Source organism: Abrus precatorius, unplaced genomic scaffold (genome assembly GCF_003935025.1).
Source record: "Abrus precatorius isolate BTA unplaced genomic scaffold, Abrus_2018 Scaffold10, whole genome shotgun sequence".
Classification (NCBI taxonomy): Eukaryota; Viridiplantae; Streptophyta; class Magnoliopsida; order Fabales; family Fabaceae; genus Abrus; species Abrus precatorius.
In genome coordinates, this window is record NW_020874292.1 from 25,701,874 (window position 1) to 25,846,052 (window position 144,179).

At 31.9% G+C, this 144,179-nt stretch overlaps 15 protein-coding genes across 17 annotated transcripts; 10 read left to right on the plus strand and 5 right to left on the minus strand.

The window, feature by feature from the left end:
* Window positions 1–308: 308 nt before the first annotated feature.
* LOC113852130 (BTB/POZ domain-containing protein At5g03250-like) lies at window positions 309–2,942 on the plus strand. Its single transcript, XM_027482377.1, has 4 exons — window positions 309–367; window positions 556–625; window positions 721–1,926; window positions 2,460–2,942. The coding sequence occupies exons 1-4, from the start codon at window positions 309–311 to the stop codon at window positions 2,940–2,942; spliced, it is 1,818 nt and encodes a 605-aa protein (XP_027338178.1).
* A 2,785-nt stretch (window positions 2,943–5,727) lies between these two features.
* On the minus strand, window positions 5,728–6,689 carry LOC113852623 (ubiquitin-like protein 5). The gene is made up of 2 exons (XM_027482939.1): window positions 6,416–6,689; window positions 5,728–5,985 (listed from the first exon to the last, which is right to left on the minus strand). Exon 1 carries the CDS (start codon window positions 6,642–6,644, stop codon window positions 6,423–6,425), a length of 222 nt encoding a protein of 73 aa, XP_027338740.1. The 5' UTR covers window positions 6,645–6,689; the 3' UTR covers window positions 5,728–5,985; window positions 6,416–6,422.
* Window positions 6,690–11,727: 5,038 nt separating this feature from the next.
* On the plus strand, window positions 11,728–17,870 carry LOC113869237 (hydroxyproline O-galactosyltransferase GALT2). Its single transcript, XM_027505469.1, has 7 exons — window positions 11,728–13,084; window positions 13,702–13,934; window positions 14,582–14,872; window positions 16,051–16,179; window positions 16,363–16,536; window positions 17,087–17,194; window positions 17,283–17,870. Exons 1-7 carry the CDS (start codon window positions 12,175–12,177, stop codon window positions 17,490–17,492), a joined length of 2,055 nt encoding a protein of 684 aa, XP_027361270.1. The 5' UTR covers window positions 11,728–12,174; the 3' UTR covers window positions 17,493–17,870.
* Window positions 17,871–20,740: 2,870 nt separating this feature from the next.
* Window positions 20,741–26,110, plus strand: LOC113867944 (CSC1-like protein ERD4). Of its 2 annotated transcripts, none has more exons than XM_027503463.1 (6): window positions 20,741–21,514; window positions 22,608–22,750; window positions 22,925–23,200; window positions 23,429–24,273; window positions 24,661–24,916; window positions 25,486–26,110. In XM_027503463.1, exons 1-6 carry the CDS (start codon window positions 21,244–21,246, stop codon window positions 25,861–25,863), a joined length of 2,169 nt encoding a protein of 722 aa, XP_027359264.1. In that variant the 5' UTR covers window positions 20,741–21,243; the 3' UTR covers window positions 25,864–26,110. The 2 variants fall into 2 exon arrangements, with proteins under 2 accessions (XP_027359264.1, XP_027359271.1); XM_027503470.1 differs by having other exon boundaries at window positions 21,383–21,514; window positions 22,608–22,739.
* Window positions 26,111–27,762: 1,652 nt separating this feature from the next.
* Window positions 27,763–29,957, minus strand: LOC113852582 (pentatricopeptide repeat-containing protein At3g25210, mitochondrial). Its single transcript, XM_027482895.1, has one exon. The coding sequence runs from the start codon at window positions 29,816–29,818 to the stop codon at window positions 28,691–28,693; it is 1,128 nt and encodes a 375-aa protein (XP_027338696.1). The 5' UTR covers window positions 29,819–29,957; the 3' UTR covers window positions 27,763–28,690.
* Window positions 29,958–32,231: 2,274 nt separating this feature from the next.
* LOC113852131 (inositol transporter 1-like) lies at window positions 32,232–34,125 on the plus strand. The gene is made up of 5 exons (XM_027482378.1): window positions 32,232–32,355; window positions 32,444–32,850; window positions 32,927–33,034; window positions 33,116–33,289; window positions 33,421–34,125. The coding sequence occupies exons 1-5, from the start codon at window positions 32,232–32,234 to the stop codon at window positions 34,123–34,125; spliced, it is 1,518 nt and encodes a 505-aa protein (XP_027338179.1).
* An 888-nt stretch (window positions 34,126–35,013) lies between these two features.
* LOC113852614 lies at window positions 35,014–38,687 on the plus strand. Its single transcript, XM_027482929.1, has 4 exons — window positions 35,014–35,660; window positions 35,745–35,969; window positions 36,687–37,067; window positions 37,941–38,687. Exons 1-4 carry the CDS (start codon window positions 35,148–35,150, stop codon window positions 38,406–38,408), a joined length of 1,587 nt encoding a protein of 528 aa, XP_027338730.1. The 5' UTR covers window positions 35,014–35,147; the 3' UTR covers window positions 38,409–38,687.
* A 2,683-nt stretch (window positions 38,688–41,370) lies between these two features.
* On the plus strand, window positions 41,371–44,538 carry LOC113852416 (BAG family molecular chaperone regulator 2-like). The gene is made up of 4 exons (XM_027482648.1): window positions 41,371–41,686; window positions 42,032–42,288; window positions 43,692–43,835; window positions 44,198–44,538. The coding sequence occupies exons 1-4, from the start codon at window positions 41,479–41,481 to the stop codon at window positions 44,336–44,338; spliced, it is 750 nt and encodes a 249-aa protein (XP_027338449.1). The 5' UTR covers window positions 41,371–41,478; the 3' UTR covers window positions 44,339–44,538.
* A 12,209-nt stretch (window positions 44,539–56,747) lies between these two features.
* Window positions 56,748–60,774, plus strand: LOC113852464 (pentatricopeptide repeat-containing protein At4g21065). Its single transcript, XM_027482746.1, has one exon. It carries the CDS (start codon window positions 56,963–56,965, stop codon window positions 58,832–58,834), a length of 1,872 nt encoding a protein of 623 aa, XP_027338547.1. The 5' UTR covers window positions 56,748–56,962; the 3' UTR covers window positions 58,835–60,774.
* A 94-nt stretch (window positions 60,775–60,868) lies between these two features.
* On the plus strand, window positions 60,869–66,788 carry LOC113852553 (protein BREAST CANCER SUSCEPTIBILITY 1 homolog). Its single transcript, XM_027482862.1, has 13 exons — window positions 60,869–61,046; window positions 61,129–61,182; window positions 61,284–61,354; window positions 61,579–61,692; window positions 62,188–62,654; window positions 63,020–63,127; window positions 63,220–64,200; window positions 64,276–64,376; window positions 64,636–64,822; window positions 64,900–65,106; window positions 65,185–65,350; window positions 65,475–65,593; window positions 66,237–66,788. Exons 1-13 carry the CDS (start codon window positions 61,000–61,002, stop codon window positions 66,585–66,587), a joined length of 2,973 nt encoding a protein of 990 aa, XP_027338663.1. The 5' UTR covers window positions 60,869–60,999; the 3' UTR covers window positions 66,588–66,788.
* On the minus strand, window positions 65,456–69,480 carry LOC113852554. The gene is made up of 2 exons (XM_027482863.1): window positions 69,175–69,480; window positions 65,456–68,949 (listed from the first exon to the last, which is right to left on the minus strand). Exons 1-2 carry the CDS (start codon window positions 69,263–69,265, stop codon window positions 68,144–68,146), a joined length of 897 nt encoding a protein of 298 aa, XP_027338664.1. The 5' UTR covers window positions 69,266–69,480; the 3' UTR covers window positions 65,456–68,143.
* Window positions 69,481–71,966: 2,486 nt separating this feature from the next.
* LOC113852476 (F-box protein SKIP19-like) lies at window positions 71,967–75,147 on the plus strand. Its single transcript, XM_027482764.1, has 2 exons — window positions 71,967–72,430; window positions 74,039–75,147. The coding sequence occupies exons 1-2, from the start codon at window positions 72,093–72,095 to the stop codon at window positions 74,643–74,645; spliced, it is 945 nt and encodes a 314-aa protein (XP_027338565.1). The 5' UTR covers window positions 71,967–72,092; the 3' UTR covers window positions 74,646–75,147.
* Window positions 75,148–76,144: 997 nt separating this feature from the next.
* On the plus strand, window positions 76,145–80,201 carry LOC113865859 (cytochrome b561, DM13 and DOMON domain-containing protein At5g54830). The gene is made up of 2 exons (XM_027500640.1): window positions 76,145–79,237; window positions 79,967–80,201. The coding sequence occupies exon 1, from the start codon at window positions 76,485–76,487 to the stop codon at window positions 79,182–79,184; it is 2,700 nt and encodes an 899-aa protein (XP_027356441.1). The 5' UTR covers window positions 76,145–76,484; the 3' UTR covers window positions 79,185–79,237; window positions 79,967–80,201.
* A 17,444-nt stretch (window positions 80,202–97,645) lies between these two features.
* LOC113852597 (protein kinase PINOID-like) lies at window positions 97,646–99,258 on the minus strand. Its single transcript, XM_027482912.1, has 2 exons — window positions 98,628–99,258; window positions 97,646–98,534 (listed from the first exon to the last, which is right to left on the minus strand). Exons 1-2 carry the CDS (start codon window positions 99,188–99,190, stop codon window positions 97,733–97,735), a joined length of 1,365 nt encoding a protein of 454 aa, XP_027338713.1. The 5' UTR covers window positions 99,191–99,258; the 3' UTR covers window positions 97,646–97,732.
* A 12,511-nt stretch (window positions 99,259–111,769) lies between these two features.
* Window positions 111,770–133,392, minus strand: LOC113874236 (ABC transporter C family member 2-like). 2 transcript variants are annotated; one of them, XM_027512474.1, is made up of 29 exons: window positions 133,322–133,392; window positions 133,166–133,221; window positions 132,133–132,548; window positions 131,742–131,920; window positions 130,187–130,226; window positions 129,120–129,276; window positions 128,545–128,659; window positions 128,376–128,456; window positions 127,742–127,766; window positions 127,049–127,105; window positions 126,873–126,938; window positions 126,500–126,574; window positions 126,058–126,165; window positions 124,690–124,824; window positions 124,212–124,318; window positions 124,014–124,107; window positions 122,946–123,113; window positions 122,601–122,741; window positions 121,944–122,144; window positions 120,576–120,674; window positions 120,310–120,462; window positions 119,255–119,637; window positions 118,836–119,016; window positions 118,405–118,728; window positions 117,553–118,309; window positions 114,639–114,760; window positions 113,621–113,866; window positions 112,785–113,202; window positions 111,770–112,355 (listed from the first exon to the last, which is right to left on the minus strand). In XM_027512474.1, the coding sequence occupies exons 3-29, from the start codon at window positions 132,463–132,465 to the stop codon at window positions 112,258–112,260; spliced, it is 4,863 nt and encodes a 1,620-aa protein (XP_027368275.1). In that variant the 5' UTR covers window positions 132,466–132,548; window positions 133,166–133,221; window positions 133,322–133,392; the 3' UTR covers window positions 111,770–112,257. The 2 variants fall into 2 exon arrangements, with proteins under 2 accessions (XP_027368275.1, XP_027368270.1); XM_027512469.1 differs by lacking the exon at window positions 133,322–133,392 and having other exon boundaries at window positions 133,166–133,273.
* Window positions 133,393–144,179: the final 10,787 nt, after the last annotated feature.

Consider the following 144,179-nt stretch of genomic DNA (forward strand, 5'->3'; position numbering starts at 1 on the left):
GTCGTGTATGTGAGGAATTTCATGTATTGTATTGTATGCAAATAACGTTTAAATGAATAAATAAAGATATTATATGCATGCTATTGCTTAATGCTAACTTAATTATCGGATGAAAGAGAAAGAGATACAACTCAAACGGAATTTGGAGATAGCTACGTTAACCGTTTTTGTCGCTCTTTCAGTTACTAGGCTTTAGACTCGCTACTTGTGCGTCCACCATCATCATCACTCTCTTTACCCTTTTCTTTTGCATTTGTCTCAATTTCAAACAACAATTTGCCATTGCAGTTAAACATATATATCATATAATGGCATTCATGAAGCTCGGATCAAAGCCTGAAGCTTTTCGTCGAGATGCCCAAACATGGTGACCATTCTTCATCCCATTAACCTTTTGTTAATTCTTAATTAACGTTCCCAAATAAAAAGAGAACCTTGCATTCATTGATCTTTTTGGGTGGTGGATATATATATATATATATATATATATATATATTGCACTTTAATCTGCAAATTTGCCCCTAATTTTTGGATCTAATTTTGTTCTACATTCAGGGTTTGTACAACAGGACTTCCTAGTGATGTTACCATCGAAGTTGGCGAAATATCTTTTCTCCTCCATAAGGTGCTTGTTTTGATTTGACATATTGCATGCATTCTGTTTTGATATAACTTTTATGACTTTGAAGGTTTTTTCATGTTTTTGTGATTTTGATGCAGTTTCCATTGCTTTCCAGAAGTGGGCTACTGAAGAAACTCATTGCAGAGTCCTCAAAGGAGGATGGATCAAGTTGTGTTTTGCAGCTTCATGATGTTCCTGGGGGAGCCAAAACATTTGAGCTTATAGCCAAGTTTTGTTATGGTGTAAAAATAGAAGTCACAGCATTAGATGTAGTAAGCCTCAGATGTGCAGCTGAATACCTCCAAATGACTGAAAACTATGGTGAAGGGAACCTCATTGCACATACTGAGGCTTTTCTCAATGAAATTTTCAGCAATTGGCCAGATTCCATAAAAGCCCTTGAAACATGTGAGGAAGTGCAACCCTTTGCAGAAGAACTTCATATAGTTTCTAGATGCATTGATTCTTTGGCTATGAAGGCTTGTTCAGATCCAAACTTATTCAACTGGCCTGTGGCTGGACGTACTTGCATGCAAAATCAAGCAAACCATGTGTTATGGAATGGAATTTCTTCTGAGCTACCATCCCAATGTGATGACTGGTGGTTTTATGATGTATCTTTGTTAAGTTTACCCCTATACAAACGACTGATTATATGCATTGAAGCAAAAGGAATGAAATCTGAGAATGTTGCTGCATCTCTTATATATTATCTTAGGAGGTTTCTCCCCTTGATGAATAGGCAATCAAGCTTCACCGATACAAATCATTCGAGCATTCCTACAACTTCTGAAGCAGACCAAAGGGCTCTACTAGAAGAAATTGTGGAGTTGATTCCTAATAAGAGAGGGGTCACATTCTCCAAGCATCTGCTCAGGCTGCTCCGCACAGCCATGATATTACATGCAAGTCCATCGTGTAGAGAAAATTTGGAGAAAAGGGTAGGAGCTCAACTAGACCAGGCGGCACTTGCGGATCTTCTCATTCCAAATATGGGATACTCGGGTGAGACCCTCTATGACATAGACTGCATTCAGAGGATTCTTGATCATTTTGTGTCTATATACCAGCCAGCATCCGTTTCAGCTTCTCCGTGCATACTTGAAGAGGGGGCATTGATAGCTGGGGCTGATGCATTGACACCAATGACAATGGTGGCAAATTTGATTGATGGATATCTTGCTGAGGTGGCTTCAGATGCTAATTTGAACTTGACAAAGTTTCAGGCACTTGCTGTTGCAATTCCAGATTATGCTAGGCCACTTGATGATGGTATATACCATGCAATAGATGTATACCTTAAGGTTAGATCATTCTGGATAGCTACATCCCTGTCTTGTGCTTCCGATTTACTAGGCGATTTGGTATATCGATTTCAAAATAACGAAAAAGAACTGAAATTTAGGAAGACAATGATAAACTGAACTAGTACAAAATGATGTTTACTACCTTATCATAGATATATTGAGAAAGAGTATAAATATAAAATAAGAAGTCTATGACAAAGAAAAAGAATGCTTAACTAATCTACAGTGATTGAATCTTTCAGGCTATGTTTGGATTGATAGAAAAAGATTGACTAGAGTAAAATGCAATAGAACACGATGACATACATTAAATTGCATTTCATCCAACTCACTCTTTTTCATTCCCTCCAATTTGGAAAATATGGAACGCAAACAGCTTTTTCTTTCATCCCAATATTAAATATCCAAATGCCTCACAGATTTAGTATCAAGATCTCACAGTCAAGTACTGTTTCAACACTATTATTTTCTTCTGTGCCCAACTGTTTCAAATATGATAATTCTAACGTAAAACTCTACAAAAACTACAGGTACATCCATGGCTGACGGATTCTGAACGGGAGCAACTTTGCAGATTGATGAACTGTCAAAAGCTCTCATTGGAAGCCAGCACACATGCAGCACAAAATGAAAGATTACCTCTCCGAGTAATAGTTCAAGTCCTGTTCTTTGAACAGCTTAGACTCCGTACATCAATATCTGGCTGGTTCTTTGTTTCTGAGAATCTTGCGAACACACAAAACCACAATAGAAACAATAGTACTTGTCAACTGGACTCTGCAGAGGGAAATGAAAACTTGAGGGGACGTCTTTTGGAGCTGGAGAAGGAATGCTCAAGTATTCGAAATGAGCTGCAGAAACTTACAAAAACAAAGAGAAGTTGGAGCATTTTTCCAAAAGGGTTTGGCTTTAGAAAAAGGTCAGAGCGTTGCAACCCAAAAGAATCAAATGGCAGTGATGCAAAGACACCATCATCCAGTTTGAATGGAAAACCAAATCATGAAAGTGGTTGAGGGGGTTCCATGAACTTCATATAGCTCAAGTGAGTGGAGATAATCTGCTTTCTTCTGCTACACATTTTATTTTTTAATATCCAAATGTGGTTGTATATATAACTTCACAGTCAAATTGTTGGTAGAATAGCGTATTAGTACAAAAAAATTCAGTGTTATTCTCACATTTCTTACAGTAGTCTGTGGCTGACAGGAGGAATTGTGGCCATGATCCTTTTGGTGTTGCGGTTTTCTGATAACAGCATGTCCTCAACATTATGTTCCGTGCTTTCTTGGATCACTTTAGTTGAGAGAGGTTGTATAATGTCAATGTTTTAGATCTATTCAGTCCTTAGGGGTGACAATGGTGCACTTCTAATTGAGGCTCCTAGGGTGGCTCTGAAAACTAAGATATGGCAGCATGCAGAAGTTGCATGTCGCTTAGGTAGATAGGAAGATGACACAGGACACTGTAAATACAAAACTACAAACCCACACATCCAGAGCGGAGAAGCAATGATAATATATGTATTTTACATTTAGTATTGAGTTATATTATTTTACACACAGTGTAGAGTTATCATTCATTCAACATTTTATACAACACTAATTCTATTTCTTTATTATATCAGCCATCTTATCTTATATTTTTCTCTCTTCTTTCTATCTTTCTTTGTAGTACACTTTATTGTATTTTGAGTATATGACCAACCAATTTTAGAACTTTCTGCCTATAAACAAAGAATTGTAACAGAGTAGAACAGCATGAGTTTTTAAATTAATCAACTGAAGGCAGAATATATTTTTGTTAATCAAATGCTGTTTTAACCGTACAAGGTGGTTACCGGGAAACATACTTCATTCCACTTTCAATAAAATAAGATTCTGCCATTTGTCTCCTATCCAGTCCACACACCAGTATCCTGAACAATTTTAACATGAGATATCAAATAATTGAGTCCTTGAAGATTATCTGATGTAAAAAAACTAAAACCCACCAAATAGTTGTATTGATTAATTTTTAAAAAATAACAAAATTACCTTTTCAAGAAGCTAATTGTTTTGTATTAGAAATAGACGTTTTGATTCAACAGAACCTCCCGGAGGATACGTAATTTTAATCTTGGTGCGATGATCAACATACTCGCATACTCCCTCACTTACCATGCGCCACACCTTATTAAATCCAAACCCAACACCTCACGACCTCACGTTCCCGACCCAACGAATCCATATAAACCATAACCTGATCGCCGGGAAGCTCATCGGTTCAGAGTGTGCGGCGACACGCGCCACCTCATGCACCAAGACATCTTCGCTTACAAGTTACGACGCCCTTCTAAAATAAGGCTTTGCTCAGAACAAGATGTTGTAAATAATATATCTAACACAAGAATTGGCAATGCCACACGCGCCACCCTGCCCCCGATAAATACACAATTCACTTCTAAATTTTTTATTTTGTTATGGGACTCAAATAAAATCCCTTCCTCCCCTCTCCCCATGCATCCAAATTAAGGAAGCTTTTAACTTCTCTAGTTCCTTCCCTCCCCCCAAATTCCATCCAAACAGTGTAAGGAATTAAGATCGAAAATGAAGCTTGCCCGGCACAAACCCATAGACAGATTTTGTGGTTACACAATGCGGATGAAGTTGGCAATCGCATTTGGTTTAATTAGTATGAACTACCATTAAAATAGTAAAGATCCTGCGAGTCTGTAGTTAATTACTGAGCTTGTCCGAGACCGAATGCTCAGTAATGAATTAATTATTCGTCACATAGTAAATTTTGCTTATTCCAAAGTCAAAATAGTATTACCATGTCTTAAATTTTTAAAATTGAGCATCAGTTTCAAGAATCACCCATCCATAAGCAGCTACAAACTGAGTAGAAGCTCTGGTCCTTAATAGAGCGAGACCTGTTAAACATGTGAATTTGACTACAAATTCAATGTAAGGCTATAAAAAAATCTAAAATTGAATGAAATGTTACTTGCGCCATGTGATGTCCTAAAATATCAACCCCACTTAACGAGTAACTGCTATGAAGGAAAAAAATAATTAAAACTACAAACCGAGTCACGAATTCTTCTTCAGGTTTGTGGTTATAAAATTAGGTTACAATTTACTTTACCTGAAGTACTTTTGTTTTGGAATGTCAATTAAATATCGGTCAGATTATCAACGAATTATTTTCTGGCCACAACGTAGAAATATTATTCCCAGAGTGTAAAGAATCATCGAAAAGAAACAGCTGTAGGATAGTCACCAGTTAAAAGGAAATATTTTTTCAGCAGCCGCTGAAGCAGCTATCTGATCAGATACTGTTTCCTCAATTTATCATAGCAAATAACCAAGTACCAACCCGTAAAGAATCAAATGAATCATAAAAAGTAGAATTTAGAATAAATAGTATAATATTTATCAATTCAAACTACCATATATGATACGCAACTTATAATCATGTTTGCGAAAATAAATATGAGAAACCAAAAAAATTAAAGTATTTTGGTCCTGTTCTACATATGATTGACTTCATTCATGTGTATTGAAACAGCATTTTAGGGATTGATCGAGTCAAATCTATCACACAAATCAGCGACAATCTGAGGCAAATTAAGGCACATGGAAAATAAATTTCCACCCCATTTTAGGGACAAAACTTAAGCGCATCGAAACATCATATAAATTTTAAACGCGTTAAACTAGTAAGCCACCGTGAACTTTCGATTAAGCCCTCACAACCATTGTTCAGTCGATTGAAGTAACGAAAACCAGATGATCAATGACCATATAATTTTAAAAGCAATTGGCACAATCAAAAGCTTCACCCATCGTATTGAATAGAAAGACTCTACAAGAAACACCGCATCCAAATGAACCTAGAAAGAAGTCATCGTATATATAGGTGACAACAGAGTACCCATAAAGGTGTCAACGGTATATTAAACCCATATCATCAAGGGGAAATGTACATTATTCAAATCAAGGGGACTTTTGCGAGTCAAAATGACATTCTGCGCTTATCCCATTCCCAGCATATAGTAGATGCATAAAAACACACCTGAAAAAAATACGAATATATGATGTCATTGTCCAACTCGAATATTGAGTTAACAGCTCATGACAAATATTTCTTTAAGAAATAATGAACCATTTTGCTTCCATCAATCCTTAAAGATACCTGATTTTAAACATCTAAAATTGGTAAACTTTTAATAAGGAAAAGCATTTATCACGTTAAAATCCTTTCTTTTCCAATAAAATTTAATTTTTTATTTTTGAAACACGTGAAATCCCATGAGGGAAAATCATAAAAGAAAAAAAATTCAAACTTGGACAAGTAAAGAAGCCCAGCGCAGAAATTGATTGCAGAAACACGAATGGAATGACCCTCAAGGGCTAGACAACCGTAAAAAGGAAAACTCCATTATCAAGGAAAAAAAACCATAACGAAGATTAGAAAAAGGGAAAATGAAATGAAATGAAATGACCTTGAGCTTAATTGTAGTAGAGTTCGAGACCCATGCCATCGTGGATCTCGTAATCCTTGAGAGTGATGTGATCCTTGTAGATTGTATACCACTTCTGGATGCGGATCTTGTCGGCTCTCGTGCCGGTCTGTGCCGCCACCAGCTTCTTCAAGTCGCCGATTGTGTCATCGTCGTTGCACTTCACACGCACCTTCTTCCCCAATCGATCGTTCAACACCACCTCTATCATCTTCGCTCAAAACCCTAATCCCCAATTCCCAACCTAAACTCTTTCTTTTCCTTACTTAGCGCGTCTTTAGAAAGGAGGACATATTTATAGTTATATTCACCGCCACTCGTTGCGTGTAAAACAAGCTTTACGTTGGCTTGTATAATATTTATAATTTGTATAAAATTAAATTAAATTAGTCTTCAAAATTATATATTTTATTTTTAAAAAATTTTAAAAATTAATTTTTATTTATAAAGTAATTTTTTAACACAAATTAAAAATAAAAAATATTAAAATAAACAATCTATAAAATAATTATATATGTTAAAGTTTTATTAATATGATATTTGTCATGAAAATTAACATCAATAATTAATTAACTTCATGCATCAGTCTATTTAATCCCTGATACACTCTAAAACAAAGAATCCAATTAACTTAGTATGTTAATGTCAATACTTAAAATAATTGATCATTATTAAATATATATTTTATTTTTCACAAAAAATTAGAAAATTTGAATTTTTTATTCTAGTCAATATTTATTTAGATGAAAATAAATCTTATAAAAGAATTATAAAAATTTCTTAAATAAAAAAAAATTATTTAAGTAAATTTAAGATAAAAAAAGAAATAAATAAGCATTGTTAATTGTTATTTCAAGTCTAAAACATGTATCTTGATAAGTTTGTAATTAGGTCCTCTTTTACAACTCATATATTCATATTTGACCTTTATTTTTTTATTTGGTTTTTACACTAATTTATATATTAATTATGTAGTTTGGTATAAAGAGGCCGCAAGTAGATGTTTGGTGCATTCTAAGCCCAAATTGATGGAAGATTAAAGATTCACAAGAGTCAGCACGCTCAGACCCATTCAATAAGCACAGGTGCTGCGAGCCTATGCACGATCATACTTAAGGCCTTGCACGACCGTGTTCATCTGCGGGAAGCTCAATTATAAAGAGTTTTTAGGGTTTTCAAATCCTATAAAAAGGAAGACCTGAGGCACCATTAGAGACCATTTTTTTACATATAGTCTTTGGCTTTCGAATACACTTTTCATCTCGTCTTTCTCTTGTACGGGATCCTTGGCACATGCTTAGCGAGACTTGGAGCTTCAAGCGATCGTACTTGAAGACCGGAAACACATTTCATATTCTAGTTTGCTATTTTTTTTTATTATGACTTTGTTTATGATTATTTTAGTTCTTTTCTTTAGCATGAGTAACTAAGTCCATAGCTAGGGCTATGAGAACTATTGTTCATTAATTTATGAAATTTTGATATTTGAATCTAAATTTGATTTCCGCTTATCTTATTGCACTTCTTTCTTAATCATAATTAATTATATCGTCAGGCGACCTTACGTCGATTAATTAATAGATCTATAAGATAAAACGAAATAAATGATTAGGTGGACCAAACCAATCTTTCTCTTCTAATCATTATTAACTTAACAAGTTCATAGGTTCTTTAAGCTTTCTTAAATTGATGTCTTGCATGACCATTGAGTATTAATAGTATTTGTATGAATGATTGGTAATCACAAAGAAATTGGATTTAGAGTTAACCAGAAAAATAACATAAAGGATTGAATGAGAAAACCCATATGCCTTAGGTTCTTCTTTGATAAGTTTAACCAAGACGTGCATTATATTCTTTGCTCGTAGTTTTATAATTGATTTTATAAATTATTGTTTTTAATTAATCTCGTATCTTTGAACCTTAAACAATTGAATTAGAAAATTTTTAGTAATTGGAAATCAATCCTTGTGAGACGATATTTAGGGAACTTAATTTAAAAACCCTTTATTACTTCTCGAGGGGTACACTTGCCCTTCGAACATATCTCATGGCTCGATCTCTAACAACAATTGAGTTCTTAATTTGTTCTACTATTTTTTAACATATAGTTGAATTTTTCCTTTTCACAAACTTCTATTTGGATATCATTTTTTCCTCTCTCCTTATATTGACACAAGTGCAGCAAGACCCTTTAACATTGTTAGGACCTTACTTGAATTTTTTTTTTTTATAAGCAAAACATATATTATTAGAGAGAGTTCAAAGAAAATTCAAAACTCATATATATAGAAAAATAAATAAATACTTAGACAAAAAAATAAAAAGACAAAAATATAATCATGCTAGTTAATGCAATTTCATGGGTTTAGATCCCAATCAGTTAATAAAATAGTTTTTCCTTTACTAACAAGTGATAATCACTTTCAGAAATTTAGAATAATAAAGTTTAAAACTTTCCTCTTATTCAAAACTTAATTTTGCTTGAATTAGTACACCAAAACTCAACCTTTGTTTCTAAATCATTATACTCACGTTGTGTCTCCACGAAACTATCATACAATGCACTATTTCTTCATCAAAATATTTGCACAACATTCAAACATCGTGTAGATTTTTTCACTATGTTTCTCACCTACATTTTTTATTTGTTCTAACTTAATTACAATTATTTCAATCATTCCTTCATTTTCTAAGATTTCCAACTTCAAGTTATCCACTTTCTTTCTGATTCTATCCTTCTCAAACACCATTTCATCGAACATCATTTTTGTAATAATTCATTTGAGAAAGGAACTCTTTATTTTTCTCTTCAAATTCTTTGTATTATCTTTCAACTTATTTAAAACACCTCTCAACCAATCAACTTCTTCTTTATTTTCCTCTTTTAGATTTGTATATGTTGACAATTTGGTTTAAATGAACTTTATTGATTTAAACAAATTTTACACATTCTCTTTGTTATTTTATAAAATTTATTTAAGTAAATTTCAATTAAACAATTTAATTTTTACTATAATAAGAGAAGACTTAAATAAAAATTTAAAGATTAAATATTTAAAATATATTTAATTTATGTTTTAAAAATATAATATAAACAAAAAAATATTTTTAAAACAGAAATTAAAATACTGTTAATGTATATCTTTTGTAAAATTAAAGATAAAATAATTGATAAAACAGTCTCATGAACAAAAATAATATTTAAAAATTTATTTATTTACGAATTAATTATGTGTTTTTATAATTTTTATTAAGATTTTAATTTTTAAAATTTTTTATTACAATTTAATTAAAATTTATAAATATTTATTAATAAATAGACAAAATTATAAAAAATCAATTGTAATAACATCCATTTTCAATATAAATATTTTACTTCTTTCCCAAATAAATGTGTTGTCCACATGCTTTTTTACACGACTTATGCCATGTTTATTTGAGATCGAAAATAAAGAAATGTAGGAGAAGATATATATTTAAAATTTAAAAACTAGTAAAAAGATACTTCAATAATATTTTTAAGACGTCATTTCTTACTTTCTCTCTCTTAATTTTTTTCTTTAACTGAATAATTGAAATTTTCAATAATTGACAAATAATTCCTAAAATTACAATTATTGTGGATTAAAAAGGCAATAATCATCTCATCGAACCAAACTTGTTTGTAAACTCATAAAAATGATAAAAGAGAAAAACATGTTTGAAATGTTTTTTTAATAATTGTTAAAAATTGACTTATATTGATATAAAATTTAATATTTTTATTATTCAATAATTCTATAGAAAACATGTTTTAACGATTTAATTATTAAATTATGAGTATTTACTGTTTTATTTATTTTTTGTTAAATTAGATAAACATTAAATATAATCAAATAAATTTATAGAATAGTTTATATTTATAAATAAATTTTATTTTGTTTGACATCGTAAGGCAATAAAATTTTTAACAGATATTTCCTTATGGTTAGTCTTTAGGCAAAGTAAAAGAATAATAAAAAGTTAAAACTGCTTTTATGTGTGATTCTTGAGAGTTATCTTGAGAATAATAAAATTAATTCTATTACATGTACAAAGAGATCACTAAATGTGACACATATACACGTCTATTAACATTAAATAATTGGTGCCGACCTAGGACCTAAAACAGCTCATAGTTTATTTTTGACAATATTTTCATCGCTCTTTTCATCGTTTTTTGTTCATTTATAAATTAAAAGATCTGCATTCACGTTTTCACATATCAAAATAATTATTTACTTAAAATTGTTCATTTTGATTTCGCAATTCAATTCCGTTATCCACACACGCTCAAACTATTTTAAAATTAGCAAACTATTTTGTCTTATGCACTTTTAAATAAATAAAAAAAATGCTTCCTCAATCTTTAAACATAGTTATTTAAAGTTATAATACAGAAATTAAAAATACATTTAATTGTCTTATTTTTATCAAAAATATTATGAACATTTTTATTATATTCATTTCAAAATTTGTTTATACAACAAAAGAAAAAAATATATAAATGTACTTTAAAATTGTTAAATAACTATTATTTAAACAATTAATTAAAAATTTATTTTTTAAAGACAAAGATAGTAATATTTTAAAATTTGAAACCGCTGTTAAATCAATAAAAATATCATACATAATTTATTAATTTAGTAATAATTGAAGGACAATTAAATTGATAATCATAAAAATATAGATTTCTTAATATTGTTTAAGAGATGATATAATAAACTGATAAAAATATATAAATTCAATTAACATAACATGATCACAAACATAAAAAAAATCACAATAAATAATAATGTTTTAAATTTTAATACAGATACCATATATGTATTCTGATGATTTTTTAATTAACAAGATCAGTTACCCAAACAACGCAGTCAATTCAATATGATTTTTTATTTTAATAGAAGGGAACAAAATTAAAGAAAAAGAGAGAAATTGAGTTAGAATCTTACAAAGTGTCATAAACATCGTACAATCAGTAAGAATAATACCTGTTTTAACTTCTTAAGAATTCCCTCCCCAACAACTAAAAAAAAACACTTGTTCTAAATTTCTAATTAAAATTAATTTAAACACAAACTTTAATCATATTCAATATTTTTTAATTAATTTTTTAAACAAACTCTAAACCAACCATATTCCCTTTATTTATTACTATTTATTGTTCTTAAAGGAATTTATCATTCATTATATTTTAAAAAATTAATAATAATAAAGCCCCACCAAATTGTTGATACCCTTCTTAAGAATGAAACTTAAAAAGCAGAATTATCTTTTTCTAGTAGTAGTATTAACAGGGTTAAGGGTGATGATCCACAATTCCCCACACTCAAAATCACCCAACCGTGCTTGTAATTTCCCGGTTACTGACCTTCCCACTCATCGCATCCTTCACCCCTTTCCATTTATTAGGGTTCTCTGTTCCGATCGAGGTTTTTGCAGATGTTGAAACGTTCAGGGTTCCGTGCCTTTGGTGGCAATGTGTTGAATCATTGTTGCATTGGTTGATTTCCTTTTCCCTCTTCTAAATGCCAGTTTGAATCTTTTCATTCTTGCCCTCAAAACCCACCTACCGTTCTCTGACACGTTGCCACGTCGTTTTCTTTGGAAGCTTTGGACGTTGGTTTGCTTTCAAGTTTTGGTTTTGTTTATGGGTTTTTTGAGGGGATTGTTGTAGAATACATTGTTTTTCTTTTCCCTTTTTTTTTTTCCTGAAGATGATGAAGAGACTGAAGAGTGAAGCTCCCAATTCGAGGAGGTTTAGGTTGTCTCATTTTTTGTTTGGTGTTGTGGTGTTGTACTTGGTTTTTATATCGTGTAATTTTTCACAGTTTATGAAAATTGTATCATCGTTAAGTGGGGATGAGAGTTACGAGGGTTTGGATAGGATAGCTATTGGGGACACTGAAGATGCAGATTTAAGCAAACCCTTTGTTAGTTCTGTTTATAAAGATGCATTTCATCGAAGGTTAGAAGATAATAGGGACCAGGATGCTCCGTTGAGGCCAAACAAGGAACCAATGAAGGAGGAAGATCATGCTAATGAATCTATGAAGCAGATTCCACAGGGATATGGTAGGATTACCGGGGCAATCTTGCGGCAAAGGAATAGAACTGGTGATTTGTCTGTGCTTGAGAGAATGGCAGATGAGGCATGGACATTGGGGTTGAAGGCTTGGAGTGAATTAGACAGGGTTGATGAGGTGGAGGATGGAGAAAGTTCTGTTATTGAAGGAAAGCCCGAGTCATGTCCTTCTTGGATATCATTAGGTGGGGAAGATTTGTTGAAAGGGGATGGTTTGATGTTCCTTCCTTGTGGTCTTGCTGCTGGTTCTTCAATCACTTTGGTGGGGACACCCCATTATGCTCATAAGGAATATGTTTCCATGCTTGGCAAGTTGAAGAGAGGCAGTGGGTTGGTTTCGGTTTCACAGTTTGTGGTTGAGTTACAAGGGCTAAAGTCAGTGGAAGGGGAGGATCCTCCTAGGATTCTTCACTTGAATCCTCGATTAAGAGGGGATTGGAGCAAACGACCAGTTATTGAACATAATACGTGTTATCGTATGCACTGGGGAACAGCTCAAAGATGTGATGGTTTGGCATCTGAGGATGATGAATCAATGCGTGGTATGATTTTATCATATTTCATATTAATTTTCAAGCGTGCTATATTGGGGTTTGGGGAACTGCTGTATAGAATATAGAGTTCCATTGTCATGATGTAGAATGGAAAGTAGACAGAAAAGTAATTGGATATATTAATATTGGAATTGATGGTATAAGGAAAAAAATAGAAGACAAATGAGCATGAAGAGTGCCTTGTTGCTTAAATGGTTAGTAACATGAAGCAGGGTTTAGAGATATAAGCTTCCATTTCTTGATTTCATTGATATAAAATCCAAGGATGTTGAGACAATATCAACTTGACAACATATTTTGTCCGCCAGTTTATATCCATGAGTTTGCAGCTATGTATGAGAAATTTGTAGAATCACAAGTATATTGACTAAAGAGACTAGATAATAAATTAATATAACTCCTCATGTTTTACAATATGGGTTATTATCTTCTGTTGATGTTTATTAATAAATATTACTATGGAAGCTTGCAGAAAATAATTCTTGACAGTTTAAATATTTTACAGTGTAGTGCAATAATAATTTTGTAAAGAATGAAATTGGATCTACAATAATGATAATGAAGTTCTGTAATCCTTTAATCTATTTTTGGATTATGCTTGGCAGTTGATGGGTATAGACGATGTGAAAAATGGATGCGGAATGACATTGTAGACTCAAAAGAGTCCAAGACAACATCATGGTTCAAGCGGTTTATAGGGCGTGAGCAGAAGCCAGAAGTGACCTGGCCATTTCCTTTTACAGAGGGTAGAATGTTTGTCCTTACACTGCGTGCTGGTGTTGATGGATACCATATTAATGTTGGGGGTCGTCATATGACTTCATTTCCATATCGGACAGTAAGTTAATCGAGACATGACAGATGTTTCCATCTTATACTTGCTTTAAATATCTTGATGGGGTGAAATTGTATGATTAGCTTATACATGATAATAATTATTCGTGGGTATAAGTTTCTTGTTGCTGTTCCTTTATTTTACATGTTGGTCTTAGTTGAAAGAGAGAATCGTTGAGAGAAATTTGTGTTAATTGGCTGCAGTTGATCTCTTTTTTATAGCTTGAATATGATCAATCAATAAAATAATCAAGAGGGTAATTGAGTTATATTAGAAACTAAGTTACACCCTAATTTTCAGCTACTAGTTGCCTAATTACTAGCTAATTGACATAATAAATAGTTGACCGTATATTCTAGCATAGATGGTAATATTTAACATTCTAACAAACTAAAAAAAAACATATTCATTTCATGGTGATGAGTTCCTCTTGCATTTATGTTGGATTCTGTAGCAGAAAATTTTGGTGTTTGGTGTACCCTGAGCCATAGTATGACTTATACCGATGGTGATATCACTCTTATCATGTGTCAAAGGGCCATGTTTGGCTTAAACTTCAAGAACAATTGGAATTAATTGCATAATCTATAATGCATGCTGCTGCGGTTATAGATTTTGTCCAGCTGATTTTTCTTGTCGACTTTCTTCAGGGTTTTACACTTGAAGATGCTACAGGATTGGCAGTTAAAGGGGACCTTGATGTTCATTCAATATTTGCTACTTCTCTCCCTACTTCGCATCCAAGTTTCTCACCTCAAAGAGTACTTGAAATGTCAGAGACCTGGAAAGCTGGGGCCCTACCTAAACATGCTGTAAGACTTTTTATTGGAGTTCTTTCTGCTTCAAATCACTTTGCAGAGCGTATGGCAGTTCGAAAAACATGGATGCAAGCATCTGCAATCAAGTCTTCAGATGTAGTAGTACGATTCTTTGTTGCGTTGGTAAGGCTGCTGGCTTTATTTTTATTTACCATAGAAACATATATAGTTTACTTCAATCTAGCATGAGCATGAAGAAATGCATGATACCATGATGCAGTTTGGATTAAATAGTTTTATTATTTTATTTAGCATTTCTTTGTCACAATTAGGGTTATTGATTTGAGATAATTTATTGTTATTTGTTATTTAGGTATTCTATTCTATTTTGAATTATCTTATCCCAGCTTAGAATAGGTCTAACTTGTTATGATGTTTGGTCTATTAATAAAACTTCAATGTAAGAATTTGATATGCTTTTGCTTATCATATGACATTGAATTTCCTTCATTCAGAGAGACAAAGATGTCTGATATTTTTGAGTTGGATGAACATTCTGCCAAGATGAATGCTCTTGGTTTGTTTAGTAGGGGAGTACCCTGTCAAGAGTATCACTCTTGGATTGTCCTACATTATACCAAGAATGCCATAGAATTGCAGTAAGAATTTATTGGAGAACTGGAGAAGAGAAATGTGTCCTTCCTGGGGTTGTTTTATGGAAGTTCACGGGGAAAAAGAATCGATTTAAATACTAAAGGAGCATTAATTGATTTCTAGCCTTTGACTGGAATGATAAATGGTGTCAGTTAGATTTTGTACTTTGATAAGGGGCAATGTCAAAATTTTGTTTGAGCTCTAACTGGGGCTTTTGTGACTTCCAATTTGTTGATCAAAAGGATACTGCAAATAGAATTTGGAGCTGCTGCTTATTTTGATTAGCAATTTCTTAAGGTTACAAAAGCTAGGATTTGTTTCATTCCCTGGATATGTAAGGGATTTTTAAATAAAATAAACACAAAGTCAGTGACACAAGAACTTGAGCTTTTTCTAAATTTTTCATATTACAAAGAATGGTAACCATCATTTATTGGTTGTTTGGCTATAATTTATCGCCAATAGCAATATTTTTCACAATGGACTGAGTAATAAACTAATTCAAATAAATGTAGATATAATGCAGTTCTATCATTCTATGAAATATAATACTATTTTTTTAAATTCTTTTTTTCCTATTTAACCATGGGCAGTTGTTTTTTAGTTTGAAATTCAAGGACTTTCTGTGTATTTTTTTTCACTGTTATTATTCTTATTGATATGATATGGATGGTTTTTCTGTGTTTTCTAAACATCACAACATGAAGAATCCAAGGAAGGAAGTAAATGCAGTGCTGAGGAAGGAAGCTGCTTTCTTTGGTGATATTGTCATTTTGCCCTTTATGGACCGCTATGAGCTTGTTGTGCTTAAAACCATGGCTATCTGTGAGTTTGGGGTGAGTTCATTTTTAAATCTTTAGTAAGCTCTTATGTTTCTTTTTTTTTTTTTTTTAATGCATGTTGGGGTAAATAAATAGCATAGCTAATGTCTGTCACCTCCCTAAAGATATTCAACTTGTGGCTCCCAGACTTTCTTTCTGTTCTCTCCAGTTATATAAGTCAATCTTTCTTTTGTGCAGATTCAAAATGTGACTGCTGCATATATCATGAAATGTGATGATGACACTTTTATCAGGGTGGATACGGTCTTAAAAGAAATTGAAGCTGCACCCCAGAAAAAGTCCCTCTATATGGGCAATCTCAATCTCTTGCATCGGCCTCTGAGAAATGGCAAATGGGCTGTTACTTTTGAGGTACGATAGTTGTTGCATTTAGTTGAACTTTTGTAGGTTATACGTGTGAGTGTTTACGTTTCTGTTTGGTTATGGAAATGATAGTTTTTCACATTTAATGAAGCTTATAAATAGGGATTAGATTCTTAGTTACATGTGTATTCCCAGACCCTTGTGCAAATAAAAATTGATCTTAAACAAGGTGGGGTAAAACTGAAGAGCTTCTGCATTAATACCTATGTACCAGCTCTATTTAAATCTTAAACTACTAGCTTGGACAGGGATGTATTTATGAACTTATATATTTTATCTGGAATTCAGGGCTCTTCTCTATGGTGTTAGACTCTCTACTTTTGATCGCAAATGATATTTGTGTTTTTGATAGATTAATATGAGAAATCTGTTAAGAGCAATATTTCATTGTTTATTTTATTTTATTTTTGCATTATATAGTAGAATTCTACTTTCCTTGGTTGCCCTTGTCTTAGGAGTCAGCAAATAGCAAAATTTAATGCATAAAGCATTATTATCTGTAATCCTCTTCTCTCACGGATTATGATAATTGGTGCAGGAGTGGCCTGAAGAAGTATATCCTCCTTATGCAAATGGCCCTGCGTACATAATTTCAAGAGATATTGTTACTTTCATCATATCTCAACACAAGGAGAGGAAGCTGAGGGTTTGTAACCATAAACTTCATTCTCTGACCTTTTGGTCTTTTATCAGTACATATTATTGATTGTTGATCCATTTGTTTGTGGTGACAGCTCTTTAAAATGGAGGATGTAAGCATGGGAATGTGGGTTGAGAGATTTAACAATACTGTGGCAGCTGTTCAGTACTCCCACAACTGGAAGTTTTGTCAATATGGATGCATGGAGGGCTATTTCACTGCACATTATCAGTCACCAAGGCAAATGGTCTGTCTTTGGGACAAATTGTCAAGAGGTCGTGCAAGATGTTGTAACTTTAGATGACAATTTGCAATTACCTTTGTATCATTGTCCACTCTCAAACTTGGTTCACATAGATTAGTATTTGTTGAAAATTCGCTGTGATTACAAAATGTATTACAAATACTATTCAATTTGAAAGAAATAGGATTTAGCAGGGTGGTTCATCCGGTCTAGTTTTGGGTGAGTGTGAATTTACTGCCCATCAATTTTATAAATCAGATGAAACCGTGACACTTCGAAGACTGAAATTAAATTGTAGTTTACTGCTTCATTCGGTTTCAAATCATGATCTGCTGGTGCTTTACGTTTGGTTTGTTTAGTATCAATATTTGACCGTGTTGAAGTAAAATATAAGCAATTGTATTCATGGTTAGTAAAACTTAAAATTTTGTTTTTCATCGATGTACTTGCATTTATGTCCTTTTTAAAGCCGTTAACTAGCATTTCTGTCTTCACTTTTCATACTCTTGCCATTTCTTTTAGTCTTGAAAATAGACCTTGGGCCTTGTGAATATTATTTGGGTTCAACTTATCAAAAAGAAAGTCTATTTATTTGTCTAATCATTCCACGTCGAAGTGATCATTTTTGCCTGAGAGACCAAAAAAATTAGTCTCCACTCCTTTGCTCAAAATCTTAGTGATCAATGGTTTTAAAACAATTTTACATAACATATTAAAGAAAACGCTAATGGCTATTGTTTGTCATGCATATTACTTTGTTTTTAAACGTGAAATAAAAGCTAACTAAAAGTAGGGAACATTCAGCACCTCTTTCTCTAATCTTTGGATTCAATAACGGAGTTTGTACTCGCAGTTGCTGTTCTTTAAACACATTTTAAAAATAAAAAGCATAAAGCGGAATAGCATGAAAATAAGATACATATTGCTTCATCGTGAAAAAGACAGAGACTTGAGTTTAATATCATAAGTATTGATACTGATATCTAATAAAAATTAAAGTAGAAGTTTTATTTTAATAAAATATGTTAAATTTTATCACCTGTATGATAATATTTAATGTCAATTTTTATTATATAAATTATCATAAAATTTTTTATTTTTAATTAAAAATTAACACCAACCATACTTCTTATTTATAATTTAATTTTATTCATTATAAAATGTTTTGTGAAAAATATTAGTAACCAATTTTTTAATATACAAGAATAGTAGGACTCATATTTTTATTTTTAATAAATTTTAACTAATAATTAAAAATATATTAAAAAATTATATTAGAGAATATATTACTAATTTATCCTTTCAGCCGTGGTCACTGCGTGTTCAAATTTAATAGAGTGAACATGGCTGGGTCCATCTAATCTCTGCCCTACCACACTCCTTTCATTGTCACGAAACCATCGATTTTCATTTCTCTGATTAGGTGGCACGTGCCATTGTCCTCCCTCACGTGCTATTATATCATCCCCATTTCAAAATGGAACAAAGTAAAGAATTTTTTTTCTTCTTTTTCTGTCTAAAGAATTTGGTTCCAATGGTCTCAAAGTTTCAATAGCATAACATGACATCTTATCCATTCTGCGCTTCCGTTTTCTCTTCGGTGTCCCTCTGTCGGCAACACTTTAATGCGCCACCTGTCCCATATCACACCGACACGTGTCATGCGCGTATGGCTTTTCCTCACTGTTTGGGTAAAAGACACGCTGGTCGACAGCAACGTGGTTCTGATCATCAATCTGCAAGCAGCAGCAGAAGACGACCAATACCTGATTACCTGTTAACTAATGTTACCCTTAATTCCTTTAAATTACCAAAATGCCCTTTCTGTAATCCCCCTCTTTTATTTTCTGACACTCTTTCTCTTACTTTCATCTTCTATCATTTTCCTTATAATCACATCATTCACATCATAATGCCCTTCACATTTTTCCTTTGCTTCTTTTCCACTCAAACTCAAATTGCACAAATAATGTAATATAATCAACCTACAGTGATTAATAATGACACAAACAACCGTCAATGCAGATCCCAACTACGCCATCTACTTTGTACCCTTGAAATATAATTCAGGAATATTGAAAATATATTTTTAACATATTTTTAATTATTTAATAAAATTTATTTAAAATGATATATATCCTACTCTTTCTTATTTTTAAATTAATATTTTTTCAATAAATTTCAATTAATAATTAAAAATATGTTAAATAGTGTGTTACTTTTAATTGTTTAATATAACTTATTGAGTTTATTTGGTTTGGATTTATAAAATTAATCTTTGTATTTTTCAATAAAAATATATCATTTAATATATATATATATATATATATATATATATTTATATATATTGATCATGTTTAACAATTCAAAATTAATTTTACTAGACTTTAAATCAATTTGGTGAATTATTTCTCCATTTCTTACACAATTTTTACCAAGAAGGGTGCTTGGCACTAAGCCAGTATGCTGGTACTATAGATTAATAAATGGATGAATTGATTTCATGTTGTGAATGTGGGAATATAAAATATATATTTTTCAATCATCCACGTTCAGATGACCCAGGATTAACTGCCTCAGATACTGTACAAATTAGCTCATCTTAATTGACAATTGAATATGTGGATGCAGAAAAAAAGTGTGCATGATCACAATATCATAATTAAAATTTCAATATAGTAATAATAAAGATAGCTTTACGAGTATTGACCTGATGACTATCTATTTTGAATGTAAAGATGATTACTTTATTTTGCTTGTTTCTTTCTCGACACATAACGGACAGCAAATAGTTGAGCTTTTGATGGAGAAAGGTTGGTGTAAAATAAAACGCATAAAATAAAATATCTCTTGACTTCCTTGAGAATCCCATGGAGAACACGTGAAGTAGGTTTTTTATTTTTTCCCCTATACACGTAATAATAACAATTTGTAATATAAAATTTAATAATTATTTGCATTAAGGTGACTCTAAATAGTTTATTTCTAGTTGATAATCGATAGGAATTAAAAAAAAAGCCTAACATCTACATCGAGAGTTCCTGCCACAAAACTCTCAGTACCCATCAACAAAATATCAACTAATTTCATAAAATAACTCGAGATTTTTTACGATGGAAAGAGCATTGATTATTATCATGATTTACCCTTTGCGTAAAATAAAACGACAAATGTCTAATAACTAATAAATACCAAAAAAATTGTTAAAATCTAAATGAAAAGAAGAATGGCATACCAATTATTGAAGGGGCAGTACTGGTACTTAGGATAAATACTATGAATATATCTGTCATATTCACTGTGTCTTCACACACGGACATGAAAAAGTTTTGTCCTTTTCAACAGCTCTCTCTCTTTCCTCAACATCACCGTTTTCCATTAATTCCGCTCTCACACACACTCATCCCACTCTTTCTTCCCACGCAACGCATTCTCCAAACTGTAAACGAAAAAATAAAAATAAAAATTAAAAAATCCACACTTTCATTAATTGATTATAAGAACTCCAACAACGTTAAGGTACCCCACATCAACTACCACCTTTGCTAATCACCATCCTCACAATATCTGCCTCTTTTTCATCTTTCTTTGTTAATTATTGCCATTTGCTTCACAGACACAAACAAAACAACACCCTTTGATATGCTCCGTAACTGTTCCTAAAACACCAATTAATAGCTGTGGCAACGGTTGCTTTGAGATTGAATGATGGAAGCAGTGACCCAGTAACGGTTTATTTGTGGGATGTGGCAAAAGTGAGGAACTTGGGTTGAAGGGAGTGTTTTAGAGAGAGAGAGAGAGAGAGACCCAGATGGATTTTTCATCGTTCTTGACGTCCCTTGGGACATCCTTTGTGATATTCTTGGTTTTGATGATTCTGTTTGCATGGCTATCAAGTAGACCTGGTAACCATGTGGTTTACTACCCAAACCGGATCCTCAAAGGGTTGGATCCGTCAGAAGGTGGATACAAGACCCGCAACCCCTTCTCTTGGATCAAGGAAGCAGCATCTTCTTCTGAACGTGATGTCATAGCCATGTCTGGGGTGGACACTGCTGTCTACTTTGTCTTCCTCAGCACTGGTTTGTTATTTTTCCTTTTTCCCTCCGTTTTTTTTTTCTTTGTATTATACTGTTTTTCTGGTTGTTGTTTGGATCAAACAGCATTTTAAGCAATTGTGGTTTTTTTTCCCTTTCGGGTTGTTATTTTGGTATCACTTTTTTTAACTGTTACTATGGGTGTATAAGATTACCATATAAGGTGAGAATTTGGAATATTTGTTTGTTGTACTTAATGACATTTTATCTGCATAGTTTCGGGGTGTTGATAATTCCTATGAGAAGATGAGCCTGGGTAACATCATAGGAGGACTCAAATAGTGTAACTTTCGATGTGATGTGCAGAACAATGGTTATCAAATGTTTCAATAAAAATCTCGGGCGAAACAAAATGTGTGATGAACCTTGAGAGAGTTGAATTGTGAAACTTCAGCATATATTGTAGACAGTTTCAACTACCGTAACACAGTCCTGGTTACCGTTGCATTCTGTGACAAATTTAGACAATTTACAAATTGATAATGAAACCATAGTAAGAATCTTTATAAGATTACCTTGTGAGTTTGATATGCAAATGTTTGGAGGATTTTTATTTATACATTACAGTAATTTAAGGGTCTGATTGGATTGACAAAACATTTTCTGTTTTCATTTCCTATTTTCACTAATAGTTATAATAATACTGCCTTTTTTTTCTCTTTTTTATTTATACCTTTTCTTGAACCTCTGTTCATATTTTTCTTAATCGTTCTTCTGATAGAGTGAATCTTTCACTGCTATTACTTCAGCATAGCACTGTTTTAAATGGTTTGGTGATGACAAGAAGATTGTTGCCTGTATGGGCAAAATGCTACACTATATACACTGCACTGCTTCTTTATGACCTTTGTGGATTCTAGACTATTGCATTGTGTTTTCGTTCCCAAAATGTTTTCACATCACACGACATAGAAAGAAAAGAGAAATGTTTTCTACTACAACAGCTTTCTTTTTTATATAAATGTGTTTCCCTGGTTGTAAGCTTTCTTATTTGACAATTGTTTGCCAACATGTTTATGGGATGATTAATGAATCCAGCATTCAGTTTTTGATTATTCTTCTTCTTGTTAACTGCCAGTGTTGAGTATCCTAGTTTTATCTGGAGTTATTCTGCTACCGGTTCTTTTGCCTCTTGCTCTTACTGACGATGGTGGGAAGAAACAAACAACTAGCAAGGGGACCTTCAATGAGCTTGACAAGTTATCAATGGGTAACATCACAGTAAGATCAGTGTAGCATAGCATTTTTGTACAATATTATAGAGTAAATTTTCCCTTTATTCAACTAATTTTCTTTCAATGACCCATATTTTTCCTGAGTTAAACAGCCAATCAGTTTCTTAATACCTTCTAATGATAATAATGCTAGAGACTGAATAACTTCTTGTATGTGTAGGCAAAGAGTTCAAGGTTGTGGGCTTTCCTTATTGCATGCTATTGGGTTTCATTTGTTACACTTTTCCTCTTATGGAGAGCTTACAAGCATGTCTCATGGCTGCGATCTGAAGCTCTCAAGACTCCTGATGTGAAGGCTGAACAGTTTGCTATAGTTGTAAGAGATATACCTCCTGTTCCTCAAGGTCAGACTAGGAAGGAACAAGTTGACTCTTATTTCAAAGCCATCTATCCTGAGACATTTTACAGATCTATGATTGTGACAGACAACAAAGAGGTATGGTTTGCATTTGATTTCCCTTTTCCATACCCTCTGAAATACCTTCACTATTACATTGGAGCACATCTTTCCATTTTCTGATTGAATTTAGGAACCTAGAGAATGCAGAATGTCTAATGATTTTGTCTTTGTAATGTAAATATATAATCAGTCTATGATGCTTCTCCCTAATTTTTTTTCTGCCTGTGAATGTTAATGTAATTCCTCTGAGATTATTACCAACAGGTGAATAAGATTTATGAGGAGTTAGAAGGGTATAAGAAGAAGCTTGCCTGTGCTGAAGCAGTATATGAAGGATCAAAAACAACTGCCAAACCAGAAGGAACAAGACCTACTAACAAGACTGGTTTCCTTGGACTTGTTGGTAAAAAGGTGGATAGCATAGAGTATTACAATGAAAAGATTAATGAACTTGTTGTCAAATTGGAATCTGAGCAAAAGGTCACTCTTAGAGAAAAGCAGCAAAATGCTGCTACGGTGTTTTTCTCAAATAGGGTAGTCGCAGCATCTGCATCTCAGAGTTTGCATGCACAAATGGTTGACACATGGTCTGTTTTTTATGCTCCTGAACCGCGCCAACTACTATGGCCTAATTTGAAAATCAGGTTTTTTCAGAGAGAGCTGAGGCAGTACTTGGTGTATTTCATTGTTGCACTGACCATATTCTTCTACATGATTCCAATTACATTTATATCTGGGCTTACAACTTTGGACAATTTGGTGAAAATTATTCCATTCATAAAGCCAGTTGTCCGTATAAAGGCTTTGAGGACAGTGTTGGAAGCATACCTCCCTCAACTTGCACTGATTATTTTCTTGGCTTTGTTGCCCAAGTTGCTTCTGTTTTTGTCTAAATTAGAAGGCATTCCAAGTGAAAGTCATGCCATCAGGGCCGCGTCTGGAAAATATTTTTATTTTAGTGTGCTGAATGTCTTCATTGGTGTTACTATAGGTGGAACCTTGTTCAGCACATTCAAGACAGTTGAGAAGAACCCAAACACAATTGTGCCCATGCTGGCTGCAAGCCTCCCGGGCAATGCTACTTTCTTCTTGACCTATGTGGCCCTGAAGTAAGATAGCTTCTTAACTTTATTTTATTTTGTTTATTTATCCACAATGATACTTTTTGTTTATTCATACATTAAAGGATGCATAACCACTTTCTAATGATGATAGATGAAAATGTAGAAGGCATGCTTTATCTGCAAGTAATGTTCCATATTATAATCGTTATTTTCTTTTCCTAGATTATTTTGATGTAGGAGTTATTGTGGATTCCAAAAGCACATCTATAACAATATTTTCTCACATGATTTTGTGTGTGAAGAGTAAACTTTAACATTTGGCCTTTGGACTATTCCTACTAGGCATATGAAGTGGAAAAGAAAAGACTTAACCTTTTTTAATTTTTAAATGCTTGAGATGACACAAAGTAACTGATTTTTCTTATGTCTTAGATTTTTCGTTGGCTATGGCCTTGAGCTGTCCCGAATTGTTCCTCTTATTATATTCCATTTGAAGAGAAAGTATCTTTGCAAGACTGAAGCTGATTTGAAAGATGCTTGGTATCCCGGAGATCTTGGTTATGGAACTAGAGTTCCTGGTGACATGCTGATTGTCACAATTGTCTTCTGTTACTCTGTCATTGCTCCTCTAATAATCCCATTTGGTGCTCTATATTTTGGCCTAGGATGGCTTATACTGCGAAATCAGGTAAAGTTCTTGGAATTTTGTTTAGTTTATGGCTAACTTATACATGTTCCTTGTGCTTATCTGGAGTTTTGGTTAAGTCCTTTATCTTTTTCTTTTTCTCAGTTTAATATTTTATCTTTTCTTTTTATATCAATTTGGTCCTTCCCTTCCTATCAAGTTATCGATTTTAGCAGTAGTTTAAATTACAATTTCTGGCAGTCAAAAACCATCATTATTGGCAAAAAGGAGTAAAATGAAACCATAAGAAGAGATAAATGACCAAAATCGAGAGAAAAAATATAAAGGATTAAACTCAGACTTAAAGTATACATCAAATTATGAAAAGTATACCCAATCATTTTTTTTTTCTTCACAAGCTTATAGATGATGATAACTTTAAATAGAAAACTTATAAGCTTGTAAATTTCCAAATTGTTTATGTTTACTACATGGAATTTGATGATATCCCATGCTCACTCTCATCATTAAGAAACCATATAGACTTTTGCTAATGTAGGCATATTATTTTGAAATCACATCTGTTAGAATTTTTTTGTTTGACATTTTTGTTATTCTTGTATTAATAACAGGCACTCAAAGTCTATGTACCATCATATGAAAGTAATGGAAGAATGTGGCCTCACATACACAACCGTATACTAGCATCTTTGATATTATACCAAATTACCATGCTTGGTTACTTTGGGGTGCAGAAATTCTACTATACACCAGTGTTGATTCCTCTTCCCATATTGTCATTGATCTTTGGTTTCGCCTGTGCAAAGAAATTTTATCCCACATTTGAAAGTCCAGCACTTGAGGCTGCAGCTCATGGTCTCAAGGATATTCCCAATATGGAATTGATTTTTAGATCTTTCATTCCACCAAGCTTGAGTTCTGATAAGATTGATGATGACCAATTTGAAGATGCATTGTCTCAAGTTTCGAGAACAGCATCATCTGTTTGATATGTAAAGTATGGGTGTTTCAACTGTCATTTACCTGTTAGTTGTAATCTTGTAGGGATACTTTTAGATACTTTATTAATTGTTGATAACACGTTTTAGGAAACAGGGGTGTTGAGTGTTGTGAATGTGGTTATGTAAGAAAGTATTGGGTGGTCTTGTAATATTATTATGCAGTGTTTGTTCGACATGTAATAGTTGCGGATCAGTGTTATGATGTTCTTATAATTCAAGGTTTTCTTTAATGTTACTAAGCGAGAATTGATGTGACTTTTCTTTTTGGTAAAATAAACAATCTCAAAGAATTTCATTTTTTGGTAGGCTTTACCACGTTGTGACGTGTGCTTTGACAGCAACCTGGTCCCAAATAAGAGTTGGAAAGTTGGATATCAATAGAAAGAAGAATTTTTTGGGACTTTTAGTAGTTGGTACAACAGTATCAATCGAAAGAATATTAATACAGTATACGTACACATATAGCCTTTGCATGGCTTCCCACCGTCAATCTTAACAATAAAAAAGTTTGATTCCAAAGTCAAAAGAATATTTGGAACAAAAAAAAAAGTCAAAAGAATATATAAAAAGAAATTCGTTGAAAACTACCCTTCCGAACTACGTCCACTAAATTTCGTCTTAGGACCCAAATCTATTTTGAGGTTATTTTGTTTTTTTTTTTAGAGTCGTTGAATCTTTCTCTTTAAACTTTATTTGGATGATGAGATAAAATAGAGAAGAAATTACCAAAAGAGTATGAAATAAAATAAAAAGTGTTGTTTGGATGACTAAAACTATAAGAAAAAGAAATGAAATAAGTTTTTACTCGTTTAAATGAGTAAAAAAGAGAACAAAAGAAAATAAATACTGATTTAAAAAATATTTATAATAATCATAAAAATTTAATAAAAATGTAATTTTTTTTACTATAGTGTATTTTCCTTAGCAAAAATATTATTTTTAATATTTTTATATTATTAAAATATTATTTCATATAAAAAAGTTAAAACAAAAACATATGAAAAACCCACCCATAGCCCTCCCCCTTACTATATTCACAACACGGAGATAATCTTTGTTTGTGAGAAATTCTTTTTCACTAACTTCCAAAACATCCAAATTAAAGAAAAAAAAAATTTCTCAACTAAATCTCTTGTTCCATATTCTTTCCTTCCTATTTCATTGGATCCAAACGCAGTTGACGTAGAAGTAAAACCGATAAGGGAGGATCTCAGATAATTCGTCAAAACCACGTATAGCTCAGGCTATTGTCATTAGTGAATTTGGTTCTTCCTGAGTTACGTGTACACTTTAAAGATAAAATGTGAAATTACAATCATTAATTAAAAAAATCAATTATTAAAATTTCAACAATTTCAAAATTTAGTATGCGTACATGCATTTTATCACAAGTTTTTTTTAATCAAGAATCACAATTTTACCCGCGTGTTAATAGAGCCTAATCATTATTATTGATCACGAGGTTTACATAGTGAGTCCATTAGTCATCATATAGATCTATCTATAATTAAAAGGCCGCAAAATAAGCTGTGCTGTGGTGACATCTAAAGATCTCATCCTCTGCTTGCTTATTTTTAAATTTAACCACATGCATAGCATGCACATCAACAAATATAAACATATTTTATTTATTCTCACAAATGAAAAGAATTCTTAAACAAAATATAAGTTCTATTTTAGTGAAAGTATAAAAAAGTCCTTTAAATTTTTTTTAATATAAATAATAAACAAAACTTCTTTTATAAATTAAAAATAGTTTATCTCTTCAAATTTTAAAAAAGAAGAGAACTTCTCACAACTTCTTAAAATATAAAGAAATGTAAATTATTTTTAACTTATGAAATAAATTTTATTCATTTTTTATATTAATTTTTTTTGTATAAAAACTTCTCAAGTTTACCCAAACAGTCGAGACCAAAACCTATAAACCGATAATGTCAACAGATAAGAAATAAACATTGAAAAGATATTCCAACACAATTGCATTAGTAAATATGATCAACACCCTACACATGGAGTAATTTCTGTTTTGTTCAGAATGCACAAGATCTTGCCAAGTCATTCGAACAATGTAACTCCCCCTTTATGCCAGTAACACAAATTTATATATTCCGAACCATGGAGAATTAGGGTTAAAAGATAAGATTGTGACTGATACAGACAGACAAATGAATGATAATGCAACTAGCAACTGTAAAACGCTCAGCTAAACTCTAATCCAGATGAATTCATGTAGCAAACAAATGGACTACGGGCAATATATCAACAACAAAGAACAATCGGATGAGTACTAGATTGCTTTGGTTGGTTACATGATTATCATAAGATGCTCGTCCACTCCAGTAAACTATCCACAAGTAAGAAACGTCTGCAAGGATACATCAAAATGACATTAGGTCGAAATTACATGCCAGTGTTAGCTCCAGCTGAAGTATCATGTGGCCCTACAAAACTGTGCCCTGGTTCATATAATATGCTCAAGTTTTCTGTAGTAAGAGGCCCCATTTCAGCAGAAAAGGAGCTTGTGTGACCATATCATCAAAATCAATACTAGAGTTATTAATGCCTAAACAGGTCCCCTCTCCATTCACATTGCAAGTTAAATAGTTTAAATGATGTTGAGAGGCAAGACCCTTCTCTATATATGCCTTTAGCGCTCATTCAAAAAAAATCAGCTGTCTCATACAATATATCATATGTCCAATAAAATTCATAGTCCTCCACATCAGGCTCTACAAAGCAGGAGAACAACTGAATTTGGCTCCAACAAAAGGGATGCCTCGCGCATCTTCAAGCAAATGCATAAGCACAGAATCTACTCCCGGCACACAAAGTACAATTCATTCAACAAAGTCTTGTACATCTTTTCATTCATAGACATATCCCTCTTCTTGCATTCGTCAAGCAGTTCAAAGGCTTCATCAACTCTTCCTTCCCGACACAATCCTTCTAAAACAGTCTTGTAGGTGAGATGATCAGGGGTCCTAGACTGACCCAACATATCAAACATAACCTCAATCGCATCCTCAAACCTTCGATCCATCGCAAGACTACAAACTATGATCACATAAGTACTAGTACTCGCCACAAGACCCTTACTCCTCATTTCCTTATAAAACCCTAACCCTTGATTCACCCTCCCTTTCTCACACAAACCCCTGGCAATATAACCATAACTAAAAGCATTTGGCTCACAGCCATACAATCCCATTTCGCGAAAAACCCGAATCGCCTCATCCACCTCTAAACACTTAGAATAAGCCTTGATGATCATATTCAACACAAAGGTATCAGGTATAACACCAGAAGCCTTCATTTGCTTGGTCATTGACCTAACCGCATGCAAATAGACATAACACACATTCAACTTATTAAACCTTCTAAGAAGCGAATTGAACAACAAGGAATAGGTTTCAAGGTTAGGTTTACAATCCTCAGACCTAAGCATTTTCTTATAAACATCGAAAGCACGATTGAATAGGAATTTGCGACCACAACAAAATCGAATAATGGAGTTATAGAGAGGAACGGAAACATCACAGGCTCCGGCGATTACCTCCTCAACTAGGGTTTCGGCTTGGCGGTAGCGGCGACCGGCGATGAGTTGTTTGATGATGGTGAGGTAGGTGAGGTGGGTGTGGCTGTAGTTGCGCTGTTGCGCGGTCCAACGGAAAATGTCGAGGGCGAGATCTGGGTCTGATTGGGCGTTCAAGGCTCGGTCCACGTCCGATGGGGTGAAACCGGGCTTGAGGTTTTGGACCCATGTTTCGAATTGCTTCTCGAGTGGGGTTCTGGTGCGTGGGGTGGAGGGCGAGGTGGAAGATGAGCGCGTGGGACTGTGAGAAAGAGAGGGTTTGAATGGTTTGAAGTTGAAGAAGAGAGAGGAAAAATAAGCTGAGGAGGCAGCGCGTATGCTGAAGATGCGTCTGGGGATCATAGCCATTTCATGAGAAGGAGGAACAACCTAGCAGTAGCAGTAGGATGGGAGTGCATACTTCGCTCACTCCATCTGCTTCATTCTTTCCGCCAATAAGGCCTAAGCCTCTCCATTTTCAATTAATATATTTTCTCTGTTGAAGTATGTATGTGACTCTTCAAAAATGAAAAACCAAATAAAAACCGTGTGTAATATTTAAATAAATTAAATAAAAATTATCCTGTTTTCATAAATAAATAGAATGATACTAAATAGACAAAATATATGAAAGACTAATGGTGAAAATAGTGAGGAAGAAAACAATTGTAATGTTTATATGAATTTAAAAAATAAATCATAAAATTACAATTTTTTAAAAGGTGTTCAAAATACTTTTTTAATAATAAATATATATGTTATATTTTTATTTAAATAAAAAAATTAATATATTAATTATATAATAATATTAATAATTAATACTTAATTATATTTTTAGTCCTTATAAATATTAATTATTTTATAATAAATTCTTATAAAATTTGTTATTAGTATTTAGTCTTTAAAAAGTTAAAGAGTTTAAATTTACTCTATGTCATCAACTCTTTTCCGTCAAATATTAAGATTAATACTTTTTAAGTGACATATCACATTATTTAACTTAATAATATTTTATTAAATAAAATTAATATTTATAAATAAGTATTTACATATATTTTATATAATTTTAAATAAATAATTTTTTTCTTTCCATCTTTCCTCTCTCATTTTTTCACTTTCACCCCTCGCCTCTTTGTTCCCCTCACCCCTCGCCTCTCTTCCTTTTTCTTTCCTCTTCTCCTTTTCTTTTCTAAATTTTTCTTTAGCTATAATATTTTATTAAATAAAATTAATATTTATAAATAAGTATTTACATATATTTTATATAATTTTAAATAAATAATTTTTTCTTTCCATCTTTCCTCTCTCCTTTTTTCACTTTTACCCCTTGCCTCTTAGTCTCCCTCACCCCACCCCTCTCTTCCCTTTCCTTTCCTCTTCTCCTTTTCTTTTCTAAATTTTTCTTTAGCTAAAGTTGAAAAACATTAACATTTTTTATTGTGTTAAAATTTTAATTCAAATTTAAATTTATGCAAATTCAATTTGAGAAAACTCCAAGTAAATAGTAAAGCATGCACAAACACAATTTTAATTTCAATTCAAATCTAACTTACCAACCATATTATAAATACTAAGCGCATAAAAAAAAAAATACTACACAATATACACATGTCACAATATAGAATAAGGAGATTGGAGCGTTGAAAATAAACAACCTCAATGAGAAGTGGAGTGAGATAAAGTGTTGGGTAAAGTTGACAGCGAGAAAGTGAGGAATGAGTTTAGGGTAGAAATGAAGGTGCGAAGTGAGGTTGAAAGTGGGAGAGTGAAGAACAAGTTTGAGATAGAGGTGTGAGGTAAATAAAGATGAAAGGAGAAAGGTTAAGAGCATGATAGTGTGTTACATGTTTAGAATAGAGGTGAAATTGTGCAATGAGAGTTAAATTATGAGAGAGAGAAGAAGGGTTGGGAGTGGGTTTTAGCAAAGAGATGTGGGGTGAGGATAAGAGTGAGAGCGAGAGTTGAAAGAAAAAAAAGATAATAATGTAAAATGTGTTTACTTGTAAATATTATTTTTAAATAATAAAATATTATTAAATTAAATTATGTTACAAGTTGATTTTTTGTCAATCAGCTCAAAATTTAAGTAATAAATTTGATGACATAAACTAAATTTTAATTCCTTAACTTTTTAGTAATTAAATACTAACAACAAAATTTATAAAGATTTATAAAAAAAATTTAATATTTATAGAGATTAAAAATATAATTAAATCTAATGATTAATTATTATAATTAATAAAATTTTATTATTATATAATTTTAAACACTTTAAAAATGTTTTTTAATTTAGAAAGAAATAAACTTAAATTCAATTAGTAAAATGTTATGTTTCTAAGATGGTAGGTATTCCTTGTAGCAATTGGCTTGGGAAAATGACAATTTTGCGGATGGGGAAATTCTAGAAAGAATGATAAGAGAGTAACGATTATTCACTGTAATATGTGATAACTGATAAAAATCAGTAACAAATGTTGGAATATATATACTATACTTGAAGGAAGTGGTTCAAAACCAAAATGGAAAGATATAACTGATATAACAACTTATTAACTATAGTCACTAACTAATTGCTTAAAGGCCTAACTATAATAACTAATCCTGATAATTGGTCAAGAATTATTATTTATAAAACGATCGTAGCAGTATAGAAGCAGCAAAAATGTGGAGTACACAGATGAAGTTGAATTACACGTTCTCTCATTGATTTTGGTGTAAAATAAACAGTAAGGAAACACTGATCATTTGATTGTGGTAAGAAGGATTGAGTGAATTAATTGAAATGGCGACGCCTGAGTACTTGGAGTTGTATCCGGAGAGAAAATTGACGTATTTCAAGAGTCACTACGTTCTTGGACTCACTTCAGCTGCTGCAATTAGTGGACTCTTAATTGGCTACGTCACAGGTAAATATAGCCATATCATATTTATTCATTTTTATATTTCAAGAACTTAATTCATGCAAATGTGAACATTAATATATTTGAAATTCAGGTGTTGTATCGGGTAGCCTAGTGTATATCAAAGAAGATTTTGAGGCTGTGAAGAGAAGTATCTTCCTTCAGGAAACAATTGTAAGCATAGCATTGGTAGGGGCAATTATTGGAGCAGCTGCAGCTGGGTGGATTAACGATTTTGTTGGACGAAAGAAGGCGATCCTTATTGCTGATGTTGTGTTTAGTCTTGGATCAATAGTTATGGTTGCTGCACCGCACGTGCATCTTCTCATACTTGGTCGTATTCTTGTTGGGATTGGTATGGGCGTTGCTTCTGTCAGTGCTCCTATGTACATTGCAGAATCTTCACCATCGGAAATAAGGGGTTCATTAGTGAGCACAAATGTGCTTATGATAGCTGTTGGACAGTTTCTTTCTTACCTCACAAGTCTCGCCTTTGCCCAGGTTTGATCTTTCAACTGAATTTTGTTGCCACGAGTCAGAGTCGTGATAACACAGTGAGGTTTCTTTGATAAAACAGGTTCCTGGGACATGGCGATGGATGCTGGGAGTAGCGAGTTTACCTGCTGTTATTCAGTTTTGTGTCATGCTTTTTCAGCCTGAGTCTCCAAGGTGGCTTTTCTTCAAGGTGAAAGGCTTCTATTTTATTTTACGAATTGAATGCGTTCCCTATGCTGGAATATGTAATAATTACCATTTTTATATACAGAATAGAACAAGAGAAGCTGTTTTTGTGCTTGGTAATATCTATGATCAAGAACGCCAAAGGCATGAAGTTGAATGTCTTGGGAAAGAACGTAAGAAGCTGAAGAACATTAGATACAGGGATGTTTTCAGGTCCAAGGAAATCAAAATTGCCTTTTTTGTTGGAGCTGGACTTCAGGTTAATTTCAGACAAGCCTTAAATTTTGTTTCTAAATTACATTTTCAGGAGGGTATATAATTTTCTTCCAAACGCTATTCTTTTTCTTTTCTTTTCAAAGGGTAAGCGGTGACAACTCTATTATTCTGCAGGCTTTTCAGCAGTTCACAGGTCTAAGCATAGTGATGTACTACAGCCCTATGATCATTGAAATGGTTGGGTTTAACTCCAAACAATTAGCTCTTCTTCTAAGTCTCATTCTTGCTGGCATGAATGTTTGTGGAACAATTCTGGGCATTTATCTAATCGACCATGCAGGTCGAAGGCTGTTAGCACTAGTAAGCTTGTCAGGTGCAATAGTAGCTCTGGCAATAATTTCTGCAGGATCATACTTTGAAACATTGGACTCTACAAATACAGTTTATGGGTGGATAGTAGTTATGGGATTAGCCTTGTATACTGTTTTCTTTGCCCTTGGAATGGGACCAGTGCCATGGACTGTGAACTCAGAAATCTACCCTGAAGAATTTCGTGGTTTGTGTGGGGGCATGTCAGCTACTGTGAACTGGATTTGCAGTATCATCATGTTTGAGAGTTTTCTTTCAATTTCTGATGGTTTTGGCATTGGTGTGAGTTTCGGGATTCTTGGTGTTTTAGCTGGAGTTGCGTTTATCTTTGTGCTTGTGTATGTGCCAGAGACAAATGGATTGGCATTTGAAGAAGCGAGAGTGCTATGGTGGATTATAAGAACACAGGGAAACGATCAATACACAGAATGCCTTCTTGAGGGTGGAAATCAGTCCTGTGCTAATTTGGATATATGTCATTGCCAAGACATTACGACCGTAGATTCGTAGGGTGCACTAATCTTTTCCAAAGAGTCACAATTCACACTGTCTATGGTTAATCTTTTTCGTAATTGAAGAGATGTTATATTTGCTACATCCTCAATTGGAAATCTGAGAAGATTTTTTTTCTTCAGAGATGGAAAATGTATTTTGCAGATAGAACAGCAGAGGAGACTTATGATTCTTCGTTTGTTAAAGAATAATAATTCCTTTACTTCGTATGTTTACAATATATTTTCATAATTTTTGTTTTTATCTCTCTACGAGACATTTCTCTCTTTTTATTTTTCCTTTTACGTAGAGATTATTGTGAGAATGTGAAATGAAAATAACAAATTTCTTATTAAACGTCTAATACCCTAACGAAATGGCTACTTCACTATGTGCTGAATATTTGCTTCTTTTATACGCTGATTGAAAACTTCAGTTATTATAAACAATATATAAATTTTTTACCAGCAGATAGATATGTTTATATGTGACAACATAGTGCCACTTAAATTTGAAGAAAAGTTTTACTATAAAGTTATATAAAACATAAATGTTATATAAAGTAAATTTTGAAAATAAAAAATAATGTTAGTCTTAACGTGTATTTTACACTTAAAAAATTGGGTCAGTTTGAATCAGATAAAAAAATTTGAATGAGTTAAACTAAAACAAGATGTTCTGTTTTTCATGTTTTTTATTTATTTGTTTCCTTCCTAATAAGTGATTTAGGTATATAAGAACAAAATTTACAAATTTTTTGTAAATAAAGTGGATTAAATGAAGGATCACCCAATGAATAGAGACATAAGGAGACTAGTAAAATAATAGATAAAAGTATTTTTGAAATGAGTGGTTGCTTATGCATGTTGTTCATACATGAGGAAAAAAGTTGAGTTGAGGAAGTTTGAGAAATTTTGAAAATTTAAAAACCTGGTGACTCCTTTTGAAGCGGTGTGCGAAAGGAAGAGAAGAAAAAGGGGAGGTTGGCAGAACAGAAAACCTAGAAGGAAGGTAGCTGGTTTGATCGTACATGTCCGTCCATGTCTCAATCTGGCACCACTACACCACACTTAGTCCTCAAGAATCGTTTCCTGAGTTACTTGATCTGGCAATCCATACCCTCTTCTCTCATATTCCTCTTCTTCTCTTCTCTTCTCCCTCACTCCTCACTATGCTACTTCCTCCTATTCCTCCCTTTCCACCTTCTCTTCTCCGCAACCCTCTCCCTCGTCTCTTCCCCACACCCTCTCCGCCCCCTCTCCCCTCTCCATCTCGCCACTCGCCTCCTCCGTTTCCTTTTCATCCCCGCCACCGCCCCTCACCCCGCTGACTTCCGCGCCCGCTTAAGACTCTCCCTCGCCTTCTTCCTCTTCGTCGCCGCCTCCGCAGCCTCTGGCTTCGCCGCCGCCGTTTCCCTCGCTGGAGTGGCCCCCATTCGTGATGGCTTTTGGGCTATTGGAAGAGTCGGGTTTAGGGGTTTTCTCATTGGTTCCCTTTTCGGTTTTCATTACGTTTTCAAGCGCCGATGGGTTTTGGACTTTCCCATTATTCAGGTTATTCTCTTAATTTATAATTACCGCAGCAGCATTTTCTTTTTTTGATTGGTAATGTGAACTAATCACTGATTCTGTGAACAGCGACCTCCTTTCTTCAGTTTCAAGATGGGGGTTCCTTCGGCTACTAGACGAGCTTTCAAGCTTTCCACTGTTGCTTTTCTTTTTTCTGCTGTTTTGTTGGAGGTTTTGCCTCATCCATTTAATTACGGCATTGCAACCAGAAGATTCTTTGCTGAGCAGATTATCTTTTATGTTGCAAGTTTTGCTATTTTCCTCTGCTGGGAGTTGACTCATCATTTGCACTGGGTTGGTTTTTCTGTCTGTTCACTTTGTTTGTTATGTTCTACTTTCTTATTACTGTTGGACTCATGCTTGATGATGTTGATTTTGTTTTAGTCATTCCTGTGCAAATCTCAAAATGAAATAGTGTCGTTTTGCGATTCGATAATTTGAATTATATATGGTTTTCTCTAACTAATCCATGTTTGTATCGAAGGTAGAAGAACCTAATTCCTGTTTTTCTGCATTTATCTGTTTTGAGCTGCACTTATATCTGTTAATGCATCGATAATGTTGTGCTTGTTCAACCTTTGTTTAGTGATCTACAGATGTGATCTTTGGGATTCCTAATTTCTTTCATGTACAATAAAATTTGGTTGATCTATGAAGAATTATTTAGTATAATGTCCTAGATTTGTTACTTGAACTGATAATCTAAATGTGCACGTTGGTTGTGACTGCTCATTGTACGGTGTAAGGCTGGCAGGAAAATATGTGAATCCAATTTGACATTTAAACGTGACATTCAATAAGACATGCCTTTGAAAAAATTACGAGTCTCAATTTTATCTTAACTATCCATAACGAACCCTGTATATATGTGTGTTACCTGTTACTGGTTCTAGAACATATACAATAATATGGAATTCTGGATATTTGTGTTCATGTACAATCCCCAGCCTTTTGAGGGAAGCATTATTACCAGCTACTGAAGTCTCTGTCTTGGTTAATTATGGTACATAGGTTTTACACACTAAGAGGTCCATATTTGCACCTCCAAAAGGATCAGCAGCAGCAGAAACAAATCCAAGTGAGCATCTCCTTTCAGCTTTGGAGGAGAGTAATCCTACATCTCTTCTTCGGTATCTTGCATATCTTGATCTCTGTATGGTTTGTGAGAACAATGTTGACACTTGGCGGCGTGCTGGATTTTTTGAAGAAACCGGTGAGACTTATAAAAGAGTAATTGCTGTGTGCTTGAGGCCATTGGAGCATCTTGTCACAAAATTAGGTGAAGGCTTAGGAAATTCTGTTGACAAACCTGCACAACTATCAAATCAGTTGTCCTCCCCAACAGATCCACGACCAGATTCAAAGTGTGTAGAAGAACTGTACAACTTTCAGGTACATGTATAACTTCACTATTTTTCCATTGTTAATCTAAAGCTAACAAATCAATATGCTTTGTATAACTGGAAAGCTGTGGGAATTTGGGTGGTCATGCTGAATTTTGAACTTCACTAAACACATCTTTAACGCTTAGCATTAGCATTGCTACAATGTCTTTCAGGCTTACCTGTTTGATCTTCAGTTTTATATAATGGAGCATGGGAATGGATAGTTTAATGAAATTCTTATTAGTTGTAAGACTGATTATTTAAACACCCAGAAGCCTTAACCTGTTCTTGTTTTAACAACAAACTCCTGCCTTGGAAATGGGATGTGTGCGCATTGAATGAAGTGACTGGTGAGGGGAAAATGTCTTATGGCCCAACCGAGTAGATAATTTAATCAAGTAATGAGATTCTAAATAATCATGACATTGCATAACAATGATACACTAACCTAATACTCTTTAAATATTTTAGGTCTATTACAAGTGTAAGATAACTAGTACAAGTCTATCCCAGTTACACTTTTAGCACAATGATAACTGTAATATCTTAACATATGATCCAAACTTTTAAATATTTAAAACCTCACATCTTTTTCTGACTGAGGATTATGTTGCTGTTTAGATAATGCAATAACTAAAGGTGAATGGGATTACAGAGGGAAGGCAACCCAAATCTTTTGGGCTGCATAAATATGCATTTGGGTCATTGACGTGAGTTACCACCCTATAAATTACAATTAATCATCAGTGGTGACAAAAGGCACTTATTTAACCTGTGTCTGATAAGAGATCTTGTGTAGTAGTAGTGGGGCAATAAAGCAGCACCCCTGATTTATGAATTTTTAGATACATATTAAAAATGTTTGTTTGCTTAAATGCAGCTTTATGCGTGGTGTTCAAGGACTGTTGCCTCCCTGACTGCCTTCTCACGTAAAGAAGACAAGTTTGGGGTTGCTCAGCTTTCTGGGAGTAATGCGGCCGTGGTTTCAACCTTGATATCCTGCCTTCTTGCTGTTGAAAATTTCATGGGAAAGAAAACAAACCTGCAATCCCCAAATCAGTTGTTGGGACCTGCTGGTATCAAATGGGCAACCATAAATAGTGGAAGAGTAGATGTTGCTGCTGGTAAAAGAAGAAGTGGCCCAGTAAATTCAAAAGCTTATGCTATTGCTGACGTTCTCAAGACTTCAATATACCAAATAGTCTCTGCATTCCATGATGAGATGTTGGCTGGTGCTAAAGGAAATCTCCTGGAGAAGGACTGGATCACAAGTGGGAAACCACTTTTTGGTACTCGTGAGATGCTTATACAAAAATTACGCCTTTTCCTTGATTTTCGAGCTACCTAACTGCTGCATTGTATTGTGGTTTGGGTGCTACTTTCCTGAATTAAACAACATGCTTGTAAGACATTATACACACTGGATGTTGTCTAGTGAAAGTTATAGATGGAATGGAAGGAAAGAGTTCAATTTTGCTGTCAGAAATTTGAGATGAAGGATATTAATCTGTAGAGATTTTGTTGGATATACTTACATTAGCAGGTAAGTAGCCGTTTGGATGTGCTTGTTCTTAACAATTGTTTTGGGTACTTCTATTTTAATGAGTTTGGAAGAGCTTTTTATCATGCACAAATTCTTTTCGTAAATAGATTTTTGTGTTCATAATTTCATAAAATGTTGCTCGTGTGTTTGTTAAAAATTGTGTCTAAGCACAACACATTTTTTTTTTAATACTTTTATTAAACTTTTTTCTTCTTCTAAATATATCATTTTTTTTTCTCCCTGAAAGTTCTCATCTAAAACCGGCTGAAGCCTAAATTTACAAGTAACAGTTCAATTTATGTTTGAATTGGCATTACTAATCCATTAGTCTTTGACATAATTAAAAAAAATTATTTTTTAACTTCGATAATTATTATTCAATTAGGTTCCTAACTGAAATTGTTAGTCAGTTTTGTTATGTGTGTGTAAATTATCTTTTTCATGTTGTATTAAGGTTTTTTTTATATATAAAAAGCTTCTTCCCAAGTATTTCAAATATAGAAAACATAAGTTTTTTTTTCCTTCTCTAAGCTCTTTTCCAAACGGAGTCCTAAATTTAAAAGTGCAAAACATGCTAATTTAGTTCTTAAAATTGATATTATTATTTAATTTATTCTTTAATTTTGCCAAAAAAAGCCTGTAATTAGGGCTAGAGTCATGGCTTAAATTGACTGATGATATCATGTTTAAAGATCAAATTGGTATTTTTCATAATATCAAGTTTCATATTGGTGTTAATTTTAAGAATAAATTAGTCATTTAAAAATAGTAATGCTTCATTGATTATATAAGTAAAATTTGATATAGAATGAATGCAAGTTTTGAAACTCAAGATTGCTTTGATCTTCATAATTCGTAAATAATTCGGTTGTCAAGCAATATGAATTACCACTCATTTAAATTTGTTCAAACTTCCTTAAGTTGCTTTGTTAGATATTGGGTTTGACATTAAAAAAAAAAAAAAACCCTGTAATACCTTAGCTATAATTTTGTCTATTTTCATCTATATATTCATGCAAATGATTTATTCTAACAGAATTGTAATTTTTTAGTTTGATGATATCATATGCCTTTTCCATTTTCTGAAATTACGGTACATAATACATTCATTTAAAATGTTAATTGCATCTAAAGAGAGATTTAACGTAAGTAAATATTTAGCTGACGATAATGATATTAATAATATCAACAATAACAACTTTAAAATATTATTATAATTTTTTATTGACTTGATTATTATTTTAATTTCTCAAAAAATTCTTAACTTAATAGAATTATATTATTTACAAACTAGAGTTATGAAACTTGGATTAAATTTGTCAATTCAACGAAAGTAAAATTAGGTAATTGATTTGGTTGATACATTAGAATGGAAAAGCTTATAACCTAATGCGAACAAGCGCGACTTGACCGATTCTGCGAAAAATTAATAAACTGGTTAGGTAGCATCGAGTCGTCAACTAAATGAATCATCTTTTTATAAAAAAGAATTTGTTGCAATGCTTGTTCATCAGTTTATTAGAACCATCAAAATTCATCTGTTGTTGTGGCTTGCTTGCCTACCGCTATCATAGTTCACCTCTGTAACCTTTCTCTTCTCTCTCTTCATGAACACATTTGTCGTTTGCAATGAAGATGCGAGGAGCTAGGATACACTCTAATAAGCAAAATGTATGGTAAAACTAGTTTAATTTAAGACGAGAAAGCAAGAAAAGTTTAGTTAACTATTTAATATACATTATATTATAAATGGTGTTAAAGACGCCGATTAAAGAGTTTAAAAAACTTGAATTGTCCAACTTTAGCAAAAAGATAAAGGAAATTATTTGTTAAATTTTTATTAATAAATTCAAAGGAAATAAATAAAATGCTAAATAGACACTTGTGAAATGAATTTATATTTTCAGAATATATTATATAATCGATTCTACGAATGATTCAGTAATTGATGGCAAGATAAGAGTTAAATATGGTTTGATATCACCAGCTGAACTAGCAGCAACATTCATAGACTCTGTCCTTGTCAATGACAACTATAATCCATTCGGCAAGTAAGCGTAGTCAAAGAGTTAATCAAGGTCCTTGATCATAATAAACTTTTGCAATTCAATCCTTACTCTTAATAACTTAACAGCAAGTTGTTAAACCTTATCCATCTATCATAACAAATATTACGTTAATCTCTCTACAAGCAAACCATCCATCAAACAAAGAAACCCACAAGTCAAGAGCCATCCTACACCGTCTGATCGGTTGACTCAAAGCTTGGATCAACGGGCAAGATAACCTCTCCAACCTCAAAATGACATTACCATTACCAAACACATAACTGTACAGGCAAAGTAATGTCCCAGTTGGCCATTTTTCCCTGCCTACTAATGAAAACGAAACTAATGAACACAAACCAACCACAAAAAACGAAATCATTTAACCTAAACCAACCACAACAACGAAATTCGAAATGGCTCAACCCACAATCATACAAACCCCAAAACCCTTATCCAACAGAAGCCACCCACGTGTCCCGTTTTAACACTAAGCAAAAGCAAAAGCAACATTGCTCCTGTGTAGCTCATTGGGATGGTTCCTTCAACTGTCGGCAAGCTTAGCTGTCATTACACACAAGCTAATTAACCCATACACGTGGCACGTTTCTGATTGGTTCAAGATTCTCCCTTCATACCCCGCATGACCACCATAATTTCCCTCATCGTCCCGTACTATATAAACCCCCACACTCGCAAACATTACAACCTGTTTGTGTCGGCAGAGGATACACCGGTTTTCGTCATGACTTAGATATTTTCCCTCATTTTCCCGAGAAAAACCACTCTCCATTGTGCTTTTTTTCCCCCCCGGGAAAACCGAGTTCAAAATGATGAGAAAGAAACTGAACGCGAGAGAGAGTTCATCGTCGTCTTCAACGGTGAGAGAAGAAGAAACCGAATGGGAAATGAGACCAGGAGGAATGTTAGTGCAGAAAAGGACCGTGAAAACGGATGCTCCAACCCCCAATTTGCGCCTCCGAATCGCGTACGGTGCTCTCCGTTACGAGATCTGCGTGAGTTCAATGGCCACTTTCGGTAAGACAAGCTCTGGATCTATTCTAGCATTGTGAATTTTAATTTCGTCCGCTCTGTTTGGTTACTGAGAAAATTACTATTCCGATTAGTAATGTTAGTGAAATCGAGTTAGTTGGATGGATCATCATTGCTGATGCTACGTGCTCACGTAGCATTGCATGGACTGTTCGAATTTTTTTTCTTTTTGTTGCTTTTTTTGGAAAACAAAACAAGTCATGATATTATAATGATGGCCTACGTTTTTGGAAGGAATTGATAATTATTGAATTGACATGACTAATTTGCCCCCGTTATAGTGGAATTGGGATGAAAAGTCTGAGGGTGAAAGTGTAAAACTGATGACAGGGGAAGTGAAGAAGGTTCTGAGTGGGGAAACAGGGCTACAGGTGGATGAACAGAGATTGGTGTTCAGAGGAAAAGAACGAGAAAATGGAGAATACTTGGACATGTGTGGAGTCAAAGACAGGTCAAAATTGGTGCTAATCCAAGACCCTTCCAGCATTGAACGACGCTTCATTCAGATGCGTATTAACGCCAAGATCCAGAATGCACATCGCGCAATCAACAATGTTGCCGTTGAACTTGACCAGCTCGCAGAACAGGTATGTGACTTTTCTACATTTTATCACGAATCTTTGATAATTTTGTAATTAGCTTTGCCAATAATCTAATCTAATTCTTGTTACACTTTAAATTTTATAATATGCACTGACTTTAGTTGACATAAATTAGATCAAAATTAAATACTAGTTACATACATAACTAATATAAAATAAGGATTGTAACTACAAGCTCTCCTATCTATCAAAATTATCAGCAATTGGGTTGCTCAAGGATAGACAAAATAGAAGGTTGAGAAAATATATTTGATAAATGGGACCTGTAGCGTTTTTCGAAAATTAGATTAAAGTGAATGGCATGTAAAAAGGAAAAAGAGTAGATTGAACGGCTGAAACGTAGAATAAGGTGGCATTGAATAAATTGATGGTGGGTCAAAGAGTGGATGACAGTTTTACTTGGTGGCCGGTGGGTTATCGTCATGACTACTGATACTTTTTCACACAGCTGGAATAACGTGGGTCAGTGCCAGTGGGTGTAAATGTATTTTAGTATACCACTAAATGCACAAACAAACAAACCGCATTAGTAAGCTGTTAGATCAGTGGTGCGTGGACCAAGTTTATATTACAATTTGCCGTGAATACGACATCAAATTATGTCATTATGGGGTGTCTGAAATTTCAATTTGATGATACATCTCAATTATATCTGGATAAGAACCCCGAGGCTCTTGTAATCATGCATTCCTTTTTGGTGGAGCCAAACAAGTTACATGATATTTTAGGACTGGCGAGTATTTGCAGAATGAGTTGTTATGGGAGAAAATTTTGCGTATACATCGTCTGCACCAAGTCAATTCTTTTGCTTCAATTGTGGCAGTTGGCAATGACGTGAAAGTTAATGATTTCGTGTGAAATTTTTAAGTAATTCATTATTAATCTAATCTTAGTGTTTGCATAGTTAGTCCATTAATATTACATAAATATAACCTTTATATTGTATCAATAATTTTTTGGTCTCTAAATATTGTATAAATCGAAAATAATTTATTTAATATTAATTGCCACTATTTACTTGCCACTGTTTCATGTCGGATAAAGAAACCTAACTCGATCTATCTTATTCTCGACAATATCATAACATTTGAGAAGCAAGATTTTCACAATTAAACCTCAGTGATTACGAAGGATAACGAGGAACGGTTGAATAGTCAAAACCTTAATATATTTATCTGGTCCATTGGAACTTGAGGTACAATAACATGAACCTAAATTTCCTTCATATAAATCTGACGGGACTAACTAGGTAATTGAATTTCTATATATAATATAATAGACAATTGAGTTTGAATGCTCACGTGTGGAAGTAGTAAGCACCATGTGTATGTAAGTGAAACCCGAAATTTTGTCCGAACATAACATACAACTCATTTTCTTGCCATTAGGTCTCTGCAATTGAGAAGTCTATTTCCAACGGAGTCAAAGTACCAGAAGTTCAAATCACAACACTAATTGAGATGCTTATGAGACAAGCAATCAAATTAGAAAGCATTTCAGCAGAAGATGCTTCTACGCAGAAAAATTTGCAGGTATTTTCAATAAAACTAATTCCATTTTGCTGACTAGTACTTATTTCGGCATTCTTTTTGTTTCATTTGGAAGGTAAATATAGCTATTGATATATAATACTTCTAAATATTTTGGCACCAGTAAACATCATCTATAAATAAATTTATTGTTTCTTTAATCCCATCATAAAATTGAAGAGGACTTAGTTGTGCATTAAAATGAAAGAGAAAAAAAATACCGAAAATGAAGATTTTTTATTCTTATATTTTCACGATTTTTTTATTTTATTTCCTTAAAAAATATTTCAGTGCCTATATTTTCATGATCTCTTATTTGGGTAAGTCACAGGGTTATATGCTTAATCTGATTATCATCTTTTCAGGGAAAGAGGGTGCAAAAATGTGTAGAAACCCTGGATCAACTCAAGGTATCTAATGCAAGAATAAAACCTGTTGTTGTTACAACCAAGTGGGAGACCTTTGATCATTCTCCATCATCGACCAAGTGGGAATTATTCGATTGAATTAGCTCCTCCGACCCACCCCCTAATCTTTTTCAATTTTTCCCTTCTTTACTCCAATTTCTTCTCCTTTGTCTATACGTACTTAGCTTCTTATTTCGGAACTCATTCAATAAGGCTTGCTATGATACTAATAACTAAAATTTTGCCCAAAATACATGTACCTCTTCAAATGGCAATTGAAATAGAAGTCGGAAATGTTTATATATCTATATTTATCATTTGATCGTGAATTTATTAATATTTTTTCTTTCACCTTTGAATTTACGATCTCATATCATGCAATGTCACTAACTACTTTTGGCAGCTTAAATTTATTAATCAGTTTACTAATCCGTGGGGTTGCCCATTTTGATAAAGCGTGCTGTCTGCCTTAACTTCTCGCGTCCAAATCTTGTGTTAGCATCCTTTATTATTTTATGAATTTTTTTAACTTATTTTCAGTGATAGACTATAAAATATTGCATATAGTAATTTTTATCAAAAATTATAAAATATTATAAAATTCAATGTATTAATACTATAATTTTTTATTTAATAACTTTTTATTATGTCTTTGAGTATACATTATAAAAGTATTTTATTTAAAGATAAATATTAGATCATTGATCACAAAAGTTTAAAAAACATAATTAATATACTCTTGCCTTTAATATTCAACCATCCACCATCGTCATTCGCCATCCACCATCATCAAGCCTGCTACTAATTAAAAATATATATAATTAATATATTATAAAAGTACCACTATGCATTTAGTGCAACTACCATTTTCATGACCACCACATTCTGTTACTATCACCGCGTTGAATTTCAATTAAAGAATGAAAGCTCTTTTATCGTAGCAAATTGTTGTATTATTTAATTATAGCTTATACAATTATTATGCACCAAAGGAAAAGATATAAGAATATATTAGTTTTGCAGACTTGCAGTTAACAATGCATTATATCAGTATCTATTCATAGGACGTTTAATGTTAAGAAACGTGAGAGGAAAAAAGAGGGAGAGAGTTGAAATAAAATGAGAATATACTTAAATCTAACAGCCAGAAGTAATATATTATAACATGTTAGATTTAAGTTAAATGAAAAGTTTAAATTAGGTGTAAGAATTTTTAGATTTACATCAGTGTAAGAAGATCTTGTATATATATATAATTTCACTGGTCGTTATATTTAAGTTTAATGAAATGCTCAAATTAGGTGTAAGAGGTTTTAGACTTACACCGGTATAAGAAAATTCTTCCCCATATATATCTATACAAAGCATTTCAAGTGAGAAGAGTTTATTATTATGAGAGGTGAGAGACATTAATAATAACCATTAGATCAAAATAAAGAGCTTAAATTTGATGTTGCTACTCCAGTATCCACTTTCTTCTCTTTTTTGCCAATGTCCATTATTAATACCTCACATTGAAATATATATATATATATATATATATATATATATATATAATATGTAAAATGTATATACAATAGAGTTTTTATAAAAATTGAAGTATAGTGAACAAAAATGATAAATTTTTAATTTCATTAAAATTAATTTTGTCAGTTATCCAAGAGACCTGGAAAGATTTCAAAATATTTATAATCATTATAGAAGAGTAATCAATGATGTTAAGATAATGTTTATAAATTTTTTAAAAGCAAAATTAGTATTTTTATTCACTTTAATATTTTAATTTTTAAAAATATTTTAAATGATTTTTCCATTAAAAACATTAATAGTTGTTGGTTTTTCTATCACGTATATTATTCATGTATTGTTCATTGTTTTCTTTTTTAAGACTATGTTGATCATCATCTACTTATTCGAAACTCCAATTTTAGCATTTTAATTTTGTACAAAGTATAATTGCAAACTTAATTAAAATATTTCATGACCTAACTAAAGGAAAGAAGAGTAATGCTAGAAACACACTTTCTAACACACAATTTATTAGTAACTAAAATTTGTTGAAAGCTACAAAATTTATTACTTTAGGAGTGAGAAAGGGTGAGACACATAATTTTAGCTAATAATAGGGGTGTGTTAGAGAGTGTGTACTAAAGAGTGTGTTGTTAGTATTACTCAAGAAAAGATTCTCTTGAATGAAGTTTCTTTGACAGAAATATCACATAAGCACTTACAAACATGAGTGTACTTGGTTGTACAATCTATAACACAATAATAGTTGAAAAAATAAGAATCAATCAAATGACCAATTATAGGTAAAATATATCAAGCCAAAAAGAATATAAATGGCCAATTACTCTTGTCCTGTTACTGTACTTCTTCTTATATTTTCTCTCAATTTATTTAGTCTCAAGAACCTTATCTTCATGAAATAATTTATGAGGATCTCTAGTTATGGCGTTGGCCTTGATGGTTGGGGTCTTTTATAACCATAAGTTAAATCCTAAACATATAGCCATGAATTTGTCTTAGGCAAACATGAGAAACATAAGATCTTTGATTTTTTGTAATTGTACATGTTAACAAAATGCTGAAATTATTTAACTTACTCCCATGTCAAATTGCTTACCGTCTTGAACAACTTCTCCTTACTTTCTTAGAAAGCCAATAATGTAAAACGTGAAAGAATAAAGGAAGGAAATGATTTGTGAACATGTATCATTCATTGATATGCTGAGACTTAAATACACAGGTTTACAAAAGTTTAAATTCAAAATAGGGAGAAATTAGAAAACTAATTTACAGCTATATTATCTATAATTTGAAACTATTGATATCCTAATAATAACAATTGATTTGTTGTTATCAAGATTAAATCGTTGCTCCTTGATTTGCATCATAGTTGCATTGTTGCTCCTTGATTTGTATCCAACACCCCCCCTTAAGTTGGAGATGGAATTGAAATGTCAAGGACACCGAACTTACAAAGGAATCATTGATAAGTGTCACCTCCGAGTGGTTTAATAAAAATATCAGCCAATTGATCACGAGATCTTAGATAAGAAGGAGTAATAAGACCTGCTTTAATTTTTTCACGAATAAAGTGGCAATCAATCTCAATATGCTTGGTGCGTTCATGAAAAACTGAATTTTTGGCAATGTGAATGGCAGCCTGACTATCACAGCGAATTGTAATTGGTTGTGGGTGAAGAAGACCAAGATCAGAGAGAAGATATGTTAACCATTGTAACTCAGAAGTAAGAGCTGTAAGGGAACGATATTATGCTTCAGCAGAAGAACGAAAAATCGTGGGTTGCTTCTTGGTTTTCCAAGAAATAGGACTTGAGCCTAGCATGGTAAAATAACCAGTAGTAGATCGACGAATAATAGGATAACCAGCCCAATCAGAGTCAGCATATCCAACTAAAGTAATAGAAATAGATGCAGAAAGGAATAAACCTTTACCTATAGTACCTTTAAGATAGCAAAGAACTCGTGTGGCTACATCAAGATGAGAGGAGCATGGAGATTGCATGAATTGACTAAGGGTGTAAATGACGTATTGAATATCAGGTCGTGTGACAGTGAGATATAAGAGGCGTCCAATAAGGCGACGATAGATTGTTGGATCAGGAAGAGGAGTGCCATCATTGGGTCATGAACGGAGATGTTGTTCCATGGGGAAGTCAAACGGTTGACAACCAGTCATACCGGTGTCAGATAGGATGTCAAGGGTATATTTTCTTTGACATAAAAATATTCCTTTTTTGGAACGAGATACTTCAATGCCCTAAAAAATTTCGAAGATTTCCAAGATCTCTGATGGAGAATGATTGAGCAAGGAATTGTTTGATATCAGAAATGACATCATCATTGTTGCCAGTGATAATAATGTCATCAACGTAAACAAGAACAAAAACAGATGTTGGACCATAAATGTAGGTAAACATACTATAATCAGAAATAGATTGACAAAAACCTCTTTGAATAAGAGTGGTTGAAAATTTAGAGAACCATTGGCAAAAAGCCTATTTAAGACCATAAATGGATTTATGTAATTTGCATACACAAGTTTCCTCCTTACGAGAAAATCCAGGTGGAAGCGTCATATAAACTTCTTCATGGAGATCTCTATGAAGAAAAGCATTATTAACATCAAGTTGATGTAATGACCAATTTTTAATGACAGCAATGGAGAGGAGAAGTCGGACTGTGACTAGTTTGGCCACAAGTTCAAAAGTATCATGATAATCAATACCTTTAATTTGAGTGTAACCTTTAGCAACTAAACGACCTTATGTCGCTCAATAGAACCATCATATTGATATTTAATTTTGTAGACCCACTTACAACCAATTGCCGATTTTCCTTCTGGAAGGGGGCATAAAGACCAAGTGTTGTTTGATTCAAGGGCCTGAATTTCTTTGGCCATAGCTTCACGCTATTTAACTGATTTCATGGCTTCAGAATAAGATTTTAGTTCCTGGTTGCCAATGATGTTTGTGAGGAAGGCTCGATGGAAATTATCGAGATTGGATAAAGATAAATAATTTGCCAAAGAAAATTTTGTTGTTGATTTAATATGATTACAAATGTAGTCCTGGAGATGATGTGATGGACGACGAGGATGTTGAGGATGATTAGTAGTAGGGAGACTCATTTCTACAGAAGGAAAATCATTTGATGGAGCATCTACAGAAAGGAGTTAAGAATTCGTAGAGTTATCATCCTGAGGATTGGATGTGGAAATAGTCACTGTTGTGTCATTTGAATTTGCAACTTGATTATTGGCTGAAGAGATATTAGGACAGATTGGAATTGTAGTTGCTGGATCAAGTAAGTCATTTGCATTAACAGGAGTATTAATGCGGATTTCGTCAAGAAATGATGAAGATGAAACATCGTGAAATGGAAAAATAGCTTCATGAAATTGGACATCGCGAGAAACATAGATTTGTTGGGATTGTAAGTCATATATGCGATATCCTTTTTGGCCAAATGGATAATCAATGAATATACCAGGTTTGGATCGCTCGTCAAATTTATGTTAAATGTTCATATTTTTAGCAAAACATAAACAACCAAAAACACGTAGTGAGGAGTATGAGGGAAGGGATCCAAGTACAATATGATGAAGAGATTTATATCGAAGAGTTGAAGTTGGAAGTTTGTTTATAAGATACGCAGCAGTAACAATGCATTCACCCCAAAAAGAAAGAGGCAAGTTTGCTTGAAAACGTAAAGCTCTTGCAAGATCAAGAAGATGTCGATGTTTACGTTCCACAAAGCCATTTTGTTGGGGAGTGACAACACAACTACATTGGTGAATAATTTCATGATCATGAAACCAAGTTTGCATCGGTTTGGAAAGAAACTCTAAACCATTATCAGAACGAATAGTTTGAAGTTGGGGAAGAAAAATATCCTCATCACCAGAGTTGATTTGATCAATTTTAGTATTAAATTGACGATGAATTTGATTAAAAAAATGAACTATCATGTTGAAAGTTTCAGATTTGTGTTTCATTAAATAGAGCCAAGTACATTGTGAATAATCATCGAGAATGGTTAGAAAATAACGTGATCCATTTTTAGACGGTACAGAAAACGGACCCTAAATGTCAACATGAATTAATTCAAAGCAGTGAGTGGAACAAGATGAACTGTGAGAGAAAGGGAGGAGTGTTTGTTTAGCACGCGAACATACATCACATACAAAATTTTTATTTGTATTAATATTTGAAAAATTTCTAACAATGAAATTTAAACGAGACTTAGAAGGGTGACCTAGACGTGAATGCCATAGATCAAACTTATTACGATGCGTAAAACTAAAACAAGAACTTGATGAATGACTAAGACGAGAATGATGTTGGTCATGCTTATTAGAAGACTTGAAAGTAGAATTTGATGCTAAATCTACATTGAAATAAAAGAGTACATTGCAAGCACTACCCCGACCAATCGTCTTCTTCGTTGCTTAGTCCTAAAATATACATTCAATAGATGAAAAGATTGCATCACAATTTGTTGAATAACAAATTGAATTTGAAAGTTGGAATGTGGGAAACATTCAAGAGGGTGAGTGATGGAGAACAACAAATTGAGCCTATGTGTGTCACAGGTGCTTGAGAACCATCAGGCAATTGAACAGAGATGTTTTTGTGAAGAGAAAAAAATGAAGAAAAAAAAGTCAGAGATGTACAAATATGATTAGAAGCACCTAAGTCAATAATCCATGAAGAAGGGAAATTAGCAAAAGCGGTACCTGCCAAATGGATGGATGAACCAATAGTATCGTCCTTGGCTAGAAGTGTCAGGACTTTTTTATATTGTTCAGACGATAAGTTATTAACAGAATTAGCAGAAGTAGATGACAATGTCCCTGTTTTCTTTGTCAGCTTATCAGGAAAGCCATGAATCTAATAGCAAGTAGCAAGGGTATGACCATGCTTATTACAGTGGTCACAAAAAGGACGTTGGCATTTGTTGGGTGGTCGAGAGCTTAGTTTGGAAGCCTAGAGTGCAGTAGAATCAACAACAGGGTTTGGTTTGAAATTGATCTCTTGTTGTTTATACATTGGATCGAAGGAAATGGCTCCATTAGAAGAATTTGACTACGAATAGTTGAAAAGTGATCATGAAGACCTTGAAGAAACTCCATGGCGCGATCTTGATTTTGTTGATCAATAATGCTTTTAGCATTACTACAAATACATGGAGAGATAAAAGCAATGAAATTGAGCTCATCCCATAAAGACTTAAATTGTGTGAAATATAAAGAGACAAACATATCGTCTTGCTTGAGAGCAGAAATTGATTGTGTCAATTGATATATTTTAGGAGCATTTGATTGAGAAAAATGATCCTTTAAATATATCAATTGACACAATCAATCCAAATTTGTGCTACAGTTTCAGCATACAAAATAATTGGATGAATTTCAGGCGAGACGGAATTAAGAATCCAATTAGCAACCAAATCATTGCATCGTTGCCAATTAGAAATATCATCTTTCTGCTTGGGAGTTGGGAGTGATCCATCAACAAAACCAAGTTTGTTTTTTGCATGAAGTGTCATTGTCACAGCTCGATTCTATGAACCATAATTGTCTCTTGTCAGCAAAGGTGTGACAAGAACAGTTGATGGACTATCTGAGTGATGAATGGTGCAAGGATCTGGGGTGATGGGTGATGAATTCTCAGAAGAAGGAATTTCGTGAGACATGATAGAGAATTCCACGATCAACTGATACCATGTAAAACATGAAAGAATAAAGGAAGGAAATGATTTATGAACATGTATCATTCATTGATATGCTGAGACTTAAATACACAAGTTTACAAAAGTTTAAATTCAAAATAGAGAAAAATTAAGAAACTAATTTACAACTATATTATCTATAATTTGAAACTATTGATATCCTAATAATAACAATTGATTTGCTTTTATCAAGATTAAATCGTTGCTCTTTGATTTACGTCATAGTTACATTGCTGCTCCTTGATTTATGTCCAACAAATAAAAAAACAATGCACATGAAGAATGATAAAAAAAGGGTTAATATTTTTTTTAACGAAAAATGACTTATTTGAAATATTTTTAAAAGTTAAAGGATTATAATGAATAAAAATAAAGTTGAATAATGAAATTGAATTTCACCCTTGAGTTAGAGTAAAAAAATACTAAGCTTTCCTTCTTCTTTTTTCAATAAAAATATTAGTAACATACTTTTCTCAACATATTTTTTAGTTATTGTTTAAAATTTATTAAAAGGTACACAAATTATGTAAATCTTAATTTTTTCCATTCTTAATTTAATTATTATCTTTCAGACTTTTGTAAATTTTAGTAGTTTTTAGCCAAGCTAAAGGTATAAATTAAAATAAATAATATAACAAAGAGATAAGAAAATCAAATATATAAAGCAACTAATTAAAACAAAGAATAAATTAATTTTAATTTATAGACACCTTACTATCGCATGACTCATTTAATATTTCTTTGATTTTTTTATATTTTTTTGAAGTCTAGCGGCATGTCCGATAAATTTTGAATTCAGACATCATTAATAAGGTTTTAAAATTTCAAAGTTCTCACTCCTTGCACATCATTGAGTGCATTGAAAGATGAGCGATGATTGCTTGTAGAGATAAAATCAGAATGGATGAGAATAGGTGGGTCGATGAGTCCAATGCTTATAGGCTAGTCTTTGTTTGAGTTTAAAATCATCAAATGTTTGTTAGGATAACAATGATTAATAGAAAACTTCTCATCACACATGTAGCACAAACTTTTTATCGTCTCAGTTGCATTTTGACAAGTGAAACTTTTTTAATGTTTTAGTGTTTGAAATTTGTTGTAAATGGTCAATGGGTGGGGTGGATGGTAGATGAGGTAAGGATGTGCTTTGTGGGTTTGTAGGAAGGATATTGGTAATCTATGGTTGCTGGAGAATTGAATAGGTTTGGACTTGGGGACACATTTTTCCTCAAACAATTGTGTTATAGCTATAGCCTTCAATAAGAAGATTGAACTCTCTTTGAATTTTAAGTTGATGTTACTTACATTTGGTGCTTTCATTGACTACCAAGATAATAAATAAAAAAAGAATTAAAATACAAGTTACAAAACTACGTCAAAATGAGAAAAAATAGCTCAAAATAGCCCAAAAACTCAAAGGAAAAATTTACCAAAAATCTCACAAAATAGCCAGCAATGACATGAATTTGGTACAGTTTAGGAGAAAATTTGGCAACAATTCAAGGATCCAATTTCCAATCCATTGCATATTTAATTTTACTTGAAAGATAGACCCAAGTGCATATAATTGAAGCATGAGCTCAACTGAAATAGTAAGCCAACAAGAAAAGAGTTATCCCTTCTTAACTTGTCTAACTGAACTATGACCAAATCTTATCCAAATTAACTAATAATTGGAGCATTTAAGGTGAAAGGAATTAGACTTAGCAAGCCAAAAGTTTAGAATCAAACTAGACAAGTACAAAATCATATATACAAGGTCTAATCTCTTGAACAATTTGGAGCAAATTAACTTTGCAAGATAAGAACCATTTGGGCAGCCAATTGAAGCTCATACAAGGGGCACACATAACACATACTAGTCGTAAAGTGCCCCTCCAAAATCAGCCAAGCACAATGAAAGATAAGGACACACAAAACTTAGCAATTTTTACATCTATATAAGGATATTTTAGGGACCATTTGACTTGTTCACTTACAAATAGCAAAATTCCACTTCCCTTCACTCTTAAAAATAACTAATACGTGATATACTAACCTCACTTAATCAGCTCTTGTCATATTTCACAATTAAACCCATGAAAATTTCAAGAAAACCATAGACAATCACCAAACTGCCCCACCAAAATTAAGTAGAAAATTTCAACCTTTTAGGAGCTATCTTGCACATGGAAAGATTGACTAAGGAGGCAAAAAGGAATCTTCCAAAGAGTATAAAGGAGGAGAAGGACAGTCTATTTAAGTGCACAACAAAGAAAACAAGTCAAAGTAAGTTAGGAGGACGAGTATTGATTCATAAATTAAGGAAATATCATTTTAAATGAATTTTGTATTAAGGGAAACCCTTAACCTTTTTGTTTAATAATAAATTTTGTAGCACTAGTTTGGTGCATGAAAAATAAATTATTGAAAAAATAAAAAAATAAAGAAAATCACTAAAAAGGGGGAAAATAAGAATTTTTACAAAATAATTTCAATGAAATTGTAAAGGGAAATTTTGAGAGACTTTTACTTATAGATTTGTTTGATACATGATATATTCATGTTATATTGATGAATATACGTTGATCTATGTTTCATAATTCTTTCAACAATAATTTAAGTTTTTTTTTTAACAAATTTTGTTATTTTCTGTGTTGTAATTAATTTTGTTTACTATGAATGTTTTAATATGATTTTAAAACCTTTGTTTGAAATGTGAATGGTGCAACTACAGTAATAAAAAAATGTTAACTTTGTTGTTTGACATCCACATGCCTTTAGTTGTACACAAATTTATTTATTTTTTGCAAATTTTTAAGAAACTTTACAGTTTTAGATACATAAAATTGTTTTAATGTTATTTTGCGCTTAATACTTTTCTAAAATTAAATTTTTTTTCCTATTAGACTAGTACATGTATTTTTACAATTCTGGACTTAGTTTAATTATTTTAAAATTAAATAGTATTTTAAGCAAATTTTTGGTAATTGTGGAGTAAGTTATTAAGTAAAAATGAACCTAAAATAGAAAGTGACCATGTAAATGAACTTTTGAGCCCTTGACTGTCTCACACACCCTTAACCATGACAAGCACATGAGATTTCAAAGGAAATTTGACCAAATTTAAAAATTGAACTTATAAATAAAGAAGTACCATGATTTTGACTCTAAATTGATCTCAAATATGCATGAAATTTGGAATATGTGATTGGGAGACATCTAGTTGTATTTGGTAATGCTTAAGGTTTGAGATTACCTTATAATTTTGATGAACATTGTACAACATGGCTCATGGCTCATGTCGGCAAACTTTTAATAAAAGGACCTTTTGGCAATAAAATAAAGTTTAGGGATTAAACTATAAATTATGTAAAATGAAGGGACTGTTTAGAAATAAATCACAAATGCATTTTATTTTAAAGAATGATTGCTGTAGGAGTAATTGCCCACTAGTTTCACTGAAATTGGAGTTCAAATGAATTAATTATCAATTTTGTATTAAACTAATGTTGGAAAATAAAATTGTGTCTTGTATAAGAAAAGTGTAACTAATATTGAATTTTGAGTATGAGTTAAGATTTTTTTATATATAAAAATATATACTCAGAGAGAAATAACTTCATTGGTCTTATGACTTTTGAATTTGAAATGAATTAGATATGAAATTTTTAACAAACTAGTATAGAAAAATGAATTAGATATGAATCTCATAGTGCCTGGTATATGCTTGTATTTTACATGAAAATGGATAGTTAAAAGAAAATATCCTTATTGGTTTCATGAATTTTAGATTTGTAATGAATTAATTTTAAATTTTTTATAGAATTAGTATTAGATAATTATATCTTGTGACATGCAAAGGGAATTTGTGACTCTTATTGCATTTTGTGAGTGTTTGAATTGTGTTGTGCGAAAATAGACACTTAAATGAAGATAACTCCATTAATTTTATAATTTTTGAATTTGTAATGAACAAATTATTAATTTTGCAAGATGATGTATAAAATCTAGAAAATAATTAAAATCTGAAAAATCTAAAAATAGTAAAGTTCAATAAATTACCTTGACCGATGTTATTTTGAATCTTTAGTAGGTAGACTAAATTATGAGTTGTGAATTAATTTGATTGATGTTGTTATTTTAAATTAATTGTACAACAAAGTGGTTGAATAATGTTACATACAAGCATGGGGTAAAAAGTGATTAGTTAAAGTATCTACCAATGAAGATAATAAAGTACCCAATGAAGGATGATGAATCTTATAACAATATCTGTAGTACATACACTAAACTCTCAATCTTCAACCATAAAACTTAAGTGATGGATAATTAATTACTTCATGAAAAAGACATAATTAAAAGATATTGAAACTTTTGATTTTTGATTACTTATTGTTCTTTTATATTCATTGACATTGAGTATTTACCTTGTGAAATAATTTATGAATGGTCATACTTACCCATTCTCTGTTTTGTATCATTTAACAATGTTATAATGCAAAATAACCTTCCTTTGTGTGGATTAGAGGAGTAGGGGATGAGCTGTTAGAAGATAGTTTATGACTATTGCTGCTAGTATTTAGTATGTTAATATGTGTGCATTTAGGATTACCACTTAAATCTATTTATTTTATCTTATAGTGTATTATATTTAAATAATTATGAGAAATTAGAAAGGTCAATAACCTATTTAATACTGTAATATTATACATTGTATAATATTGACACTTCTATATAAAAGAGTTAAACCTAATTAACTTTGAAATATATCACAGCATTTTAGACTTAAAAATTTATCTAAAATGACTTAGAAAATAAAGATAGAACTATTGTTGTAAAGTAAAATGAATGCCTCGCTCTCATAGCAAAAATAACATTATTCTTATAGCATTTGACTCTCCTTGAATTGAAGACTATATTATTGATATTAGAGATGCAAAATTAGATTAACTCTCTTAACCTGCCAAAATATGAGCTAATAAAATGATACGATAGATTGACTTGTTGGACTCTTTCTAAATTTACAATAAATAAATAATAATAAAGTTTTTGTAATTTTTTTTACTTTTGTGTTAATTTACTAATTTACCAACATTTTTTTTATCTTTAGCAAACCGATCCATTAGTCCGCTAGGAAGTTTTTAAATATGTCAAGCTAAAAAAATCTAGCGAACTTGTAAAAAAAAGAACAGGGTTTACCACCCCTTGATCTAAAAAAATTATATACTAAATATTAAATTTCTCTCTCCATTTAATTCAATCAGATCGTAAGATAACAAATTGTAAGATACATAGGAGCTGTTGAAGTCAAGTGAAATTTAAGTATTTGGTGGTTGTTGGTGACAATATAGTTGCTGTGATGATTAAAATGACAATATAATACAGCTATTTATAATAACATAATTGTCATATCATCACACTAGAAGAGACTCTAATTGCATCCAAACATTTCACGTTCATTAGTTGACACCCATTTCCCGCATGTGTAATGTGAGAGTATACTCAGAGCTTTCCTCTTGGGTACACAATCACACATCCATGTTGCATGTCCTCCCCAAAAGCCATTTACATTCATTTACATTCACCAGCTTCTTATCAACCATACCAGAAAAACCACCACAACTTCTAATTAAGTGCATTTCTCTCTTGCAATTTTGTGCCTCTTCCAAACACAAACTAAGACAAATCCATGCATTTTCCATAAGGCATGGTGTCCCACTCAACAACCCTGACATGGGTAAGCATCTTATCTTCACAATTGTGTCTCTGTCTGCACCCATGTCCTATGCTTACAACGTGTTTAACATGATACATAACCCAAACGTGTTTACGTGGAACACTATGATTAAGGGCTATGCTGAAAGTGAAAACCCAAGTCCTGCACTTTATTTTTACCGCCAAATGTTGGTGTCATGTGTTGAACCTGACACTCACACTTACCCTTTTCTTTTGAAGGGTATTTCTAAGTCATTGAATGTTAGAGAGGGAGAGGCAATACATTCAGTTACTGTAAGAAATGGGTTTGAGTCGTTGGTTTTTGTACAGAACAGTTTGCTTCATATATATGCTGCTTGTGGTGACACAGAGAGTGCATACAAGATGTTTGAGTTAATGAAGGAAAGAGATCTTGTGGCTTGGAATTCTGTGATTAATGGTTTTGCTCTCAATGGAAGGCCCAATGAGGCTTTGACTCTCTTCAGGGAAATGGGTGTGGAGGGTGTGGAGCCAGATGGGTTCACTGTGGTCAGCTTTTTATCTGCTTGTGCTGAGCTTGGAGCTCTAGAATTAGGACGTAGGGTACATGTGTATTTATTGAAGGTTGGGTTGAGAGAGAACTTGCATGTTACTAATTCACTGTTGGACTTCTATGCAAAGTGTGGGAGCATCAGGGAGGCGCAACGAATATTCGGTGAGATGAGCAAAAGGAACACTGTTTCTTGGACGTCTTTGATTGTTGGCTTGGCCGTTAATGGGTTTGGCGAGGAAGCACTCGAGCTTTTCAGAGAGATGGAGGGACAAGGACTAGTGCCTGGTGAGATCACTTTTGTTGGTGTGTTGTATGCTTGCAGCCATTGTGGGATGTTGGATGAAGGGTTCAATTACTTTAGAAGAATGAAAGAGGAGCATGGTATCATGCCAAGGATAGAACACTACGGTTGCATGGTGGATCTTTTGAGTAGGGCAGGGTTAGTGAAACAAGCATATGAATATATTCAGAATATGCCATTGCAGCCAAATGCAGTTATTTGGAGGACCTTATTAGGGGCATGTACAATATATGGTCATTTGGGTCTGGGAGAGATAGCAAGATCACACCTATTGAAGTTAGAGCCAAAACATAGTGGAGATTATGTGCTTCTGTCAAACCTTTATGCTGCTGAACGTCGTTGGTCAGATGTACAAGTAGTAAGGAGGTCAATGCTAGAGGATGGTGTTAAGAAAACCCCTGGCTATAGTCTAGTTGAGTTGGGCAATCGTGTTTACGAATTTACTATGGGTGATAGAACTCATCCTCAAAGTCAGAATGTATATGCACTACTAGAGAAGATCACGGAATTGTTGAAGTTAGAAGGTTATGTGCCTCATACTGCAAATGTGCTTGCAGACATAGAGGAAGAGGAGAAGGAGCAAGCTTTGTCTTATCATAGTGAAAAGGTTGCAATTGCTTTTATGCTCTTAAATACAGCACCAGGGACTCCTATCAGGGTTATGAAGAATCTAAGAGTTTGTGCGGATTGTCATATGGCTATCAAACTCATATCAAAGATATATGATAGAGAGATTGTTATCAGGGATCGTAGTCGATTTCACCACTTCAGAGATGGTTCATGTTCCTGTAAAGATTACTGGTAATATGTCAATTATCAGGATTTGATTATGGCATCTCGAGATAAAATGCGACATTATTTCAAGATAGAATGTGGTGCTTTAAAATAGAGACCGTGAGACATAACTGAATGAATAAGTTGCAATCATTCTCGGCAATACTTTCTGCTGCAGGGGTCAACCAATTCAAGCCTCTTCGTTCTCACATGGGTAAGTTTGTGAACATGCATAAGAATTAAGATTATGGAAGTCTGTTACAAATTACATATAAAATATGCTCTTTGACCATAATGATATATATGCCTTTTCTTTGGAAAACAGGGCTTTCTACTGGCACAGCTAAGACTTGTCTCATTTGACATGCTTGACATTATATACCCTCAAGTTTCTGTGCTTTATTTGGCACATGCATCTATTCTTGTTTCGCTGTTAAGGGTGAAACATGATTGCAAGATTGAGCAGGCTTAAATTGAATATTTGATTATGGAAAAATATTAATATACATTCTCTACTCAACTTTAGCACCTTTGCAACTACACTTGTCCAGTGAATGTGTAAGCTGTAATGAAGTTTTGCAAACAGCACTAAGGTGAATATTTTGTTAAAGTAAAAATGTAAATACGCCTTTTCAAATTAGACTCGTTTGCAACTGCATTTCAATAACTGAAAAGAAGTAATTTCTACTAGAATTGCTGGTTCTATGATGTTGAAGGAAAAAATTGGAAGACGAGGGAGCCAAAACGTGAGTATTGTTTGTTTACTTTAAGACTGGTAGAAATTAATTTTATATCATTAAATGTGATTGAGATGTCAGCGACAAAGTTTACATTGAAACATCTGTTTAGATGTTCAAAATTGATTTTGGTAGCAAATCAAACAGATCCGCTGTAGATATTTGATCAAAACAACGTAGTTTTTCTGAAAAGAAGAACATGCAAATGACTTCTGTGATTATTAGATTTATGTATTATGCTATGGCTCAGTTGTATAAATTTACTTCTAAAAATTATTTTCATAAAAATCACAATCTTTAATGAATGAGTGTAAATAGAATACATCAAAAGCGTGAATTATCCACAGGCTTGTGAAATACTCAAAACAATGCCAAATTTTAAAAACAAAAATAAGCATTCAAATTATACTATGAGGATATAGGCAAAGGCAATCAAACAAAATAATTGAAAGACCAAGGCTTTTAGTTTAAACAATTTGGTGCAATCATGGATCTTGAACTTTCATTCGGTTTATCCCTCCTGATATTATTCCATGACATCAAAACTGAAAAAAAAAATTTATTTGTTTACTATTTATTCATTTAACTAAATAATACATCTTTCCAATCTTTCTTTCTTTATTTTTTTTCCCATCCAAAGGAAACGTATGAGTTAATTAAATATTTTTTGAGATCTATTACTAGATTAGAAAAAAAAAAAAAAAAGAACATGGCGGAACTTTTTAAAAAGTTAAAAAATATATTTTAATCATGAATCTTTATTCTTAACATAGTTTTGATAAAAAAAAATATCAATTTAAACCTTAACCGGATTATTAATTTTGTTTTGATCATTGTCATTTGTTATTGATGTAAACTCGTTTATTAGAATTATAACACAAAGCAGAATAGAAAATTAGAAATAAAAATAAGTATCACAAACAGTAGTTATAAATTATATATGGCAGTTAATTTTAATCCGGTCTTTATATATGGCGTTTCCATGCTATATATTATTATTATTATTATTCTGTGTTGTAACGACTACATACGCTAGATTAAGATCAATTTTTATACAAGAATTATATTAAAAATAAATAACGAATATAGAGGTCAAAAATGTATTTTAACCAAAAAGTTAAGCAAGGTGTAATACAAAAAGAACATTTATTAGTTGGAGTTTTTCTAAAAATTAAATGCTGCTTTAAGTAAGTAATTAAACTACCAACTAATTAAAAAGGATTAAGCGTCCCGCGCAATCTATAAAAAAAAAAAAAAAAAAACGAAGCGTATCGAGGAATCTTTACCCTTTTCTTGGGTATAAAAAGTTGAGAGGTTTCAATTTCAGTAAACGATTGGCGCGGGGACATAAAGCGCGCGCGCCTTTAAAATTCAAAATTAAAATAAAATTAAAATTCCCCTTCCCATTACGAATTGTGTAGTAGCTGTTGGTGTTTGGGATATCGAAACCGAAATCGAAATGGGGGATCTGGAGAGAATGGGCAAAGAACTCAAATGTCCCATTTGGTAAGAAACAAATTCATCAATCAATCGTCTCATTCTTCTTCTTCTTTATCTCTTTTTCATTCACTTTGCGTTTTTCATACAGTTGGAGTTTGCTCGATTCTGCAGTTTCACTTACCTGCAATCATCTTTTCTGCAAGTAATACACTCTCTTCACTTTCTTTTTATTTCATTGTGTTACCTTTCTTTTTCTTTTCAACAACACCTCGCTGATTGAAACTGCTGTTAATTTTGCATCAGCTCATGTATATTCAAGTCAATGAAATCAGCCTCCACTTGTCCTGTCTGTAAAATACCTTTTACTCGTCGTGGTAAGTTTCATCCTCTTCGTTTCTTTTATTTAACCCTAACTCTGCATTCACATCACCGTTTTTTTTTTTTTTAAAAAAAATTGAAACGGATTTCACTTTTTTTTACACTGTGTTTTTAAGTACAGCAGAGACCTTCAATTTATTATTCTGGAAAATGTAAATACAGAGAGGTTCCTGTTTCTAGTTTTTTCTGACTGAAAAATGGAAATGTGTATTTTTGGTAGAGGTTCGCCCAGCTCCGCACATGGATAACTTGGTTAGCATCTACAAAAACATGGAAACTGCTTCCGGGATAAGTTTATTTGTCACACAAAATGTACCTGTTACTAAATTATCAGGTGACTCATTCTGCCTTTTGTTTTTACATATACATTGTTATTACTACTATTATAAAGGGCCCTTATTGCCAGAACCAAATTATCAACCACCCAGTTTTAAGATTTTATCTTATTTAATCTTAGCTAATATCTATTCTTTTTAATTGTTGATATTGACTAGAATGGGCATACAACAAAACGGAATTTCTGTCGTTTTTATTTTTCCTCTCCTTTTGTAAACAAATTTCATTTAGATCAAAAAAAGTAATAATCAATGGTATGCAGATAATTTGATTTTTTAGTTCCTTATCTCGTGACCATTGATTATTGATATTGAATTGCCATCGATATACTTAAAACATGCTTTTAGTTTGTCATCTGTTAGCTAAATACTGCGTTTTCTTTTATTACATTTACTTGTGTAGCTTTTTAAGTTTATACCTTCCTTGCTTAAAATTGAGAAAGGTACCGTTCTGAATGGGTTGTACTTTACTAACACTTGAAATTATCTTACAGATGAAGAAAAGCAATGTGAGGGTGATGCCGCATATGTAAAGGCGGAAGCTGGTGAAGCTCCTAAAAATCATGCACAGGAGAAAAAAATCCTGAAGAAGTCAAGGAAGAAGACTCAGACCAGCATGAAAAGTTCAGGTTCTGACTCTGCAAAACCTTCTTTTCCAGCAAAGAAAAGGGTTCAGGTGCCCCAAAATCTTCTTTCTGAGACTCCATTAAAAAGTTTGAAGGCTCTTAACAAAGGGGGAATAGAACGGGCTTCGGTGATGGAAAATGAAAGGCCTCTTCAAAGTGAAAAACACGATCGTGTTCTTCCACCTTTCTTTTGGTTAAGAGAGGAAAAAGAAGGTGAAAAATCAAGTCAACACACTGATGAGGATCAAACTATTGATGACTTAACTCCAAATCCCCCTTCATTCAGTGATCTCAAGGACTCGGATGATGAATACCCTTCTAATGTGGCCCCATTAGTAAGTACATTGATTAACCAATAAATATGTTGTATGTCTGATGATGAAATTGTTGACTGTTTTTTGATAGTTGTGTATTTTATATCTACAAAACTGTAGTTCTGCTCTTATATTTTAGATCTATCTCTTAAAATGTCTTTATTTGATTTAATTGATTACTTGATTATTAAGAAAAGCAAACTTTATTAAAGTCACCAAACTTCAAATTTTGGTATAGCTAACAGTTGCATATTGTTTTTAGAAATTCAATTTTGGCTGCTTAAAATTGAATCAGGTTGAATTGTTCAATCTGAGTTAAACAGATAATATTAGCATGTATTATTAATATTAGATTATTAATATTATTTCTTGCTATTGTCATGTAGGATGAGGTGCAAAATAAAACCTCTGTTGATTTATTTGATAGTGAGATGTTTGAATGGACACAAAGGCCCTGCTCCCCTGAATTATTTTCAAGTCCCTCCAAAATCCAGGTAGAGAGAGAATTAAAGCAACTGGTTTTTCATACTTCAGCATTTTAGGTATTGTCTATTTGAAGATTTAATAAGTCGTATGTTAGCCGCAGGTCATGGACACTGCTGAGATTGATGATAATCGAGAGGGAATGGTGGCTGCCTCACAAGATTTGGAAGCAAATAATTCAAGTGCTGATGCTGGCAACATAACTTTTGAGAATTTCAAAGAAGGAAATAGATTGGTTGATGTGTTACCACTGGGTGTGTCTACTCAGATTAGAAGTTCTGATGATCTAAATGTAATAAAGAAGTCTACAAGGAGAAACAGGAAGGGTAGGGAGAAAACTAAGCTAGAACAGATTGGGAAACAGAAAAATTCAATTGATCAAATGGATTCTGATTCAAATATATCATTAAAAGTCACTGGAGAGCAAGCATTGGACTATAATAACAGACCATCAAACCTGCGGAAGACTAATAGAAGGGGCAAGAGGGTTTGTTTCAATACAAGTACAAGTCAGACGCCTCTAACTGCTTGTACAGTCTCTAATGTATTAGGAGTTCTAAGCAATGATGAAATGCAAATGGCTAAAAGTTCATGTACTTCAACATGTGAACAAGAAAATGGGAAGCATTGTCCTGAAGAGATTGGTGGAAAAAGGCAGAAGAAAAGATCTGGAAAACAAAAGATGGATTATGTGCATGTGCAGGACCTAGCTGAAGATTTATCTTCATTGCAGAACCAAACCAATGAGTTTGCTGGTTCTGCTTCATCCATTTTCAGTCTGCAGATGGATAAGAATGGAAAGACCTCTAATAGCAGGCAAAGCAAAAGCAAGTTTTCCAGAAAATCTGTGTCTTGTGGTAAAGATTTGAGAACTAGTAAGAGGTCAAAACTTTCCTCTCATTGTATCTTTAAGGCTAAAGACTGTGAAGAAATTCAACCTGATGAAAGCATTTGTCAAGCTCCAGATAATTATATGTCAAAAGAAAAATATTGTCCTTTGATGGATGAAACATTTTTAAAAAAATGTGAGAACCATGTCAAAAAGTATCAATGTGTCTTCTGTCTCTCAGCAGAAGAATCAGAGGTAAACTTGTTTACTTGCTCGGCTTGTCATTATGATAATTAGACTGAAGCTTACAGTATTTAATTCAAACTACAGGCTTCTGGCCAGATGGTGCACTACTTTGATGGCAAGCCTGTAACTGCAGATTATGAAGGGGGATCTAAAGTCACACATTGTCACAGGAACTGCACAGAATGGTAAAGAATTGTTTCATGAGTGATTTTACAATTTTTGCATAGATTTTGTCTATGTAGGCATGTAATATAGTTAATATTTTGGACTGCTCTTATGATGATGATGCCCTTCTAATTATGATATTTTGTACTGCAGTTATCATCCTTCAAAGTTCAAACAACTAAATATTTGCTTAACATGGATTTAATTTAGTTGGGTTGATTTTGCAACCAACTAGCTTGAATTAAAACCTGTAAATGATGTGTTTTACATATGCATCAGGGCCCCCAATGTGTATTTTGAAGGTGATAATGCCATAAATCTTGAAGCTGAAATAAGTAGAAGTCGGAGAATTAAATGTAGTTTTTGTGGACTTAAAGGGGCTGCACTTGGTTGTTATGAGAAAACTTGTCGCCGGAGCTTTCATGTTCCTTGTGCCAAGTGGACTTCTCAATGTCGATGGGATATGGTACGTGATTGCATTTAAAATTTAACGCTCTTTTCAGATAAAAAGAAATCTTATTAGATCCTGCTAATTTACTTCAGGAAAACTTCGTCATGTTATGCCCTCTGCATACTTCCTCCTTATTGCCCTGTGAAAAAAGTTCAGGATCCCAAAAAAGGAACAAATGCACAGCTAGAGAGGGCAATAACCGTGGGGGTAAACATGATGCTGCAAGCCAAAGTCGGACTGTTCAGAGATCATACAAGAAAATTGTACTATGTTGTTCTGGTCTATCCGTACAGGAGAGGGTAAAATAATTCCGTTCAGTTTAGTCCTGTATCATCATATTTCCTCTTATTGCTTATCTTTTACGGTTGAAATTGTAGGAAATTGTCTCTGAATTTGAAAGAGTATCCAAGGTTACAGTTTTGAAAAATTGGGATTCAAATGTCACCCATGTTATAGCATCAACGGATGAAAATGGGGCATGCAGAAGGACCCTCAAAGTATTGCTGGGTATCCTGGAGGGAAAGTGGATTCTCAATGTTGAGTGTGAGTCTTTTATTTTGTACTGTCGTAATCATAACATTATTGTAAATCTCTAAAATGATTTCTTCCTTTTCCTTTGTGTTGTAATTTTTTCCGTTCTGGGGTTTGATGGTTTTTGGCTAAGCAGGGGTCAGAGCTTGCATGAAGGGAATGAATCCTGTTGATGAGGAGGGTTATGAAATTAACGTTGACATCCATGGAATCAGGGATGGTCCTCGGCTTGGACGATTGAGAGTATTGAACAAGGTTCGGTTCTTCATTTTAGTCATGTTATCATCATCATCATCATCGTGACTATAAGAGAGTGGTTTGACGGTGAAAGAAAATGCAATAGTAATGTGCCTTCTGGATGTTATGCTGCCAGAAAATTTATTGTCGTTGGGTTCAGTGACTGACTTGAATTTATAGATTTTATCCAAGTTTTCGTCTTGTGTAACCGCTCCAGCTAAGTACAAGTAACCTAAAAAAATCATTCTCAAAAAGTACGAGACACCTAAAATATCTGCAAAGCAGAAAGAAAACCTCAAATGAGCAACCAATCAATGTATGCCTTCAAGTAGTCATGGTTACTTACTGGTAAAACCGAGAAATCAGATGCAAACATACAAAATGGTTGTGCTTGGCAATAGAGGAAATGACAGTGTAATTTGGAGGCACAATGTGTTTGTCAATTTACTCGTACATTTTCTACCTTCCCATCTTTTTCCTTGAATTCCTTTCACACCCACACGTGTCTTAAAGTTGATAAAATTATTTAATAATGATGAAACATGCATTGGATGGTTTATTGCATTTCAATTGAGTTGAGCTAGAGTAACTGCCGTCTATTTCACTAATACTTGGTTGTTTGCGAAACTAGTGGTTTGTGTTGACAAAATTTCTTATGCAGAAACCAAAGCTTTTTGATGGCTACAAGTTCTATTTTATGGGAGATTTTATACCTTCGTACAAGGGTTATCTGCAAGACCTTGTGGTGGCTGCTGGAGGGACAATTCTCCATAGAAAACCAGTGTCTGCTGACCAAGAATCAATAGCATCTGATACGCATCCATACCAAACCCTTATTATTTACAGCCTAGAGCTTCCTGATAAATGCATTCCTTCAAGAAGGGATACGATTTTCGGCCAAAGGCGACATGATGCGGATGTTCTGGCAAGCTCTACAGGTTCAAAGGTAGCGAGTAATATATGGATTCTGGATTCAGTTGCAGCCTGCAAGCTGCAAAGCCTTGCTCAATAAAATGTAAATATTGTCTTTTACATCTATATGATCTCAAACTGGTGTTTTCCCTTTTCATCATTAACTATCAAGTCATGTTAAAATTAACATTGGCAATATTATTGAACAAAATATTTAGGAATCATGATACTCTGTACCATGTTTCATGTATATCTCCACTGGAGTGGGATTTTTGCCTTTGAAACCATGATATATCATTTGGTAAAATCTTAATGTGTTTTTTTTAACAGGAAAATTAACATCATATAGTTTATTGGATACACGTCTCTGCAATTATGTCCTCTTTTATAGGCAAATAACTGAGAATGTACAGTTGCGTTCAAGAGTTGGTGTCATGGGTCATGGTCTATTATTCCCAACTTTAGAAAGGTGTAGCTGTAACGTGCCTTTTGTTGGGAAAATGGAATTCACTTTCAAAATTATTATAAAATTGAACTTAATTTACTTAAAAGTTAGCTTAAGAGGGGAAGATTGCTAATGTCTTTTGAAAAGTATTATTGCTATATTTTTAGTTGATTTGGGAAATCTTTAAAAATAAAAAAGTAGATTAGTAAATTTATTGAACTTGGTCATATTGCACTTATTGTTATTACTTTTATAGTTGTATCTTTCTACTTACAGTCGTTATTTTTTAAAAAATAGTGTTTTATAAAACAGTGTCGAGAGTAGTGATACAAGATTAATAACGTTAGTTTTAATGGAAGCATTTAATATGGAAGGTGGTATGTGTGGATCATCAGGTTCAACATCGAAATGGATTAGCTAGATTGCATGTGTAATACTGTACAACATTAAAATGATTCATTTATGCGAGGATTGTAATATATGATGCTCCAACCCTAAACTGAACACCATGATCCGTACATTAAATATCAAGAATAGATTGTCATGGTCTGAAGGACGACCAATATGTTTCTAAAAGCCAACTTTGCTAAGATCTACAGTAAGCAGGCTCTATTTGAGCTAGTTTGGGACTGAAAACAAGCTGTTAGGACTTGCAGGTATAGATGGAGTAGCATGATTTCTTTAAAGTGATTATGTGCAACCAACTAATTTTTAATCTTTTCTTGATTTTTCTGTACCAGTTTGCGTAAATTGCTCCTTACTGGACTTGTGTTCTTTTACTGGTTTAAGTGTGAATAATGTATGTACTTATAAACTCTATATGACATAGATCAGATTGAACTGAAGGAAAATTGAATTTAAGACATGCATACAGTGAGGGCAGGAACCTAGTTTATACAACTCTTTCTTGAAGTCAGTGGACATCTGAATCAAAGTGCAAAAACATGTGTAATATGGCCATTCTCCTGTTTGACCCCTTCTTCCTCACTCATATTACACAGATTTACGAGCAACTTCTGGTCAACGGCTCCCTTTCTGCTCATGGTCTAAGAGCATGCTTTCTAGACATGAAAATAGATGAGGTAGGCAAGAAGTGAGCAAGAGCATGTTGTAAATGGATGGATGCATATAGTTTCCATTTTCTTCCCCTGCAAATCATGCTTCTCGTCTTTGCCTATACCAATCACAGATTGAGCTTTTGGCTTATCGTATTAAGTTTTCTTCTGTTTATGGTTTGAGATTTTGACGTGAAGAGAATGAAGCATATGCTCTAAAGCTGAAATTTCCTCATTGATGCTACGTGTTCCTACATTATTTGTTATCATTCCTTTCTTGAAGCTACGTATCCTGTCAATGCCTGTTTGAACTTCCACCTCCATTTGTTCCATCATATCATGAATTTCCTTATTTTCCTCTAGAATGTCTCTGAGTTTTCTCTTCAGAGACCGATAACCGTCAATTGATTTTAGGAGTTGCTCCGCAAGTGCCTTGTTACGCTCTTGTAGAGCTATGTTGCTTTCAATTTCCATTCCATTACTCTTCTTCTCCTTCTGTTCTGAGCTGCATGCATGCAACTTCTCCATCAACATATCATTCTGTGCTTTTAGATCACCAATGAAATCCTCCAGTTCGGTCAACTCTTGTGCCTTTCTAGCAAGTTCAGAAGCCATAATTTGCTTTTCTTTTCCCAAACTTGAACACATTGCTTGAAGGCTTTGTCGTGCTACCAAGCTTGCATTAAGCTCCCTCTTCAGCTTCTCTTTCTCATCTGTAGGCACATCAGCAACCCTTTTGTCCTTTGAGGTTGGAATGGTACGCCTAAGGTCAGTGTTACACCGCCTAAGTTCAGCTCTTCTCTTGGTGGAAGATTGAATTTTTTGAATCCTTGACCTAACCTCATCTAAGATAAACATCATTCCATTCACCCTATGAACTTTGCGCTCTTCATTTTCATTTGTGCTAGACCCATTATGATCTTGAAGTAGTTTCAGCAATAGCTTAACATTCGTGGCAAGGCCTGTGGCAAAAAATGAAATATAGAACAAGGATGATCAGTCATATATTCACATGTGCCTAAAGTAATATGATTGATTAATTGATTTTTCTGTCCATTTGTTTTTACATTCTAAGATGATGGAACATCTCATGGATTGCTAGAGCAACAATCGTTGGCAAACCATTTTCAATCCAAAATCAAAAAAGAAATTTGAAAGAGGCTGAACTGTGTAACACATAAAATTACCTTCCAAGCCACATTCTTCCTCTGGATGTCCATTGTTACTTGTTGAAGAAGTAAGAAATTGCGGAGATGAAAATGCTCGAGCGTGATCCATGCTATATCCACAATGTCTAAAATAAAAAAAAATTATGGTAAAAGATGTGATAGAAAGCAGTATGTAATGGAAGAATGGAGGATAGTAGAACAAGAAGGGTCAATTTCTTGATCCCTTTTTTTTGTTTTTTGAATTTTCTATGTAATATATGCTTAGAGATCCGAGAAAGAGAGATTGCTTCTGTAGTCTTTGTTCTTCCCCCTGTTGCCTCTATGGAAAAGTTTATGCTTTTCTTTCTTCATTTCTAATATAGTATATTATGATGTTAATTCGAATGGGAGTCTGATTCATGGTTGATGCGCAATTATTGCTTAGAGTTTGACTTTTTCATCGGTTTTGTCTTTCTCCGAGGCCGCAAACCAAATCGGAGAAAATTTTCTTCATTCTTAAGATAGATTTTCTATGAAATCTTAAGTAATCTTGTGAAACGAGAAATTCTTCTTATTTGTCTTTATAATTTATGTAAATTAAGATAATAAAACATTAATACTAATACATCGCTTTTAACATAAAATAGTTGTTTGGTGGGCAATGTTATTTTATGCTTGACTGTTCAAGCAGTTAAGAAAAAATTTATTTAGATTTAATCGACCAACTATCTTTAAAAAGAATTGTTAATAATACATACATACATATTATATATATATATATATATATATTATTTTTAAAAATAATTAATTTAACTTTCAAATAAACAATTACTTTTGAAAATATAAAATTTTTAAAATAGAATAATAAATAATATATTAAAGAAGTTATATATGTGGGTGTATTTTTATTGTAAAATCTAAATTTACTTGAAGGATATATTTTTCAAACACCTTTTTTTTTTCACAACATTTAATTGAAAACTTTTACATAAGAACTTCAAAATCCAAATCACTTTAACCATCAAACATTAATAAAAAAAATGTATTGTTATTATTATTATTTCTCTTTTTATAATTTAAATTAATTACACATTAACACATGATTATAATTTTATATTAAATAATATAAATATTTTTGTTAAATAATTACTTTGTCTTTAAAATAATTATATCAACTTGTAATTAATTATTCTTCAATACTGCGAAATCAAAACAAAAACTTCTCCTTTACATTGTGTGAGTTATATATATATATAAATAATTGAGCACAACTAAAAAAATATTTTAATGTGAATGGATACAAAACTCAAGCTATTATCACTTTTTGTTTTATAAACTCTTAAATAATATATTGCTCAAAATAACTTGTCAATCATTTATTGATGAGGATTATATCAGACGTAACTCCTTATTAAGCGAACTCCGAATATGCCAAAGGGACCTTGCTTTGTAAGCTGGATAAAACATACATTAATATAAGTTGCACAGGTTAATCAAAATTTCGAATATAGCAACGTTACATTTTTCTTTCTAATTCAGTAATATATTTGTAATATAGACTATTTGATATTGAAAATGTAGTTATATTTCTAAACTTTGAATTGAATGTGTCTCTCTCTATATAAGACAGGCAACCTTAAAGAAAAGGTCTCAAATGGAGCTCACCTAAACCCACAACTAGAACGAAGAGAACGTGGTTTAGTATATATATTACACAGTTGGCTTCTTCAGCTGTCCTCAAGTAACAAAATCGTAAACAGATTCATTGCATTTTGACCAAAACTAAAACACTCACATTATTGCATGTGGTTTTAAGCGCAATAAACGCCCCTACAAGCGCCCTTCGTCTTTGGAGGAGGCTTTTTAGCATGCACTCTTTCACAAAGTATGATGATGATCCTTAATTTGACCTTACCTGTTATTGTGAATTTTTTTAAAATGTTTTAGTTTTATCTCTTTTTATAAAATATTTTTCATCTACACAATTAAAACTAAATCCTTTATCAATATATTTTAAGGTAATCAATTTGAGAAGTGTTAACAACATATTTTATATTATTTTGTTAAAATTTATTGAAAACTAAAAAAGTATAGGAGAAATTTATTAAATTAAAAAAAGTAAAATTCACATAATTTTTAATAAATTTTTATTAATAATTAAAAATATATCAAAAGAAGTATTAAAAAGTATGTTACTAATTTTTCGTATGATTATATCTCGACTTTGTTGATTGTTTGCCTTGGAGCCTAAACACATCTAAGGAATTCATTTGCAACGAACGTGAGGAGCTGCTGAATGCTGATCAGTCGATAAGTTTTCTTCATTTTATGTGGTTGAATTGATTTTCAACAAATCCAATGGATAATATTAGAGTTAGTGTGATGGAACCTTTCAATGAGACTATGCTTTAATTTAATAGTATCCATCTTTAATATTATTTGCTCTTCTTTTTTTTTATTGTCAGTTATAGTATCAAATATGAGCAGCTTTTTTACTATAATGTATAAGTTAGATATCTTCCTTTTGCTAATTCTTATAGTATTAATTATCTTGTATTTCTTTTTTTTTGTCTAGCTTATATTTAAATTATTCAGAAAGAAAAAAATTTCGGGCCAACTCAATCAAGCTCACAACCTGCATAGACTGGGCTCAGCCTCCATTTTTTTAAAGACTGAATGAAATGCTATTTTTTTAGAATTGGGCCCGTTCAAGCCGTGGTCTTATGTGGAGTGCCCAATGCAAGCTGGACAGTAATTTTAATGGGCCACAGAATGGGCTAGCCTAATCCATAGTAGAACTCATATAAGGAGTGAGCTTGGTGACACTGAGAAGGCGAGACCCAATTTGCAATTGATATTTGCATATATTGGACGAAAGAAAGGGGAAAAGGAAAAACAATCGATTCGTGGCGGTGACGATTCAACTTTCACTCACCAAACTCTCTCTTGATTCTTGAATGGAGTCATCGTCGTCTTCCACTTCGAATTCGAACGCGGTGGTTGATTGTGGAGAGCGAAACTGGCTAGATCTTCCGCGAGACGTGCTGTGTACGATTTTCCAGAAGCTTGGCGCAATCGAAATCCTGACTTGCGCTCAGCGCGTGTGCTCTGTGTGGCGCCACATCTCGAAGGATCCTCTCCTCTGGCGCACCATCGACATGTGCAATTTGGGGGACATGGACTACGATTTGGGGATTATGTGTCGCCGGGCCATTGACTATAGTTCTGGCCACTTGCTCGATATCAATATCGAGTATTTTGCCACCGATGATCTCCTTCACTATATGACTGATTCGTGAGTTTCACTTCCTTTTCCCTTTAATCGTCTTCGCTGAATTGCGTAATGTTATTTGCATGTGCCGTTGCGGATGCTAATTGAGCTATCTAAGACTAAGCTTCCATTGAGTCTTGTGTTTCATTCCAATACTTGAAGTCCTTGATGAGGAGGTTTGGTTGAATTTTCTAACCTCAATTGTGCAATTAACTGTTGGAGAACCATGGCTTGCACAGATTGAAATAAATTAACGTGAAAATAAGACAAATGCCAGCAATTTGACGCTAACTTTTTTATCGCTGTTTATTTTTTGAAAAATATATTATTGACAGAAATTCCGTGCTGGCCTCACTAATATAGAGTATCTCTAGATTATTTAGTTAAGTAATATGGGATTTCACTTAATGATAGATTGTGTTAAACGTAGCGTCAAAGATTGTGGTGTTGTTACTTGTTAGCATACCTCAAGATAATAAAAAAAAGTTTTCGTTCCCCTGTTCTTTAGGTCTTTTTTTTTTTGGCTAGGAAGAAGGGCTAAGTCAAGTGACCCATGTTGCTTAGTGAGTCTCATGGCTTGAACTCTTATAAGTATAATCTAATGAAACCCAATTATTTGTTTGCTTGACAAATAACTCAAATGTTACCCAAGTCAAATTTTTCATTTTGAACCTTAATGTGTTTTGGAGTAAAAAGTTTACTTTTGAAAAAGCAATTTTTGGCGTGGTTGGTTTTGATCTTGAAAGTAATGAACTGGAGTTGTATCATGAACCTGTAAAAGTCTATGAATTTGAAGCTGATCTAGAGGATAGATGTCGATGTTATTTTAGTGGCAGGATACACAGATTCAACATGAGTATAAGATACGATTGCAGTGAAATGAAGAAAGTTCACATATCTCATTGTTCAAAGTCAAGTTTTCATTTTTATTTATTAATTTCTTTTCTTTTTTATATAATTCAAAATCAAATTTCTGGTTGACTCTGATTGAGACTATGAATAATGATGACTTTGTTGTTTGATGATACTTTGATTTAATGGTGTCTTACGTTTGTCTATTATTTCAGATACTGTATTTTGTATAGAATTGATGTGTGTGATGTAGCAGTTATTGCTGAATCTATATATGTGTTGTAACCGGAATAAATCCTCTCATGTCCATGACTGGCCATGTTCAAATTTTGTGTGCTTCCCTTTCCCAATAGATATTAAATAGGACCCCCACATGTTAAATGTTTTCTAGGAGAGAGAGAGACAATTTATTTGAACATGGCCTTGTCATGTTAAAATTTGAATTGAGTGTATCGGATCTTGTGTCATAAGTCATAACGCAATTAATTTTTGGTATTTCTGTTTGAAGTGTAAATTATTCATTCTAGATGCCACTGAGCTTGGTCAAATATCAAATAACATCATAAGGATCCATGTAAGGTTTTGACAAGTTTTATGTTGGTTGCTGAGAGCTTAACACAGCTCTCCTCCTTTACCTGGGCTTGGGACCAACTATGGGACCATAGTCACAGCAGATCTTTTAATTGTATTTCAATATAGTTTGTTCAATGTCATGCCAGATCTTTTGGTAGCATCTCTATGTAACACTATCTCCTTTTGCAATGTCTTTCCATTTCACAGTACAAGTCATCTACAACGCCTACGTCTTGCATGCTGCAATCAGATATCAAATGAAGGATTGTGTGAAGTTGCAAAAAAGCTTCCTCAGTTGGAGGAGCTTGATATATCAATCAGCAACTTATCCAAAGATCCTATAGAAGCTATTGGTCGGTGCTGCCCTCACTTAAAATCCTTGAAATTTAACATGGAAGGTTATAGACGCCCACACATTGAGTGTGATGAGGAGGCTTTTGCTATTGCAGAAACCATGCCTGAGTTACGGCATCTCCAGCTTTTTGGAAACAAGATGACTAATGATGGCTTGCTCGCTATTCTAAATGGCTGTCCCCACCTTGAATCTCTTGACTTACGACAGTGTTTCAATGTTAATTTGAGTGGAAGTTTGGGGAGGAGATGTAATGAACAGATAAAAGATTTACGACTTCCATATGATCCCACCGATGACTACCCATTTGAAGCCGAAATTGATTTTGGATCACTTGATGAAGATTACCCATCTGGGATCTCAGACATAGATTTCTTGTCCGATGATGATTATGAGTATTATGAATTCTCAGGTGGGAGTGACTTTTCTGAATATGATTATGATCATTATTATGACTTTTGACAAATTTAAAACATTTCAGCACAAAGAAAACTGGTGCTGTGAATATTTCAGTTACTACTCTTCATTCTCTCTCTCTCTAACTCTGGGATCAAAAGAAAGTAAGGAAATACTCCGCAGTGCAATCCATTAAAGTATCCTCGACCATCTAATGGTACTCAATGTAGTTTTCTTTTAGTGAAATTGATAGGTGGAGACAACATGGGCAGATAGCTGATAATCATCTGGAACCTTTGTGAATCGCTTTCACTTTCTGGGATGTGTATTTGTCTGAAATATGTAAGAAGCAATTTCTTGTCTTTATGCTGAAAATATGTGACTCTGAACTTCGGTTTTCTTAAATTTTTTGGGTAAGTGCATTTAATCTTCTACGAATTCCCTGGTTTGAGTGAGTTGGAGTAAAATAAAATGTGTAGCTTTTTGAAATACTAGTGATAAAGCTTCTGCCTGAGCTAATACCGTCAAGGGCAATTACATCAATGTCAATATAGTTGTATAGAAGTCCGTAAAAATTTCTTTTGTATAGTTTTGTACTTTTTCGTTTGAAACCCCTTTCTCTAGAGGTAATTTTTATCAAACTATAGTGAATGTTAAATTTTGTTATTAGTAGTAAACGTGAAATATACTTTACCTACTAGTTATAAACATCGAAAAGCGACGTAAGAGCTTGAATTAATTCAATTATGCCACCAAGTCTTATTGTTTATAATTCTATGATTGAATTCAGACGGGGGCTGCTTAGCCGCTTTATCTTTAACCTGCTTTTTTTTTCTCACTCCAGTCATTTTGTTTCTTTCAGTCATCTTATCGGTATTAACAGCATGCGCGTATTGGTTATCGAATATTTGCTTTTGAATACAAGACTCAATAAAGTTGATCGAAAATTTTTTCCAAGAAAAAGAGAGATCCAATGTAGTATGAAAATGTGGGTTGAACGCACTTGGGCAGGTGCTTTTATATACCTATCCTAATTCGTATTTCCTGGTTTTAAAATTTGACTTGCAATATAATGACCTATTGCTCAACGTGTCTTTATTATTAGTGGGTTGAACTTTATCTTAACAACGTTTGGGACTTGTGACCTGCAATGTCATTAGAGAGTGGGATATGACACCATACTTGTTATAATTCACTGAAAAATTGTTTCTGCAACTTACTGTTTTTATATATGTTAAAAAGATCACTACAACTTAAACTAAGATTTCGAAAGCATGCGAAGGTCTTCAATTTACTGTCTTAAATGTGAAACGAGGCACAGTACATCAACATGAGGCAAATACAATGTGTTGACAACCGTTTTACAATGAATATTTATATTTTTAAACTTATTTTCTCCTGGATTCATTCTTTTTTTTTTTTCTTTATTCTGTTATTTCTTTCTATTGAATCATTTATCTATTACATTTTTTATTTTATTTTTCATTTTCTTTATATCTCACCTCTTCAGTCTATTTCGCCCCCGTAAAATAGGTGTGAACAAATCATTCTCCTTTTGAAATGGACGTAAGCGCAAGCAAATGATGAGTTTACTTCGTAGGACTCACTTTGGGTACGACAAACTCTGTTCTTAATTTCTTTCACCAAAACTGAATCATACAAAGTTGTGACTTGTCCACATAAGACCCAACGCGCTAACGAACGCGCAAACGCACCAACAACACCTTTTGTTTTTTTGAACAAAGAAACTCCCACCAGGCCGTTGTTTGCTTCACCGCACGGCATCGACGACGGCGATCGCGGCGTTCTCCGATTACCCACGTCCCCCTTCTCCCTTGATCACCGGTAATTCGGATCCTCGGATTCCGAAGACTACCCGCGTCAACGTATTCGGATCCCATCCACATGCTTCGTGAATCCATCTTCATCTTCATGCTCCTATCCCTGTTGTTCTTGAGCTATGCGGATCCTCCTCCGAAATGCTCCCGAACCAGCCCCTTCGTCGATTCGGAGGCCGAATTCAAAATGGTTCAGCACCAACTTAGAGGCTACCTCAAAATCCTTGATGATTGCTCTTTTAGGGTTTCCCAATTCGACATGCTTTCTGGCTCCGACGTCCACTGGTGGGGTGCACTTGCTCCCGATCTCGACAACCTTACAAATGGATTCATCGTTTCCGATCACAAATTGAACCAAAGCTACGCCAATTCCTCCTTCGTTGTGCGTTTGATGAAAAACGTCACGTGGGACATGATCCGTGTCCTTGCCGTGTGGGACCGACCCACCGCCTCCGATTTTGGCCACGTCGTCCTCGGAGAGATCTCCAATGGCACAGCGAGTTCGCCGGCGCTGGCGCCAGTGAGCGACATGAGAAAGAAGGTTCGCACGGAGCCAACGATGTTTGATAATTGTAAGGTTTTGTCGAAAGATTTTAGGGTTCGGTGGAGTTTGAATGTGAAAGAAGATTTTATTGAGATTGGGTTGGAGGGTGCAACTGGGATCATGAATTACATGGCTTTTGGGTGGGCAAACCCTGATGCCACTGATTCTGAGCTCATGGTCGGTGCAGACGTGGCTGTGACTGGGTTTAAGGAAGATGGGTTGCCCTTTGTGGATGATTTCTTCATTACTAAGTATAGTGAGTGTGTGACAAACAGTGATGCTGGATCTGCACAAGGTGTCTGTCCTGATTCAATCTTTGAAGGGCCAGATAGGGTGGGTTTGGTGAATAATACAAGGTTGATTTATGGGCATAGGAGAGATGGGGTTTCATTTGTTAGATATAGGAGGCCATTGAATGCGGTTGATGACAAGTATGATCGACCTGTGGATCGTTTGGCTAACATGACTGTTATTTGGGCTTTGGGTAAGATTAGACCTCCTGATTCCCTTCAACCTTACTATCTTCCTCAGAATCATGGGGGCCTTCCCTTTGAGGCTTATGGTCATTTGGTTCTAAATGTTTCGGAGCATGTGAATGATTGTAAAGGTCCTCTTGATGCTGAAGATAAAGAGGATCAAGATGTCATCACTGCTGATGCTAAAGTTCCTTTACTTGTTGCGTCTGGTTCAGCAATGCACTATCCCAACCCACCAAATCCCGCAAAGGTTCTTTACATCAACAAGAAGGAAGCGCCCGTCTTGAGGGTTGAAAGAGGGGTGCCGGTCACGTTTTCAGTACAAGCTGGGCATGATGTTGCGCTTTATATTACGTCTGATCCGATTGGGGGAAATGCTACACTGAGGAACCTGACTGAGATTATCTATGCTGGAGGTCCTGAGGCAGAAGGAGTTCAAGCCAGTCCTATGGAATTAGTTTGGGCTCCTGACAGGAACACTCCTGATCAAGTCTACTATCATTCCGTTTATGAGAAGAAAATGGGTTGGAGAGTTGAAGTTGTTGATGGTGGTCTATCTGATATGTATAATAACAGTGTTGTTCTGGATGATCAACAGGTTACCTTCTTTTGGACACTGTCAAAGAATTCCATATCCATTGCTGCTCGTGGTGAGAAAAAGAGTGGTTATCTTGCGATAGGATTTGGAAGTGGAATGATGTACACTTATGCTTATGTTGGCTGGATTGATGATAATGGTGTAGGTCGTGTAAACACTTACTGGATTGATGGAAAGGATGCTTCGAGTATACATCTCACTCGTGAGAATTTAACATATGTGAGGTGCAAAACAGAAAATGGCATCATTACTTTGGAATTTACACGCCCCTTGGATCCATCTTGTGGTCATGACAAGAGGCGGCAAGAATGTAAAAATATTATTGATCCCACAACTCCACTTAAAGTTGTATGGGCAATGGGTGCTAAATGGAGTAATGACCATCTCACTGAAAGGAATATGCATTCTTTTACCAGTACTAGGCCTATACGCGTACAGCTGATTCGTGGTTCTGCAGAAGCAGAGCAGGATTTACTTCCTGTTTTGTCGGTGCATGGCTTTATGATGTTCCTTGCATGGGGTATCTTGCTTCCTGGAGGTATATTGGCAGCCAGATACTTAAAACATTTAAAGGGTGATGGATGGTACAAAATTCATGTTTATTTGCAATATTCAGGGCTAGTAATTGTTCTAATTGCCCTTCTTTTTGCTGTTGCTGAGCTACGGGGATTTCATGTCAGCTCAGCACATGTTAAATTTGGAATTGCTGCAATATTTTTGGCTTGCATACAGCCAATGAATGCATTCCTAAGGCCTCAAAAACAAGCAAATGGGGAGCAGGCATCATTTAAAAGGATTGTTTGGGAATACTTCCACGTAATTGTTGGCAGATCTGCCATTATTGTAGGCATTGCAGCACTTTTTAGTGGCATGAAGCATTTGGGAAAAAAATATGCTGTGGAAAATGCCCAAGAACTCAACTGGGCGTTGGTGATTTGGTTCTCAGTCGGTACACTGGCTGTTATTTATTTGGAATACCGTGAAAGGCAGCGAATAAGGGACCGGATAATTGGAAGGGGCAATTGGGTGCTTGGTAATCTTGAGGACGATGATTCCCTTGATCTCTTGAGGCCAACCAGGACACCGGCAGATAAAGAGTCACAGGCTTCTGCTAGAATGGAAGTCCAGTTAGAACCTTTGAACAGATAGAGATGCATCTTTCTTTTAACTGCTGATAGAAAGTCTCCATTCAACAACAGTTGGTAAATTTCTCATTTAATCTGTGAGCTGTTAGGCTTCTCCGTTAGTAATGAGGCATTTTTGAGGTGTAAAGGGAGCACTTGTTCGTCAGTATCTTTGTGCTCATGTTGCCATTTTGCGAAGAGTAGGTTTCCTAGTCATACATTTCACCAGTACTGGTTATATAACATTTATTCACTCTAGCTACTATACCTTTTTTGTCCCCCCAAAAAAAAGTTCAAAGAAATAAAGTAGGAATCGAACTTTGTGAAGTGAAAATCCTTTTTGTTGATTAATGTAGGTTCTGTTCGTTAATATAGTAGGTGTACTACAGACAAAGCTATCTAGGCAAACGCATTGTTGTATACATTTAGAGTTGCAGAAAACTAATACAACGTCATTTATTTTTAGTTTCGTTGTGATTGCCTTTAGTTATCCTCAGGTCTGCATGTTACAATAGAGGATAAGGACCTTCTTGATTAGTTGTAAGTCTCACTTATTAAGATTGATATAAGTTGTCTTTTTCTTGTTACTCAACAAAATGAGAGGATATCTAAATACAGTAAATGATTAGTACCTTATTTGTCCCAAAGTCTCTATTTTCAAGATTAAAATTACCTTCCCTCACCATCTGCCCTGGTCTCAACCATTATTTTTGTGATATTATGTTACATTTCCTGTAAAAGAAATTCTGCCTCTTTTGTGGTGGTCAATTTATGGGTAATTAAATATGATTACATTTTTTGTTGTAGACATAATTGAAGAGTTACATTCTCCTGATATTGAATGCATGCCTATACATTTGACTGGAGAAAACTAGCATAGGATTAACGCGTCGTGTCTCGGCCTGCATCTATGTTCAATTGGTGGGTGTTGCCGTTAGTAGGAAGTGATAAAACCATGGGAGCTTCTGCCGTGCACTAACAGAGTAACTTTAGCTGAGTGCACCAATTATATGACCAGTAATAATAATTTTCAAGGTTAACCAGTAATAATGAGTTGGATCATGTTAGAAGAGTTATCCAGCAAGTCTTATTAAATAATTTTAATTAGTTAAAAAAATTCTAATTATTTTAAAAAGTAAATGTTAAATGATTTTGGAAAACTCCTCAATTTAATCATCTAAAGTTACATGTGTCATATTAGTTTTACAAATATTCTTTTCATCACTATAGTCTTTGTAAGATTGTCTTAAAATTAGTCTTTTAAAAATTTAATTTATTACTAAAATAGTATTTTTCATATTTCTTGTTATCATCATTTTAGTCTTTCATAGTGTCCAATATAATGATATCTTATTTCTCCCTTAAAAAGGTTAATATGTCATCAAATTACACCTTTAATTTTTTTCACCACTTTAGTCTTTCATAAAATTAATATAAAAACATTTTATATTTTTTAAACAAATTGAAATCTTAAAAAATTAATCTAGTGACAAAAAAAATTAAATGGCAAATAAAATTGTGAAAGATAAACAATATGTTTGATTTCTGTTTTAAAAAGAGTTTTTTATTTATTTTCTAAATGTAGTATAAATTTATACTATATTTAGAAAAAAATAAAAAACTCTTTTTAAAAAGAAAAACAAACATACTCAAAAATAAGGATTTTCTCTTGTAAATTTTTTTTTTTGTTAAATTGTTTGCATTTATTTATTTCATACCTTACCATTTACCTAATAAACTAATGGAATTATACTCATAATAGGACTCTTTTTCAATTAAATTATACAAATTAAAAATTGTTAAAATTAGTTAATGCATTAGGTTTTAAAGAATTGATTACGAAATTTGCTATTACTTCGTACATATATATTCCTAATAATTCTCTTATTACCTTATAAAGTATTAAATGAAAAGTATGTGCATTTATTATCTTAAAAGTTAAAAGTACTAAAAATATTTAATAATTTATTTATTTAGTAATTAAAAAATTGGTAAGGATAAGTAGGTTAATCACACTTTTAGTTTTTATATTTTAATCTATGTATGATTTTAGTTCCTTTAATTTTTATTACATTAACTCTTAATTTTTAATTGTTCAAATTAATTTTCTTATCCAAAAGGTATAGGATATGCTCTTAATCTTCAAATTACTATAAAAATATCACATATTACATAAAAATATTCAATATAAAAATGATCATATATTACGTGAAAATATTCAATATATACTACTAGCAAGTATAAGAAGCAAAGGAACTAAACTTAATTATATTTTAAAAAATAAAACATTTTAAAATTAGTCCCTAATTTTTTTTTATCAAAATTTAATTTCTTACATATTCAAAATCATAAAAACTAATTTCTATTGTTAACTAAATTTTATTAAATAATAATTGTCACGTTATTATTATTTTATTATCTAAAAATTATTATTTTAAAGTAATTTTTACTTTAAAAAAAGATATTTTGTTATTTTGAGAAAGTTACTACCATCATTGTCATCTGTAATAAACTCCCTTTCTCTCCTTTTTTACCACGTTTTGCAGCGCCTTATTCTTTTAATCCAATAACAGCATCCTCCCAGCAATCTCCAACGTCCACATGAATGTATTTAAGATGGGATATATGAGAGTGAGAACCTTTGTTTATTAAAGCTAATACCCTCCCTCAAATACTCGGTCCTCTGTAGGAACCTTTGAAGAGGAATGTTGGTTTTGTTGCAATGCTAAGTAAGTTTGGTTTTTGGTTTTGTGTTCTTGTGTGGTTTTGAATCTAGGTTTTTCTTGCCGCGATTTCAAGCAGTCCACGATGAAATTCAAGAGTGGATACAATATGGAGACTGTGTTTGATGGAAGCAAGCTTGGGATTGAGCTTTATGTTGTTCAAGTGTTGCCCTATGAGAAGCTTCATATTCTTGATTCGACTAGACTATATATGAGATATATTTGGTTAGGGTTAGCTTCAATAAGATGAGATGTGAATGAATATGTTTTTTCTCTATGTTCTTAAAATCTAAATGGCTTTTATACCGTCCAAAGTGAGATAAGAAGGTTAAGCATCTTCCTATCGAATTAGATTCTTTCTTGTGTGTGAATTGAAAGTCTAGTTCTTTTCATTTAAGTGAATTGTAAGAAGATGATATAAAAAAAATTATGTAACATTTTAAAAAAATAGTGAAAAATCACAAATGTTTAAGCAAATTTTACAAATTTTTTTTGTTGTCATTTTAATATTCCTTTAAGTGAAAAAATTATTAAATGTCACTCACACGAAAAGTGATTTGAATATGGTATATTAAGAAACGAAGTTTAGAAATATGGCCTCTTTTGCATTATTACCAGAATAATGGGAAAAAAAAACGTAAATAGCGATTTTGTTATAAACAGAACCATGCCAGAATGCAGACTGCAATTTCTGATCTCCACAAAAATGCCAATGACGATTTTAATCTGAGCAAAATAATAACAGATATGCAGACTGCAGTTTTCAGTTTCTATAAAACCGCAAATGGTGATTTTTACCATGGTCAAAGGCTAAAGTTGCCAAGGGTGTTTTTATGCAACAACAAATACTGCAATGCATAGGAACATGGCAGGACTGAGCTTTGAACACTGTAAAATCGCTATTGACGAGTTTTGACTTCATTCATCACGTGTTGCAGATAACTGTAGCAATGAAGACCATTAAAGAAGAAGAAGGCCTGGTGAAGAAGAAAGGTGTGTGTGAGAGAGTAAGAAATTAGGAAAAAAAAATTTGAAAAAAAAACCGATGAAAGATACAACCGTTGATTTAAAAAAACATATTTCTGAAAAAATTCTGAATTTAAATGTAAGTTTTAGAATTTTATTTAATATATTTTTAGTGTGTATTTTAATATATATTTATATATTATCATTAATCTATTATGTTAATTTAAAGATTTTTTTTATATATTATATTATAAGGTAATTTTTCTATAAAATTAATTAGGTTAACTTAGTAATAATTATTTAATGTATTATGTTAATTTTAAGAATTTTTATAAATTATATTATAAAGTAATTTTTCTATAAAATTAGTTAGATTACTTTAGTAATAAATTAGTTAAGTTTTATATGGAATGAGTTAGGATAATTTATAATTACTGAATTAATTAGTAATTAATTATTTGCATGTATAAAATATTTTAAAATTTATTCAGAATATTTAAATAATTAATAATAAGTAATTACTATATTTCTTAATAATTATTTGTTGTATTCTAAGAACAAATGTCCAGCATTCTTACGTGCATAAGTCTTGCTCTCTTTATGTGTAAACAACTGTGCCAATCAAAAGTATGTAGCTCAAATAAGTGCTGTAATAGGCAAATTGCGAGTACCTTTCAATACAGAATTAATGCATTCAATGAAATTTGCCGTCATATGGCCCCATTGATGTCCGCTATCAAATGCTAAAACTCATTTTTCTCGTGGAATTTCATTAAGTCAGTCTATATAAATTTGTCCACGCTCCCGTACTCGCTCATAATGAATATTAAATTCATGCTCAGTTCTTGAGTAACCTGTAAATAACAAATTCAAATTTCACAAGCATAAACAATGTCATCTAAAAACAAGTACATTGTATTACTTCAAATAAGAAAATGAGGTTAATTACCCATACGAACAACAAGTTTATGCAAGTTAGGAGCCTTGAATCTTCGCAAGAAATTTGCAGCAATGTGCCTAATACAATACATGTGGAATGCTCTTGGAGGTTCTCACTGGCCATTGCTTCTTCTTATTGCTGCTATAATTGACTCATGACGATAAGAAATTATGCCAACACCATCTTTGGTAACATATTTTCGTAAATTTTCTAGGAAAAAACTCCAACCATCTGTTGTTCACCCTCAACAACAGCAAATGCAATTGGCAATATATTCTGATTTCTATCTTGTGTAACAGCAACTAGTAGAACTCCCTTGTATTTGCCATATAAATGAGTCCCATCAACCTATACAAGTGGCTTGCAATGTTGAAATGCTCTAATGCAAGGACCAAAACTCCAAAACACTTGTCGTAATATTTGAAAATTAGGAACCATTTCACCATTGCGATAATCCTCTGCAACATCTAATTTCACAACAGATCGAACAGCATCACACATTGCTATGTACCATTGCGGCAAAGCATCAAATGAGGCTTCCCACTGACTAAATACTTTTTCAATTGCCTTTTGTTTTGCGAACCAAGCTTTTCGATAACTTATCGTGTACCCAAATCGAGACTGGATTTCTCCAATCACTACTTTGATTTTAAAAGAAGGATCAGATTCTACCATTGGCTTTATACATTATGCAATTATGTCTGTATCCAACTTTCTGTGATCCTGAGAAATGATTCCAACAGTACAAGTGTGTGGACCATTATATTTTCGGATTTCCTAAAAATACTCGTTCTTCCTGAAACTAGCTCGAAAAAGCCAGCTGCAATCTAAGTCATATCTTACACATTTGTAATAAAAAGTATTTGGTTTTGACTCTAACACTTTGTAATCCACTCCTTTTGATATACTGTAATGCTTTACTGTTTTCATAACAGCTTCTTTGTCACTGAATTGCCTTCCAACATACAGTTCACCATCTATCTTATGTTACCTACTAGTAGCGAACATAAATTAATTAACAAAACTAAAATTACTCTCACTAATATAATTATAAATTTCACATACCTAAGTTTGCATACTCTGAAAACTCATAAGTATTCATAGCATCAAGATCTAATTCACGCATGAAGGGTGGCTCACCAAAAGGATGTTACCCATCCATATGGGGCTCCTCTTCATCAGCATCATCATCAATATCCTCATTGCTTTCCTCATCACTTTGATAATCTCCTTCAAAGTCATAGTCATCACTTTTATTGTTGTTCTCTAGTAGCATGACAAATTCTTGTTGAACCTCATTACTTTTGAAAACAACATACAACTCAATTGTATCACTTAGAGGATGACATTGTTGATGTATCTGAAACATTTGTTGAACGTCATCATCGTTGGTTATTGGAATTGAATGATATTGCATAAAACTGCCAAATATTGACATTGGACATCGATACATAACACTTTCTACTATTTTTGGAAACGGAACTTCATAAACATATTGACAAAGCCAGCACTTTAAATCTTCAAATGATACATTATATGGAATATACACACATGTTGGTTTCTCACATGCAAATGACATACCTTCATTCGTATTTAGTATAATATCACTGTTAAAATAAATTACAATAAGCACGCTCATTTTTTCTTTTCATAAACACATAAGTTTCACACACACTCTCTAAGAACTTCAAATGGTGTAAGGATGAATTGCAATTAATGAAAATTATAGTATTTATAGCCTCAGCAAATTAAAATTGCCAATGGCGTTTTATAACATTTTTAAAAAATTTACGTCGGTCAAAGGTTGCCATTGGCGAGTTTAAAAAAGTGAATATTTTTCCAACAATATAAATCACCATTGGTGATTTTTACCCATCATGTTTACTTTTCTGATAAAGTAAACTCGCCAATGGCAACTTTACTTTATAAAATTTTGTCTTTTATTTTTTAGATTTTATTTTTTTACGTCTTAAATTTGCCATTGACATTTTTATATACACCATATTTATGTAATTTTATAAAAAATACCATATTTTTGTAATTTTATTTTAGAAAAACCATAATAAAAAAATTGATCCTCATTGACATGTCATCATTTTTAATATTTTATTATATAAAAATGATATTTAAAAAAAATCTCTATTAATAATTAATTCAAATATTTTTAGTTTTTTTTTTGCCTTTCCACTCTTTCTCCATTCTCTTCCACTTGGAGACAAGATTTGCACACACACAAGATCCACACCTTCCATCAACTTCGATCTCTACATCATTGTTATCGATGTTGAATGACTTGGGAAAAAATGCAGCGTGCATTAGGAACTAGAATGACCTAAGAGGATGCACAAACAACCAAAAAAAGATCAAAATTATGGCCAAGAAAAAAGAAGAAAGTTACACATGGGATGAGAAATAAATTAATTAGGGGTCTATAAAAAGAATGACTCATATACCTATTGCCTTAAGGTTTTAAGTTGCATTATGGTGTCTTACACTTGCGAGATCCCCCTTCCTTACTCGCCTCTCCATCGGTGGTATCGAAGTTGTGTCAATTCAAGTGACTGGCTCAAACAAAAAGATGAGTCCTCCGATGGTGGCACCTGTCCTACATGAGATGAGACATGAATTAGCTAAGGAGTCTATAAAGAGAAGGACCTATATACTTGTTGCCTTAAGGTTTTGAGTTGCATTGTGATATCTTATACTTATGAGACTCTCCTTTCTTACTTCCCTCCCCAACAGATAAAGGAACACAAGAACACATGAGCTTGGCGAGCGAGGTTTGCCCTTGCATGTAGCTAAAGTATCAAGCTTTCTCAATATTAAACTTGCTTGAGGTAGAAAAGGCATTGACAATGTGCAACATTTGCTTTAACTGGGACATTTTTTGGACAAATGTAGAATTTTGTTCCCCAAATTATTGGATTTTTAGGGTTTATTGAATTGTTTCTCTTTTTGGAATTTGGGTTGGAGTTTAGGTTGGGATTTTTGTGAGTATTACAAGAATGGTGGTGATTTAGTTACATTTGTTTCTAAGATGAGGAAAGTGAGGTCAATTGAATAGGCAACCCTAGAAGTGAGGTGAGTTACATTGATAGTGAAAATAGCAACCATGAAGGTTGACAACATTAAAATTTAGTTTGTTCTCTTCGTAGTGAATAAGGATAAAGATTTTTTATAAATATTATTTTATTATAATAAAATATTAAAAATAACGATGATGTGTCGGAGATGAGATGTAAAATGGATGAAAGTTGATGGTAGAGACTAGTTCTAAATATTTTTAAAATGTCAAGAATTAAATTTTAACAATTTTTTTTAAGAACTTATTTTAAAGGGTGTTACTTTTAAGGAAACAAAAATAAAATTAAGCCTAAAAATAATAATAACATGACAGTGATCAGTTAAAGTTATTTTATTCAACTTATCATTTAACATAACTTAATTAATGGTAAGGACTAATTTTTATCATTTTAAAAATATCATGAACTAAATTTTAACAAAAAAAATTATATACTAATTCTAAAATACTACTTTTTTTAAGATCAAATATATAATTAAGTTTAAAACTCTTAAGACTTGGCAAAGAATCTTATGTTAAAAATTATAAAATAAACCATTGAAATAATCTTATAAAAAAATAAAAAAGTTTACATTTTAATTATTTTTGTGTCACTTAGAAAATATCCATTTGCATTAATGGTTACCTTTTTTTTTACTGAGAGCAATAACTTTCATCAAAGGTACTTTTATCAATTTTGTAAAATAATTTGAACGTTTATGTCTCTCAAGCTTAAGTGCTTATATTGGCTGTGAACTCGCCTTTCTTCAATCTTTTGGTTTTAACCTCTTTCTTCAATATTTGACAGAGGGTCGTGGGGTCGCATGAGAAAATAGTACTGGGGAGTGATATGTTGGGCCTAAAGAGATATATTGATCGGTGGTGGGCGAGAATGGTGAAGGCCCAATCCACTGGACAATTGGATCGTGGTCTTCATTTCAGTTTAAGCCTATTTGTTGCTTTTGGACAAAAACTAAAATAAAAACTTGTTCATTGGTTAAGTCTCTTATCAGTTGTAAAAGAGCCTATGTCATGCTTATTTCAAATATCATCCCAATAAATATTTCGAATCTTGTTTCTATTATTTGAAATGTTATATTGTACACTCAATTGTTGCTCATCTTTTGTTCTTGTTGCATTTTTTTTTTCCAATTTTTAATTCCATGATTTTAGTTTCCTCATTTTATTATAAGCAAATTTGTCCATCTGTTATATTGTGATTTAATTTTAAACAGTTGACAATACCATTTTTTTCTTCTTCTTCTTTTTCTCTTGTTGAAGTTTCGTCGCAAGAAATCTAAAAGCTTTTTTTTCCCTTTATTTAACAATTTCATAAAAAAAATTATTAAGTTGAGCAAGGGTGTTAGTTATCCTTCTCATTTTTGTTGTCACCCAATGCTACAGAAATCTCAAGAAGAGAGAGATCTCTTTCTTTTCTTTTATTTCGTATGCACCATGATTAAGCATGCCAAGTTTTAAAAAAAATTGATATCAATACTGAGTTTGACGATGTTTTTATCTTTTCTTCCTTTAATCTCATTATTTCTCTGTGACATCCATCTACAATAATGGAAAAATATGACATGTTTTTTATAGTTTGAAACTTTTATTCATGTATCTTAAGTGGAACGTTTAAGCCATGAGAAAGTGTACTAAAATTTAATTTTAAATTTTTGGATTTTTAAAAGAAGAAGATGTATCGTGAAGCTTTAAAAATTATATAACAATTCAATAAATAGATAAAATTTTATTAATCAAAAGAATAAAATAACTAAAATCAAACAAAAAAAATTGCAATGAAACATATATTAATTTTGGGAGAAGATATTGCTTGTGACATGGTAATTGGTAATTGTATAAATTCTCTCATATATTTTTAATAATTATTTTACTATTTTATGCAATAAGCATCATATATATTATATAATCTTAAAAATTTTAAAAATACAGAATACTAATTTTTCATTTAATGATAAAAAATTATTAAGAAACAAGATTATTTCATACCTATGCGTAACAATTACCCATGCTGCCTGCCTTCAAAGTTGATTAATCCTACCTAAGCCTAGGTTTGTTTTGTACACATCTTCTCCCAACAAAGGACAAGGAAAGGTCAATAATGCTCAGCTGCAAACCTTCGTTGATCCCAAGAAGTTTTATTTATGGGCAATTGTCAACTCCACCGTCCTCTCCCATCAAAATTTATTGCAGAAATTTGATTAAGGCATTATCGGAAACGATATTCAGTATATTTTAACATATTTTTTAATAAAAAATTATTTTTAAGTAATATGCTCAAGTTACTTTATATTTCAAAACTTATTACACCATACTCTTCAAAGACTTACTCAAACAATTCTAAACAACACACGTGTTAATAATATATTTTTTTAACACATTCTTATATATTTTTTATTAACTAAAATATATTAAAAATTATGTGAATCTAATTTTTATTTTAAATTAATTTTTTATATATTTTTATAGTCTTTAATAAATTTTAATTAATAATAAAAAATATATCATAAAAAGACAAAAGATTGTATTTTGCAAGCATTCTATTTCCAACATCGGGCAATATACAGCTAAATTTTCATTACCTAATTAACGGCAATGCTAATTTCCAGACGAGTGGGATCTGGTTATCAATTTCCCATGCTTTCTTGCATACAGTCAACTAAACACAGTTTGGGGAATGCTAAGTAATAAGCAAACATATATATAGCTTTAAGATAATTATTTAAAGAATCAAAGTAAACTTTTTTATGAAAGATATCCTCATTATATTTTATCATATACTTTTAATATAACTTAATTATAGATTTTAATAAAATTTTATTCATGAATTTCTTAAAAATACTAATCACCAATGTCCATATAACTTTGCTCCAAAGCTAACATAATTTGCGTCATATAATAACGATAATAAGTTTGAGCATTTTGTTGACAAGCTTGGTTTATGTCCGTTGAACTTTATGTCAACTGGCTTATTTAATAGACAACAGGTAGCTGTCCCCAGTGAAAAGATAATACTATAACAGTATCCACTAAAAATATTAGCAGGTTACCCTATTTACCCATAATGTATTAGGTATTATTGTATTTTTAATGATTTCAGTTCTAGATATAAAATTATTTAGATATTTTAATAGCCCAAATGTCATAATAAAGTATAAATATGTTAAGTATCTTAAAGATACTAACTAGTAAATTAATAAATAAAAATCATTAATAATACACAAAATTTATGTAAAAATGTATTAATAACCAGTAATCGTGATTATTATTTGTCAAATAAAATAAGCTTACCTTTCTATTTTGTGTACTTAAGACTAATTTTAAAGCTGGTCTCTACATGGAGTAATACTTAGAATTTAGAGACCTCAATCCTTCAAAGTTTTATCGAGTTGGAGAACAAAAATGTTTTATGCAATGTTCCTTGTAGACTTAACGATGGCATTGGGAACATATTCAAATTGGAAAGAAATGATGATAAGTACGAACTACGTAATAATACAGACAAAAATTGTAAAAAAGAAAAACGGACATGATTCCATAATTACAAAGATACTTCGTTTGATGTGATGAAATAATCAATGACGGTGATGTAATGTAACAAGCAATTTTGGTAACATGTGTGGAGAGCTGTTCTGATAGCCCCAGGTTCATAGCTCTTAATTAATGCTTTTAGTACAACATCAAAGGAGCTCTGTAAACGAGATATTGAGGTGACTATTTTCAATCATATAAAGTCATTTTAACTATACAACAGGTTAAATAAGAATTTCATTTATCATGTATGTTGGAAATAATCGTAATTTTTTTAGGTTTTTTTTATATACAAAATAACACAATACATTTATAATTCAGAAAATTTTAAAATAAAAATCATAATAATTGTCTGAAGATGATAAGAAAATAATATTATATATAATAAATAGCTTTTTTTTCTTTAACCACCTAATGAATTAAGTATATTTATACTCTCTGAAATAACTCTCTAATATTATTATTATTATCAAATTTATATTAATTTATAATAAATTTTTTAATGTATTTTACAAATATACTAAAACTTGTAATAGCAATATTTTAACATTCATTAACAACAAAAATTAATTTTAGAATAATTTTCAAGTAAAAACATTTATAAATATTTTTTTATGAGAAACAACTTAAATATTAACATAAAATATAGGAAAAGAAATATTAAAAGGTGTAAAGTACTTCCATCATAAAACTCTCCACGTTAACCATAATATATATAGAAGCTATATATTATTGGACAAGGCTAGTGGAAGTGTTTCAGAGCTCGTGTCTTGTACCCTATATTTGCTTCGAATTTCAACGATCCACCCATCTTTCGCATCGCACCTTGTTACGTTACACTTCAAGTCTTCAACTTCACATTTATCGAAAGTTAATTGGCAGTTGGACCCTATTTTTTTTTATAAATTTGGTGCAATAATTCTTTGTCGTACAATAATAAGTATTTAGCATAAACTTGAGATGTAACGTTTGTCTAAATTTTGTCAAGGAACGTGAAGTAAGAACTTGACCCCACCGTTTAAATGAAACAAAACTTCCATCATTAATGAAGTTAGCTTAATTGATAGAGATTGAAGTGCTCTGTAGACAATATTTAATTTCTACAGTTCTATTGAGAAAATTAAGGAAATATATATATTTTTTAAATAAGCTAAATGAATCAAGTGAAAATACATACCTTGTTCTTACAATGTCGAGCAAGTACCTATTTTGAAGTTTTTAATTTTATAGAAGTATCACTTTAATTTTTAATATTTATTATTTTAAGAATATAAAAGTGTAATAAATGTTATTTATTTTAATAAAAAATTATCATTTATAGGTGTTATGCTTAACCTAAAATATTGATTACCGAATTATTATTTTTTATTGTTTTGTATTAAAAATTTTAAATAAATATTATTTTGTAAAATAAGATTTTTTCATTACCACAATAACATATTAAAGTATTTTTTGTAAACTTAAAATAGTTTATTTAAACAAATAAAATAGAAATTTATTAAAATATTATATAGCAAGTATGATAGAAGAAAGACATTGGATTAAGCTGGAATTAAGGTTAATTAGGTATGTGGGGTTGTGCTTGTGAAGAAGAGAGGAGACAGAGTATGAAGAGGGGGTGGGTAGTGGTGGTTCTGCCTGGTTGGCAGGAAATCACATGTTTTCTCAATTTCCCTCTCATTCACACGCGTCATCCCGCGTCTTGTAAAACACGCCGCAGTGTTTCACACGCCACCACCAGCGCGTCAAAAATGCTCTTTAAAATTGACTCTTGTTTAACGAACAATTTGTTGATATTTTGTAATATTTGTTTTTTTACAATTATTTTTTCTATTTAAAAAAAGTTAAATTAAGAAACAAATGAGTATATATGTCGTATGTCTTTAGAAACAACTCATACTGCAGAAGTTCATTTTTTTAAATTTAAATATTATTAAACATACACAGTCTTAACCTTGAGTACCTCATTCAAAATATAATTATGAAAAATATTATTAACTATGTTATAAATTATAAAAGAAATTTTAAAAATCTTTGTACTTTTGTGCATCTTACTTCGATGACTGCTAACTTAGTCAATTCAAATTTAATAAAAAAAATAATTATGTATATTTTTAGTCACAACTCACAAGGTTAATGTAGGTTTATTATTTTATATATTTAAAAAATTTATTAAAATGAATAATATTATTTAGGAAAAAGAAAAAAAATTTAAATCATACATATATTTATATATCTTCTTTAATTTTTAAAAATATTAAAAAAACATAATAAGAAAAAAATACTAGAAAAAAAGGATAATTCGAATTAGATCAACTTTTAAAAATGATTCAACTTACCTAAAACATTCAAACTAATACCTTTTTGCCCCCTCAGTTTAGATTGAATTGAGTTGCTTGATTCACATAAAAGATGTCACTGTAATTTCTCTCTCTTTTAAAGGCGTTTTAATTTCCAATAATAATGTGTGTGGACTCTACTTGATATGTACATATTGCAGGTTGTAACCGTACTGTTGTTCCCATAGCGTCTATGCAGCTCATATTATACTTGTCTCATTATTTATATTTTTATCCCCCTTTTTTTATTGCATCTTCTACACCAAAAAATTAATACATATAACTAAAATTATTCTTAAAACTATGAACTTTGAAGCTATTCACTATTTCACGTAGGACGTGGTCGTTTAAGTGAAACACAGATTTCAGCCAATAAGAACGGAGTTTAGTGCGCTGTTTTTTAACCAATAGAAAAATGTTCTTCCAAAACTCAGTATCTTCAACTTATTCTAATACTGTCGCCTTTGAACATTTTCCTTTCTTTCTTTCTTTTTTAACGTTTACTCAGATATTGGATACGTGCCTACTTTCTCATTTTTAATTTCTTGAAACAAAAGTAGAGAGATATATACTCTCCACTTTACCCACTTACTAAATATCTCATGTGAATTCTATTAACATATGTGATATTATACATAGTTATTTTTTCGTATCTTAAAAATATTTTCAAAATTTAAAGGGGGTATAATGAAAATTATTCCACTCCAGTTGTAAAAAAGTGATTCAATATTTTGGAGACTAAAAACAGGCTCAAAACACGCACAAAAATAAATGGCTAGGCACATATAATTTTTCTATACATGTCATAGCATCCCAAATGCTAATTAATTTGAATCGCTAATTATCTTTTTATTACGTCAAAACCATTTATTTTAAATAAAGTCAATCCTCATATATATAACCTAGGATTTAGCTACCCTCTTGAGTGTAATAACGTACTTAACTTTGAAAAAAACTAAGTTAATTAATATCTAATCAAGTTCAAGATTTCGACCTAGTTAAAAAAAATATTTTAAATTGTTTTCCTCTGCTTCCTGGTATGAAAAGTACGTATAATCATACATTCTAATTAGCATTCTAAACGTTTATGAAAAGCCACTCAAATCAAAGACTAAGTACATGTTGTAACAAATTTGAGTTGAATAAATACGAAGTTAAAGTGGAATTCCAGACGAGTGTTAAAGGGGATTCCTATCTGAAGAAACTTTCTAGAAATACGATTTATTAGGGGGTGCTTGTAGGATATATGTAGTCGATCAACTCAACACAAAATTATTCTAAAATTATCAGATCTGAGCGATGATCACACATCGGAGAACAAACCTGTTTAAGACAAAAGCAGATAGTTGGGGGACATTCTAAAGCGAAGACAGAGAGAAAAAGGGAAAGGAGTTAAAGCTCTATCGATGAGATGAGATATGATATGTTACGGTATATTAATTTGATGAGAATGGGACATATCTGTAAAGCCTGAAAGTGTGAAAGTGGCGTTTGAAAGCAGAAACATAGAATTTGAATGAGCTGTGTGGAGGGTATCGATTCTTGGGTTATTAGCATACTGTTCTATACTTGGAGGAATGCATCCTGCTCAACTTGTAAAAGGTGGTATATTTTTATTTATATCTATACACTGCTTGCAAAAAAACATATCCTATTAAAGTCTTGCATTTCTTTACGTGAATCGCACATCATGGCTTTCAACGTTCTTTCAATTGCTGTAGGATGCGATATTATATTTATAGCTAATATAAAGCAAGACAGCCCTATAGCTAATAATTATATATGGAGTTTATTAGAAAAGTACGGCTGAAAATTAACTTTAATTCAACTACGTACTTCTATTGAACAATTTAATTCTCTCTTTCCCTTTGAACTAGATCTCAAAATAGTTGAGAGTCAAACATATATAGTCGGAATCTTTACATGCATAATGTGAGAATATTGATTTTTTTTATTGACATCCTGTGTTAGGTGCTCGAAAAATCCAAGGTTAAAATGAGATTGTTTAATGTGAAACTAATATAGCTTAGTTTGGTAAAAGTCACATTTCCTTTGCCTTCCATTATCAATCTTGATATTGGGATTTGAGATTGACAGACAGGTAGAATACATCACAAGAAAACTTTGCTATATGTGTAAAATTATGAGGAATATGGAATATTTGACAAGAACCAACTCTAACCAAAATTAGATAATTTCACACAAACATATATATGCGGCTTACTTTCTATAGTCTATTGCACAGGCGTAGGCCTTTCGCGTTTTGAAAGGGTTTACAGGTCTCTAAAAGACTACAGCAACAGCAGCAGCTCAAGTTCCAAAAGGTTCTCTGTGCTGATTTTGTTTCTTATATTACATGTTTGGCAACAACTTTAAGTTCGAAATTTTTATAAGCTTCTTTAAAAATTAAGAAAATGGTTATTTTTAAAATAAGGTAATCTAAACCCATACACGATCTGACAAATCAAATAATTTGTTGATTTGGTATCGCTTAATTAAGTGAATTTAATTTTTACACAATAGTAAAATTTTACAAGATCATCCAATAATATATTGCCCTATGATTTTATGAATTTGACAAACTATAAAACTCGTAAAATAACATGCCAACACTTCATTTAACAATAATGTAATATTTATTATAATTTAATTATAATAAATTAAGAATAATTTATAAAAATTTGTTATGTAAATATCAATTTTATTTACTCCAGCCTTTAGAATTGGTTTATGCATTCAAAAATAATAAATTTTATTAAAAAATTAATTATTTAAATTCAAGATTAAAAGATGAAGTTAATATTTTTCTAAATATTATAGAATTAATATTATGTATATATATATATAACTATTTTTCTCTTAAATTATATTATATATATAAACATCTTACAAATACATTCAATAAAATAATCTTTTTATTTTATTATTTGCTAAACATTTCCCTTAATATATTATACTACTAATAATAGGATCTTACTAACTAGTGTGCTTAGCAAATTAAAAGTAATTTATGTTTGACTGCTTTAAAAATCATGAAAAGGAGTTTATGCAATATATTTTTTAACGAAAATCTTTTACTTTTAGTTTCTTAATCAATTTCCTTTTTGGTTAGCATTTACCGTAATAATATTAGTCTTGCATCTTTCCTTGTCGACGAGTTCGTATCTATGTAGAATTGACTTTTTAGACAAATCAAACGCATCATCTCGTGGGTTTTAAAAATTTCTTGGTGAATTATATGAATGAATTTAAACAGTTTTGCGCTTTTCCAATACCATTCCTAAGTTAAATATACTTTTGCGTGACAAACAGTTTCAGATTTTAAATGTCAGACAGTGAATTGCCTAAAAGAAATAAAAAAATCTTTGTATATATACTATTTTGCGGGAACAAAATTGAACTGTTGTTCAGTAATTTTTTCGTATTATTAATAAATTTAATAACACATTGATCATTCTATTTATTAAAATGATCAAATAATATTTTATTAAATAATCGCACAATTCTTTTTATTTGAAATTTTGAACAATGCAACAAAATAAGTTAAAACCATACAATTCTTTAACTATGGCTAATAGCTACACTAATTAATTAACGAAATGAAAGGCGTTCAATTTGTGGCTTCCCCCTTCCTCCTGTGTAATTCTGCGAATCTCAAAGGGTGAGAGGATAAGAAATCAAGCAAGAATCTTGTGTATATAGTAATGCCTAGTTATTTTTCCACGGTCCTCTCCTACAAAGCATTCCATAAACTTAAAGACATGCCCAAATTCGGCTTTTGAATGCACCCAACATATTATGATTAAGATGATAACCTCAATGCCACCATTAAAAAAAGTATTAACTTCAGCTCTTCAAATAAAATTTAGGTAATTAAAACTAATATATATTTAATTTATCTATCCTCTACAATATATATATAATACTCCCAACTCATTTTCTATACTTTCTCTATTCATTCATGATGCCTATTTCTTAATTCTTATGTCACAATCTTAAGGAAGTATTTTTATTAAAAAATATAAAATTTAATACAATAATACTATTAAATATTATTTTTTAATAAAAATAATGCTTTATTATATATTAATTTTTTATTACGTTAAATGTTAGTCAAAATTAATTGTTAGTCAACATTGATGGCTCAATTTTTTCGCTTGATAGGCACCGTCCATGATTTGTCAAATTGCTACAGTCAACATTGAAAAAATAACGAGTCACTGTAGCAGTTTTTTGCCTATAAAAGGCAATGAATTACGAAAGGTCGAGATACGAAAATCGATCATTCACTGATCAGAAGAAGAAATTTGAGAGTGTTATTTTGTAGCTCTTATTCCATTCTGAGAGAGTATTTATTGAGAGAAAAAAATAGAGTGATTTATTACTCTTTGTCCTCATAATTTTAGAAAACTTTTTGTACTCTTCTTTTTACATAGTGCAATCATTTTACTCGTCGTTGTCCGTGAATTTTTTCTTCGATTTGGAGTTTTTCCCACATTAAAATTTTGTCTCCATTATTCTCTTACTTCTCTTTATTTCTAATTAAATTCGATCCAGTCTTCCGCATTGAGTTAATACTCCCAACATTAAATATTATAGATCATGTATAATGTTACACAAATTAAAAATAGAATAACAACATAAAAGCCAATGATAAGGTATGGATATGGCAACCAAAAAGGGGGAAGGAAATTTGTTAAGAGTATGCAACAAGATGCCGATCCCCACATTTGTTATATATTTTACTCCCTTTGCGCCATTCATTTTACCTTATCATCATGGCGTAGACATTAGACATTCCAAAAATATAGATAGAAGGTAAATAGAAGTGTTAAAAGTATTAAACTATAACATTCATATTTCATAATCAATCACAACAAAAGGTACAAAAAAGAAAGGACAGGTCGAATATACACATACGTCACCCCCTCAGTTCTAAAATCTGGGGGGGGCAACGACCCAACACGTGGCGCGCAACGCGCCCATCTCCGGTAATCAAAAGTAATCAAACGCCGTCGCCTGTTGCCTACTGTTATTTCTGTTCCCGTTATCGTTATCGTTAACGTTCGACAACGGCGTCGTTTTGTTCCTTTTCAGGGACGGAACCTCCGGAGGCGTCACCATCCGAATGAGCGCCAAGTTAAGCCCTGCGAAGAAGGGGTGCTTCTTGACGTCCGCAGCGCCTCGCTTCGACCCGAGCCTGCGGTTCGGGTCCTTGATAAGCAACCCGGAGATGAGGTCTCGCGCGTGCATGTCAAGCGTGCTAGCGGGCGTGGCAGTAGGAAAGGCGAGTGGCTTCTTTATGATGTTGCGCAGCGTAGACTCGTTGGATGGAGCAGCGAAGGGCGTGCGACCGTACACCATCTCGTAGATGAATATCCCGAACGACCACCAGTCCACGGCGTTGCCGTGTGAGTTCCCAGAGGCAACCTCCGGTGACACGTACTCGTGCGTCCCCACGAAAGAACATGACCGTGCCCCCACAGGTTCAGCCACAAAGAGCCGGTTCGATTGAAGAGTCTGCACTTTCCTGGAGCGGAACACGCGGTTCGAGAGACAAGAGAAAGGTGTAGACTGCTGGCGAGTGTAGGGTAGCACGTGTGGGAATGCAGGATCTGGCGAGTAATCGTGCGATTCAACGGCTGGGATTGCATGGGAGCATAGAGAGAGATCGAAATCAGAGAGCATGATGTGACCGTCGGATCTGACCAACACGTTTTCTGGCTTGAGATCCCTGTAGATGATTCCAAGCATGTGCAGGTACTCCAACGCAACCAGAACTTCAGCCGCGTAAAACCTACATGTAACAAGAAGAAATTATTTTTATTATGATTATTATTAACAAACACTGAAGCTAATTTTAAAATAAAAAAAATAAAATGAAAGAGACCTGGCAGAGGAGAGAGAGAAGCGGTTGTTAGGGTGTTTGTGTCGGAGAGAGTGCAAATCGCCACCGGAACAAAACTCCATGACAATGCAAGAAAAATGAGAAGCTTCGAACTCGGCGTAGAGTGTAGGGAGAAAAGGGTGGTCCAGCATCTTCAGAATCTTTCTCTCCATTTCTGCTCGCTCAGATTTTTTCTTCAGAGCCACGGCTTCCTTGTCGACCACCTTCATGGCGTAAAAGCAAGCGGGGTCGTCGTCGAAGTCGTCGACGGCGGAGTCGCGGAGGCGGCAGAGGTAGACTGTGCCGATGTCGCCGGCACCGATGCGGCGGAGGAGGTGGAAGTCGCGGAAGGTGAGGCCGGCCTTGCGGCGGAAGGTGGCGGAGCGGATGGCGGAGTAGGCGAAGTCGGAGGAGCGGTGGGGCTTGATGGAGAGGCTCTCCGGCGAAGAGGAGGAAGGGAGGAGGTCGAAGGAGAGACGGCTGAAGCTGGTGCTGCAAATGCTTTCGCTGCTCATTGAGGTGGAATTCACGGTCTCCGAGCTCATTCCAGAGTGACGCCCACTCATCGTCGAACGAAATGGGTCATGGAAATTACAAAGAAGAATGGTATGACAGAGAGCGTACAGTGGAGAGAGCAGTGCTTTGAATGCGTAGAGAGAGAAATGTTTGCAGAACAATGAGCGGTGGTTGTGTGGTATTTATGCTGAGGTAAGAGGTAAAATGGGTTTAACCTTTCCGACTCAGTTGGCACGTGTGCGGGGAGGGATTCTCACGTGGCAGATGTGGCTTTGGATTTGGAACTGAAGGAGGGTTCATTAGTAGGGGCTGGGCGTGCGCTACAGGTCTTGTTATTGTTAACCTTTCTTTTCTTTTTTCTCAATATTTTTGTTTTGTGATTGGAATGACAGAAAGGGAGAGGGAGGTGGAAGAGTCGTTAGGCTCAGGGGTCAACCATGTTTCTGTCTGACCAAAAACAAAGTATCGGGTCCTATTCAACCCTGCCTTATTCTTTTACCCTTCATAAATATACCTGTCAGCATAAACATTTTTGTTTTTTTCACCGCACCATTGGAAATTAGTTAAAATTTTTTTATTAATCTCAATTTTAATTTTAAGTTTTAAGTTTTTTAAAATATATTTATTCTATTAAAATTATAAAAAATATTAATCATTTAAATGGATTGAGATTAATTTTTTATTAAACTATTCTAACTAAACATATAAAAATGTAATTTCTATATTATACTTTATTTTGTGTTTTTCTACGGTATTTTTTATTGAACATACGTGTCGTCGACAAATAGTAACCAAGGCTACACCAAAGTTATAAGCATTGAATATATGCCGACATTTATACAAGTTGACGATGAATTGGAACCATAATTAAATAGCTAGTGAGTCAATCCCTTTCTACAATGAACGGGTACAGATACCTGATTCTTTTTGGACCTGGCAACACACTTCTTTTACACGTAACTCAGGAAAAGGTTTACCTTTTTTCTTATCATCTGTACCAAAAACATAGCTAGTGTTGAAAGAAAAGAAAATTCCCATCGCTTAGAATTTAAAAAAATAAATATATTGAACTCTCTGACTTAGAAGTGGTTTTGAATTTGATGCAAAAATACGTTATGACTCGAGTCATACCCCACTAGAACTAGAACTGACCTCATTCTTCAAGTTCAATCGAATTCACGTTCAAGTAAAGTAAATTTAGTACTACACATCATATCTGTTGGTAGTCGGTACACGTCTCGTATAAGCATATACTATTAAAAACAATATAAAATAAACGTAATAATAAAACAAATATTTATTTATCAGACATCACACTTCAATTGATTAGAACCTGTTTGGGCCATTTATCTCACGTACAGTGCATGGGTCTTTATTCCTCAATGGGAGGAATTTTAGCAATAAAAAAAAGAAACATAAATGGAAAGACAGAAAACAAAAACAGGAATAGGAAGGTGTAATAATTTGAAGGACAAGAGCCACAATCAAGTGTGTGGAATCAAGATAGCTGATGGCCGTCCACAGAGAGAGTCATATCAAATGAAAAGAGAGAGGCGATGAGTGATGAATGACAATGTAATGCCTGTAGATGCAGAGACATAGTGAGTGATAATGTTCAACCAAATATGCACATCTATAGATTCTAATGCTTGAGCAAAGTTTTGGCCATGACTTCACTGTTAGAGCAAATTGTGGGGCGTGTTTGGACGCAAAGGACGAACCATTAAAACATTGTCAATAGCCGTAGGACCAATCACTGGTACGGCATGGGCCCCAACGTAAGTGCTCTCCCGAGCTTTCACAATTCACACTTTTAACCCTTTTCAAGCTACTCCCTCTGCCTCTGCATGGGAATCTTCTTGTGCCACATTTTTCTCTGTAAGCCTTCTTTGCCCAACCAAATTTCTCGGTTTCCACATGTTTTTTAACTTGTGCAAGCCTCGCCTAATGTACCTATTCAAGCTTTAAAGTAAAGTAAAAACTAATATGCATGTCAACATTGCTCCTTTATTTCAAAACTTTGGTCGATAAAAATGTATGCATGTATAGAAAACTTTGTCTAGTTATTATTATTAGGTCTAGTACTCTCCTAAATTATTCAAATTATTTTAGGAAGAAAGGAGAAAGTATCAAAACCCAATTTCCTCATGTTTTCTAGCTACTTGTACTCCTTGTTAAGTTTTGTTGGGTGTCCTATTCTTGTTATTGTAAATTATTATAGGCGCTTTTAGTGTTTTTTTTTAATCAAGATTTGAGTTTTATTGTATAGATTTCAAAGGTAAAATAATAAAAATATTTAAGGAGGGAAAAAGAAAACATCAAAACTCAGTTTTTTCATGTTTTCTACTTGTACTCCTGGTTAAGTTTTGCTGCGTGCCCGTTCATTTTACAGTAGAACTCATTATTCCCTGCGTCCTAGTTAGGTAAAAGAAGAAAAAAAAATTAATTACAGTAATATGTTGAAGAAAAAAAATACAGTAATATAAATAATTTTAGTATTATTTTTCAATCAAGTTAGAGTTTTACTTCAGCTTAGAAATCTTATTGTGTAGCATTTATGGTGCCATACATAAATTTTGTCCAAAATTTTAAAGAATTAATATTTTTTGGGTTATTATTTGATGTATTTAAATTCATAAAAAAATGGTATAATATTCAAGGATGATCAATTGGGTTTAGCTAGATTAATATGCCTTATTAGCATATCACTTATCTTCAAAAGTAAAGAGGTCTTTTCTGTTTTTCCAATGATGAATTAATCTATGAAGCGTTATTGCATAAATTGACGATGGTAAAATTTCTACAGTAAAAGGTTAAATATTTTTTTTTGTACTCGTTTAGTAAAATATTCTTTATTTGTTGATTAAAAAAAGTTATTGACGTCGATGTCCTCAATGATTATCGTAGAGTTTGCGATCGTGTGGAATAGTTAACCTAAATATGCCTATTAGGCCACTGTTCAGTAAAAAACAGTTGTGGATGAAAAGTGTTTCATCGTAAAACAGCAACAGAAATTCTAGTAAAAAACGGTTGTACCATAATTTTTGGTCCCATTGCCTCTTTCTTTTCAGCATGACAAGGAATAGACATTTCAAGGGTTTTATATGGCATTAAATAAGTAAAATTATTTTGAAAGTTCCCTGTTTCTTCCATCTTTTTGCTTTAATCGTATTAATTAATTAGTTATTAATGGTTAGCAATCATTTTAACAGTAATGATATAGTATTTTCTTTATATGATCTTACTAATATTCCTAATACTTTATTAAGTAAAAATGTAAAAGTATTTAATGTCTTAAAAAAATAAAATGTATTTAATTTTTTATTTAATAAATGAGAAAATTTATAAGAGGATTTAGAATTGTTATAAAAAGAATATACGAGCTAGCTATATATATTCATGATACGTCACCATTGGCAATGTTGTGGTGGCTGAAGGTGTTTCATGAAAGATTAGACAAATGCTGAAAAAGAAAAAGTTATTTAATAATTTCGTGGTCCTATTTTCTTTATCCTTTATTCTATTTTTGGGATGATGCAAACTGATAAGTTACAAGTTACACATTCTAAGAAGTACTTGTGAATTGTCGTAGGTTCTATATCTCGTAGCATTGTAGCAAAATATTTATATAAAAGAGATTGGATACTACCCCAATGTTCAGGATTAATTTAACTGAAAGTACACTTTTCTAATTTATTAGCAAGGATAGAGTTTCCCAATTAGCTGGCTATAGTTAATAGAAAAAGAAACATTGATATGAACATATTAGGATACTGACCAAAACCTATTTTGATAACCATTTTTTTAAGGATCATTCTACTTCCAAAACATTTTTTTATCATATAAATGAGAGATATAAGAAAATTGTAAAAATTTTCGCAAAAACAATATTATATTTATCTTAATTTGATGTTTATAATGTGTGCTCTTGACGCGTTAAAAAAAACTAAAGGAAAACTTTTACCAAGAAAAAAAAATATTTGATTTATACAAAATACAAAAGTTATTCAATGCATTTTTTTAAGTAATTATAGATATTTTAAGAGTATTTATTAACGTTCCTTGTTATTTAACATATTTTTTTCTTCTTAATTTGTCTTCATTAATTACCTTTAATTAAAGGGGTATATTATATTCATAGTCCACTGACACTCTGGTATCTTAAATATTCATATTTTAGTTAATACCACGAGTTATTTGAATCGATACAAGATTATTTACAATAGCACTAAAATGAATTAGCTCTCTTAGCAAAAAATTATTGTCGTATATAAGATTTGAACTTAAAATATAACTTAAGATCATCTTCACTCGCTGAAGGATCCAGAAAGAAAGAGAAAGATGCATATATTTTACAAGCTTCACAAAATTATGGAAGTCGCAAAATGGATATATCTTTCTATCTCATGATACCTCTCTAAGAACATATTTTTTTCTTGAACCAATGAGTAATTGACAAATGAATTTCTAATTAATGGTAATACTAATCAGTATTACTTATACTATTAATCATCATTAATTATTTAATGTAAAATAAGGTTCAATTATTTTATTTTATATATAATTATAATTTATATTTGTTAATTATTTACTATTAAATGCATTAAGCTTAGCCAAAAGTGTAAGGAATAAAAAATTAACTAAAAGATAAAAAAAAACATTATTTTAAAGTTAATATAAACATGTAATAAGTATAACGTTAATGATACACGCGGGTTCAATTAACTAAATTCATTGAAATATAAAGTTTGAATACTAAATTTTATATTTGAATCAATTCTAAATTGTTTTAAAGATCAAATTATTACTTTTAATTAAATTAACTATTTAGTTGCTTATGTAATGCATTTATTTATTATATACATATTTGTTTATATATATATATATATATATATATTTAGAATAATTTTTTAAAAAAATAATTTAACCACAAATAACACGTATTAAAATTATAAGAATTTAATTTAACTAAAACAAGTTTGAAATATACATTATTTTAAAATGATAGAGATAATGTATTATATATTATAAATTTTATATAAATAAAGATATTATAAAAATTGAAAGTTTATATAACATAATAAAAAAATATTATAAATATAAATATAGAGATTGATGAAGAATCTAAAAATTTAAAATTTATAAAGTAATAAAGGAAAGTTAAAAAATAACTTTTATCTCTAAAATTTAAAATAAAATTAATAAAAAACATAAAAATAAAATTACTATATTAAAAGAAAATATAATTTATACATAATTTTTAAATAATTTTAACCTTTAAAAAATATATATATAGTAAAACTAGAAAAGAAAGTAATTTATTTAGATGCTTTACTTTCTAGATATAGTTTATAATATAAAGATTTATTTGAGCTAAACTTATTTGTTTGAGTATAAAGTATGACTTCAAGTTAAGTTTGAAAATTTATTTTATTACTCAAGTAAAAGATGAAATTTATTTACTTTAAACCATAATTTTTTATAGTGGAATAAGTATATTTTTGTCCCTATTATTCGTACATAGATAGCTATAGAATTCAGTATTGTTTATATTTATAATTTAATTAAAGAATATTAATAAAATTATTTTGGCTTTTTTAAAATTTTACTGATAAATAATTTAAAAAATATAATTATTGAATTGATATTTATAATATTAAATATTGAAAAAATTAAAGAATATATTCAATCTAGAATTGGCAAATAATTTTATTTTCTTGACTTTATATTTACTACATATTCAGTTTAACTTAGTAAAAAAACAATAATTTTTCATATTTTTATTTTTAAAAGTTTTACTCCTTATATTATAACTAAATTTAAAAATTCAATTAAAAAAAAGTCATAATTAGGTATAAAAAAATAACTGAAGCTCATTGTGGTCTCAAGAGATGAAAAAGCACGTAAAATCAATTTGCAGTTAAGTATAAATTTTTCACAATTTTTTAAAAGAAATATTGATACTCTAATTTTTCATAAAATTTTATTATTTAATTTTTTATTATATTATTTTGAACACACACATTAATTAATAAGTATAAAATCTAAAATAACTATTCTTTAATTAATAAAATGATAATAAATTTAAAATAAATATAATACAATTATTAAAGTTTAATGATAAAAAGGAGACTACAATTATTAATTTAATATTTAAGGTATAAAACTAGCAATGGATTAATACAAAGATAACAAATTTTTAACTAAAAATATTTTAGGGGAAAAAAGACATTTAAAAGGAGCCACAATAGGCTATGAAGGGTGATAAAAGCCACTCATATTATAGTAGGCTGTATTTAATTTTTTTTTTAACATGTGCATGTAATCATACATTAAAAAATCTTAAATATATCAATTAATCAGGGACATTATATAACACGAAAAATCATTTTTTTTTAATTTCTTTAACACATTCAATAAATTAGAGACTTAAAACAAAGAACAAATAATTACAATATTTTTATTATCTGTTTATTTAGGTTAGTAGTTCATAAATCAAGAAAATATAATTAATATCCTTATTTTATTATAATTATTTTTAAACTTTCTATTGTATCCTTTCATTTATTACTTGAGTAGGTAAGCCTTGGATTATAATTAAAAAATATATAATTAATGTTATCTTAACTTTTAAAAATAAAAACATGATTTTGTTTTTGAATATAATGATAAAAAAAAGTGATTGATTAACTAAGTATATATATTGTTTTGAACAAAGGTATGATTGATTACATATTTTATTAGTGCTTAATTGAGTGATCATTAAATTTTGATGACATTGATGCGAGTTGTTTTGAGTAGAAACAAATGACAATTAAGTTGATGCCCATTAAATATCTTGTCCATTTAGTTATAGAAAGCAATGTAACCAGCAGAAAGTGGACAGATTAGATTGATACTAAATATCCACATGGCCAAGCAAAACAGTGCATGCATGGCATGTTATGGTGATTGGAAGCAACAGCGAGGGATGAACAAGGGTTGGAGAGAGAGCAGGGTCCCTCCACTTGATTGGGTCCCAATGGAAAAGAACAATTCTCTAAAAAGCCTACATGATTTTTGAATTATTTGACACACACCCTCATCCTTTTGTTGGAAGAAGATTGAGAAGAAATTGATGCAAAGGGACCCATGACTGTTTGAGATGGGACTTGGTGTTTGGGGAAAGACCAGCAAAAAGTGCATCAAGTGGAATTGTTGGTGCGATGGGGCCATGGCGTTTTGTTCAGAAGAGGAACCCAAACTCTCAATATTGATGAGGCTTGTTTGTTTCTGAGTTTCATGACAAAATTTAAACCACCATGCATTTGCAAGCAAACCAAACTTTCACTATTTACCCGGGGTGCCAAGAAACTCATGCACATACACAATGAATTGGTTCTTATTTTTACTGCTTGTTAGAAAGAAGATAATACAAACTTTTATTTGTTTAAAAAGAACAACTTTAAAATTTGAGATAATTATTTTGTTACCATATAGACCAATCATGAAGATAGTTGATTACTTTAAGCAAATATGGATGATTTTAAGAATAATAGTATTTTGGCTGTTTGAATTATTAGTGGGGCATTGCTTTTGTAATTTTGAAAACATTTTGAGAAGAAAAAAAAAAAACTGAAGCTAATGTTGATGAATAGTTCTATAAATGTCAGTTTAAACATAATTTTGCAAGAATTAGTTGTGTCCATACTGAAATGGATTTGCATATTGTTTTCGAAGGAAGGTTTGCAGTGGAAACCAAAAAATTGATTCGACGCCAAAAGGAAGGTTCTACAAATGCTTTCCAAGGCAAAAAAAAAAAGCTCATACGCGGCAACTGCCTAACAGTATGATGAGTACGTGGAATCAATAATTAAATTGGGTGATGATTCAAACTATACTCTGTTGTGGGTAGACAAGATGATCAGCTATCTGACAAGATGCTATCCACTAATAGATCACATTTAGCAAAACAAAAGATTACAAAATCAATAACTAGTGCTCAAAATTCTAAACCATAGATTTTCACTTGCTATGGTACTAATGACAAGCATAATGGGTGACTCCAAATTCTAATTCCACTTAAAAGAGATTTGTGGGCCAAATTTTAACTCACTTGTTGTCTTTTACTTGTTTCAGAGTTTGTCATCTTCTCAGGCCCCTCTCTCTCTTGTTTTATCATTTACTGACATTCAATTCTCTGCAATAATTGAGGACCACAAAATATTAACCTCAGACCTGAAATAATGAGTGATGTGATGAGGCTATATCCCAGTACTAGAGTATCTGGCATGCAATGTATCACATGTGCACACCACTTATTTTAATTTTACGTAAGATCCTCGTCCATGTATACTACTGTTTTCTATCATCAATTTACTGTTTGTTTGCATCTTTACATTGTGCCACATTTATAACATTATTATTAGCACAATCTTAAACATAGTTAGATATATTGCTATTGGTAAAAAGACTGTTAATATTAAATAAATAATTAACCCCTCTCCTAATTTGCAATTACTAAAAGAAGGAAGTAAACTAGTTTTGAGAATTTAAATATGATTAAAACAATATCCTTTCTATAGTACTGCTTCGTTTTAATGTGTATCCGATTGGCCCCTTGAATTCAACTCCATCTTCGTTCACCTCTTTAAGAAGCAGTCATTTGATCAATTCTTAAATAAGTCCATGCATAATTATAATTATATATATATATATATATATATATATATATATATATATATTTATATATTTATCACAAATATTTTTATTCAAGACAATCTTATTTAAGTTAAACAAAATATTTTCTTCAATTATTTAACACAATTACACAATTATATCGAAAACAAATAAATTTATATTGTTTCATAAAAACATTCACTTCTATTCATCCATTCCTTGTATCTTCCAACGATATATGGGTGTTCTTATTAATAAATTTAGTAGTTAATGTTTAAATTAGGGATTTTATTAACATTAAAATCATTTTTTTTGTGTTTTTGTATTATAAAATATTTTAAATATTTTTTTATTTTTAGATAATGACTGGGCCTTTTTTAACAGGGATAGTCAAAATGCATCCATCCAAAATAACTTGTAGCCATATCATTCATACATATAAGCAGATAGTTAGAATCTAATTTTAATATTTCCAGTTCTTAAACTTTGGCCCTCTTTCCGTTCTTATTTTGTGTTAGTGTTAGTTCGAGTTCGAATAATAATTATGATAAATCTTACAATATAAATATAAATTTGAAAAAAATAAACACAATTATTTAAGCAATTTCTTGAATAACATCAATTTCCTGGTTTTATTAAGGGAAAGATCCTGATGATAGAAAAAAAATGACATTATTAAAAAAGGGGCGATATAGATTAATGCAGGAATCAGACAACTATTGCAAGGAAGCATCATTCATGAGAGAGATTAAAAACAGTCACCAATATTCCCGCTGACTTGATGGCCCGACAATCAGACAAAACGTGTCACATAGATAGCAACTCATCCTTTGTGTAAAATTAGTATTTTGGCCATGCAATGTATAATAATAATAATATTTTCTTATTGCTATAAATATATAAACATTTTAACTGTTTTATTGATCAATTAGATAAAATCAAAACACGTAAATTGCAATACAAAGAAAACTCTATGTATGCCCATGTTGATTATATCGAAATATTTTAATAAAGCCTATATCTATATAAGTTATAGTAAAAAAGGAAAAAGATTGAAGGATATCGTGATCTGTGTAGAGTAAAACACATCAAAGCACAATAGAGATACATGGTATATATAACATTGAGCATATTGACGTTAATCTTTATACCACATTCACCCAATATTTTATAGCAAATATACGTGAATTCGTCAAGTGATGAATTAGTAACAAATTTTTAAATTTTGTTCTTAGACAAGGTAAATTAAAATTTTGTTTTTATTTTAAAAAATTATTTTTTATTTTGATTTATTCCTTTAATTTTGCTTAGAATCACATTTAATGTTTACTTTGGCCAACCATTATTGACTTTGAGGGAGAAAAATATTATTAAATGCAAAAGGAAAATTCCAATTTTACTTTAAACAGTGAAATGATTGAAAGATATATTAGTTCTTGGAACGTAGGGTTATAGTTGGATGGAATGATTTTATCAGGAGATGAGAATGAGAATAAAAATGAAACGCGGATTCTTATGCTTTTTTTTAATCTATAAATCGGAATAAGATGATAACTTTATTATGCTATTTTCATGTAAGCTATAATTGTGATAACTAAAAAATTAACAATACCTAATTTATGATTTTCTAAAGTAGATATACTCAATTTGATTCAAGAACATGAGAACATTACAAATAAAATGTCATGTATTAAAATTAAGTGTTAGGTTTATTTACATTAATTTAATTGTTTAATAAAAATTAAAAGTTTAATATAAAATTATGAATGCAATAATGATGAAATGTATTATACTAACAGATAATTATGTTGTTATATAAAATGATATATACTATTAAGCATCTCATATTATTATGATTATTATTATGGACTTGTAATATATATGTGTATATTTATATAACTTTAAAAGAGAATTTTTTAACGTTAGTTTATAATTTTTCCTTTTTTTAGTAAAAACTTCGGACATCGATAAACTCGAATTAGTTTAGGCCAATCCTTTTAGCATAAAAAGAATAATGGGTTGTCTGTAAAAGATTTTGAGTTGAAACATAAGAATTGTAATGCTTTAGTGGAATAATTGTTAGAATAGGCCATTCTAATTGGAATGACTCCTTCCATTGTCTCCATCCAACCGTGTAAGCATAGATTGCAGGATAAGGTAACCAAAATTAGAGATAAGAAAGTGGGTTCAAATCCAGAGACTTTAGCTACAAAAGCGAAAAAAGACAAGAAAAAAATGTTAAAAAAATCCATTCTTAGGTGGATCAAACAAAAGTAAATGCAACTAAAAAGGAAAGGAACTGTGGCTAGGAACTAAGTGCACCCGCTTTTAATTCAGAAAGTTTATTTTATATGTTGGTAGACTCACGAACTACCAAATAAAAGGATTTCATTTATTCTTTTGAGATTAAAAGCCAAGTCCAATTTCTTTTTTAAGAAAACAAATTTGGTCACAATGAATGACATAAATTGACAAGTCAACTTCAAATTTTAAAAGGTAATACTTTGTTAAAAAACAAGTTGAAAGTTTAAATGAAATAATAATTTGTCACGTAAATATTAAGGGTTCTTCTTGTGTTCCCAATGGCTAATGCCCATGACCTGTGGGTTGTGGCTTTCCTTCCTGCTTTTTGTTTTTTTGCCTTCGTCCCCATTTCTTCCTACAACATTATAAATAAAAGACACTTACTGCATTCGGTTTAACATTTTTCTTTTACATTTTTATATAATAAATGATTTAAAATCAATCCTAAAGATTGATGTCAAATTTTTTCCCTGATAAAAGCATTGGGTCTAACGTCTTTGAGCTAGGCTTTGGTCTCTAGCTTCCCAACAACATAGAAAGTGACTAGACGAGACAAAAAGCAAATGGCCTGCAAACCCAAAAGAGGAGCTGGAAAAGTGAAGCACTAAGTGAGGCATGACGTTGTGGAAGAAAAGAAATTTAAACAGAACATCCAATAGGAAAAGTGGGAACCCCCAAAATGTCCGTCACTAATTACCCTTCAATAGAGTTTAGTAAGTTTTCCATAATCCCGTAGCCATCTACTTTCTCCACATATTTTTTTTTCTTATTTGATAACTTCTTTTCTTATTTTTAGTTTTAAAAAATTTAATCATACAAATAGTAGGTTATTACTATTTTATGGGAAGAAATTTGTATTCCAAGAATATTGAAAAAACAATTCCATCGAATCTAGCAAATACACCATCACTACCCTATTCTACGGTTGTGGTATGCAAGAATGTTAATAACGCATTTTTTAAGAGTTTTTTGTTATTTATTGAAATTTATTAGAATTCATAAAATTATCCAAGTTTTTTATTTATTTGATACGTCTTACCCATGATTTGAATTCAAATAAATTAATTCTAAAGCGGAAGCAAAGAGTTTAATAAAAAAGAGGTATTTATTATGAAGAATGTTATTTTTTTTATAATAGTTAAATAATATTTGTTAATTAATATTATGAATATATACTATAACATCATTAAAATAGCATTATAATTAATAATGACAACTTTGTATATTTTATGATGCACTTTCATCTTTAGATTGTGCAAATCTATTTAATGTTAGTAGATTGTTTAACCAGAGTCTTTGAACAAAAGGAAAAAACTGGGGTCTGATTTCCTTGCGATTTTGAAATTAGTAACAGTTGTACAGTCGACCTAGAAAACAAATCGTTGTCAATTTTATTTTTCATAATGAAAATAATGATTATGAAGAAAAAAATATAATTTTTAATTAAAAATATTAGCACTCTCATAATAGAAAAGCATATATTATTTTTCAAAGATTATATGAAGCTAAGATACTTGGTAACACTTTAAGGAGTTAAGCTAACTTTTCTTCTAGCACCAATTAGACCTGATTTTCTGCCAAACCTCCCTCCTAACTGAAAATAAGAATGTATATCTACATCTTCTGCTGGACATGTTGATTACAGAGAAAAACACGCTTGAAATCACGTAGAATAGAAACTTCAGATCAACCATAAGGAATAGCATGCTAATGATTAGCATTTCATTTATAAGAGTAATAATTCACTGTTGCTCAATGCTTCAAACTAAAAGGTGCTCTGCCATGCAAGGTATTAAGCATATAAAAGCTTGATTGTTAACAATGCAGCGTTAGTAACTTTGAAAAAAGTTACGAATACACTCTAGCATAAGTATTGTAGCACTGAAAAGAAGGAATAACTTAAAAAAGTATCTAGGACCTGAAAGGATTATTTAAAGAAAATTCTTTTGGCAATCAACATTACAGTACTATGATTCTACTATGAATCATAAAACGTTGGTTGATTTTCTTGACCAAGAAATATACAAATAGGATCTTATTGCTTTTCCTGAGATATCATAGCTCACTTGTAGAGCTACATGGCCAAAATAGAGTCAGCAAACCTTGGTAAATGAATCCGTAAGCAGGACCGTTATCTAAAATCGTGCAGCATTCCCTACATATCAACTTGATCAAAGTTAATTGATCTATCTTCAAAACCGAAGTCTGATTGGTGGAGCCTGTTTCTCGCCAATCTGCTCATCATAGCAAGACCTAATACAAAGGAAGAAGAGATCCAATTACATTAAATATGAAAATATATCTCTAGCCACATTCAAAACTGCAAGATTCCTAACTAAGAAATTTTCATCCAAATGCTAGTCATCAACAGTGTTTGTAAAATTACCCGAGACATGCAACTTTCCAATATAAAAAACTATCCTCACGGTGCAGGCAAATAAAATTCCAAAAATAGACAAAAATCCAGCAGTCATTCAAAACTACATACTAAGGTGGGGCTTTGAAATTAATGCTTGGATCTGTTTACATGATGATGAATTCATATCTGGGAGGGTTAGACAATAAAAAAACAGGAGAAAAATGCGTTCCGAAGGACATAAATGAATTGGTGCTCTAAGTTCATTTTGAGCATAATCTTGGCGCACATGGAGGCTTATGCAAAAGATAGATTAAAAAAAATACCTTCAATCATTTTATAAAGTGATGACCACCATCCGTCCGGGGATATTTGGCGCTGTTCCAAAGATTCTTCAATTTCTTTATCATGCTTCCTTTCCAAAACTCCCTGCAAAGTTATGAGAGCATCCTTTGTCTTCTTGAGAATACTATTCTCGTCTTCCACCTCCAACCGTTGTAGGTCATTCTGGGACGAGGTGAGACTCACAGCAAGAGCAAATTGGGCTGCAGCAGCCCACCGAGAAGAAGCTAGCCATTTTCTCTGGCCATCTAGATGCTTGTTCTCTTCTCTTTCTGACTTGTCCCCGCCAAGTGCTAAGCTGCGTAAGTACTGGGCATTTGCAGCTCCTGTACTTTGCACCATCTTAGAGAAAGCACTACCTTCATTTGACAGCAGCTCCTCAGGGGTATCATATTCAAGAACCTTTAACCATAAAATGCTAGCATCAGTATAGCAATCAAACCAACATCAAGTTAACTTGTTCAAAATTTGATTCTCCCAACTAAAAAACGTCCACGCACACATAGGGCCATGTGTAAAAATTCTCATTTTAACAGTGTCAAAACAAAAACAATTGACTACACAACTATAAATGGATGGTTAAAATTAAAAAAATAGCTACATGACTACTTAAAAAGCTAACTGCATTTCTCTTTTAATCCTGACCACTCAAATAAGATCTAATGGTCACTATTCTTAATCCTCACAATAACATAGTGTCCTAGTGTGTGTATGGATTAGGAGCAATTCACATAGGTGTAAGATTAGACACACCATTATATTGTCATTTTATTTTACCATATTATGAGTAAGCCGAATTGGTTGAACATTGAGTGCATACCTTACCACCATCAAGCAAAAGAATCCGATCACAATCAATAATGGTGTTTAGACGATGAGCAATAATGAGCATTGTACAGGATTTGAATTCCTCTCGAATTGTTTTCTGTATGAGCGCATCTGTTCTAACATCAACTGCTGCAGTTGCCTCGTCAAGTACTAATATTTTTGATCTCCGCAATAAAGCCCGGGAAAGACTCAACAGTTGCCTCTGTCCAACACTGAAGTTCTCGCCTGCTTCAGATACCTTGATACAGCACACTTTCATCAATAAATACAGGTTTCAACAATGTTTATTTCTAAAATAAACACAGGAACAATTGCATTTACAACCTCCAATCATTTCTCATATTCAATAAACAACTCTAAATTCTCCATCTAGCCAAAACCCACATACAAGATAGCAAACAGGCCTATCCAAAAGAGGATGGACCAGAGATCTCTGGCACAAAATGAGTTTATCTCACATGAGATTCCTGACTTTGGCCCATTCTGTTTCCGTCAACAGGACCGACAAGCTACCCACTAGAGGAAACCTACTCATCCTGTGGGTGGAATCTCCGTACCCAAAGTTACATTTATTTAGTTACGATTACTAGTACCAGTACTGGAATTGACAAAAATAGTGCAGGGTATAACTTGTACTCAGTGATATACTAAACCCGATAATAACTCAGGCACAGTCCTGTCCGGACCAATGTGTACCAAATACAAATACCAGGAATATATATAGTAGCATCCATATCCTAAATTCAGCATCAATTCCTTCAAGAAATTACTCAAATTAATCACCTAGTTTATATGATAGTTACTAAAGCCCTCATAAGTCATAAAGAAAAGGCCGAGCACTCATTGTATATGCAGAAAGCAAGGGAAGATGAATTCAATTATTTGGTCTATTCAAGAATGACTCATTTAAAACTAAAAGTAAGTCTTGAAGAAAAAGTAAGGAATGCCATAATCTTAATCAAATATTTAGTAACACAATCATCTCCACCAAGGCATCATTCAACATTTACCTCAGCATCCAGTCCCAAGGAATTCCTCCGTATCACATCCTTCAAATGTGCCCTCTCCAAAGCCTCCCAGAGGTCAGCATCATTGTGCTCACTAAATGGATCAAGATTAAATCTAACAGTTCCTACAAAAGGTAAGATGAACTTAATATTATCACAATAACATTATTTGACTTTTATATTTTAATTACCTAAAAGATACCAATTCAGAAGTTAAAAAGATATTTATGTTTTACAAATCACAATATAAGAATCATACAAGTAGACAAAATAATGCTATTCCATCTATCAGTAATACAGATGGAAAACAAGGTTGAGCCTGACCTAACCACTTAAGGCCACTTAAACAGACGTTTGATTAGAAGCAACAATTTCTTGCTTCTCACAAAACTGAACAATGGAATGGATGCCATAATCAGAAAACATGCATCCAAGCATGCTCTTTTTTAAGCTTTAGTAATATTTTTCCTAGATTTGGCAACGGAGTTTTCACAATCATGGGGTCAAAAGCTCACCAGAAAATGAGAAGTGTGGCAGTCTACAGTACTATCGTACTTTTATCTAACTTATATGTAAATATGTTTATTCTTAACTTTAATTATAATCTATTAGGAATTTGGATGCATTCGGGTAAAGAGTTTAATTAAGCATTTATCATGTCTACCTATGAGAGTACTGTAACAAGTTAACTATAATATCATCAAACAAGACCCTGTTTATAAGCTTAATTATGAGACTACTGCAAAAAGTTAAAAGTTCATTTTGATAAGTTATTTTTAAAAGATTTGTTTAAATAAACTTATAAAAGATCATGTCACTTGTATAGGTCTTGTGAGAGCATTTGGAAGAGTTTATTTGAACTTATAAATTTTCTATAAAAATTTTTTTAACTTATTTCATTAAGTTTTACAATCGAATTTCTGAAAATTTTTAATTTCTAAAGAACTTATTGAATGAGTGTTAATGTCCAATTAAATTGTATATCCAAAACTTACTATTAAGGCCACATCGATAGTTTCCAGTGGTACACAAGAAATCGATTCTACATTAATTATTGGGATAAAACTTTATCATTCTTAAATATTAACATCAATTATCAAATTTTTACTCAAATATGAAACTGACTATTTTAATTCAAGTTCAATTTTGTCTAACATTATTCTACCTACCTCTATATATTAAATGTGATTTTTCATTTTTAAATGAAATGTTCTTGAAAAGTTTGCTACGTGGTTTCTTCTGCATTCAACACTAACTTTTAAAAAATTTAAGTTTATTTCTTAATTTTCAAATTCTTATTTTTCAATTTAATTCTATGTAATATAATAAAATATTAATTATTATTTATTAAAATAGTCATTTAACATGTCTTTAACTTTTTATTTAAAAATTACTTTAAATTAATAATACTCAAGCAACACACAAAAATTTCATAGTTAATTTAAAATTACTAAAAAGTATTGTCCACATATTTAATTTCATTCTCTCATAACTTGCAAAGATGTGTATTTCATAATTTTAATAAACAATTCATAACTGAAAATGTTTTTGCCTTTGGTCAGTTGATAAATCTGAAACAAAAGCCAAGCAATGGTATTACTATTACCAAATCTGCCAAGCACTCGCTAAAATTTAATTTATAAAAATCACTTCTTTTAACTTATATATTACAAGTTTCATAGATATTTTAATTTAGGTTAAATTATAAATTTAGTTCTTATACTTTAACACATTTTTTTAATTTGGTTCTTATATATAAAAAAGATTTATAATTTAGTTCTTACATGCATAAATGCTTTCGAAATAGTCTTTACTGTTTAATGCATGTTGATAATGTCACACAATTTTTAACTATAAAAACTAATTTGTAAATAGAAAATAATTTGTATTTTATTTTTAAAGCACAATTGTTTCTTGACTTTAATTTGCTTTATTTTATTAAGTTTTATTATTCTCAGTTCTTAGAATTGAGTTTAAGCATTTAAAAGTAAAATTTTTTATTGAGAAAAAATGTATTCATTATATTAAAGTTATAAAAATATAAAAAATATTTCTCATTGCAATAAAACTTTACTATGATTAATTGTTTAATTCCAATTTTAAAAGTTAAAATTTAAATTTTTATCTTTTATCTATAGTGTTAATATTTTCATTATAATTTTTATTGTACATTATTTATTATAAAATACTAAAAATATTTTTTTATAAGCAAAAAAGATTTACTATCTTTAAGATATGAAACTATATTGGATATAAATTTGTTTGAAAATACACGTTTTAGTCACTTAAAATTTTATAATATTTTTATTCAACACTTCTTTGTTTTTTCTAAACAAGTTGATTTTTTTATATTTAATTAGAATACACATTTAGTTATTATAAATGTGTAATAAATATTTCCCTTTTCAAAGAAATTCTATTATAATTAATTACTTAAACTTCGTAGGTTGAAATTAATATTTTTTATTTTTAAAATTTTATGATTTTTTTATTTGTACCTCTTTTTTTAAATAAGTATACTTTTTTTAAAGTTTTTATAAAAACACAAACTTAATTATTATAATTGACACTTATTTACAAATTAATACTTATAATAAACAATTACATTTTAACTTTTACATGATTTGTTTTTCATTTTAAATGAAAAAGACTAATATGAAAAAGTTTATTCTAAATTTTAACCTTTTTTTTATGAAGACTAAATGAAAATTATTTATTTATATAATAATATTGATATTTATTGATATCACATCTAAGCACTTAAAAATATTTACATTTATCTTTTAACTATTTTAATAAGAAATTTATAAAAAAATCATTTTATTATAATAACTTGTATAATTAATATATTTTTAGTCAGTGGGTATTACCTAAAAACAGAAATAATCTACTAGAGGAGGAGTACACCTTAAAATACCTGAAAAGAGAACGGGAGATTGCGGTATAATGCCGAGAACTTTACGCAAATCAGCCAGCCCAAACTTTGCAATATCATAATCATCAATTAATATCCTCCCTCGTTCCAATTCCACAATTCGATACAATGCATTAAGCATACTGGATTTTCCCGCGCCCGTTCTTCCAACGATGCCAATCTTATCGCTCGGGAAAATGGTGAAAGACAAGCCATGCAATACAGGAGGAAGTTCAGGTCTGTAGCGAAGAACAACATCTTCAAATCTGATTGACCCCGACGAAGGCCAGCCAGGAGGAGGGCGATTATCATCGATGACAGAAGGAGCCTCCGAGGGTAAATCTATGTAGGTGCCAATCCGTTCAACCGCGTTTAAACTATTTTCTGCCAAACTCGCAAGCCTGAGCACACCGGTTAGCAAACTAGTAATGTTCAGAGCATAGCTAAGTAGTAAACCCATCGTGGATGCCAATTCTTGCTGGTTCTCTGCTCTTCCGTTCTGCATCACGGCAAAGGTTGCGGTGAACCATATCATAAGGCCTCCCAAAGTTTCCAATCGGATTGCGAGCCATCTGTTTGCGCTTATGTTCACCAGAGTGAATCGTATGTTGTTGTCCATGGATTTCCCGTTTATATCCGCCATTCGATCGTACGCTTTGTAAGCGCGAATCGTTGATAACCCATTCAGCGCTTCTCCAAACTGTGCGTAAACGGGAGATCTGCTAATCGAGTCTAAGCGCTTCACTTCGCGAGCGGTACTCTGAAACAACAAAGTAGAACAGAATAACGATTGATTTCTACGGTTTGGAAAATTGAATGGAATTAAAAGCTTTAACGCAATGGTAATGGCTATACCTGATAGTATAAATATGCCCCGTAAAACAAGACCAGCAATGGCATTATGGCCCATAAGGACATTGTGCTGACAATCCCTATGAGGATGAAGGTTGAAAAAAGCTGGGAAACTTGACCTAGAAACATGTTCATGAATGGAGCAACATTACGATCAATGTCGCCTAGATCTTTCGCGAACCTGTTGATAATTCTTCCGAGGGGATTTGTATGGAAAAATACCATTGGAGCTCGTAATATTGACTGGAGCATGGCTTCGTGCAACCTTCTGGCAGCATAAAGACTTGATATGATCAACCAATAAGAATTTGTCAGGGTCACCAAAACCTGAAACACAGAGTTCCAAAATAATGATACAATTCAATCAAATGGAGATTGTAATTTGACTACAACACAGCATGGCTATCTCTTGCCATTTTATAGGAGAATTATACCTGACCAAATGACAGAGCTGCATATATCAAATTGTAGAATGCAGGATTATAACCCTCTGTAGCACTCTGATCAGTCCAATGGCTCAACCATGTGCTACTTGATATTCGTAACGTCTCTGTTAAGACATAGCATGCAAAGAGTACCAAAACCACCCAAAACCCTCCTAATGCATTCTTGTACCTAAAAGGAATCCAAGACCGTAAGATTAAACATCATATAAACAAAAAAGAGGAACAAGTGATAAAAAGAAAGGGAGAAACAGGTTCCGCATAAAATTTTCACCATATTCCACTTTATTATAGATGTTGATCATCAGGGTTACAAATAAGAATGGCATTTCAGTGTGGAGAATTTCAGCAAATGGTTGCCAACCACTACATTTCAATTGATATTACACTAGCTCGTGTAATTTTGTTACCTTGCTAGAACATCCAAACTGACAACACCTGTTTCCCGTTCTTCCTGTTTGATAAGGACAGATTTTCCTTCTTTTGGTTTACCGCCACTCTTTGCAGTATCATCAATCGTTCCATTGACCACTGGTTTCAAAGAGGACTTCTGATCAGTGGTTTCAGTAGTATCTCCCTCTTCTTCTTCATACTCTTCCATCTTTCCTGCATTTTCCATAAGCTTTTGGAATAGCGGTCCCTCGTTAGAGAGTTCCTCAAAAGTTCCCTCCTCCTTCACCATTCCTTCATGGATCAAAATGATTTTATCAACCTGTGAAAGGAAATGCAGCTGATTTGTAACAAGAACTCGGGTCTTCCCTCTCAATTCTCCCTTGATGCATTTATCAAAAACCTGAGAAATAATTTGGTGCATATTAGACAATGTTAAGACAATATTAAGATTGTAGATCAGATTTCAACATTTAACAAGAACCAGATTTTTCCACAGTCAACAATAGTCAACACCAAGGGACTAACTGCATACAGTACTCTATCTCTCAGAACATGATGATAAAAAATTCATTAGTAGAATAGGCCCTACTGCATATTTTCTATCTGCAATTCTGCAAATGTGCATGTGTGTGTGTGCATGCACGCGCACACATAAATATATGGAAAAACTCCTAGAATAATTTATTGGCTTAAATAAAAAAGAGAACCCTCATATAGAACAAAAGATACACAAAGAGAAAGTAGCTTCCACGTTTTGGATTAATAAAAAAAGGAGCCCCTGCCACTATAAAGTCCTACACAAAAGCACAACAAATCACAAATGAAATATTACTATGTATGTACATGAATGCATATAAAATAAACTGTCAGATCCTATAAATATACAGCACTCAAGCACCTGAAACAGTTGAACCCGATGAAAATTAGTGGTCAATATTTTATAATACTAATTTAGATATATAAGATGACCCAAAAAGGTCATCGACAGCATAAATTTACTTGAGTTAGAACAATAAACCAGTAGAAATAACAGCACGTATCTATAGCTGTGTTACTTAGAGAGAAAGGTAACCTGTCTGGCCACATGCGCATCCAAAGCACTTAGGGGGTCATCAAAGATGTACACATCAGAATTGGAGTAGACAGCTCTAGCCATGGATACTCTTTGCTTCTGGCCACCACTGATGTTTACCCCTCTTTCACCAATTTCAGTAAGATCACCACCCTGGTCATTAAGCATGTAAGGGAAAGGACACAAGAGCCACTAACTAAAAAAGTCTAAGCATTAAATTGAACAGTTGTATCCACTTGAATGCTATAACTCATGAATAAACTCACAGGCAGTAACTCAAGGTCATGCTGCAGTTCAGTCACATTTATTGCCCTTTGATATTTTATCGGGTCGAAGACAGAACCAAACAAAACGTTATCCCTTACCTGTAGAAATAGAATTTATCAGCCACCTCTCCATATTAAGCAGACATAATAATAATCAAATGGCAAATAGGATAAACTTACATTATGTTTTGATTAATATTTAATGGTACGCTATTAGTTTTATAATGTAATAAACATGATAATGATTAAGAGAAATGCTAGCAAAACACTCTTAGTTATTGGTTAAAATTTATTAGAAGCTACGAAAATCATATAGCGAACTACTCCTCACTTCTAATTTAATGTTTCTTTCATACTTTCATAATTTTCAATAAATTTTAGTTAATAATTAAGAGTATGTTAAAAAGAGTATAATAAAAAGTGTCCTAGCACTCCTCTAATGACCAAATGACAAACAAGGCTAAACTCACAATTTTATGGATTAATAACAACCTAATAATTATATGCTGCTGGATGGGAAATCATCTTTTGAACTTAAAATAAAACATCCATCTTCCAGGACTTCATTTTTTTTTTTCAGTCCTGAAATCTAGAAATGCAGAATACAATTCTTTGAATAAGTTCCACCAGAATTTTATGAAGGACAAAACTTGAGTGCAGTGTTTTATGTGCTTTTAGTGTTGTTCTCTAAATAAAATTAGAGTTTCACCTTTAAAGCTAGCACTAACCTTAATGCCAACTTACCAAGATGAAATTCTACTTTTGCCAGAAAACAAATCTAACAGCACTTAAAGTATTGCACTCAACTTTTATCATTTCATGAAATTAAACCTCTCAATCCTTCGCTCCAGTAATTTCCCAACTTTCTATTACAAAGAGAGTGATGTTTAACCCCATTCTCAAAAGGAAAGGGATGATTTCCCACTTCACCTTGCTGAACTCCAAAACTACAGGAAATGATCAGAAAGAGGTATAATAAAGTCTTTTGAATAACATCATGAAATGCCTCTTCCCAACCACATAAGCAAGATATTTTTTAATAATAATGTCATTGTAAAGGCTGAGTAACTTTTATTAGTTGGGTGTATTAGTACAAATAGGGGTATATGGTTAGCAAGTTAATATTCACCATTTTTAGAGAATGCTTACTTGTAATGCATCCAAAGAAAAGGCTATGAGTAATTTGTGGTTGGGCATACACACAAATTGGGATTTATGGTCAACATTTTGTATTAAAAAAATTTTGAGCCTGCTCAGTGTATTTCTTTATACTTTTCCAACTTTCCTCTCTCAACATCTTCCTATCTTCTTCCTCCAATGTTGCAAAAAGTTATGAACTATTCTAAACAGAATATATTATTAACTTACAGTTGCATTAAAAATCCACGAAACTTGGGGCACATATGCTACTGCTCCTCTCATAACAACAGTTGAATCTGCCATTGGAGGAAGTTCTCCAAGCATTGCAGACACAAGTGATGTCTTCCCTTCTCCTGTACTGCCAACAACTGCAACTAGGCAACCAACAGGTATATCCAGATTTATGTTTGACAATGTGGCTCTCTCTGCCTGAAGAAAGAAAGTTGAATTATCAGTTTTTTTCTGGAAAAGTCAAAAACTTTAACCTTCTTCACAATTCCTAATGTTATTGAATGCAACAAAATTTTGTATGACCATCATCAGGAACTTCTGGAAAAATAAGATATAATTGAAATACCAAAGGAACATGAAATTAATTTCTATTTTGCCTCAACAAGGAAAAAGAAAATGACAGAAAGCAAACAGGTAAAACAGGATAAAAAAGAAAAATATTTGTTTGCCAGTATGAGGGTACGTGTGTAATCCCATGGCAATCTAGCTCAAACAGTAGAGCACTCGCTCTGCATGCAAGAGGTAGGGATTCGATACCCCACATCTCCAATTAATTATCTAGTGAGATAAAGCTTTATTGTTATGCAAGTAGATGGATATATGTATCAGTGCAAAACAATGAAATATGCAAGCATAGGATGATAAAACATGAACCTTTGTATCCCAAGAAAAATATCCATTCCTGATCGAGATGGCTGGTAAGCTTGGCTCAAGAGGTGGATTTGGTAAAAGTATTCTCTCCTCTGCTAACAGTAAATCCTCCAGCCGCGTCAAAGATACATTTGCATTAACAACCTTCAGAACAAAAGAATTAGGCCAACGTGAACTCCATTGGTGCAGCATTAATTCCCATTTTAATCATTTAATAATCCAACGGTAAAACTAAGCAAGTTTTGTTAGAAAGAGAGAAAAAGAAAGGGAATGAGGAGTATTAGAACAAAGATAGGGCATCGTGCAGCAAAATCAAAGAAACAAAAGAAAAGTGAAAAGAAGAATAACCTGAGTTATAGTATTAGGAAGCATGAAGAGAGGAAATCGAAGCACAGAAAACAGAGAAAGTGATGTAAAAGCCCTCGCAGGTGTCAAATCTCCACCAAGCAAGGTGAACACTCCAAATGAAATCACAGTTACAACAACTGGAATGCTGTTCAGAATAAATCCATTACACTGCCAAAACAAATTCAATAAATACCAGGTTGGAGTCAAGAAACAATACCAGGAATAAAAAATTACTTCATGATCAACACTTTTTCCTTGCTAAACATTTACATTTCAAGAAATTGCAATGGTTGAAAACTACCAATGAAGATAATTCAGCATTATAATCTTACAGTTAACTATATAATTTGAGGCGATCTCTTGGACCTTTCATTTAGATTTTATTTTATTTAGAAAGGGAGGTGAAAGGCATAGTCAAACCCACAGAAAGGTGAGGTGCTAAGTAGTTAAATAAATTTCCTACTATGATTAGAAAATATCCATCTATCATTCATCACGTATGCTACTTTTCTCTTTCCTTCGTGTTGAATGATTGATGTCAACAACTACACAATTGAGCAACTATCAATTTCAAGTTTCATAGGAGGAAAGTCTTAGAAGTAAGTTCCCCTTTGTCACTCATACTCCCTCTGTTATGGTCTATTATAAGTTTATAACTGTGACCATTCAGTATTGTACTTCCTTAAAATTTCAAGTCACTGTAAATACTGACATGGACATCCATTCAAATAGTAATCTAGACGAAGTTAAGATTTTATCCATTTATCAAACTTCATCATGAACTGTTTTAGTATTTGTCTCGTTTATAAAATAAATTGTAGGACAGGAAGCAGACCATTATTGCAGAGGGTCAAACACATTTTTTTTCTATTCAAATTTTTAGATGAAAGAAATTTAGAGAGGAGAGGATATTATTAAATGGAAAATATATTCATGTAGCATATGTTTAGCAGGTATAGATGGATGCAACACAGAAATGGGTTTATTAATGAAAACTGAAAATATATATATACGAAAAACAAACAAGCAATGATTGGAACATTAATATCATCATTTGTTTTCCCATACCGCTCCAAGTAATGATGCCTTTCGAAACCATGATAATTCATCATTGCGAACAATCAGTACTTTAGACTGGAAACTACTCTCCCATGCATAATATCTAAGTTTGCATAACCAGCAACAAAACTGTTAGAACTTCATATTTTGTATTATGAAAAATATATAAATACATATACAGTTAATCATTCTTGGCAAGAGACATACTTTACAGTGTCCATAGCAGCTAAAATTTCATTCATGAGACCAATTCTCTTGTCTGTACGTTGTAATCCTTCCCTAGACAACTTCTGCATTCTGCTGATTATATATGTCTGCTTCCACAAAGCATATTATTAAAGTCAGAGAATGAAATTAGTTCATGTTTTCAGTAAGCTTCCATGATAATACAAAAAAGTCAGATCAAGGATATCAAGCCAAAAACAGTTACTAATCTAGATTATTTACTTGTGAAATATATTTTTCTGGTGCTTCCAAAAGTAAATTTATATCAGCACACCTCACCACCTTGATGGGATGAGACTGGAAGAAAGAATCAAAGAAAGGTTGGGAGAAAAGAAGGAAAGAAATATACTGGTAATGCGATGCACTAGTTTAATTACAAGTCCTGAGAGCATATTTATACCAATAAATCTGGTGTAGTGAAAGATAATACAAATTAAGTAAGCAAGTGAACCCCCTGTACCTGTAATGGAAACATAAGAACTAGCATCAAAGCACCAAGAAGGGAAGCAACACCAAGTTGTTGGTAAAGAAGAATCATAGCAACAACAATTCGCAATGGAGCTGACCACAAAGTGTGAAGTGACTGGCATATTTGCTGTTCAAGAGACAAAAAATATAATTGTAGTGTAAGGGTTGATATTTAGCCAATCAAAAAACGAGAAATACTCTAAAAGATAATTGCATGAAGGCAATATTATAGCATCAAACACACTGCTCAGTCAATTAATAGCACACAAGAATTTGAAGTTGTTGTTTACAATTAGAAATTAGATTAGCATCTCTAAGATTTTGGACTCAACAACCATTTTCCTATGTACATTCAAACTTCCCAGACCCAGAGTAATATACACATTTTATTTTCATTATAAAAAATTAACAGAACAACTAAAAGTTGTTTAAGTCAAAACAACTCTAAAATAGGCTGGGTGGTTTACCCTTAATGGATAAACTTACATTTGTCCTTCCAGAGTGTAACAATCGTTAGTAGGATTACAGGTTACAGATCTCAGAAGAATAAATAACAAAAGTTTCTTTTAAACTCAGTCACAAATTGATTTTGGATTAATATGAAAATTTATGAGCATAATTTGAAAGAATTCATCTGCCAGCAAATGTGAGGAGAAAATCATCCTACATAAAAATGTCATGAACCAACCACCCCAAAAGTTTAAGTTGGTAGGTGAAGACGACATGTGAATACTCTTATATTACTTCTATAACATACTCTTGTTTCAAGAGCCCTTTAGGCTTGAAGGGTGGATAATATATAACCCACATAACCTACCTTGTTGAAATTCAACCTTTTATTAGAAGAATGGGGGCAACAAGAATCAAAATCTAGACTAGTTGGCCACAAAAGTTATAATATCAAGTCATAAATCAACTATCCCAAGAGTTTAAGCTGCTAAGAAAAGAAAATGAAGATACATGGGTGGTTTATATTTATACTACATCTCTAACCAAGAAAAACACTGTACAATATTTTTGTTTATACTACTATTGTTGAAGTAGCAAACCTGGCGCAACAAAGCAGCTAATAGAAAGCAGAAAAATCTTAGAAATAGGGGGATGAGGGAAGGAAAAGAAAGATTATAAAAGCAAAAAGAATAAAACAAGTATAAAGTTGGCCAAATATAAAAAATATGATAAAATCAAGAACCAAGATCAACTATAGTGAATAAATACAACAATTATATGACCAAGTAGTTGAGTTTGACCCTTGCCATCTTTAGTCATTTAATTTAATAGCCTTAATGTCAAGTGATTCTTTGACAGCAGTCAGCAGCACCAATTAGAATAGACATCAGACAATAGAGAAAAGGCCTACCTGAAGTGCCTCGGCATCAGTAGTCATCAGGTTTGTTATTTTTCCAGTGGCAAATTGCTTTCGTGCTTCATGTGTAAGCCTTAGAGACTTGCGAAATACAGCAGCCACCTAAAAGGAAGAAAACAAACAGAAAAAAATAAATGGAATGACACCAAACACAACATGTTATGTGTGACTGAGTGGACATGAATATCAGTAGAAACAAGCACAGCCACTCCTGAGTCCTGACACAAGGGATCTTTTTAGTTTGGATAGGAAGCGAAATTTTATTTAGAGAAGAAAAAGGGGAAATACAATGAAGATTGAAGACAGGAAAAAGATGGGTCAAAAAAGAAAAATATTTCAGCATAAAAGATTTCTACTAAAATTCTAATGAGCTTCCACTCATAAAATCCCTGTTGACCACATAATGTTTTAAATATATGTAAAAAAGAAGACTTACCAATGTTGATCTTAACCGGAAACCAACACGCATAACATTCTGAAAATATTGAGCTTCACATAACACCCCAAAGACCTGCAAAACAGAATCTTAATTAGTCAAAATCAAACATTATACATTACTTGCATTTATCTCCACCTAGTCGCCATGAAGATTGGCCTAACTAGATAAAAAATATCTTTATTTAATCAAAACTTGTAAACATGTGGAAGCAATTACTAAACGGGTACAAGAATTGCAGTCAAATCTTAGAATTCACAATAAAGAGTAATATCATCAAACATAGCAAATTAAAAATACAAGGATCAGAATTGCTGGATTCACAATGCATTACCAAAAAATTATCAAGAATGTAATCAGAATTGTATCATACCACTCCAACAAATATTGAGAAGGCATAAATATATCCATTCCAGGCTGGATCATCATTTTGCATAGACTGCACGCAATTTATACAAGTCAAATGACATTATAAAAATTGTTTAAAAATAATAATAATGTTTTAGAGAACAATATTGCCAGTGACAATTCAGTAAATGAGCAACTAACCAGTAGCAGCTGATTCAATATAAGTGGCCCCATAAATTGGGAAATATCATTGCCAATCTACATGTAAACAGAAGAACAAAAAAAATCAAATGTGAAGTTTTCAACTTATCAGTTTAACCATGTGAAAGTAAAGTTCCAAATATTTAAAGGTGTGGATCCTCATAGATTTCACACTGGAAGTATAATTGGTGAAACTGTGAAAGTCTAAGCAATTGCATAGCTTTGAAACCAGCAGCCAGTAGATGTCAGTGAGCTCTAATACCAACTTAAGTTGATAGTTGATCTAACAATACCATCTCAATAGATGCATAAATGTGTTAAGCATCATATGGTTCACCAGAAGATATAAAAGAAAACTAATCACCAATTTAAGATGTTCTATACATTCTTGCTGGACAACAGGAAACCATAGAGTTCCAAGAGATATAAAAAATATGAATCATTGGGAGTTAGTGGCCATGTTGCAATCTTTCAACCAAGAAATGGATCATAAATCTAGACATGGCATATATGATTTATAACAAACAAATTATTTGCCTTTATGGAGAAATCATATCAAATATTGAGTGTAAAAAACAAAGAAAACTATCCTAACAAAATCATGGGATTCTCACAAAACCAGTATATCCTATCAAATTCATGTTAGAAAAGTTGTTCATCCATGATATCTTGTGAACACAAAAAGTACATTACCTTGCAAAAGCCTCCCCACCAAAACCTGCAGAAAGAAATATGGATATCAATGAAATCCGTATAAACACAAATCAGGCGGAAGGGGGGGGGGGTGGAGGTTGCAGTTTATTCTAAACAACAAAAGTGTTCATCATATTGAACAAATTTTGCTATATGGAAGTGTATCGACTAGTTAACTTGTTAAAATCAACTTAACACCACCAAGAACCATTTCAGTTTAATTTGTCCTCTGATTAGGATTTCTAAAGCTGAAGCACCACAATATTAAAAATGACCCAGATCGATAAAGTTAAAAGGATGAATACATATAGACCTCTCTCCTGTTTGCATTATCTGTTTCCTAGATTAGCAGCAAGTTATTTTTACATTGTTCAGCAGCTAGTAGCATAGACTCTCCGTTATATGGTTGAATGTGGATCTGTCCAGGGATTTAAGAGGGTTTGCAAGGAGTGAAAAGGGAAAACCCTTTGGAAGTCTGAGATGTAATCTGTAATTTGGTGATTAGAGGAAGAAAGGACTTCTGGTAAAAAAAAAAATTTGTTGCCTCTCCAATGGAAAAACAGGACTTCAAATCCACTCTCTTTCAATAGGAAAAAAATATAACAGAACAAACAGGACCCTTAATTATCCATACCTTCCTCCAAGGCTTGTATTTAATGCTCTTAAAAGCCAAGGTTTTGGCTTCCGAGACTCCTCAGCCCAACATTTCTGGAACCTACAGCGTCAGAGGCACTATAAAGCAAGGTTTAAAGACAAAAGTTTAAGCAGAAAGAAAACATTTAGGGGGAAAGAAAAATGTATACTTATTGATCAGTGTCTCTGTCTGATCCCAAGTATCTAATCTCCATATATCTTTCTCTGTCAGAGGTCTTTCATATCCTAGTTTCATGATGGGATTCATCCATGAAAAGATTATTTCTGACAAAGGAAGAAGGAATCAAAATGAGTTACCCACACAGTATACTTACAAGAATACTGATCCAATCAAGTATATGCTAGATATACTATGACCTCCAAAATTGATAAACAGGAAAAAATTTGTCAGATTCTCTAATCATGTACAAACATATCTTGCCAATTTTCACTTGAGATTGTAACGGAAAAATGACTAGCTTATTCAACCCAGAGTTTGACAACCATCTTCACAACAATTGCTTTATCCAAACATAGAATTTGAAACACAAGGAATTTGAATTGCTTTATCCAAGCAAAGTATTTAAAAAATGAAAGCAATTTAATTGAAGCAATTAAATTCCAATGCATTTCAAATTCCTTAGAATTTTAATACCTTACACAAACAATACCTAAACCATTTCCCAAAGGCATCCACAATATTTTTAATTCTTGGAAAATGTTATACAAATGCGTAAATACATACTCGACAATATGTTGGCATGCCTCTCAGGACATGACATATCTCCTCCAGGGAGTTCATCATATGCAGCATCAGTAATGATTTCACTCTCAACGGGAGCATAACCTGGATAAGGATCTAAAGTGGGCACGTACACAAGTAAGAGAATTCCAAACAAGACCTGGACCCAAAAAGAGATAACATGTTAATATTTCTGTAAGGAAAAAAAAATCACTAGAGTTCTAACTTCTGACTAGTGGAAAATACAGGTAGGGGGAGGATAAGATAACTTCCAATGAAGAGAGAGAGAGAGCAAAAAACGAGGAAAAACTCAATAATGCAGCAAAAACTACCCAGTCAAACTGTAAATGAAAAATAGCAACTCCCTTGAAGCAAACTTGAGCAGAACATTAAAGAGAAGCTATAAAGACGAAAAGTATAATAAATAATTAAAAAGATTTAACACCATTAGGTGTATAAAAAAATCATTAGAGTAAATCTACTCCAAAGTAGAGGCAGATTGTCATCAAGTTCATGACAAATTTTCAAGTGTAGACTGAGAAACAGGTTGCAGACATTTTTATGAAGGCAATTTGTCAACACAAGGTGGATTACATTCACAAATCACAATAAGCTGGGTATAATTACAGTCTACAATCCAGCTTGAGAAGAGCCTTAAAGTGTAATGTCAATGTAAAATGAGTTCTCGGATGGGGGCCAGTACAAATTGTACTACACCCAATCACATCCAAGTACACTGCAATATACAAACTCTCTGTATTCTTTCTTAACACATTCCTTTCTATAACACATTACATGTAGCCACAAAAGAATTCAACAGAGAAATGTCAAATTTTCAAAAAGAAAAAGGTCCACACTGAAGTATGAACCAACAAAGAAAGTCACTGCTAACTTTAGATACATGGCATTCCTTTTGAAAGCTTTCAAGGGTCATTAATAGCCTCAAGCTAGCCTCAAAAATGTATTTCAGACAACCAAACACAATGTTCGGTATCAATCATCCAGCTAGGTTAAAAACATAGACACAACCACTTATAAGATGGCACACTAAATTAAAGATCACGGAATACCTGGCCAATCACCTCACTGATGTACAAATACAACACAGAGCTGCAAAGGAAACCAAATGTCAGTTTGAGAAAAACAAAGAGAAGTAAAACACATGGTTTTGAACATGAAGCTGATAAAAATACACATTGTTCCATTTCCATTGCTTGATATGACTCATTATACAATAATATATATACACATGCACACACAAAGACTTAAGTATGTTAGATGGTTCCTTACTCCCTTGTTTACAAATATTGACTAAAAAGGTGGAACAGGGAAAATCACAGGTGATGCATGTGATTCACAGTATGGGATTATTTCCAGTTAAATACTTTATTTTGGGTGAGTAGGGGGGAGAAATAGAAGAATAGAGATGCCAATATATATGTCATAAAATAATCATAATGTAATACATACACACGACACAACATAATAAACACAGTACATAATATAATATAATACAAATACATATGCACAATCAGATGGTCCCACTTTAGATCCACAAACCACTGTAAGAACTAACGAACTTCTAATATATTAGCTGAAAGGTGAAAGCAAAAAAAAATTCCAAGCATCGTGCTTCACATTTATTTCAGAGTGATTTGATCAACTTTTGGATGAGTAGGGAAGAAAATGGCAAAGAAAGAAAGAGATTCAAAATCTAAGAACTGTGGAGTTTATATATATATATATATATATATATATATATATATATATATAAAGTAATATAGATGTGTTGTGATAGGATACAAAACAGGAGGATCAAGAATCCTCAGGAAGCTACAAAAAAACTTGGGAGTGGATTATTTGGGGTTGTTGAAGTGCCCTATCAATTTGTATCATTTTCTTGTAAGTAGTGTAAGGGACTACAAAAGGATGAACAAGTAAATATTTATGAAAACATGTTATATATGCTGTCTCTGTAGTATTTGGCTTGAAAAGTTTGTATCATCAAGAATTCTTCCTACTCTTTAGATGTCCTCTGATAGGATCACTTCTACAGCAACTATGATGTTTGGCCTTTTGTTCCTTTTATAGTGTGTTTGGTTAGAGTGGAATGAAGGGGAAGGGAGGGATTTTTTTTAATTCTACCTAGTTTGGTTCAGAAATCTGGAGGGGAAGGGAGGCGAAATGAAGGGACCAAAATCTTTCCCCTCCTTTTCTTTTTGTCTCCCTTTTAATATTGGGGGAATTGGAAGAGAGGGAAAGTGATTTATAATTTTTGGATTGTGCAGACTAAATTCCTGAAATCTTATTTTAGCTCACATTTCCTTCACTAAAGTTTATATGAGTATAACAATATATTACTCACATTTTCCCTTCCCTCCCACTGCAAACCAAACAACGAGACCATTCCCTCCCCTCCTTTATATTAGTGATCAGCTTGTTTGGTTTACCCTTCCAACCCATCAAATATCTTGTCTTCCTCCATTGTTGTACTCCTTATTTTATCTCGAGTGAGGTTTATATTTACCAGGAAAAAACATATTTTATGGAGCTTCAACAGAAATGCAAATTGCACCATTATCAACCAACAAGCCACATAACATAACAATTATTATATGGTCAAACCTGCTATAGAGATCCTTCGCAGAAATGATGAGATTGAGCATTACAGCATCCCCCACAATAGCATAAATCAAACCAAATCTGACAAACCATCGGAATTCACGAACGTATACTTTAGTTTCAATCCCAATCAAAATCAGCATAGAGAACCAGGCAAGAGCCTCAGTGATCAACGAAATTATCTGTCAACAGATGATATAACAGCTTTAATTAACAGAGTTCACATCTGCCAAAAGAGGATTAACCAGAAGAAATAAAACATATTGCATGTAAAAATGATAATATGAAGAAATTGAACAAACTAAAATCTTCAAAATTTGATTTTATGCAAATTAAATAAGATAGACGAATTAAATATCGAAGCAAATGTGCAGTAATCAGAGTCATAGCCCACCTCAAACGGAGCAAGATGAGCCTGCCCATCTAAATTGAGAACTGACACTCCCATGATCAATCTGTATAATGGCTCTGCTACACAATACAAAGCTAACAAGCCCAGAATATAATTGAAGAGGTTTGACCTTAAACGGAACCTCTTGATTTTGAAATCCCTCTTAATCAACCATATGCGATAGACACACAGGCCTAGAAGTACCAAATGAGAAATGGAGATCACCAAAGAGTCTACTACACAAGGAGTGTAAGCACCAAAGGCATTCTCCACTGCTTTCGTCCATACTCCATTTGCAACTGGCCGACAATACCAAACCAAAGGCTCAAACGCCATTGTTATCAACTGCTTTATCAAATAGGTTTAAGCAAACCACATCAGTACAAAATGCTCTCCGCTTCAGTCTTCAAATCATGAACCTAAAATCAATAAACACGCTGAATTAGCTGCTTGTGCATGTTAATCTCAAATGTAAAGATAACCCAAAACAACCATTCGCATTTCACCACTTTCCCAACCTACATGCTGTCTCCGAGAAAATATTTGAACCTCTGCACTGTCACTATGTCCTATAGCTACTACCAAATTTTATTTCTAATTTCTATTTCAATTTTTTTTATGAGAAGCTTCATCCATTTCCTGAATTACTCTCAACAGATTCCCCGTTGTGGGACAGCAAACTAACTTCATACCAACAGAAGGATAGTAATAGAAACGATGAATCAACAAACTACCACTGTAAAGGAAAAGAAACTACAACGAATAGTTCTCAAATACAGACACTCCACTTCTGTCATTCAAGTACGTCTCCATAGATTTTAGAGATTCAAATCCAAATCCGTTCGTGACTTTCGTTCTTTTATTTTATTATTCTAATCTACACTCCACAACGTAGTGCAAACTCTTTGAACTGAGCAGAAGAATGAAATAAATAACGCAAAACAACAAACATCCTGAAATAAAAAAGAAAGGTGAAAAAGTGGATTCGAGTGAAAATTTCCACGCCGCTAAAGGTGTTCTGAAGGAAAATACGAACCGATGAAAAGCAAGAGGAGCGAAGAGGCGCTGAGAGGTAGTGACAGAAAAAGGTTTCTAGTAAAAAGCACCAAAGAGAAAAGGTTGAAAATATTAGGGAAAAGAAGACAAAGAATCTTTGAAGATAAGGTGAAGAAAAAGAGAAAGTGAATCTAACCTTAAGGGAAGTGTGGCAGAGAAAAATGAAAGTTAAAAAAGGAAAAATAGCTTATTAATAAAATTCAGGTCTCGCTTGCGTTGATGCAACCAAAGAAATAAACAGCGTTGAAGAAATGGAAACAAAAGGCCAACGGTTGGTGAATGGTGCTGTGCTTACTGCAAGGTATGTGTCTCTTTCGCTTCATATAAAGAACATGTCAACTATCATGCGTCAGAGCTTACGATTTCATATCCTTACTTTTTGGGCTTTAATGAAGCTCTTTTTTCTGTCATTTCTTAATAATTGTTGCAAATATTCTATCTCCGTCCCTCTCCAGATATATTTTCAGAAAGAAACTTGGCAATATTATTTTAACACGTTTTCTACAGTATTTAATTGATTTTTTAATGTATGAAAAGATTTATTTCATAAATTTATATATTTTAAAATTTTATTTATTTTTAAATATATATTGAAAATATATAATAAAAATTGATAAATAAATTTTTATTAAAATAATAATATTTAATATTAATGCATTAAATTATATAATATTTTATCATTTTTAATGAAATTTTATATTTATAAAATTTTATCGTATATTTTCAAATACGTGTTAAAAAATATACTGACAAGTTTTAAAGAGTACTTGTAGAGTTAAACGCTTAAAAAAAAATTTAAAAATTTTATTACCATACGTTATGATAATTCCTAATTTAATTTCACTCAATTTTTAATAAAAAAATTCACTGTCAATTTTTTATCTAATATTTTAAATGCAATAGTTTGTAAGATTTTTTAATATTAATCTAATTATGTTTTAAAGTTTATTAACAACTAGTTTGACCATCGAAAATTGGTAAATAAAAACTTTAATTTTCTGTCTGAGCAATGAAAGAAATAGCAAAATAAATAAATAGAAAGGAAAAAAAATGAAATACGTACCAACAAATTTCCTTTTTTTTATTTCATTGGATTGAACAGTAAATAAAAAATAACGGATAAAATTCAGCTAAAGAAATCAGAGAAGGATTCACGTTCAATAAACGGAAAAAAAAAGTCAATTTTATTTTTAGCTATATATTTAAATTTTAATTTTGAATGAATTATTTTTTATAAATTATCTTAAATAATAATATTTTTAAAACATCTTTTACTATATTGTGTAACTTTTCTTACATTGAGTATTTATTTTTAAATTTCAAATTTAAAAAAAAAATTAAAATTTCTTTTTAAGGGATAAGTATTTTGTAAAGAATCAGTATTTTTTTTTTGTCTCTATATAGCACACATTTTTGTAATTTAGTTCATAAAAGTAAAAAAAAAAATTATATATCAATTTGTATATGAAATTTTTTTTAAAGTTTATTATTATTATGATATGTTATAACAAAATTAACTCTCTCAATAGATCACTATTCAACTTCTCAAGATTAAATTATCTTTTAGTTTTTATACAAAATTATCTTTTATAATTTAGTCAAAAATTATATATTAGTTCTTGTAGAAGAATTTGTTTTTAATTTCATCTCAATAAATAGATCACTATTCAACTTCTCAGGATTAAATTGTCTTTTAATTTTTATACAAAATTATCTTTTATAATTTAGTCAAAAATTATATATTAGTTCTTGTAGAAGAATTTGTTTTTAATTTCATCTCAATCATTGTAGTAATATTTTTGTATTAGTGTTAAGGTGATATTTTTTCATCATTTTAAACAAGTATTCTATTTTTTTTTTTTTAAGTTTTAAATTCTATTTCATATCTTTTTCGTTCATGATGTCAAGTTCTATTATACAAGTTAACACATTTTTTGTTTAAACCTGTGTAAAAATTATCTTGAGAAGACTTCATGTATTGATTTATCTTTACACTAACATCTCTTTTACTATTTTTATCTCAACTTACATGTTTTATCATATTCTCATAATAATTCTTACTCTTTCTCTTACCATCCTTATCCAAATATTTTTTTTTTAAGATAGTCATATTCAAAAAATTAAATAAATATTACCACCAGAGGTTGATTCAAGTAGCAAGCAGTTCGATATCGCAAGATACGTGGTCTGGGTTGGTTCTAGATTAAACTAGATGAGAAATCAAAAATAATTTATTAATTAATGACAAGAATAGTTAAAATAATTTATTATATTAAAATAATTAATTTAGGAATATTAATATTAATAAATTTATTTTAATTTGAGTATGTATATAATTTGTTACGATGAAAATAAACTGAAATATTTATACAATAAAATATATAAAAAGATAATAGAAAGAATTTAGTATAATATATACTAATATCATATTATATTAAAATAATATATTTTAAATAATAAAGTAATGCACTAATTTGGTATGGCTCAATGTATTCAAGTGGATCACCTAAGCCAGGATGAAAGTATATATGGGATTACACTCAAAGGAAACGCTAACAAAAATTGGTGCAAAAATTATCAACTATACATTAACTTATGGAGTAATTGAAGTTTATGATTACTAACTCTCCACAAACAGGATTGTTGAGTGCCAATTCTCACTACAGAAGGTGATGTACAAAGCACATATGACATTGGATTACTTACGAGCATGTCAAATTTTTTTGTTTCTTGGACAAAAACACCTTCCAGCTTTCTAGTCTCTCCTTTGTTTATGGCAACAAACAGTCTTCTTCTTTGTTGGGAATGGAGCATCATCGTCACATAGGAAGAAACATAAGGAAGTTTCTACAACTAATCAAAAGCAAGTAAGAGGGGGAAAACTAGGGTAAGGAAACTCAGAAAAAAATGGGGTAACATCGCATGAAGTGGAGAACTGGAACAATGAAGTTGATGATTTTTAGCCAATCGAAGACGAATTTAGCAGTGAGGAGCGTGTGAAGGAATGTTTGATGACGTCTTTGAGGAGAGAAACAACTTTTAAATCAATGTCCTTGTTGGTGACAAGGTCAAGACTTTAATTTTTGACTCATTTAAGACGCACATTCACACTGCCTCCCCGCTTAAGCTTCGTCAATGGAATCACGCCATATATATTCATCTTTCAACCAAACAACACTTCATTGTCACAAAGGTAATTTATTTTATTTTTGTATGTTTAGATTAGGCAGTGCCTAAGTAATCTATACACAAAGGTAATTACTTACTCTAATGTCTTCCATAGTAACTAAAAGAATTGGTTATGCTATAAGATTATTATTAAATAAAGATATTTCAAAAAAGATATATGCTTCTATAAATTAAAATAATAATAATAATAAATATCATATATCTAAAAATAAATAAATTAAAGAAAAATTTAAATTTGAAAATAAATGACAAAAAAATAAGATTAAAATTAAAACTGAATTTTTAAGATTCATTTGATGTAAAATGTTCATAATTATTTTATTAATGTAAATTTTAAAATATTTGTATTTAAAAATAAAAATGAAAATTAGTATATATTTAATTCAAAGTTGAATAAAATTTATTTTTTAGTAGTTAAATATGATTAAAATATATGCATAAATTAATCTAAATATTATTTTTTTTTTTACTAAGATCTATATTTTTATTAAAAATATGATAATAGTTATAAGTGTAAAATAAACAAATCTTCAGTACATCAAAATAATATAGTTTTCAAATATCCACATGCTGCATCATTGATTGGCCATTAAGTTTTTGGGCATACAAGACTGTTGCGTCAATTGTTTTCTTTTTCTTTTTAGTCATTTGCTCCTAACGCTAATATTTATTAAGATTTTTGTTAATTTTAGCCTTTAGGTTAAATTTAAACATTCATAAATAAAAAAAATTTATAAAAAAATATATAATTATTATATTAAAATTATAATAACTATTTTTTAATAAAATTTTACTATTATTAACTGTTTATCTTCAATTTAAGAGTTAAGATTAATAAAATTTTATATTTAAAATAAAATTTCTGTAAAATAAGTTCTTAAAAGTTTTCATTGTTATATTAACTCAATTCAAACATATCTTATAAGTGAAATAAGATATATTATCATTGTTCTTGAATGTGTAGAGAAAAATGGGAGCGCATAACAAGTGTATTTGGTCTCCCCAAAACCAGCTTTGCACAAAATGCGATATTCAACGTAGCTATGCTTTTCATGTCCTTTCAAAAATCAAATAAACCTTTTCATAACAAAAAAAGTAAGCGGTTGAAAAGTTTATGTTAAGAAAAAATAATATCTTAAAATGTTCCTATTATCAAGATTAATTTTTTAGAAGTATAAAAAACTGTTTTTATTTATTTATTTTATTATTCTTCCCTCTCATCTACATAAAAGGTAGAGTTTCAATTAATTTAATTATATTAAATACTTAAAAAATTGTTACTTATAATAATTCTACTTAATTTAAATACTATTGTAAAAAATTATTTTTTATTTTATTAATTCGAATAAACTGTAAATAAATGTTGTAAAACTCAGAGACTTTTAAGTACCATACGAATGAACCGTGCTCCATAGCAAAGACTTTTAAGTATTCCTCATTCCCAACTAATCTCAGTCTTGGCTGACAGCAACTTTTTCATGTTCACTTTTAGTTTCTTTATTTCTCTTAATTTATCACACAAAACAAGAAAAGACTTAAAAATATAGCATGTAAAGGCATTCTGTACACCCCTTTACTTGACATTAATATGTCAAACTGCGTTTACCAATGTTTTCTTCTTTTAGATCTGACGAAAGAAAATATGAAAAACGAAGTTATATCTACTATGTACGATGAATTGCTTACTATTTTGTGAATTTTTCAATATAGTTATTGTTTTACGTGGACAGATTTTCATTTATATTTTAATAATGTTTATGAGAGTTAGAAATTTTATCAATTTTTTATTTAGTTTAATTTGAATAAACTTGTCATTAAATATTAAAGAAAAATATATAATGATTTTCTTCATATAATAAAAATTTAATTATAAATACTTTTCATCTGACTTTTTAAAAGTTAATTAGCATAGGTTAATATCAATTTGTGTAAAAAATTTGATTAATTTTAAAAAAATCCAGGCTAGATTAATAACTTCTATGCATTCATGTACCAGTCCCCATCATGAACTTCTGTTGTCATGGACTACTTTGTTTTTTCAGGATCTAATAGATTGTTAATTGTGTGTGTTTTGAAAAAAGGTCGAAGGCTACAGTTTGGAAAGTTTTTGCATTTTTGACTTGGTCTCCGTTTTTTTGAGTGCAGAGAAACAACCACGAGGAAAAAAAAAGTTAAAATTAAATTTTAAAAGCATGAAAAGAAAGAAAATTTTTGAAGTTTATTTCATTAAGTTTATCTTTCTTTGTCTTTTAACCAAAGTATATTATTATTCATATTTTTTTTATTCTCTCTCGTCTTAATGCCCTGTAATGTGCATTGCGTCGAACATTGAAAACCTTTCGAACATGCAAGTAGAATTAACTTTGATCTTTGAAAATGTCACGAAGTCTTCAGCAAATGCTACATGACTTGTAATTTTTTTAGACCTATTTTGAATTCACACATATTTGAGGGATTCAGATGTTAAATACTATAGTATATAAAGTAAATATTTATGATTAAAATAGGGTAACAAATATTTAAAATAAAAATTTTATCATGCAAAAAAGTAATATAATTTTTTTCTAATTACAAAGAGAATAATAATAGTCTCTCAATGATAGGACAATATAACGTCAAGAGGATATTTTATTAAAAATTAATACTTTCTTTCTTAGCACATCATTTAACTATCATTCTTGTACGATGTTGTTCCACTTGATCATTGTTATCTCATTTGATTTTATAGACCTATTTGTTTTCAATAATAATAATAATAGTCTCTATTAAACATTTACATCATCATCCTCATCTGGTTCTTGTTCTTCACGTTTAAGTTCTACTTCAGAAGAATCATCAATATGTATAATAGCATTCTTCTTAGCAGTGTTGTTGATTTATTGTGCACTTAGCAATTTATTGTCTGCAAATATCACATATCTATTGATAACAATATTACGAGTAGTGAGATCTAACAGACAATATCCCTTGACACTATCAACATATTTCAAGAATATACATTTTCTAAATTTTGGATCCAAATTTTTTCTTTTTTGAGAGTTGTACATCATGTACACAGGACATCCAAATACATGTAAAGAAAAGTAATCCGCCATTTCCCTTTCCACAACATCATTGGTCTCTTGAAATCAATCACAATTGATGGTGACTAATTTATCACGTAACTTTCAAGTTCCACTGTTTCTGTCCAGAAATACTTGATCAAACTTGTTGCTTTCAACATAACTAGTATCCTTTCTAAAAGAGTTTTATTTATTTGCTCTATTACACCATTTTGCTAAGGTATATGAGGAATTATGAACTGCCTCTCAATACTCTATTTCCTACAAAATACCATAAACTAACCATCCACATATTTGCTTCCATTATTTGTCCTCAAGCATTTAATTTTCTTTTCAATTTCGAGCTCTCCACTTATGCTTTGAACTCCTTGAATACTGAAAGCACACCTGATATCTTCTTGATCAAGTACACTCACAGTCTCTTAGAATAATCATAAATGCAAGACATAAAATATTTTGCTCCTCTTAGGGGCATTTCTGATGACTCCCACACATTAATATGTAGTTACTTCTAGCAATCGATTTATCAAATGTTAATTTATGTTGTTTACTTATCACACAGTGCTCATAGAGAGATAAACTTATTGATTTTAGCCCAGGTAAAAGATTACATTATGCGAAGACCTTCAAGCCTTATTTTGACATATGACCTAGTTTGCGATGCCACATCATCGTTGTTTCTTCTTGACTAGTAGTTGCAATTGACACATCTGCATTTTGTAAAGTATCTCCCATAAGTATGTATAAATTAGTCATGATCCTTTTGCCTTCATCACTAAAAAAGTGCATTTAACCTCCTTTAAAACCTTTTTTTTTTATTATAGATCTTACACTCGAAGTCATCTAATTATCCAATAAACAATAAATTCTTCTTTAGACTATTTATATGTTGTACCTCTTGAATCATGCGAATAGTATCATCATATCTTTTTAATTTGATAGTCCCAATTCCAACAATCTTTATGGAATGATCATTTCCTATGAACACACATCCTTTTGAAATTGTATTGTAGGTGCAAAATCAATCTTAGCAAGGAGTCATGTGTCATGTTGCTTCTAAATTCATTATCCATACAACCATGAGTTATTTTCCACATTTAGAACCAATTGATGCTTTGTTATAAAAGATTTTTCCATCATTAGAGGTACTCGCAACACACTCTTGAGAAGTCATTGTTTTAGAGCTCCTTTTTATACTCTTTTTATTATACCAATAATCTTTCTCTAAGTGTCTTCTTCTCATACTACAATGATAACACTTGATATTCTTCCTTATTTGAAATTTTAATCTAACACGATTTTGACTCTTACTAGAGTCATGCTCTATCAATCTCTCTCTTATTACTACTAAAGTTTATACTTGCTTTGAACTTTCACTATGTTCTTTATTTTTATGTTTAGATTATTGTTTAAGAATGACAGTCACATCATTAAAGGATAAAGAGTCAACGACATTATTATTTATAATATTGATGACAAGTTGATCATATGAATCTAGTAGACTTTGATGGAAAAGCGTTGCATGCTCATTTTTCACTATTTTGAAATTTGATGTTGTGAGTAGAAAAAATAGCGTATTTAGATTGTTATTATGGTCAGTCACAAATGACCTTCACTCATCCTTTTAAGAGCATAAAGTTTCTCCTCTTTAAGAAAGTATCTCAAATCTCCTGTCCATTTTTCTTCTCCCCAAATAGAGTTAAGAAATAGTAAAAATGAAACTTTTATTATGTGAAAAATTAATACAACTTTCTAATTATAAGGGGAGAATAACAACATTATCTTTTAATAATAGGATAATACAACATGAAGAGAATCTCATAGTAAAAACTTTATTTTTCTTTCTAAATGTCAACACACTGAAATAGGATGAGTAAATCTCATTTAGGAAGGTATATTTATAAGCGAGACAACAATATTTTAGCCTTTAATTTTATTTCCATAATTATAGGAGACTTCTCCTTTTTGTTTTCAAGTTAAAGATAGCAAGAGAATAGGAATTATATTCAATTAAAATCTTTTTCTTTTTATTTATTGATCTATTACTATTTCAAATTACAAAATTGGCTTTACTATTTTCATAATAGATTCTCCGCAATTTTGGCACAAACTGTAGCCTATAAGGGGTTTTTGCTTAATAAAAAATTGCTTCACTTAAGTGAAAATCAATAAAATTCGCTTAAGCCACTAAAATAAGACTTAAGCAAGCAAAGATTCACTTAACAATGTGTGAACCTCACCTAAGTGAGGGAGAAGAAACCTTGAGGTTATCTCGCTTAAGTAAGCTATTTATTGCTTAAGCAAATTGTTCCTCACTTAAGTGCCTCCAAGCAAAAATAACTAAAACTAAGCAAATTTGGGACATAGAGCAATGGATATGAAGCCTATCATTCACTTAATTAATCTCAAATTCACTTAAGCATGCATGTATCCACTTGAGTGATCATGTACTCGCTTATATAAGCATGATTATGCTTGAAGCCAAATTGGCTAAAATGCACTAAATTGGGATTTGCTTAAGCAAAATGTATCCACTTAAGTGCATAATGCTAAAATTATGCAGAAATTGAAACATGTAAGGTTAGGCCAAATACATTTCATGACATAGTATTTTAACTTACATTTTACATAGAAGATGACTTGATAAATGCATATTTAACAAAAAAAGATGTTTTGGTTGTTTAGGGATCAAATTTGATCAAGGATTAAACCATTAATATCATCAAGTTGTCTCTACAAAATAAGAAGAGAAATCATGAACAACCATTGATATCATTTAAGATTTGAGGCCAACAACACGGTTTCTCTAATTGCCACTGCCTCAGCCATAAATGCAGATTGGGCTAAGCAAATCCTGGTACAACCTAATACCACCCTTTCATTAGAATCCCTAATGAATATAGTTAAGGACGAGATGCCTAAGTTGCGAGTGAAAGTTATATCACAATGTTACATTTGAGCAAAATCACTTCAAGGTAGATGCTAAGTAGCCCTTTGTTTGAGTCGTCAATGCATAATACTAGAGTAAATCACTATAGAGTTTATGTCCCGTGTTAAGCTTTGAATTTATTTTGTAATAGTACAAGGGTTAGGTTAAGTATTCGCATGAATAAAAGCATTTTCATTTTTCCAAATGCACCAGAGTATAACAAATTTGTGCAATTAAAAATTATTGTAACCTTGCAAATTCTAAACATCTTTAAACCTATGGAGAACTTATTCTTGTAAAAAAGATACATTATATACTGTAGGAACATATTATAGTTAGATCCTAAACCAAACTAATTTTGTCCAATAGCATGAAGCAAGACATGTTTCAATGTTTCTTCCTCTAATGCTTAGTACTTCCTCTATTTTTTAATATGTGACGTTTAAGGTTTGTGTACATAAATCAAGGAAAGCAGTAGTTTTCATTATTTATAATGAGTTTATTAGTATTTTTTCAATCGTACTCCTATCATTTCCCATTCCCTCTTTACTAAAAATCACTCCCAATAACTTATCTTATCTCTCTGGAATAAGGTGTTTATTTCTTCTTTATCAACCAAAGAGAAGCATGTGAAACATTTTTGTTTATTGAATGAAAATAAGCTTCCCTCTATAATTTTTAATCTTACAGTTTTTATCACAAAGAAAATTGATTTAAAAATTTACGGGAATATTTTTGCTTCCTACAAATTTTTTTTAATATAACTCATTGTTTCACTCTATATATTTTGATTCTTAACTTAAAAAATTCATAACTCCACAAACATGACTATGAAGGATAGATTTTTATTATCTAATATAGATTTAAATGTTGAAATCACAAATCTAAAAATTGAAAATGAAGGTGCTCAACTTATTTCTACAAAAGAATTTTACACTCATTTGCTAGACTTGAATATTGATGTAAAAAAAAAATTTGCTCTTGATCTCAATGTTATTCCACATTCTATAGAATCATTAAAAAGTTAACTTTCATTTGATTTAAACAAAGAGTCATGTAACAATGATGAAGATACCAATGAAGAGACCAATAATCATATTGGTATGACTATGTTTTATGTGCTATATCTATTTTAAATATTAATTGATATAAAGGTGGGTGGAGGAAGAGGATACAGTGCTCTTGGTGTGAAAGATAGTAAGGAAAAAGAGAGAGAGTGGACTCCAAGCTTAGTTAAAGTGTAAAGGGATCACTTGGTTAAATGGTGATGATCTAGAAGTGAGTGAGTATTTATGTAAAAGCAAAACTTTCCTTTTTTTAACATTACATTTTTTTCTTTTTAGCTATTTGTTTATTTTATCATTTTAATATTAAATAGATGTAGACATGAATGTGGAAACAAACTTGTAAGTAATAAAACCTAATTCTTCTCCTAGTAAGTTAATGTTTTATTGGTTTAAAGTTATTGATATTTTAGTATGCAATCTTTTTATTTCTAATGCTAGGAAGTATGAATGGAAGCAAAGAAAATATTGAAGATACATGATCCTAAAGTCAAAGAAAGAAACTAAAAGTCTTGAGCAATGAAGAATGCATAAACATTTATCATGTTCTATTACAAAAAATGTATTGATAGAAAATTATAAAAAAGAGTGATAAATATAGTGGCTTCATTATTTTTGTGAGAACTATTGAATACAATTTGAAATGAGCAAAAGAAAGTGAGACACATAATGTGTCTCAAAGAAAGGCAGAAAACTTATGAAATTCCGTGAAATTCCTTTGGGTCAACAAATAACTATTCGATCTTTAGC

Bases quoted from the DNA above. Each gene is read 5' to 3' on its own strand.
- LOC113852130 (XM_027482377.1), top strand. From the start codon at position 309: ATGGCATTCATGAAGCTCGGATCAAAGCCTGAAGCTTTTCGTCGAGAT. The intron at 368-555 runs GTGACCATTCTT...TTCTACATTCAG, and splicing joins CGTCGAGATGCCCAAACATG to GGTTTGTACAACAGGACTTC. The intron at 1,927-2,459 runs GTTAGATCATTC...CAAAAACTACAG, and splicing joins CAATAGATGTATACCTTAAG to GTACATCCATGGCTGACGGA.
- LOC113852623 (XM_027482939.1), bottom strand. From the start codon at position 6,644: ATGATAGAGGTGGTGTTGAACGATCGATTGGGGAAGAAGGTGCGTGTG.
- LOC113869237 (XM_027505469.1), top strand. From the start codon at position 12,175: ATGATGAAGAGACTGAAGAGTGAAGCTCCCAATTCGAGGAGGTTTAGG. The intron at 14,873-16,050 runs GTAAGGCTGCTG...CACAACATGAAG, and splicing joins TACGATTCTTTGTTGCGTTG to AATCCAAGGAAGGAAGTAAA. The intron at 16,180-16,362 runs GTGAGTTCATTT...TCTTTTGTGCAG, and splicing joins TGGCTATCTGTGAGTTTGGG to ATTCAAAATGTGACTGCTGC.
- LOC113867944 (XM_027503463.1), top strand. From the start codon at position 21,244: ATGGATTTTTCATCGTTCTTGACGTCCCTTGGGACATCCTTTGTGATA. The intron at 24,274-24,660 runs GTAAGATAGCTT...CTTATGTCTTAG, and splicing joins TTGACCTATGTGGCCCTGAA to ATTTTTCGTTGGCTATGGCC. The intron at 24,917-25,485 runs GTAAAGTTCTTG...TATTAATAACAG, and splicing joins GGCTTATACTGCGAAATCAG to GCACTCAAAGTCTATGTACC.
- LOC113852582 (XM_027482895.1), bottom strand. From the start codon at position 29,818: ATGGCTATGATCCCCAGACGCATCTTCAGCATACGCGCTGCCTCCTCA.
- LOC113852131 (XM_027482378.1), top strand. From the start codon at position 32,232: ATGGCGACGCCTGAGTACTTGGAGTTGTATCCGGAGAGAAAATTGACG. The intron at 33,035-33,115 runs GTGAAAGGCTTC...TTTTATATACAG, and splicing joins CAAGGTGGCTTTTCTTCAAG to AATAGAACAAGAGAAGCTGT. The intron at 33,290-33,420 runs GTTAATTTCAGA...ATTATTCTGCAG, and splicing joins TTGTTGGAGCTGGACTTCAG to GCTTTTCAGCAGTTCACAGG.
- LOC113852614 (XM_027482929.1), top strand. From the start codon at position 35,148: ATGTCTCAATCTGGCACCACTACACCACACTTAGTCCTCAAGAATCGT. The intron at 35,661-35,744 runs GTTATTCTCTTA...TTCTGTGAACAG, and splicing joins TGGACTTTCCCATTATTCAG to CGACCTCCTTTCTTCAGTTT. The intron at 37,068-37,940 runs GTACATGTATAA...GCTTAAATGCAG, and splicing joins AAGAACTGTACAACTTTCAG to CTTTATGCGTGGTGTTCAAG.
- LOC113852416 (XM_027482648.1), top strand. From the start codon at position 41,479: ATGATGAGAAAGAAACTGAACGCGAGAGAGAGTTCATCGTCGTCTTCA. The intron at 42,289-43,691 runs GTATGTGACTTT...TCTTGCCATTAG, and splicing joins TTGACCAGCTCGCAGAACAG to GTCTCTGCAATTGAGAAGTC. The intron at 43,836-44,197 runs GTATTTTCAATA...TCATCTTTTCAG, and splicing joins CTACGCAGAAAAATTTGCAG to GGAAAGAGGGTGCAAAAATG.
- LOC113852464 (XM_027482746.1), top strand. From the start codon at position 56,963: ATGTGTAATGTGAGAGTATACTCAGAGCTTTCCTCTTGGGTACACAAT.
- LOC113852553 (XM_027482862.1), top strand. From the start codon at position 61,000: ATGGGGGATCTGGAGAGAATGGGCAAAGAACTCAAATGTCCCATTTG. The intron at 61,693-62,187 runs GTGACTCATTCT...ATTATCTTACAG, and splicing joins ACCTGTTACTAAATTATCAG to ATGAAGAAAAGCAATGTGAG. The intron at 65,107-65,184 runs GTAAAATAATTC...TTGAAATTGTAG, and splicing joins GTCTATCCGTACAGGAGAGG to GAAATTGTCTCTGAATTTGA.
- LOC113852554 (XM_027482863.1), bottom strand. From the start codon at position 69,265: ATGGATCACGCTCGAGCATTTTCATCTCCGCAATTTCTTACTTCTTCA. The intron at 68,950-69,174 runs GTAATTTTATGT...TTTTTGCCACAG, and splicing joins GGAAGAATGTGGCTTGGAAG to GCCTTGCCACGAATGTTAAG.
- LOC113852476 (XM_027482764.1), top strand. From the start codon at position 72,093: ATGGAGTCATCGTCGTCTTCCACTTCGAATTCGAACGCGGTGGTTGAT. The intron at 72,431-74,038 runs GTGAGTTTCACT...TCCATTTCACAG, and splicing joins CTTCACTATATGACTGATTC to TACAAGTCATCTACAACGCC.
- LOC113865859 (XM_027500640.1), top strand. From the start codon at position 76,485: ATGCTTCGTGAATCCATCTTCATCTTCATGCTCCTATCCCTGTTGTTC.
- LOC113852597 (XM_027482912.1), bottom strand. From the start codon at position 99,190: ATGAGTGGGCGTCACTCTGGAATGAGCTCGGAGACCGTGAATTCCACC. The intron at 98,535-98,627 runs GTCTCTTTCATT...TGTTACATGTAG, and splicing joins TTCTCTCTCTCCTCTGCCAG to GTTTTACGCGGCTGAAGTTC.
- LOC113874236 (XM_027512474.1), bottom strand. From the start codon at position 132,465: ATGGCGTTTGAGCCTTTGGTTTGGTATTGTCGGCCAGTTGCAAATGGA. The intron at 130,227-131,741 runs GTTTGACCATAT...TTTCCTTTGCAG, and splicing joins GCGAAGGATCTCTATAGCAG to CTCTGTGTTGTATTTGTACA. The intron at 113,867-114,638 runs GTAAATGTTGAA...TGCTGTATCAAG, and splicing joins CCTTGGGACTGGATGCTGAG to GTATCTGAAGCAGGCGAGAA.